This window comes from Hakea prostrata, chromosome 3 (assembly GCF_041222555.1).
Source record: "Hakea prostrata isolate BN-2017 chromosome 3, UWA_Hpros_2, whole genome shotgun sequence".
NCBI lineage: Eukaryota > Viridiplantae > Streptophyta > Magnoliopsida > Proteales > Proteaceae > Hakea > Hakea prostrata.
Window position 1 is genome coordinate 69,174,457 of NC_142602.1, and position 126,715 is coordinate 69,301,171.

The 126,715-nt window shown below is 38.5% G+C and overlaps 5 protein-coding genes across 7 annotated transcripts; 3 read left to right on the forward strand and 2 right to left on the reverse strand.

The window, feature by feature from the left end:
- The first annotated feature begins 21,631 nt into the window (after window positions 1–21,631).
- On the forward strand, window positions 21,632–55,696 carry LOC149022895 (putative voltage-gated potassium channel subunit beta). The gene is made up of 4 exons (XM_089150781.1): window positions 21,632–22,566; window positions 23,729–23,872; window positions 29,590–29,754; window positions 55,331–55,696. Exons 1-4 carry the CDS (start codon window positions 22,003–22,005, stop codon window positions 55,442–55,444), a joined length of 987 nt encoding a protein of 328 aa, XP_089006907.1. The 5' UTR covers window positions 21,632–22,002; the 3' UTR covers window positions 55,445–55,696.
- LOC149022896 (uncharacterized) lies at window positions 36,766–100,869 on the reverse strand. 2 transcript variants are annotated; one of them, XR_016172479.1, is made up of 3 exons: window positions 100,651–100,869; window positions 100,388–100,518; window positions 36,766–37,031 (listed from the first exon to the last, which is right to left on the reverse strand). XR_016172479.1 is itself a non-coding variant. In XM_089150782.1 (3 exons), exons 1-3 carry the CDS (start codon window positions 100,836–100,838, stop codon window positions 99,908–99,910), a joined length of 711 nt encoding a protein of 236 aa, XP_089006908.1. In that variant the 5' UTR covers window positions 100,839–100,860; the 3' UTR covers window positions 99,813–99,907. The 2 variants fall into 2 exon arrangements, 1 of the variants encoding a protein (XP_089006908.1); XM_089150782.1 differs by lacking the exon at window positions 36,766–37,031 and having other exon boundaries at window positions 99,813–100,518; window positions 100,651–100,726; window positions 100,815–100,860.
- LOC149022897 (RAF-like serine/threonine-protein kinase 20) lies at window positions 73,921–84,997 on the forward strand. Of its 2 annotated transcripts, XM_089150780.1 has the most exons (9): window positions 73,921–74,287; window positions 74,534–78,058; window positions 78,147–78,227; window positions 81,162–81,314; window positions 81,887–82,050; window positions 82,176–82,323; window positions 82,771–82,893; window positions 82,991–83,078; window positions 83,871–84,997. In XM_089150780.1, exons 2-9 carry the CDS (start codon window positions 75,125–75,127, stop codon window positions 84,041–84,043), a joined length of 3,864 nt encoding a protein of 1,287 aa, XP_089006906.1. In that variant the 5' UTR covers window positions 73,921–74,287; window positions 74,534–75,124; the 3' UTR covers window positions 84,044–84,997. The 2 variants fall into 2 exon arrangements, 1 of the variants encoding a protein (XP_089006906.1); XR_016172478.1 differs by lacking the exons at window positions 82,991–83,078; window positions 83,871–84,997 and having other exon boundaries at window positions 82,220–82,323; window positions 82,771–82,859.
- Window positions 86,633–88,456, reverse strand: LOC149022898 (9-cis-epoxycarotenoid dioxygenase NCED3, chloroplastic-like). The gene has a single exon (XM_089147359.1). The coding sequence runs from the start codon at window positions 88,413–88,415 to the stop codon at window positions 86,640–86,642; it is 1,776 nt and encodes a 591-aa protein (XP_089003485.1). The 5' UTR covers window positions 88,416–88,456; the 3' UTR covers window positions 86,633–86,639.
- Window positions 100,870–110,091: 9,222 nt separating the features above from the next.
- On the forward strand, window positions 110,092–115,282 carry LOC149022899 (3-ketoacyl-CoA thiolase 2, peroxisomal-like). Its single transcript, XM_089150783.1, has 14 exons — window positions 110,092–110,515; window positions 110,706–110,782; window positions 110,901–110,985; window positions 111,081–111,207; window positions 111,307–111,405; window positions 111,499–111,566; window positions 111,705–111,812; window positions 111,904–111,981; window positions 112,083–112,215; window positions 112,320–112,416; window positions 112,916–113,039; window positions 113,135–113,243; window positions 114,450–114,533; window positions 114,648–115,282. Exons 1-14 carry the CDS (start codon window positions 110,423–110,425, stop codon window positions 114,755–114,757), a joined length of 1,392 nt encoding a protein of 463 aa, XP_089006909.1. The 5' UTR covers window positions 110,092–110,422; the 3' UTR covers window positions 114,758–115,282.
- The last annotated feature ends 11,433 nt before the right edge of the window (window positions 115,283–126,715 follow it).

Consider the following 126,715-nt stretch of genomic DNA (forward strand, 5'->3'; position numbering starts at 1 on the left):
CGGATTCAAATTCGGATGCCTTCTCTAAATTTTTGCCGGATTCGGATTCAGATATTGAATTTGCTAATCGGATTCGGATTCGGATACTGGTGTATCCGAGCCGAATCCGATCCGTTTACAGATCTAATCATAATCTTTCCATTCATAAGAGTCCTAAAGGTACAAACCCACAAGAGTCCTAAAAGTACAAAACTTAGGAGATAGAGTTTTAATGATTTTAAAACTTAAGTAAATATTGTATTACATTCTTTTGTAAACAAAATTCAACAGGAAGAGCAAGAGTTGCTAAATTAATTATGTAGTAAAATCATATTACCCTATGTAATCCATTGAGAAATAATAGCTTTAGCTTGCGGACGATTCACTCAACCACGCCCGTTACAACCCCGTCCAAAGGCACCGCGACAACACGGACGAATACGACCAAAAAATCCGAAGAGATAATGTCACTTTCATATATAAAGCAACACAAACCACAACAACCGCAACCAACACAAAAAAAAAGAAAACACCCGGATAAAAAACCGGAAACACAACAACGGGGAGGCGGCGAGGAGGGGGATTGCTACTGCATGTAAGACATCTAAGAAACAACCGTTGAGGTTCTCTGTAATTTTCTTTCTTGCAATTCCCTGTAAGGAGAGATTTTAGGAGATAATACAGTCACTATTTTCTAAAATCTTTCCAGTACATCCTCTCCTCTTTACATATGTACTTATTAACTATGCTCTAGAGAGAATGTAGTGGAGAGACTTTTATTTCTCTCACTATCAATTAATCTCAATCTCTATCTCCTTGAGAGAGGAGAGTGGAGGGATTTTAGGAAACAACGAGACAATACACCTACTTACTATTTCCTAAAATCTTTTCTCCTCTTTCTCTTACATCACTCTATGGTAAGAATATAATGGAGAGATGTTAAGAAATAATAATGACTATATAATTAAGATTAACTGACATAAGAGAAAGAGGAGAGAACGTAGTGGAGAGATTTTGGGAGATAATACAGTCTTTATTGATCTAGACTTTAATAATGACCATCTAATGTTGTGGAACCACACGTCAAAATGATCTAGATTTTAACAAGAAGGTGGTAAAACTGGATGAGAACAAAATTTCACTAAGTGATTGTTTTTAAGTACATTGGTTCAATCATAAATAAAAAGGCGATATGGATGATAATGTTTCCCAATGAATTAAAATATGATGGATGAAGTGGAGAGGTGCAACCTAGGTCTTGTGTGATTAACATAATCCTTTCAAACTCAAATGAAATTCTATAGGACCGTTGTATGACCAGTTTTGATGTATGATATTGAGTACAAGGCTATTAAGAAACATCGATCATAAAGATAAATTCAGTGTAAATGAGGATGTTGTGATGGATGAGTGGCAAAACTAGGAAGGGTAAGATAAGGAATGATCATATTTGAGCTGTTATGGGAGTATTCCTTTAGATCAAAGGAAAATTCAATAGAATTGTTGTACAACTAGCTATGATGTACGATACAAAGTGTTTGGATTAAAAAAAAATCATATTGATAAACTTAGTGTAGCAAAAATGAGGATGTTTATGATGGATGAGTGTCAAAACTACAAGGATAAAATAGAATGATCATATCTTGCATATGGAGAGACTTTCTTATGTTAGGATTTACATCAAGCTTTCAGCTTCTTCCCCACCCCAATTCTCAATAACCATTGAAGCTGAGAGAGAATACTCATTCATTCAACCTGTAAAGTATGGATACTTGTTCATTTGGCCTGTTTGGGCACTCTTCGCCATCTTTCCTAGTGAGCAACATGATTGCTATTAGCATGGAACTAATGGTCGAGCCTCCCATCTCTCAACTGCTGGTACAAGTTGCATGTTTCCCCTAATCCCTCTCAATTCGACATCCTCTATTACCGTCACCACCATAATGGAAGAAATCATCTTCCAACTCCTCCTTCAGTTCCTCCTTCAAGTAGGGACTTCCAGAGCAAGGAAAGGGATTGCTCAGTCATAGAGCCCCCTAGCTTGACTACTGCTCGCTCAAATCAATTCAAGGCTTTGGTTGATGATGCTCACAGTGAATCCCAATCACCACTGCTTCGTTAGATCCTTGCCTGCTCTTGACCACCCTCTCGGTTGCTTCGCCTCTGCTGCCTCCTACATCATTGGGTCCTAAGGACATTCACCAAGATAAGCTACTAGCTCTGGGATTTTGACTTATGTTGACTTTAAATGTATTTAATTAGTTTATCTTAAGCTAATCTTGTAAAAAATTCCTTAGTCAATCAATGAAGTTAAAAATTGTGCATATTTCACTTTATTTATTATGCATTATGGATTTATTTCCCTTTAGATATATTGTATATTTTGTTTTACCATGGTTATTGTGTATTATTCAAACTTGATATATTATGCCTTATTAATTCATGTATCTAGTTCTCCGTTATCTATTAATCACTCTAGGAGATTTGGGTCCCCCACAAGATGCTCCACTACTATATTTCATGGATAGGATTGTGTCAAACCTAGCTCTGATACCCATTCTGTCACATCCACCGGAATACCCAAAGGAGTGATCCACAGTCAAAAGATTAGGTCTTAGACAATCAGACAATCATAAACCATTCCACACAATAGACCAATTATAAGAAAAAATAAATCAAGTCATATATAATAATAAAGAGGTAAATCAGACAACAAGGATCTCAAAAGGATCTTAAAAGGATCTCAAAACCAAATAAAAATGCGGAAGTGATGTCAAAACTAAAATAATCAAATTGGAAAGGAAAGTCTAGCAAAACTCCTACGGTTTGCATTAGATAAGTTTCCTTAATTAAGTGGTAACTACGAATCTTAGAAGTTATCGTATCATGAATAGTATTGACCAACTCATGAGTTGCACTAATTCTGGTACGCAAAGTACACAAACGCTTGTCACCGTGTGTGTCATAATCCCCATAATCCGATACACCGTACGGATCGGTCGCCCACGCTTCATGATTTTGATACACGGCATCAAGATATGCAATAAAATCTAAAACAAATAATCCCCAAGGGGTGAGCTCAAAAGAACTTAGTAAGAAGTTCACAAGCATATAACCATAAGTCATAGTATAAGTCAAGATATCAATCAATGTAACATGATATGCAATGCAATGCAATGCAATAATGCTACTATACTTTAACTGATGCAAGTCTCTATATGATAAACACACATTAAGATATGACACCAGCCTCTTGGGTAGGTTTCGTCACTCTGATCTCCCACGGGTTGGTTACCGGTCTTAAGATCCTGGGCAAAGGGTAAAGTCATCCCTCTTGGATCATTACCATAGTTGGGGTTTAAGTCACCGCTCTCTCACCACACCATTGGCATGAGTATTGGCGTGTGTCAAGGATACACCTAGCCAATGCAAGTCAACTACAAACTCTTTAACCTAGGTTCAGATACTTCTCATGCATCTCAAACTCTTGATTCATTGTCCTCCCTTATCTAGAGTCAACGTATCTTATGGCTCCAACCAACTCGGACTATGCCTCCTCTTAACCTTATTTGTGAAATCCAGCCCTAACCTTGAATCGGAAACCCTATTGTTTGTAGGTCCATCAACCCAAAGTAAAGCAAGAAGTCAGCTATGGACCATCTCAGTGGAAGACTTGGTGTCTGGCTTAGAATCCATGGAAATTGATGATAGTGTTCCATATATGGAAACATGTTCAGGACTGAAAAGGAAATTGCACCCAGATAAAGATGGGATTAGTTGATGGACTTGGAGTACTTCTTGACTTGGTTCTAAGGCCTTTCTACATACTAGGTAAGCCACTTGGTGTGTGTGCAAAACCCCTTTAAGTTTGGATTTGATCTGAGCCTTCAATTCCCTATTTTGGACTTGCTGTCCTGATTGGTCGACTGCTTGGTTGACTGAGCCAGTCAACCAATGAGATCTATTTTGTTGAATTAGGTCTTGGCTTCTCTATTTAAGCCCATTTTTAGTCTAATTCGCCTTTTGTGTCTCCAAACTTCCTGGAACGAACCAAAGCTCTCCTCAAGTCATCTCCTTTGCATCCTTGGTGGTTTTCTTGTTGGATCTTCATCAAATCTCTTGCAATTGCATCACAAGGTATGTGATCATCCTCCTCTCTTCTCCATCTTTAATTTCTGTAGTTTTTCTTTCCTTTTCTGACTGAGAACAGTGGAGTTGATGTTGTATCTCTGTTGCAACCATCACTCTACTCATCTTCTCTCTTTTTCCTAAGGATTTAAGGCTTGATGGATGATCTCAATCAAGATCATCACTTGCTTTTGAAGGAACCTATGTCTTCATCTTCTTTCCCTTTTTAGATTTAAAGTTCTTCAATCTTAGATATGTCTTCCATGATTTCTTTATTAGATTAGTAGTCCATCATTCTTTAGTTTCTCCTCCATGAATTTGCCATGATTTCTCCAAGAACCTTGACTAACCTATTTATGGTAAGTTTTTATTTCCTATTTTGTGACTTGAAAACCTGATGTTATTAGGGTTTTGAAGTCCTCTTTAGACCAATACACTATCATTGTATATTCCCTCTTGTTTGGTGGCAATTCGAATCACAAAATTCGGATTTCGGATCAGAAATCTTTGATTTTGTCTATCACTGACTCTGTTGGTCGACTGATTGGTCGACTGAGTCAGGAGACCAATCAATCGACCAATGAAGACAATAGCCTCTGTTTTGGTTTATTTTTGGTTGATTTGATTTCTATCTTTTGGAGATCTTCCCTAATAAGGTATGTACATTGTCTAGGATTCATTTCCAAGTTTAGAAAAGATCTTCCTTGATTCTCGAGATTCTTTGCGAATTATTTAAGGTAAGGATAGTTATTTCTTTAATTACATAGATTGCATGATTTAGTTTCCATATTTGACTCTCTCTGATTTATTTCCATAAATAGATTCTTATATTGATGTACTACTGATGCAACTACTCTAATTACAGTAGCATTACTTGTTTAAATTATTTAGTTTATGCATGACTTTACTTGCCAATTATATGTATATGAGTTGGATCATGTTCTTGATTACTTTCCATATGGGGAGTTACTATATCTATGATGTGATTCATTGATGATTGTAACTGATTAGGTATGGTTTGGAAAGGGGAGGTGTCCTTTTGACACTTCTGTCCTTGGACATCAACGGGAATATTATGGGATGTTTCCGGAGATGCCCTTTGACACCTTCCTAAACTATTGTTTGTCATACCTAGGGCTGTCTAGTAGTGTTTGGCTAGGATGTCCCTGTTATATCAGACCCTAGTCAGAAGGGTATTGAGACCGAACAACCTGTGGTAGCAATGGGGATTCACGGGCGCTCAAGACTAGTAACCAACCCGTGAGAGGACATGGATCACATTGTGGATACTCGAAAGAGGCCATTCATTGGTAGGGTTGCATATGGATAGACTTGGGCTCATGGGCGCTCAAGACCGGTAACCAACCCATGAGGGGACATGAGAGCTTCCCATTTACCATATGTGGATAACCAATAGGGTTGATGAGTCCGTAGTCCAGGACTACGAGGACTCTAGTGTGAAGGATACCGAAAATGATCGCCAGGGACGAGGAATGGACGTATCTGGATCTGAGTTGATGTAACTAAGTAGAAGACTTGCATTTGGCTAGGCTTTACCTTGACATGCGTCAATACTTAGATCAATGGTAATGTGAGAGAGCGGTGACCTAAACCCCAGCCATGGAATGTCTTGAGGGATGCCGGACCCACTACCAAAAGGCATTGTGTGATTGACCTACCCAAAGAAGTACGATGCTATGACTTAAAACATGTCTGTCAATAGAGATTAGCATACATAGAGTTAGAATCATAATGCATCATATGTTTCATATCACATTGCATCATACTTTGCTTTGAAATCCTGCCATTTATGTTATTATGGATTAACTGCCTTACTGGGTTTCTTTTGAAACTCATTCCTTTTGTACTATGTTTTGTTAGATTACTCTACAGGCTCAGAGTATTATGGCTACATCTTGTTTCAATTTCGATGTTCTGTTTTTTTAATTAGTATTGCTTCACAGAGAATTTTATGAATTTTATTGTTTTTATTTTGGCTTGGACAAGTTAGCATACCTTCAGAATGGGATATTATCGGTGAATAGTTGATGTCTCAGTCACAATAAGTTGTGCAATTTAATAATATTTTCTATGATTTAGAGGTACATCTATTGAATGTATTTTGTTTTCTGATTCAAAAGCACATTTGCTAGATTCTAAATTGTTACTCAAATGGTTTTCTATGTGCACCTCTCATTTATTATTCTTCTTTCCTCCAAAATGATATTACAGGTCAGATTTTGATTTTCTAATGTTAAACTATAATTTCTTAGTAAAGTTCATGTATCTATCTAACTCTCGAAGACCCTTCTAAAATCTGATTGACTGAGTATATATCCGTGAAAAACTATTAGATGTTTTGTATTTTTAATTGGTATTGTTCCATAGAGAATTTTCTGAATTTTAATGTTTTTATTTTGGCTTGGACAAGTTAGCATTGTGAAATCCAGCCCAAACCTAGCCAGGACACCCAATCTATTTTGGGTGAAGAAAGGTTGGTTTAATGTTACATCTTGAAGTCGGACCTTGATTTCAGTGTTCTGTCTCCTTCTTCTCTCTTTTCTTCTTCTTACTGTTCTATCTTGATGTTTTGATTGTGGAGAAGGTGTTACACTACTATAACTACCTATTCTCTAATCTCCTTATGTCTTAGAGTGAACTCCCAATCACTCTATGCATTCCTTGAAACCACATGGTGAATCTCCTCAATTCTTCACTGATTTTGGTTGAGTTTTGGAGAGCATGATCATTCTACTGTAGCTTCTTTTCTAATTAATGTTTAACATGTTTGATCTTAGCCTTACTGCTGTTCTAATGTATTTCATCTCTTTGAATCAATTTCCCTTTCTTTCTAGCCATTTTAGCCTTCTATGTTGACCATTGATATAAGCATTTTAGTAAGTTTCTATTTTTGATTCCTCTCATTCTAGGATTAGTATTCTTTTGATTTTCTATTTAGTTATTCTTGCCTCTGATATGTTCTTGATATTCCATTAGAGAGAAGCCTTGTTCTCTCTAATTCTTCCCTTGAATCCATGGTGAGTTTGCTATGAGAACCATGCTGTTTCCAATTTAGAAACTCATGTTCCCAAGTAATAAAGTACTGATTTTTGGACCATGGATGATGCCCAATTCATTCTAGATAGTCTTAGTATGTTTGTGTGAAGTTCCCTTTCGAATTTCGGATCAATCAGACTTCAAACGAAGAAGTTATGACCAAAACAATGGTAAACCTTCTTTGTCTCCATGGTGGGATTGATTGGTCGATTGGGCCGATAGACCAATCCATGAGATCTGTTTTCCAGATTTAGGTCTTTGTTGCTCTATTTAAGTCCAATCTCGGGATTAGTTCGTCTCCTCTGCCTCCTAAGCCTCGGGAACGAGTTAGAACTCCATTCTAATCAATTTCCTTGCATCCTTGGTTGATCCCTCGCAAGAACTCAAGTAATCTTCTTCCTCTTGCATCAAAGGTATGTCTACACTCTCTTCTTCTTCTCCATCTCTGATTCTCTTTCCTTTTTGGGCTGAGACAGTAGAGAAGATGCTGCATTCTCTATTGCAAACATCTCTCTACTCATCCCTCATGATCTTCCTAAGGATTAATGGCTAATGCAATGACCTTAATCATGATCATTGCAAGCTTTTGAAGGAATCATGATCTAAATCGTGATCTTGTCTTCGTTCATCTTTTGATTCAAATTCTGATCTTCTTAGATCTGTTTTATTGATCATATTAGTAGTCAATCGTTGTGTTTTCTTTACAAGAGTTGTAACCTATCAATCTCTAGTTCTTTCTTCTTGATCATACCATGCTTTCTCCAAGAACCATGACTAGTAAATTTATGGTAAGTTTTGTTTCCTTATTTAGATTCATGTTCTTCAATCTTAGATCTATTTTTCTTGAAGATCTATGCATGCTTTTCATGATTTCTTTATCACAATCAATGATCCATCATCCTATCGTTCTTGTCCATGATTGTTACTATGAATTCTTCAAGAACCATGATTGATCTAATTATGGTAACTTTTATTTCCTAATTTGTAACTTGAAGACTTGATTTGATTAGTATTATGAAGTCCTCTATATACTAGGATACTGTCATAGTAGTTTCCCCTTATTTGGTACCCTTTTGAACCACCAAATTCGGTTCTATATTCTGAAAACCCTGATTTTGAAGGCCACTGTCTCTATTGGTCGACTCATTGGTCGACTGAGACAGTAGACCAATCCAATCGACCAATGAGTACAGCAACTCCAGATTTGGTCTGTTTTGGATGTTTTGATATCTTTCCTTCTAGGTTTCTTTCCTAATATGATATATATACTTGTTTAGGACCTTCTTGCCAAGTTTGGGAAGATTCTCCTTGATCCTTGGAGATTCTCTTCAAGTTATATAAGGTAAGGATGATTACTTCTATAATAGCATAGATTGTGTGATTTTAGTTTCTATATTAGAATCTTTCGGATTTGTTACCATAATTAGATTCTTTTATGAATATATTACTGCTGTAAAACCCAGCCCTAACCTTGACCCGGAAACCTTGTTATTTGTAGGTCCGATGACCCGAAGTAAAGTAAGAAGTCAGCTTTGGGCCATCCCAGTGGAGGACTTGGTGTCTGGCTTTGAATCCATGAAAGTTGATGATGAAGTTCTATTTATGGAAATTGAATCTTGATGAAGATCGGATTAGTTGATGGACTTGGAGTGCTCTCTATCTTGGTTTGAAGGCATTTCTACCTATTAGGTAAGTCACTTGACATGTGTGCAAAACCCCTTTAGGATTGGATTTGATCTGGGTCTTCAATTCCCTGTTTTGGAATTCTTTGAAGCGATTGGTCCATCGATTGGTCGACTGGACCAGTCGACCAATCCACTCGACCAATGAGTGCTGTCTTTGGCAATTAGGTTTTGCTTGCTCTATTTAAGTCCAATCTCGAGTCTACTTCGTATTTGCTGCCTCCAAACTCTTTGGAACGAACCAAAGACCTCTGCAAGTCATCTCCCTTGCATCCTTGGTGATTTTCTTGACGGATCTTCGTCAAAACTCTTCTTTTTCATCAAAAGGTATGTCTACACTCTCTTCTTCTCCTCTATCTCTTATTTTCTTTCCTTTTTGAGTTGAGACAGTAGAGGAGATGCTGCATTCTCTGTTGCAAACATCTCTGGACTTGTCTCTCATGATCATCCTAAGGATTAAAGGCTAGAACAATGATCTTAACCATGATCATTGCAAGCTTTTGAAGGAATCATGATCAAACCATGATCTAATCTTTGTTTAACTTCGATTTGAATTCCCGATCTCCTTGGATCTTCTATATTGATCATGTTAGTAGTTAATTGATGTGTTTTCTTTTCATGATCCATGATCTATCAATCTCTAGTTGTTCTCTTCTACCATACTATGTGTTCTTCATGAATCATGATAGTTACATATATGGTAGGTTTTGTTTCCTTATTTAGATTTATGCTTTTAAGCCTATTTCCTTGAAAATCTAAGTATGCTTTTCATGATATCTTTACCTGAAGCAATGATCCATTCTCCTATTGTTCTTGTCTTTGATTTCTACCTTGAATTCTTCAAGATCCATGGTTGATCTAATTATGGTAACTTTTTGTTTCCTAATTTGGATCTTGATGGCTTGATTTGATTAGTGTTTTGAGGTCCCCTGTATGTTAGAATACTACTGATGTAGTTTACCCCTTGATTAGTACCCTTTTGAACCACCAAATTCGGATTTCATATCTTAAAACTCTTTTTTTGGCTCATCGTTTCTGCATTGGTCGACTGGACCAGTCGACCAATCCACTCGACCAATGAGTACAGCAACTCCAGAATTGGTCTGTGTTGGATGTTTTGGTATCTTTTCTGTTAGGGATCTTTCCTAATATGTTGTATGCACTTGTTTAGGACCTTCTTCTCAAGTTTGCCAAGATCTTACTTGATTTCTTAGGATTCCTTTGCGAGTTATAAAAGGTAAGGATGGTTATTTCCTTAATTACATAGATAGCATGAATCTAGTTTCTATATTTGAATATCATTGATATGTTTCCTTAATTAGATTCTTACAACGATATACTACTGTTGCATAACCTTGATTACAGTAGCATTGCTTAAATTGATTCATGTATGATTTACTTACCAATTATATACAAAGTGATTGTAATTATTGATTTCTTTCCATATATGAAGTTACCATATATGTGATGATCTGAATTGATGCATGTGTATGCTTAAGTATGGTTTGGAAAGGAGAGGTGTCCTTTTGACACTTCTGTCCTTGGACTACTACGAGAATATTATGGGATGTTTCCGGAGATGCCCTATGGACACCTTCCTAAACTGTTGGATGACATATCTAGGATTGTCTAGTAGTGTTTGGCTAGGATGTCCTGTTATGTGAGACCCTAATCGGAGGGGTATTGAGACCGAACGACCCGTGGTAGCAATGGGGATTCATGGGCGCTCAAGACCGGTAACCAACCCGTGAGAGGACAGGAATCACATTGTGGGGGCCATTTATTGGTAGGGTTGCATATGGTTAGACTTGGGCTCACGGGCGCTTAAGACCGGTAACCAACCCGTGAGAGGACATGAGAGCTTCCCGTTTACCATATGTGGATGATCAATAGGGTTGATGAGTTCGTAGTCAGGGACTATGAGGACTCTAGTGTGAAGGATACCGGAAAGGATCGTCAGGGACGAGGAATGGACGTATCTGGATCTGACTTGATGTAACTAAGTAGAAGACTTGCATTTGGCTAGGTTTTACCCTGACATGCGCCGGTACTTAGACCAATGGTGATGTGAGAGAGTGGTGACTTAACCCCCAGCCATGGAATGTCCCGAGGGATGCCGGACCCATTACCAACTGATGATGAGTGATTGAGACCTTCCTAAAGAAGTACGGTGCTATGACTTAAAGCATGTCTGCCAATAGAGACCAGCATACATAGAGTTAGATTCATTCATTCATTGCTTGTCTCATATCATATTGCATTTATGTTTGTTCTGAAATCCTGCCATTCATGTTATTATGGATTTAAGCGCCTTTACCGAGTTTCTTTGAAACTCATTCCTTTATTGTACAATGTTTGTTAGACTATTCCTGCAGTCTTGAATATTATGACGGTTCCTATGAAGAAGCGCAAGGCGAAGAGGCATATCTCCAGGAAGGTGATTGCGGTTACCACAATTACACTGAAGATCCCGCGAGTGGTTATGCTCCGTACGATGCTTAGTCCGACCATTGAGTGAAAGCGTCCTTGTGCCATTTATGAGATTTACACTTATAAGGATGTTGTCTATAAAGTGGAGAACAATTTAGTTACCCATTGTACTTGCTACTGGGATTAGATTTTTGTCTAGTTTATTCTCTTTTTGAGCTACTTTTCCGCTGGTTGTAGAGTGGGATTTTTGCCTCACTTTACTTATCTGTTTGACACTCTGATTATATCTAGCACTCTGATTTATATATGATTCATTCTTTCCTTATTGGATCTATGGTTTATCTTCCGCACTTTTATTATGATTGTTCATGATTATGTTATTGTTTATGTGGGAGGTTGATTACTCGATACCTGATCTTCGGGCTGTGGATCACACTCTCGGGTATGCCAGATAGGGTACCGGCTGGGAGGATGTGACAACTGCTGTATTTACTTCAATTACAGTAGCATTATTTACTTGCTTTCTTTAGTTTATGAAAGTCTTTATTTGTCAACTGTATATGAGATGAATCTTATTATGGTATATTTTCTATATACTGTAAATGTGTATGATATGATTGATTTGTGATTGTGATTGATTAAGTATGGTTCGGGAAGGAGAGGTGTCCTTTTGACACTTCTGTCCTTGGACAACTACGGGAATATTATGGGATGTTTCCGGAGATGCCCTCTGGACACCTTTCTAAACTGTTGGATGACATATTTAGGACTGTCTAGTAGTGTTTGGCTAGGAATACCCCGTTATATCAGACCCGATTCGGAAGGGTATTGAGACCGAACGACCCGTGGTAGCAATGGGGATTCATGGGCGCTCAAGACCGGTAACCAACCCGTGAGAGGACAGGAATCACATTATGGGGGCCATTTATTGGTAGGGTTGCATATGGATAGACTTGGGCTCACGGGCGCTCAAGACCGGTAACCAACCCGTGAGGGGACGTGAGAGCTTCCTGTTTACCATATGTGGATAACCAGTAGGGTTGATGAGTCCGTAGTCAGGGACTATGAGGACTCTAGTGTGAAGGATACCGGAAAGGATCGCCAGGGGCGAGGAATGGACGTATCTGGATCTGACTTGATATAACTAAGTAGAAGACTTGCATTTGGCTAGGCTTTACCACGACATGCGCATGCGCCTTAGACCAATGGTGATGTGAGAGAGAGGTGACTTAACCCCCAGCCATGGAATGTCCCGAGGGATGCTGGACCCACTACCAAAAGGCGTTGTGTGATGAGACCTTCCCAAAGAAGTATGGTGCTATGACTTAAAGCATGTCTGCCAATAGAGACCAGCATACATAGAGTTAGATTCATACATTCATTGTTTGTCTCATACCATATTGCATTTATGTTTGTTTTGAAATCCTACCATTTATGTTATTACGGATTTAACTGCCTTACTGGGTTTCTTTCAAAACTCACTCCTTTTGTACCATATCTTTTGTTAGACTTCTCTGCAGGTTTGAAATATGATGACGGTCCATATAAGGAAGGGCAAGGTGAAGAAGATGAAGACTGAAGATGAAGAAGAGCAGACTGAAGATGTGGATTAGATTTCTCTTGTTTCTTCTAGACTTATCTTTTACTTTACTTGTATTAGCTTAGAGCTTTACTTAGATTTCGATCTACCTTCCGCATATGTTGTGGAGTATATTTCCGCTATACTCTACAGTTGTCTTTTGATTTGGTATCATGTTTTCGCACTCTGATATTCTTAGTGATTCTTTTGAGATCTTTTCTTGAATTTTATTATTAACTTATTATAATACAATGATTTGTTCTTGCTTTTGATTATGTTATTGTGCTAAATGGATATGATTGTTCCTAAACTTGATCTTTTGGGCTGTGGATCACTTCCCCGGGTAATCCAGATAGGGTACCGGCTGGGGGGATGTGACAAGCATAACTTCTATCTGTGAGAATGAAATATTATCAGGTGAATAAGTGAAGTATTAGTCACGGTAAGATGGATTATTACCAAACTTGATTGATAGCCATATGTTTAAATGTTTGCTCAAGTGTTTGGGTCAGTTAAGAACTTATGACGCATTTCATTCATCTGTTTTATAGGAAAATATTTGTCAAATCAGTTAGTCAAGAACTCATGCATCCATAAGCAAATCAGTTAACATTCACCCCATACACTTTTGACAAGTATGGCTGATATGGAAAGAATAAGAGTATTGACTCCATGCATGCACAAAAAAAAAAAAAGTGAAAACTCAAATTGTGGGATGTTCAAGTTTAAGAAAAAAATTTAAATTATTATTTTTTATTCATTTTGAGATAGAAGGAATGGAATGAATTTAGAAGACTTTTTTTTTCAAGGTCTTATGGATTTATCTCTGATTTGAGTTTCACTTTTTATGTTTAATTAGAAGTTATCGGAATATTCTTGATAGATTAGTTGCCTTGAAAAAAAAAATCTTCTAAATTCATTCCATTCTTGATATTTTTTTGTCGAAAATAACTCATAAATATTGTTATTTTAAACCCAACTAATCGATTTAATCCCTAATAAAGAACTCTTTATTAGATTCCACCATCCTTTTATATCAATTGATCCAATCTCTAATATTCTGCCAAAAAAATTAAATTCTATCATACTATTCGAATATAGTTTATAAATAATGAAATATGATATAATTAGGCAAATTCTTATAAGGTAACTAAAAAACAAAAAAAATAAAAACTCTCTCTCCCTTTTCTACCAAAAAAATAATTTTTTAATATAATTTTATATTTATAGAAACCAAAATTATTTATTTGAGATTCAATTATTTTTTTATTTTTAAGAAATAAGGTCTTTTATTTTTCATAAAATAATTAGAAAAGGGAGAGAGAGTTTTTATTTTTTTTGTTTTTTAATTACCTTATCAGAATTTACCAAATTATACCATATTTCATTATTTATTAAGAAAATAACATGTATTAAAAAAACTCAAGATTCCTATCTCAAACTACATTCGAATAGTATGATAGAACTTGATTTTTTTTTGGCAAAATATTAGAGATTGGATCGATTGATATAAAAGGATGGTGGAATCTAATAAAAAGTTCTTTATTAGGGATAAAATCGATTCGTTAGGTTTAAAATAACAATTTTTATGAGTTATTTTTATATAATATCTAATTTGAACAAAAAATCTCAAGATTCCTATCTCAAACTATATTCGAATAGTATGATAGAACTATATTTGACCACCATGGTCTGCTTGTGGGATTTTGCCTTAATTTGCCCCCTGTCCTCTATAAATAGCAAACCCCCTATTAATGCATTATTATATTCGGGATTGCTGTTTTAGACGGTTAGGAGGTAGAAGACACGTGTTGGAAGGTGAGGAAAGCGTGATTAGAGATCTGGATCTGTTTTCCTAATCTGTTTGCAAATCTAGTTGAGGTAAGTGAATCCCATTCACTCAATTCTCTTCTTTCAACTCTGGAATGGTGTAGATCCATCTCCTTTATGTTAAGGTGACCTAGTTGTGATTAGCTCTATCCCCTATTCAATTTTCTTGAGGAGATCCTGTCCGAAAATGAATCTCTGCATTCGAATAAAGGATGGATCTAATCAAGGGAGATGATTTGGGTGTTAGATCTCTATAAACTTTAGGTTTCTGATTTGCTCCTTTGTTATAGACTTGTTAAGTTTGGAATTTAGATTAAGATCATCCCAAAATGGGATTGAAATTGGATGATCAAAAGTCTAAATTTCGGAGTTGGAAAACTGTCTGTAACTGGGGCGGTTGCTTAAGGCGGTCGCTTAACCCAAGTGACCAGCCCAAGCAATCGGCTGGGTCACAGTGACGGTATGTGATTTGTGGTTGCTTTGATTTGACTCATGACTCTTGTGCATTCTTGTAACCCTGTGTTTAGGTGTCTTTGGAGTCTACTGAAGGTTTTGTGATTTGGTTGCATTCTATTGAGCTTTTACTTAATTACAGGTAAGGACACACTATCTTGTTTGTATGCAATGACATGTATATAATGAATCAGTTGTTCCCTATATTATTCATTAATCATGAACATTGTTGTACTTGTTTAATTCACTTTAATATTGTTATATACTTGTTGTTTGTGTTATATTTATATATTGAATCACTACATGATATGGAAAGAATGGTTATGATATGATCTTGCTTGATGTAGTGTAGTTGTGATGGAAATGGTATCCAATTGGGTATTTTTGCTTGAGATATTAGAGGGCTGTGGTATAGGACACATGCTCAATGATACCTCAAGCACTATCATAACTGTTGGATGACATACTTAGGGAGTCTAGTATTGCATGGCTAGGCACCCTACATGCTATTACCCTTTCGGTATGGGAATTGAAGCCGAATGACCTGTGACAATGGTGACATGACTCTGTTTCATCCTACAGCGGTAACCAGTTCATGTAAAGACTCAGTGGTCCACTGTTGTTCATGCAATGGTAGGGTTGCATATGTTAGGGTTGGGCTCATGGACATCCAAGGAGCGGCCCAAGTGTATTGAGGAGTCATGAGAACTTTCCACCCCAATAATATGTGGATGACCATAGGGTTAGGGAATGAATCCAATAGCGGTAGCCAATCCGTGAGGGTTCTCATTCCTAGGTTGCGAAGGATACGGAACCGAGTTGGTTGGTGCCATAGGGGAAGTATCTGGACTTCATATAGTGTGTTACCAGTATGACCTTGCATTAGATTAGAAACCCCGACATGCGCCAATACTCATGCCAATGGTCATGGTAAGAGAGTGTTGACTTAAACCCCAGTCAGGATGTCTAATGAGGACTTGACCCCTTTGCCCGGGATCCCAATAGAGGTAACCGGTTCGTGAGGGATCAGAGTGACTAGACCTATCCAGAGGAGGGTTGGTGTTATATCTTAAAGCATGTCAACTATCTAGAGACTTGCATAGTTAGATCTTAGTAGCATTCATATTATTGCATATCATTCATATCATATATGCATTGCTGATTTTGTTAACATATGGATGAGAAATGTGTTATCCTTACTGAGTTCGTCAGAACTCATTCCTTTCTTTGTATGTTATATTAAACTACACAAATGGTTTCACGTCCTCGGAAATTGGAGAGAATTCGTATGATCGAACCCTCTCGTATGAAAAAGATGTGGCACCGTCAGTGGGAGATGGAGATAGCTTGTATGAATCCTCTTACGGATGCTTGGAGTGCGCTTATAGCACCCATTATGGCCAAAGGAGGCAGATTGCCAGACATTTTGAGAATCGTATGGAGAAGAACTAGAGAACTCCCTTTCTCACTATTCATGAAACGCATTATTTAGCTTTAGAGAAAGAAATTGGAAAGAAACTTATTTAGTTTATTTTGATTGCTTCCGCTGAACTTGATTTTACTTTTGAACGTTGATTCTTTCTTTGATTCTTTTATTGGATTATTTGGATTCATGTAATCCTTTTGATTAATTATTTGAACTTGCTCTTGCTCTTGATTATCTATTTCTTGCATTATTATTATTGATGGGTAAGACTGTGAATCCGGTGACAGATCGCACCCACGGGTTGTCGGGCGGGTAACCGAGACCGGCGTGTGGGGTGTGAGTAAGGGTGTCAATCAGTACGGTTTCGGTAATTTAGTACGGTACCAACTATAAATACCGAAACCAGAACCGTACCGTACCAAATTTAAACGGTACGGTACGGTTTCGGTATTTGCAAAAACGGTTTGGTACGGTTTCGATATTAAATCAGTACGGGAATACTATTTAAACATGGTATCTAGTGTGGTACCCTTTTGGTACAAACAAACCCATGCCACTTTTGTTATCAATTCATTAAGATCCTAATGAAATTGCGACCAAACAATTGATAGAATTGATATTAACATAGACAAAGCAAGTAAATCTAAGAAGAGGAGTGAAGGACGAAACGAAAAACTGAAATAGGAAATTATAGATAGGGTAAATGTGAAGTGTTTTCATTATAAAATTACATTCATATCCCTTAATTTGGTACGGTACCAATTCGGTAGGGTTTTGGTACATATCAACAGTATGAGTACCTAAAACCGGAACCGTACCAAAGAAATTCGGTTTCACTAACGAATGTACCAAATTTTGAATAGTACGGCACGGTACGGTTTTAGACAGCGCGGTTCAATATGGTTAGACGGTTTCGGTACGTAATTGACACCCTTAGGTGTGACAGGGAGAGGCAGTAAAGAAGACCGACAAAGGGAAAGAACAAGAGGAGACCCACATCTATGTCATAATGGGGAGGGGGGGGGCCGACCGTAGAATCTATCAAAAAAGTCAAGCAAAAGGCCCGGTTCATGGGAGCTGTGCATTTGCCAAAAAACAGGAAAAATCCGATCTATCCTGAGCCAATCACTTTCAAGGATGAGGAACTGATCGGGATAGCCATGCCTCATTAAGATGCCTCATCATCACAAGTGAAGCTAGCCAACTAGGAAGTTCACCGAGTCTTGGTGGACACGGGTTTCTCGGTCGACCTACTATTGTACAAGGCTTTTAGAAGGCTAAAACTAGATGACGATATACTAACCCCTTGTGCAACCCCTCTTTATGGTTTCGCGGGATCTTCAGCTATTGTAGAAGGAACAATCCAACTTGACTTGAGGATCGGGACATCACCCCGGATACACTAGGTTCGGGTAAATTTCATGGTGGTGAAGGATTTGTCCATGTACAACGTAATACATGGGTGCCCAATGTTAAACGCGTTAGAAGCGGTAGTCTCACCCAAACACATGAAACTTAAGTTCCCGATCGAAGTTGGGGTGGGAGAATGCAAGTCCAACCAATCCACATTCCAACAATGTTATGTCAACTACCTTAAGCAAAAGCGAAGGTCTGAATGTTCAAGAAGCGCCTTGACCATCGAAGTCTGAGATGATCGGGACGAAGAGAGTATGCAAAGAGCCGAGCTGGTCGAGAAGCTAGAAAGGATCTTATTACACCTGGATCACCCTGAACATGGGACATATGTAGGGTCCAAACAGCCCGAGGACTTCAAGAAGGAGTTGACCGAATTCTTGTGAGACAATGCAGACATCTTCGCATGGTCGGCGAGTGATATGCCCGGGATTGACAGGAGGGGATTCAAAAAGATGCAGTCTTGGTCATCCAAAGAAGAAGAAACTTTTCAATAGAGAAACACAAAGCAATCAGGGTTGAAACAAAGAAACTTGAGAGATCGGGTTTCATTGAACTGATGGAGTGTCCAACTTGGTTAGCAAGCGTAGTGATGGTCAAAAAAGCAAATGGGAAGTGGAGGATGTGCACCAATTACACAGACCTCAACAAGGCCTGCCCGAAGGACTGTTACCCACTACCAAGAATTGATCTACTAATCGACGCAACAGTGGGGCACGGAGTTCTCAGTTTCATGGACGCATATTCCTGGTATAACCAAATTTTTATGATCCAGGATGATGAAAGACACATCTTGTTCATGACTGATCAAGAAAGCTATTTTTACCATGTGATGCCATTTGGTCTAAAGAAAGCCGGTGCAACCTACCAGAGAGCCGTAAATAAAATTTTCAAAGGGCAAATAGGGAGAAATATGGAGGTATACGTCGATGACATGCTTGTGAAAAGTTTGGCCCAAGTAAATCATTTGGCGGACTTAGAAGAAGCATTCGATGTGCTACGGACTTACCATCGATGTGACTGAACCCGAACAAATGCGCGTTTAGGGTATCATCCATGAAATTCCTAGGCTTCATGTTGTCCCAAAGGGGAATCAAGGCAAACCCCGAGAAAATCAAAGCCTTGGTAGACATTCAACCCCTAAAAACTGTAAAGGATATCCAATGTCTGACCGGGTGAGTGGTCACGCTAAATCGGTTTATTTCCTGAGCAGGGGAAAAATGTAACTCTTTTTTCAAAGTCTTCAAAGCCACATCAACTCGGGGAGAAAGCATGTGGACCGAAGAATGCCAACAAGCTTTCGAAGAGCTCAAGAAGTCACTCGGGACAACTCCCGTCATAGCTCGATCAGTTATCGGGGACAATCTTACCCTCCTTCTAGCCATATCCCTGATTGCAGTAAGCACAGTCCTGGTCAATGGAGAGACAACCCAAAACCCAATCTACTATGTGAGGCTGTGAGCCATGTGCTTATCAATGCGGAGACAAGATACCTGAACGTCGACAAGCAAGCCTTAGCCATGCTGATAGCTTCGCGCAAGCTAAGGCCCTATTTTTAGGCACACCTGATTTTTGTCCCAACCAACTTCCCTCTGAAAAAAATCTTGCACAGACTAGATGTAGCCGAGAGAATGGTCGGTTGGGTAGTCGAACTCAGTGAATATCAGATCGAGTTCAAGGCAAAGACGGCCATCAAGGCCCAGGTCCTGGCTGACTTCATCATGGAAAACAATATTCCTCGGACAATAAGTTCGGATCTTGATCAACTTGGCGATACTGAGGTTCTATGGTTATTACATGTTGACGGTTCGAACAGCTCCTCGGGATCAAGGGCAAGTCAAACTCTTAAAAGCCCGGGTTGTTTCACAAGTAGCTATGCCCTAAGGTTCAACTTCGCGGCCTCCAACGATGAAGCAGAGTATGAAGCTGTCCTGGCCGGCCTATGAGTTGCTTGAGCACTAAGAGCGCAAGACTTGGAAATTAGAAGCGATTCCCAATTGGTTGTCAACCAGATCAAAGGAGAGTATAACGCAAAGGAAAATCGGATGGTAAAATGCCTCACAAAGGTCGAGCAATACCAGAAAGAATTTGATCAGGCAATTTTTAAACAAATACCCCGAAAGGAAAATGAAGAAGCTAACGAACTGTCACGACTCTCCACGGTCAAATACAAAAACATAGATTTGAAAGTTTACATAGAAGAATTGGACTCCCCAAGCATATAGGAGATTGAAGTCATGGACATTGAGCTAGAGCCCGACTGGATGAGCCCACTCATATCTTACCTAAAGGATAACAAACTCCCGACCGATAAAAAACATGCCAAAAGAATCAGGAACTAGGCGGCGAGGTTCGCCATTCTAGATGATTAATTATATAAGAGACCCTTCTCCGAACCACTCCTGAAGTGTGTCAGATTGTCCCGAGCTAAGTACGCAATGGTTGAGGTCCATGAAGGAATATCCAGTGCCCATATGGGCAGGAAAGCGCTGGCACAATAAATTATGAGGTCGGGACTTTATTGGCCAACCATGCAGCAAGATGCCATTGAGTACATCTGTAAATGTGAGCAATGCTAGAAACACACCACTGTTCCAAAGGGACCTACAATGCCTCTTTCCTCAATCTTATGCCTAACTCCTTTTTCCATGTGGGGGATGGACCTAGTCAGGAAGTACCAAAAGCCTTAAGAAGTCGGAATATCTCGTCGTAGCCATTGACTACTTTACAAAGTGGGTCGAAGTAGAACCCTTAGCCTCCATCATAGAGAAACAAATGGAAAAATTATTCAAAGAAAAAATCATCTACCGGTTCGGGATACCTCGAATCCTAGTAACCGACAATGGCAAGCAATTTGAAGGTTCCAGGTTTAAGGCATTTTGCAAAAGGTATCACATTGAACACCGATATTCCTCGATTGCTTACCCGCAAAGTAATGGACAAGTAGAGGTTACAAACTAGACTCTTTTGGACGGGATAAAAAAATGTTAGAAGATAGCCGGGCCATGTGGGTCAAAGAGCTCCCGAGTGTTCTATAGTCATATCGGACCACAGTTCAGGCTCCCATAGGGGAAACACCATTCCACCTGGCTTACGGAACCGAAGCTCTAGCTCCGATCGAGGTATTAGTCGGGTCTATCAGATACCAAACCTTTGCCGAAAAAGAGAACGAACAAGGTCTGAGAGCAACCTCGACTTCCTACAAAAGACCCGTGAAATGGCTCATCACAGAAACCAGCAATATTAGAAAAGAGTAGCCCAATATTACAACTCCCGAGTTAAAACCCGAAGTTACTTTTGACACAACTAATCAAGGTTTAAAGTATCGGTATTGAGTATCGTATTGGTCAGGTGATTTTAAGAGACGTATCATCCTGTATCAAGTATTGTATCGCTCTGATTAATGTATTTTAGTGTAATTCAATTGAGAGACGTATCGAGATGTATCGTATCAGTTGGGTCAAATATAGATACGTATCGGCTAGTATCGTATGGTATCGTGGGATACTTTAAACCTTGCAACTAGAGAGCTTTAGAAATGGTATTTATGAAATTTGGCACCTCTAAATATAACAAATGACAAATTTGATACATTTCATTACAATTTTCAAAATTTTCACTTCCTGAAATAAGTTTCATCAAAAGAACAAAAAACAGTGTATTTGCTTCCAGAGGTATCCAATACTATTTCTGAAGTTTGTCAAACCCCTGGCGAGTATTACCTGCAACAAAGGCTTCAGTGGTTGTGTTTTAACAACTGTTGGTAATCATACGTTCAGGTATCAAAATCCTAATACTCAATGGAATTCCAGAATAACTAATTGCACAGGAGATAAAAACCGCCTTCCACCGTCCACCGCTTCACCTCTATACTTCAGCTCCATGACACTGGAGGACACTGGAACACACCGGACAACCAGGGCACTATAAATCAAAGGAGAATATAGCACTACTACTACTTGTGTATTACAGTTCAAGCTGAGCTTTCTTCATCTCTGAGCTCTCCAGCCAGCGAAATACAGAAGATGGAGTACAAGAACCTTGGCCGCTCTGGTCTGAGGGTGAGTCAGCTCTCTTACGGAGCTTGGGTGAGTTTCGGTAACCAACTCGATGTGAAGGATGCCAAGTTGCTCCTCCAGTGCTGCCGTAGTCATGGCGTCAATTTCTTCGACAACGCTGAAGTCTACGCCAACGGCCGTGCAGAGGAGATTATGGGTCAAGCCATCCGAGAGCTTGGGTGGAAGCGATCCGATATTGTTTTGTCCACCAAGATCTTCTGGGGCGGTGCTGGTCCTAACGACAAGGGTTTGTCTCGAAAGCACATCGTTGAGGGCACCAAAGCATCGTTGAAGCGGCTTGACACCGACTACGTGGATGTCATTTACTGCCACAGGCCTGACATTTCGACGCCGATCGAAGAGACTGTCAGGGCCATGAATTATGTGATCGATCACGGCTGGGCTTTCTATTGGGGAACTAGCGAGTGGTCCGCGCAGCAGATCACTGAGGCTTGGTCGGTTGCTCAAAGGTTGGATCTTGTTGGTCCTATTGTCGAGCAGCCGGAGTATAATATCCTGTCTCGTCACAAGGTGAGAAAATCACTCAGAAAACAATCCTTTTCCACACTCAAGTTCAAAAGGGATACTACTTCAGTGCCTCTTTCAGTTGAGAGTGGATGCGTATATTTTTCTTTTGTTGATATTCATACTTGCAGAATAGGAAAGATTGAATCGTGGTAGTCAAGCTGGGAGATGTGGTTACAGAATAGGGAAGATTGGATTTGGTTGCATATTAACTGGCTGATTTGGTTGCATACTGTTTTCCTTTTCTGGACAGTATTAGATCTTTAGGTTAATTTTTTTCCTTCCACCTAAGCTGTATGTGTCAAAGGATGTATGCTTTTTGGTGATGCTAAGTTCCCATCTGCTAGTTCTCCATATGATTTTGAATGAGTCATGCAAACTTCGTGTTAGCTTTGGCGAGAGGTTTGGTTTGGGTATGAGTTTTCTGATTGTTTCTAGATATTTTTGGCTTTTTATGGAGCAATTATATGTTGAAAACTTTGGTTGGTAATCTTATTTCTCAAGGCGTAAGTTTTGGAGAGTGACTACATTATGTTAACCATACTTGATAATATTAAGATTAACCCTCCTCTCTCTCAACCCCTGCCCTTAAAAAGAAAAGATTTATGGGTAAATGACATTTCCCTCTCTTCTTGTATGACTTAATGCCAACCTCCTATTAATTTGAAAATTACAGATGCCTCCCCTGCTATGCATCAAACAAGACAAAGTAACCAATTCCATGAAAAAACCTGTTAACTGATGACATCACTATTAGCATTGTCATTTAAACTCCAAAACACCCTCATCCCTAACCTCTGAGGTGGATGAAGACATATACCCTTTTCACTAATCCCTAAAATCCTAGAGGTGGGGTAAAGAAAATCCATGTCACCCATCTTCTTCCTTTCTCAGAGGAAAACATAGAACTTCTGTCGCCAGTTCCTTCCAGCTCCACCTTGTTCACCACCAACTGTTATAACTATGAACTATATATATTTATATTTAATTTTATTTTTCTACCATAGAAATTTGGCTTTGAGAATGCTTTCGCGTCCATTTTTACTTTCAACTATAATTGTGCTAACATTATTATACTGTTAAGTCAGATCAGATTAATGTTGATTAAATCCTATTACAGTAGGTGTGACGTCTATAATTTTTTTTTAATTTCCTGTAACTGATGTAGGTTGAATCTGAGTACCTGCCTCTTTACACCAACTATGGTTTAGGTCTCACTACATGGAGTCCCCTAGCATCGGGAGTGCTCACCGGGAAATATAATAAAGGAGAGATTCCACCAGACAGTCGGTTTGCCTTAGAGAATTATAAGGTATCAGCATTTCACTGGTTGAATTTTTGTGCTAAGTTTTATGTGTTTTTGAATTAGGTGATTGTAGTAATCACAATCCTTAGAACTTTAACTGTCATAGATGTGTTTGTTTCAAGCAAAGATTCATGGAGTATATAAATGTTGGTTCATTACTTTTAACATGGCTGTGGCATTAATATCATGCATTGTGGATTGTGAAAGAACAAGAAGATTGATGCTTGAGAGTTTCAGTTCTTCTTTGTAATGTTGCATGGTTTATTATTGCTCAGATGAAATTTGTTTATTGGAAAGAGGGATTTTCCCCTTATGATTGTCAGCTTTATCTTCTTGTGTTGTTTGGACTTCTATCCAAAAACTTGGATTAATGAATGGTTACAACCCCTTCCAGCCCTGCCACCCACCCACCCACCCACCCAAAGGAGGAAAAAGGGGGGGGGGGGGGAGAGAAGAAAGAATTGGGGGGAGGTGTGGGAATCAGTGGAGAGTTTGTCAGTTTGGTGTTAGAATTATGTAGGGTATGTTAAGAACGAGTTTGTTTACTTATTTGTCATATACTGTATTTGTTTTTTTAAACTTCCACCTCTCTAGGTTATTGTATGGAATTCTATGAATTATTAGTGAAGTAATATAGATGTGGAAGGCAACACTCTCTAATATGCAACATTCTACCATGATTTCTCTTGTTCTTTTCCTTCATCCTCCTCCTTTAACATCTCACCACTTCCTTTCTTACATTCCTTTACATACTATGCTGGTATGGGGGTGAAGGTCTTTGGTTTGTGTTGTTATTGTTGGTACCACCCACCCAGAACGAGACACAAAGGTGAAGGATTTTGGTTTGAACGTTGTTATATTGGGACTCCACTTCCGTTTCTCTTTCTTTAGAACGTAGATTACAAATAGGGGTTCAAAGTAAGAGACAGTCGTGCGAAAAACTTGAAGTGGCCATGGGATAAGCTTGGAAAAGGTCATTGGAATACCGAAAAAGAGCTACATGAAGCAATAGGAGCTTGAGTTCACTACTACGAAGAATAATTTGAGTTTTGGAATTGCTCTCTCTCTTTGTGTTACACACACATCTAATTGTTGATGGCTGGGGTAGGGCTCTGTTGAATTACCTTAGGCCCCTTTATAACTTGCTCAAGTCCTTGGTCCGTGACGAGAAGGGCTGTGGAACCACAATTCAGTTCTCTAGTATTTCACCTGCTGTTATTTTTCCTTCTCTTTTGGTTTTTCCTCCTCTAACAACAATAATGACAGCAACCGATAATCTTTTTGCCCAACTAAATGGGGTCGCTACATAGGTTCTTGCATTCCAATCGGCTTTGATTGAAGTCATACTAGATACAAGGCCTAAGCCATGCATATCTTTTCTTGGCACTTCTCTTAATCTTATCTTAGGTCTGCCCCTGGTTTTTCTACTTCCTTCAATTTGTATTAAATTGTTCTCTGTTACAGGGGCATTTATAGGCCTGGGCCATAAACGTGGCCATGCCACCTCAATTAACTTTCTCGTAACTTATCAGGTCTACTCTTAGACTAGAATATAATCATTCCTTATCTTATCCTTCCTAGTTTTGCCACTCATCCATCTCAACATTCTCATTTTTGCTCCATTGAGTTTATCTGGATGATACTTCTAGACACCCCAACACCTTGCACCATATATCATAGCTGGTCGTAAAACAATCTTATACAATTTCCTTTGAGCTTTGAAGGAATACATCAATCACAAAAGACTCCGGACACACCTTTCCACTTTGTCCACCTTTGTTTTAATTCTGTGGAGAACATTATCCTCTATGTTACCTTTTTTATTTACAATATGATTGAGCAAAGTACCTAAAGTGATTGTGGAATCCTCTTCTCATCAAGTTTCACCACCTCATCATCCATCCAATCACGACTAAGGTTACACACTAGATATCATGTTATCGTTTTATCTAGTTTAAGGCCTTTTGATTCCAAAGTTGCTTTCTATGATTCTGACTTGGTATTCCCTACTTGTGTCACATTCATCAAAACAGTATTATTAGTAAAAAGCATACGCCAAGGAATGCCATCTGCTTTGGCTAAATCATCCATTATAAATACAAATAACTTTGGGCTTAGAGCTGATCCTTGATGTAGCTTGACTATAAACAAATGTCCCCCCACGGTTCTTACACTTGTCACTGAACTATTATACATATTTTTAACTCTGTCCACATATTTGTTGCTTGGGAACATTCACATGAATCATTAGAGGTGTTTTGGTGGAATTGGTACAAAATGCAGAAATTTCTCTTTCACTCTACTCCAGCGCGTTTTTAGGATGGGAGAAGAAGATACCAAACAAATATTCAAACACCAGCCAAGATTCAGAATGGTCCTCCAACAAATACATCCATGTTGTGGGGGCTCCATAAAGGTAAAAATGTTATAAGCTCCAATCCACTTTTGATGAGCAAAGGGCTTTAGGTGTTTGAATGGGCTAAAGAAAATAAAGATACACTTCTTGTAAGACCACTAGCAGTGAGGTAGCCATGAATTGAGGGGTTCCATCAAGGACGAGCTGCCAAGATCTTGTCAAAACAGAACCCCAAAAGGGAATTCTGTGTGTGCTGTGAGGCTCTTTTAGATGTGACTTTAGGGAAAAGGTCTGGATGCCCTAGTGAAGGTTTGATGCAAGTTTGAAGTGATTCCGAGGGTTCCTAAATTGTACGAGTTGGTTGAGGAAAGCAGGGAGTCTCGGGTCAAAGGGTCTGGTGGGAGTTAGGAGCTGCAATTTAGATTAAATGGGGGTATACTAAGGGAGAAGGATTCCTCATAAGGAGAGTCAATTCTTAATACCAATGGCCCATGAATTCTGCAGTTGTAAGGTTTGCTGTTTTGAAGGTTTAATGGAGGTTTTGAGACAGTTTCTTATGGTTGGCAATTGGTGTGCTTTTGAATCCAAGAGAAACCTTGATGGGATGGCTATGCTTCAGTGGAGGAGTGATGTGGGAGGATGGCTGGCTGAATCCACAACCTAAGGTACTTGGGCTTGAAACACAAAGAGACCTTGAGGCACTTAGGACTTGAAAAATGTAGGTTCCCATCTGCTTGGACTTTAAACAACAAGTTATCTCTGATCTTGAGTTCTTGACTTTAAACATCAAAATCAACCCTCCCACAAAGGTAGAAACTTAAACTGATTCATATATACAGAACTTTATTCTTTTATTCTTCCCTAAAGGAATGTCTATAAAATGGCTGACAGCTGTACGACTTTGAAACAAATAGTGTTCCTAAGATGCTAGAATAAAACTAACTAAAGCTCAATCACTCCATGCCCATGCTTTGAGTGTACAATTAAGTGCTGACAAAGGCTTGAGGGCCTAACAAACTTCTAAGATGGCTCCATTAACTAACTCCTAAATAACTAGCTCCTAAAGGGACTACTTAACCTAATCATGTTTTGTTGCTTTAAAATTTGGAAAAGACACCTCTGTCCTTGGCTTAGATTGGATCAAAGTTGCTTTTAAAACAAACGAACTATTGGACCAATTGAACAGACTGTCTTACTAGACTAAATACATGAAAAAGACAAGTATGAGACACTGTAAATGCTCATAGTGCTGCTGGGTAGCAAGCCTAGGGATGAAGGTTTCTAAGCCAAAGGCAGAGCTTCTGAACCTTAGTTTAGTGAGGGTGCTCGAGTTCTTGAGACGGGGGAGGGGCACCACTGGGCATTGATTAGAGAGAGGAATGCTTGAGAAAAGATATGAGTAGAAAATCAGGCCCTGGAAGGGTTTGGAAGCCGAAGACAGATGAGAAAATACATGATGGAATGACCCTATTTTGTTTGGGCGGACTTTCAATCAGTGTTCATGTTTTATATAACCAGAGTTTTAAAAGGTGTACTCAGTGGTTGAAGGGATGGCTCCAATTCCAATGGACTCAGAATATCCATTGGCTTGTATTGTTCTGAAAAAGCCCTAGTATCATATCTGGAGAATATTCCAATATTTCAGGTGTTTTATCCAAGAGGCCTTATCGACTGGTCAGAAATCAGGATCAGTGGATGCTCATTTCGATCTGTAACAGGTGTATTTTGGTCCAATTCGTCAATTCTTGAAACCTTGGATATATTGTAGTTTGGTTTATCCAATTCTGTTCGACTAGAAAATGAAAAAAAGAAAAACAATAAAAAAGAGTAAATCAAACATTTGCACACAAATAATCAGTTTCTTTTTTCATTTACCTGTTTTTGCAAACTACTCCTTAGATCCAAGATTTTTGATGATTGAATGATCCAAACAGATTCGTTTGCAGGTCTCGAAGATTTGAATCTTTTTTCATTTATGATTCAAAGCTCTTCTAATATGATGTCAGTTATATTCTATATCTCTATACTCGAAATAGAAGGGAGAAAGATCCTTGCCTGGATTCGCTTTCCCAAAAATATAGAATATCTGCAGTGGAAGTAATTTGGATCCGCATTCTCGTTCCTCCATGATCTCGTCACCCGTTTGATTCCACAATCACGAGGAGAGGGAATGAATTCCATAGCCCAAATGCCCTGTGGAAGGATGGTATTGAGATCCAAAGCAAGGAGAAGAAAATCCTCGAATAACTTCTCCTTCCTGCGTTTCTTGGAGAGAGGGAGAGAGAGAGAGAGAGGAAGCTGCCTTTCTGGAAATCTCACGTACGAATTCTTAATCTCTCAAGAGATGCAGTGGTTACCAAAATATATAACCCTATATTTTGTAACCGCCCTAAAAGTGATTTTCTAGCTTTGCCCTTGGGCATATAATTATATTAATAATTAATAAATCTCAACAATGTCCAAGGTGTGAAAGAAAATCAAATGGCAGGTTAATTTTGCAGGTTTTATGTTGGAACTTATAAACACCTAACTCAAGTTTGTGCTCTAAAAGTACAAGTGATATAACTGGAGACCCTCAATATGAATTGATAGGTCTTATAAGTATGGTATGGTATTTTACTAATACTGGTTGATAATGATCTGTTTGCCCATACTATGTGATGCCTTTCAATTCTTCAGTCCTTGGATACTTTTCCTTCACTGCTGCAAAACAGAAACTGTGATTGAAATATGAGCCTTAGAGAAACCAAAGGCCTTGGGAGCGTGGTTTTCTCTTTGGTTTGAGTTGCAGGAAACCATCTAACATTATAAATGGCCCTAACAGCCAGAATTCAAGCAAATGTTGGGGATTCACATTGCTTAAATCATGGATTGAAACAAATTTCCCACTTTTCAATTGTGAAGTTACTCATTACTAGATTGAGTAATGAGTATAACCACTCAGCTTGTTGCATCAGTTCAGATATATATACTTATGTTTTTGCATATTTAGATGTCTTGTGCTTCAAAACAATATTTTAAGTTCATCATAAACAGACTTCCATGCATTTCTTGATCATTACTATGTATATACCCTTTGTCTTGCCCAATATGATGCAATATGAGAAGCCTCTTAAACACCTCTGGTTCCATACCTGGAACTAATGTTTGATTTTTGGCTATAAATGTGGTCAATTTCCTTGTATAGGATGTGCATCAGTAGTTCTGACAAGCTGCTTGATCTGTTTGATAACATTGCTTTTTTGACAACGTTTATATAATGTCCCTCTATTGTGTTTTAGAGACACTATATTGCTGTCTTAGAGATCACTATTTTTGTCAAAGAAGTCAGTCAACTGATAATCTGCAATTATTTTTTTTCCGGCAGAATCTTGCTAGCAGGTCACTGGTTGATGATGTGCTTAGAAAGGTTAACGGATTAAAACCCATTGCAGAGGAGCTGAATGTGTCTTTAGCTCAAATGGCAATTGCTTGGTGTGCAGCAAATCCTAATGTTTCTTCTGTTATTACTGGTGCTACAAAGGAGTATCAAGTAAGTTTAATCTGTTGTATCAGTTCATTGGTTTTTGTGTCATCCTATGATATGTATGCATTTGTTTGTTGTAATCCGTTGTATCAGCTCATTGGTTTCGTGTCATCCTATGATATGTATGCATTTGTTTGTTGTTCCCATTTCCCATAGCGTCTTGCAGGGAGGTGAATGTTTTTGAGTATGGGGTTTGATGCATTTGTTTCTTGTGTTTACATTAGATTATGTGATTAACAACAACAACAACAACAACAACAACAACAACACACAACAACAACAACAACAACAACAACAACAACAACAACAACAAGCCTTGTCCCAACTAAATGGGTCAGCTACATGGATTCTTGACTTCCAATCAGTTCTGTTTGAGGTCATGCTAGATACAAGGTCTAAGCTATGCATATCCTTTCATCGCTTCTCCTTGTCCCAACTAAATGGGTCGGCTACATGGCTTCTCTTAAGGTTACCATAGGTCTATCCCTAGTTTTTCTAGTCCCTTCAATCTGGATTATATCACTTCTCCGTATATAGGCATTTATAGGTCTTTGTTGAACGTGGCTGTGTTACCTCAAACGACTTTCTCAAAGCTCATCACTTACGGGAGCAACTCCTAAACCAACTCTAATATGATCATTCCTTGTCTTATCCTTCCTAGTTTTGCCACTCATCTTTATACTACATTGAGTTTATCTATATGATTATTTTTAATAGCCCAACACTTTGCACCATACATCATAGCTGGTTAAACAACGGTCCTATACAATTTTTCTTTAAGCTTTAATGGAATACACCGATCACACATGATCCCGGAGCACCTCTCCACTTCATCCACCCTATTTTAATTCTTTGGGAAACATCATCCTCTATATCACATTTTTTTATTTATGATTGAACCTAGGTACCTAAACAATCACTCTGAGTAATCTCCTTATCGTCAAGTATCACCACCTCATTGTCTGCCCAATCATGACTAAAATTAAAAACTAAATATCACTTACAAAAGCAACTCCTAAACCAACTCTAATATGATCATTCCTTGTCTTATCCTTCCTAATTTTGCCACTCGTCCATTTTAGTATCCTCATTTGTGTTACATCGAGTTTATCTATATGATTCTTTTTAACAACCCAACACTTTGCACAATACATCATAGCTGGTCAAACAACGGTCCTATACAATTTTTCTTTAAGCTTTAATGGAATACATCGATCACACATGACCCCGGACGCACCTCTCCACTTCATCCACCCTACTATTAATTCTTTGGGAAACATCATCCTCTATATCACCTTTTTTTATTTATGATTGAACCTAGGTACCTAAAACAATCACTCTGAGGAATCTCTTATCGTCAAGTATCACCACCTCATTGTCTGCCCGATCATGACTAAAATTACAAACTAAATATTCTGTCTTCGTTCTACTTAGTTTAAAGCCTCTTGATTCCAAAGCTGCTCTCCATGATCCTAATTTGGTATTAATCCCCACTTGAGTCTTATCAATCAACACAATATCATCAGCAAAAAGCATACACTAGGTACCTCATCTTGAATGTCTTTGGTTAATTCATCCATTACAAGTGCAAATATATATGGACTTAAAGTTGATCCTTGATGTAGCTCAACTGTAATTGGGAATTCATTACTTTGTTCCCCCACTGTTCTTACACTTGTCACCGAACCATGATACATATCCTTAACTATGTCTACATATTTACTTGCAACACTTCTATTTTCTAGTACTTTAGATTATGTGATCAAGCTCTTAAAAAGTTATGAAAGGGTCACTTCAAGAATCAGCCATAACCCTTTATTTTATTCAACTTACCATTGAAGATCTAACCAAGAGCGTTTAGGACGATGTCTCGTGGTGTTATGCTCTTTGGATGGATATTATTTTTTTGGATGAGGCAATAGAAGAGATCTACACTAAGTTAGAGCAATAGAGATCAACCTTGGAAGTAAAGGGCTTTAAGATTGGTAGACAAAGTATATGAGGTGTACTGTTAGACGCATTAAGTTATACATGGTGCAAATTGAAGAAAGATGGGTACAGCCATTTTGGATATCTATGGTAAATAATAAATAAAGAAGGTGATAGAGAGCATTGTTTCTCCGCGAATTAAAGTGGGATGGATGAATTGAAGATGTGCTTGTAGAGTACTTTTTGACTACTTCTAGAAGTTCTAGTAGTTGAGTTAGTGTTGAAAACACAAGAATTTTTTTCTCCAAGAATGTGAATTCCCATTTTGCAAGAGAAAATAGTCGGACTTGTGGTTTTTCTGAAACTGATGATATTGGTCGATATTTGGGTGTGCCAATATGGAGTGGTAGAGTTTGGAAGAGTGATTATACCTATATTGTGAAGAAAGTTAGAGATCATCTTTCCAACTGAAAAGCATGGTTGTCAAAGCGTCTGTCTAAGTGCTTAGGTGATGCCTTGTCGCCTTGACAACCATGCTAGAAAGTTTGTTGTTTATTTTTAGCAGGAAGAGTGACTTTATCCAAGTTGATTCTCTTGACTATTCTGATCTATTCCATGCAAACCACTCCCATGCTGAAAGGAATTTTGGTCAAGGTGGAGAAGGCCACTTGGTCTTTCATTTGGGGAAATTATGAGAATCAAAGGAAAATGCACCTCATCAACTTGGAGAGCCTTTGGGTCCCAAGATTGAAGGTGGGTTGGGGTTCACAAAGTTGGTATGGGTTAATGATGCTTTCTTAATGAAATTAGTATTGGAATTTCTGAACCAATGATTCGCTCTGGGCTTCAGTGCTTAAAGCTAATTATGGTTCACAGACTCCCATCTTTGGAAGGCTATATGCAGGGTGACACCAACAGTGAATGGAAACTGCCGTTATTTGTAGGGAGACGGTAAGACCATTCTATTCTGGCTTCACAATTGGTTTGAGAAGGATAGACTGCTGGAGTCTTTGACGACGTCGGAAATTCCTACACGTCTTCAAAGGGAAAAGCCCTCCAATTTTGTTGGTAGGAATTGTAGGTGAAGAAGAAATAAATTCGAAGACGTGCTTCCCAAATATTTGTACAGAAATAGAAGAGAAGACCAAACCCCCCCCCCCCCCCAACTAGAAGCAGGCAAGGACGTCATTCTCTGGAAGATAAAGGCCAATGAGAATTTCTTAATTAAGTCGGCATATGGGTTTTTGGCGGGCGATGGAAGCGAAGAAAGAACCAATGTTCTTATTAACAAATTATGGAAAACTATGTGGAAGCTAAACATTTCGATTCTCATATGCTCGTTCATGTAGTTAGCATGCAAAGATGGGTTATGAATTCAAGGATTGTGTGGTTGAGAATGGCTAAGCATGACTTTTGCGATTTCTGTCTTCGTGGGAGGGAGGATTCCCTGCACGTACTTGGGGATTGTAATTTTGTTCGGGGCATCTGGGAACAGGTTGTGTCAAAGTCCTCCTATTCTTGGCTCTTCCACAATAGGAGAGAAGAATGATTTTATGGGAACATTTGTGGAGAAGTGACAAAATGGACGGTGGAGTGGTCGGTGAGAGTCTCGATAACGCTTTCTCTCTCTTGTGGGGATAGCAGAGTCAAAGTGCGCATGACTATGACGTTACCAGACCAGGTATTAGAACAACAAGTTAGATATTAGAACAACAAGGTAGAGAAGATAACACGGATATTTACATGGTTCAGTTGAATCCAACCTACATCCATGGTGATGAGCTTCCTTGCTTTACCTTAACTGAACTCTATATAATTACATTCAATTCCCTATCTTGACATAGTCACATATATCAGCAGGTGTTAAGATAATACTACTGATTTGTTTTCCAAGTTTTTCCTGCTCCAAGGAAGGGATAGAATCATAGAAAAAAGTTCGAGGGAATTTCAAGCTTCGACCAAGTGAAAATGGGAAACCTAGGTGGAAAACTGGGAAATTTCAAGGAAACTTAGGATTTTTTCGTGCAAGTTTCGACATGAAGTTTCAACAGGTTTTAGGGAGTATTTTAGGGTGGGACTTTGCATTTAAGCTAATTAGAGTATGATGAACACAATGGCTGTATTTTGCTAAAAAAGTCAATGTAGATATGTCATTCAATGTACATAACATCAATGTAGAGTTGTCCGAAAAGTACACTGTAAACTTAACTACTTAAGTACATAACATTCAATATATAATTTCTAACTTCAAAACATCAAATACAAAGTAACTAACAATAAAAGGAAAGTATAACTTAGTGCCAAGAGGAGTGCCAAGAGTGGATCCATCATATGAGCTGAGTAGTAGTATGCCTGTAACATCCTCTCCTCCAACCAACGAACATAGACATCCCATGACATTTTATGCCTATGGTTGTCAAGGTAATCGATCAATTGTAACTTTATAAGTCTAGTCATCAACATGCCTAAGATAACTAGTCTGAGGGAATATGTAATTTGGATAGGGAAGTCCTGATGGAGGGGGTATTTGTCTTGGTATTTGGAGAAACATAAAAGAAACAAAAAAATTGAAATTTTGGGAAAGCTACAAAACTTGTAGGAAAAAGTCTCAGGTTTCCACGAAATCTCCTAGGTTTCCATGAAAATTTTCAAGTTTCCACGAAATTTCCCATGTTTTCCCAAGAAATTTGGGAATTTTTTTTTCTCATGAACCGGCTGGTCTAGCTGGGTTGAACCAAGTTTTGACAAGTTTTGAGGTTTCAATAAGTTTCGACGAAATTTCGACTATTTCGATCAGAACTTGGGATTTTTTTCTGGTCCCCTAGTTTTTGATTTCGAGGTTCCCAAAATGGGAAATTTCGGTGGAATTTTGTTTTATATCGTTGTCTTATATTCAATTTCCTGTTTGGGATAATCCTGATCTGTTTTCCAGTTTTGTCTTGCTCCAAGGAAGGGATATGATGCTGTCTTGTATTCAGTTTCCTGTTTGGGTAGAATTCAGTAGTTGTGCTGATTACCTTTCCATCTTTGTGCTGCTCCAAGGATTCATGATTACCATGTGTGTGCTGCTCCAAGGATGTAAGATTGTGTTGGAGACATGGTGGGAGATCTCGCTCTCGAGCGAGATCTCGCCACTCAGAAATACCGAGATCTCGATCGAGATATGCCAAAAAATTGGCGGTAGTCTCGGTAGCCCATCTCGGTGAGTTTTAGGGCTCTGATTGGGCTGAAACTTGGTATTTAGCCTATTTAAGGCCTTTTGAACACATTGGTGGCCTTAGATTTGTGAGAAAATAACCCTAACTATGTCTCCTACGTCGACCCTATGTGTAAAATCGAAATTTTGTGAAATGCAAGGTTAGAGTCTTAGAGAATATAGATTATAGATATAGAGTTAGAGACTTAGAGTCTTAGAGAGTTAGAGACAACATGTAATGTAATTATGTAAATGTATCAAGTAATTCAAGACTTCAAGTTAATGAGTTATCATTTATCAGCCATCACGTATCAAATACAAATATACAAATACAAATATACAATAACATATTAACATTACACATCAAGTATTCAAGTCGACAAGTGATCAAAGTTCAAAGTTCAAACTATCAAAGATTCAAAGTAATAAATTGTTAAATGTCTTCAAAATTTTACAACCATAAGAATTAAGAAGATTACAACTTACAACTTACATCTTACAAGACTAAGAGTATCACTCAACATTCCACATCAATTGATTATGAATGGTGGCCACATATGACTCCCAAGTCAATTGATCATTGAAGTATGTCACATATCGGTTTATATGATCATTTTATGTTTGCATGTCAGAATACTGGAGGAATAGCGAACTGGGATAACCATCAATCATGGGTGGGTGAAAGAGCCATTGTTGTTGTTGTTCATATAGTTGTTGAGTATTTGGGTACGGGTTTCTAAACCACTCATTTAACAACCCACCTTCACTCCCATATGCATACTCTCCAGGTGAAGGGTCTTGAGGAATAGTATGACCTCCATAAGAAGAATACCCACTGTAATCTGACCCGGTCTTTGTGATCCCCATATTGGTACCCCGATGACAGGCTCTGCTGTTGTGAATCACTCTGATCTAGGCTCATGCTTCCCATGTTCAATTCAAGATCATGCATGCTCGTATCATCATTCGGTTGCCCCTGCCCCTGCTTTGATCTGCTCTTCCTACGCCTACTATAAGTCCGAGAGATAGGGGAACTGTGGCTCACATGTGTCGGATGACTCGGACCTGGTGGAGGTGAGTCATGTGACTCCCTTTGTTGACGTTGACTTCCAACAGAAACACGACCAGCCTAATTGCCTCCATGACTGGAACTCGATGTCTGATTTGGGTCACTTGGCCGTCTGGTATCATCGGCATCATCATCTGAATCCCCACTACTAGTTGTCACCTCAGTTGTTTGAAGTTGACCAGGTGACTCCACAAATGGTACAGCTGATCCTTCTGATGCCGCTACAGCAGCCTGACCCTCATCAGAAGATAGGTGCTCAGCCACAGCATCTGGGCCCATTGCAGCAGCAATGGTAGGATCAGGCTGCCCTTCTGGCCCATCCAGCACTGGGCCACCTCGATCCCTAACCCACTGATATATGACATCATCTTCCTCATCTTCTGGTGGGGGCTCGTGGAATATATCAGTCAACTCAATCGGTTCACGATTGTCATCATCTATATTATCTTGTATGTGCCCTACTCTCAATCTCATGTTGTACTGCACATACACCAAGTTCTCGAGCCTCTTACTCCCCAATCTGTTCCGTACCTTACTATGGATGAGCGAGAAGGTGCTCTAGTTCCTCTCGCAACCAGAGGATGAGCAAGTCTGTGAGAGTACTTTAATTGCTATGTCCCTGAGATTTGGCGCACTAGTTCCATATATAAACCACCAGTCAGCTGCATAACCAAAAATAAGAATGCATTAGGCAAGTAAATCTTTATATTTATATAACTTATCAGTTATCATTTACAGAGTTATAGTCTATAGACTTATAGACTTAATGACTTATAGAGTAGTGAACTATTTACTAGGATCAATTTTTTTCCTAGTTGCAACTGCAGAAGGCTTTCCAAAACTCCCAGAGGCATCCCTGAACTCCCTGATCTGTACACCAATTCTTCAATTATTGTATTATGTATATGCTTAATGCACTAATGCAAGAAGTTGAAGAAACAATTGAATAAGTTCTCACCTCTCCATTAATTGTCCCTTGCATGACGGGATTTGACACAAGCTTCTCCACCACCGTTTGCACCGCAGTCATCAACGTTACATCAAGCCCCAGATCATTCTTGTAATGGTACTTTGGGTTGAGGTAGTAAGCTTGCATTGTGGAAATAAAAAATTTGGTTAGTGACTTAGTGATTTGGTTGTTTACTTGTTTATAAATTATAAGTTATAAGTTATAACAAATAAATAATTTAAATTAAAGTATACAACAAAAACTTAAAGACTTAAAAGTGACTTACCAGCCAAGTGTAAAGGATGCATCAAGTGCATCTCCCATCTATTATCGATGATCCTCTCGTAGGATTTGAAGGTGCTAGGGGCAGCAGCTCTAACCAACTCTTTCATTTCTTTGGAGGGCAGCATATATGTGGGGCATTGTGGGCTTCTTCTCCGAATCCACCATCCTTAAAACAAACACAATAGGCTCTATAATGCCCAGTGTCCTATTCAACTGCCTCCAAAAGGAATCATCAGCAATGGTTTGTTGGGCTAGTACTGCATTAGGATGGCTAGATCCACGCCAACCAAACCACTCCTCACTTGCAAACATTTGCCGAAGACCCACCACTTTCTTCTGGAAGCTTTTCAGAGCTACATTGTTGGTGGCGAATCTAGTCAATCCAGGTCTGACTAGATCACCCTTACAGTTGTTCCTCATCATCTTCAGCACATAACCATGGTTATAAATAAAATTACTTACCCTTCTAGCCCTCTCAACCACAGTATTGATTGACTTTCTTTTCCCCAAGTCCTTCAACATAAGATCAATCGAATGAGCAGCACATGGTGTCTAAAAGAGGTGGATCCTGCTGCTCTTCTTCCTTATCAACATTTCACCATCTTTTTTGAAGTTTGCACCATTATCTGTGACAATTTGGACAACATTCTTTTGCCCTACCTTGAGGACCACCTCCCTAAGAAGCTTGTAAAGGTAGTCAGCATCTTTGATCTTATCTGAGGCATCCACTGACTTGAGGAAATATGTCTTTCCATTGCAGCTCACCATGAAATTAATGATGGACTATCTAGTAGGATCAGTCCATCCGTCAGCCATCACAGTAACACCTTATGTACTCCATTTTTCTTTTAATGAACCAATGTATTCATCCACCTCCTGCTTTAACCTTGGGTAAATAGTTATTCATTACTTCCCAAGCTGTTGGGCCTTTAACCCCTACACTTGCCCTAGCAACTGCATTGATCATCCCTTGATAGTATGGTGTTTTGGCTACATTGGGTGCAATGTTGTTATAGAGCATGAATTTGCTGATTGATAACCTAGCTTCCTCCTCCCTACTACCTTCTCTACCTCCAGCAAACATATAGGGAATGCTTCTTTGATAGATGTCTTGTTGGTTGAAGAGGGAGGGGTCTTGGTCAAATGTGGAATCAGAATGTGTAGTCTTCCTCCTCCTCCTTTCGGTCCTCTCAGTCTCAGTTCCTTGAAAACTATGTCTAGGTGGCATGGATGCCCCTGACCCCGAACCACCTGCTCCCCTTGTTTGTTCATATTGCCTCACACTATCAGCATGTAAGGACTGTCTGCTAGCTTCCATTGCAGCCTTCATCTGTCTCCATTCGGCTCGTGACTCAACACCCATAACCCTCCTCCTCTCTTCATCATCTCTCGACTCCTCATCAACATCAAGAGTAGGTCTAGATAGCACTGTATCCTCAAATTCCCTTTGCTTTTGTGCCATCTCTTACTTTTTTTGTTTCCCTCCCCTTAAAGTTGTTGCAATTGCTTTTTGCACTTCATAAGGAACCTTGGAACACTTGGCAACATCTTTATAACCACCAGCCAAATGTTGCTTTAATCTGGTTGAACCACCAAAATTCAAAGTCTTGAGGCAATACTTGCATCAGGATTTCTTCTTGTCAGCAGTCAGTGGATCCCCATGTTGCCAAGCAATGTCATGAGTCCCACTACTAGTGCCACCACTCCCACTAGTTGCCATTTAAGATTCAAATGTACAACATTGAAGGTCTGAAATACATACATGAATCATGAATATTCCCAAATAATCATTAGAATAATTTTTAGATACATAAAAACATGTAAAAACAATTTATAAAACAACAAAACACACACTTTGTTCTAAGATAACATATATACACTGCTCAAACAAACATGTTAGTATTTTTTAAAATAAACTACATAATATGAGCATCATTTAAAAAAAAAAAAGATAAATTTTTAATAACATATTATTTTTTATAATTATTTTATGTAAAAATAATTTATAAAACAACAAAACACACACTTTGTTCTAAGATAACATATATACAATGCTCAATAAGACATGTTTGTATTTTTAAAATAAACTACATAATATAAGCATCATTTAAAAAAAAAACAGATAATTTTTTAATAAAATATTATTTTTCATAATTATTTTATTTAATTATTTAAATAAAGAAAATAAAAAAATGCAGCAAGCATGATAATCAAAATATTAATACATGAGATTGTAGCCCTCTAAGTGTAGTTTAACATAAATAATAATCACATTCATATCATAAGTTTTAATTTATAATCTTTAATTTTAATTTTTTAGATAATATATTTTTTAAATATGAAAATTCAAAAAAAAAAAAAATTAATAACAGAAAATTAAAAGTTTTTCCATGAAATTGTAGATCTAAGCTTGAACATCAACATTTATTTATATCACACTCATACAATCATTATAGAACCTTGTATTTGAAAAAAATCAAATTTGGGGGAAAATCTTACATTTCTTGAAGATCCCTTGAAATATGCTTGAATCACTACAAATATGCTTCAATTTGTTGTTGTAGATGAGTTGATGATGTTGCTATGTTGAATCCCCAACAAATTCCGGCCAAATTCCGGCAAAAAATGGAGTTTTCCGGCCAATTTTGGTGATCCAGCGAGATAGAGAGAGAGAGAGAGAGGCGAGATATGCCTCTTTCGAGCGAGACAAGGGCTTTAAAAAGACCCTAAAGCAGCCAAAAAAGTCCCGTTGGTGAGATCTCACCGAGATATTGGCGAGATCTCGCGAGATGGGCGAGATGGGCGAGATCTCGAGCGAGATCTGCAATCTCGCAGATCTCGCCAGAGATCTCGTCTCGCCTCTCTAAAAAGGCGAGATATCTGCGAGATCTCCCACCATGGTTGGAGATTTACTTCATTAAACATATGGGCTATTGCTGATTTGTGCTGCTCCAAAGATGCATGATTACCATGTGCTCCAAGGATGGAAGATTGCATTGGAGATTTACCTTATTGAACACATGGGATAATGCTGAGATATTGTATTTTATACACCCCCTCAATTGTAAGGGGGACGGAGTCATCTTGAGATTGGAAAGAGGTATTGCAAACTGTTTGTGGGACAGGGGCTTCGTGAATGTGTCAGCCACTTGATCTTTTGTTGAAATGAATCAAACGTGTGAATTTCCCTTGGCAACCTTATCCCTGACAAAGTAAAAGTTGATCTTAACGTGCTTTGTACAGGCATGAAAGACAAGATTAGTGGTGAAATATGTAGCTCCAACATTATCACACCATAGTGTGGGAGCGGAGGGAAGGTAAATGTGTAGTTCCTTGAGTAATGGTTGAAGCCATGTGAGTTTGGCAGTGACGTTAACAAGAGATCTATATTCAGATTCAGTATAGGAGCGTGTAAAGTAGCTTGTTTATGAGCTCCAAGAGATCAAATTACTTCAGTGAAGAATTGCAAATCCTTCAGTTGATTTCTGATCATCTGGACAACCTGCGTAGTTGGCATTAGAGAATGCTGTCAATTGCATTTTATGTTGCTTTGAAAACATCAAACCATGATCCAAAGTGCCTTTGAGATATTGTGAAATTTGTTTGACGGCGCTCCAATGAGCAACAGTTGGGCAATGCATGAACTGGCATACTTTATTTACTACAAATCAAATATTAGGATGAGTCAAGGTGGCATACTGTAGAGCACCTACAATGCTCTGATATAAGGTCGGATTGTGCATGGACTATCTAGACAACTTGGTGAGAGGTGGAACAACCGCCATAGGAGTGGAGACTGCTTTGCAATCTGTCATGTGAACTCTCTGTAACAGATCTGAGAGGTACTAGCGTTGAGAGAGGATAATTTCCTTAGTATTTCGAAGCACATAACACCTAAGAAGTAGTGCAATGGTCCGAAATCCTTGATGGCAAAAACAGATGCCATAGTTCCCCTCTTGGAGTGGGAATGCTTTATTTCTCATCTCTGACTACTACACTTAGCTATCTGAAGCTTGGGTCCCTTGCTGCACTGTTATGAACTCTACCTTGCGAGTGTAGTGCCATGAGACGGAGAAAGCTGCTGGTGGGGAAGATAAAATATGTTGTCAACCCATTTTTTAGGGGCCTAGAGCAGGGAGTCAGAGGAGGCTGGGAGTAAAAATCAGAAGACTGGGGATTAGGGAAGAAGAAGAAACAGAGTAGAGAGACTTCGAAGTTTGAGAAATAATTTTCTTCATTCCTTGTCATGACATACCCTAATCCATTTATATGCAAGGACTCTTACTGTAATGTCCATACTAACCTTTACTAACCTTTATTAACTGTGGCCTATTTGCCACCAGAACATTCCAGCACACATTGTCTTGCAATAAACCCTATCTAAGGCCCTACTCTTAACCAGGATCATAACAATACCGACCCCTTAAGAGAACCTTGACCTCAAGGTTCAGGCACAACATCTCCCAGTTTATCGCAGGGAGGACTGCCTTGATTGTCCATGATGGGTCAAGCCAACACCACCGCAAGGCTTTGAAAATGCAGGCCACGGTCCCATGGTAGAGTGGAGACACGGGAACCCATTGCATCCTCCTCCTGTTGCTCTAAATGGTCTATGTGCAACCTCTGGACATCCGCAGCCACAAACCATCCCAGAAAGATATGTGAGGTGCTGTCACCATCACCATGACAATCACCTGTGTGCACTATGGCAACAACCCCAGGTTTCACACTCCAATAGGCAACATCCAAATGCATTCTCTCAGCTGCTCACCAGAGACTCGTGAAGCAGCAAGAACCTCTTCTGCCCGATCAAAAATTGGTGTAAAGGATCTTGCAAAAATGGGCTTCATGGCAACTAAACAAGCCCCAGTCAAACTTGCCAGATCAATTGTTTTCTGAACATCTTGGGGGTACACATAAACCGTGACATCTGCAAGTGTGAGTCGGCCTTCAGCTTCATTATTGATGGCTTCAATTGTGTTCACATTTGAAGCTATAATCATGTTGTAGTCACCTTGGTAGAGCTCAACTCCTTCCCAACAAGATCCAATGTGGTCTTGAGAAGCCCAGTTGGAGGACTGTAATATAAGTGGATAAAATGTGGGGGGTTTGTTAACCTGTAATCCCCATTTGATACACTAAGACAACGATACACAGCTCCTCCTCCCTGGCCTAGATCCAAATTCTTTATCCTTTCTTTCTCCTCGATGCAATGCTGAATAATACCTTGCCAAACTTGCAATTCAAACCTACCCTTCGGCACTTTTGAGAATTTATAACCATCATCAGTTTGGGTCAAGCTTTCCATCCTCTGCTTTCCAGCATAACTCAAAATCAATAACCAATTGAAAATTTGCAGCAAGGAGGTAACAATGTCAGCTATGCCAGCACACAGGAAACCCTTGGCATTAATTTTTGCACCAGTTACGCTGCCAACAACTACACTGCCATCTTCACTCTGCTTGAGTAATGTTTGCTATGAAGAATCCACTCCATCACACAAACCACAAGAATCATGCTCAGCTTTGAAATTTGGTAAGCTCCCACAGAATTTAGCATGAGATTTAAGTGCATCCAGTGATTATTATATTGGTAAAAATTGAGAACCCAAGGGGCTGTAAAGTAGAAGTGGTATACACCTTGGACAAACCCAACAGCTCCTCAAATCCTTTCTCATACAGACCCAAGTCAATCTCTTCATCCGATTTTTCCGTAGCATTCAGAACAAATGTCCCATATCCCTCTAAGGTAGCAGAAAAATAAGGAACGGCCTGAACAATATATGCAGCGATAGTGGGTACAGGGTCTGAAGCAGTTACAAAAAAACTCTTACAGAAGAGCATGTTGCAGACCCCATCGCCATTGTATGTTGCAAACTCCGCAATAGCCTTCTTGGAAGCAAAATCAATACAACGCAGCACAGATGTGAACATTCTGTGAAGGCACCGCAGATTAAGGTCCTTTTATACTTGCACTCATTTCGGGTACAGAACCACCAAACAATTGAACAGGGTAGTTCCTTTCTAACACATTTTCTATTGCATCTGTTAGGAGTGATGAATTTCTCCTTGAAGCTGATTTCATAACTCTCATGAGCTTATGATCATGATTTGAACTCAAGAGTTGCAATCCGCGAATTTATTCCCATGTTGATAGCAACGTGGCAAATTAGCAAAACCACAATTTGAGTCGAGACACCCCTGAAGCTTCCACCTCTGATATAGAACATGACTGAAGCTTCCACCTCTGATATAGAACATGGATTGAGTTTGCTGTTAAAGTAATTTGTTTCAATACAAATACCTGAAATGTTCCTTGAGGTAGCAGTAAGAAGAGGATATGGTAACCCGAGCACAATCAACCCCTCTTTCGTTTTCTCTAGAGCTTCACATAGAGGTTCCCAATGCGTTTTTTGCAGCCATGTCACACATTCAGCAACATCGACACCCACATCACCATCTTTTGTAATTGAAAATCTCTGTGTGATTCGAGAACCTAATGCCTCCCTTGCAAGGTTAATTTCAGTTAATACCATCATCATGACAATTTCGAGTGTATCTTCACCATTTCCTGAACTCACACGAATGGGATCCACCAACACTGAAGAATACGTAAGTAATTTTCCTGCATAATCAGCCCAGTTGGTCGCATTGTAGGAAACGGGGAACCACTCCAGCATCGTTGGAATTAAGGCCTCCACCAACGCCACTTCTTGTGGCTTCGTTTGGATCGGTTGCACAGTCTTGCCAAATACGATGGAGAAAGAAGAAGATAGAATAATATAGTTCTATAAATGCCCCTGTTGATAAAATGTAGTAAGTGGGTCATCTAATATTTGGGCCTTTGCTTGCTTGGGTATCAGCTCAAAAGTATTACACATAACGGGCCCTTGCATGGAGTTTGAATTCCTTAGTTCATAGTACGAATAGGTGGGCCGTTGGTTTTTTGAATGACTTGACATCTTAAAGCCCACCTCCCAACTTCTAATTTCCACGATTCAGTTCCTTGGGGCAGTGGTTTGACTTGGACCAAGCCCATCAACCCAAATTGAATTGACCAGTTCAGTCTTTCCTTCTTCCACTTTTCCCTTGTGATTTTATTTTGTTCACACAAAACCCTAATCGCCTCCACCTTGTTGGGGTACACCGCCTCTTCGACGGATGTCGGTGATGAGACATGGGTTGTTCTCATCGTAAAGTTCATTTGTAGACGCCTCCATTTGCGATGTTGTCGACGCTTCTTTCCTCTTGCATTTGCCTCCATTTGCAGCCATGGAGGCTTGGCCCTTGTTCTTGGTTTTCTTAGTCGGTGTCATTGCTCCATCCTTCAAGCTTGTACGAAACAACCTTGGAGCAAAATCGAGAAGTAGAATCATTTTTGGTGAACACACGATCTGTAAAATTTTCTTCAACAGAGTGTTGTTCGCATAAGGGATCGACCATGTTAAACTTCTAATTCGCTCACTCCGTACAAACACATTCACTAGTCAGATTCTTGCCGGAGCCATCATCATTTTTTGGAACCGGAAACACAAGGGCGGCTGTGTTTGAATGAGGATTGTCTCAATCAGTGCTCTCACCTTCTGAATCCTACTTCTGCCCTTGTTCCTCGATCACCATTTCTACCCATTGTCTTCCATCATGAACGCCATCCGACACTAATGAAGCAGCCTGGGAAATGGCCTGAGTTTGACTCGAGATGTTGCCTTGAAGGAACCTCAACATTGATCACAGTCTTCCTTGTGTGCTCTGGTGCCGACGACACTACTGCAATGGCCGTTCCGTGTGACATTGCAGATGTTGGTGGGCATTGTTTGGTAGAAGGGGCGACACCAGTGGCGGAGCCACATAGGGACCGGGGGGGCCATGCCCCCCTTGATTTAATATATATATATAATTAAATTTTATGGTGAAGATGATGGGTATAGATGTCATTCTTAATTATTATCTGATGGTTACCATTAAACCCTAGTTTTAAGGAACAAAAAGTTAAATCCTAATTAAAATCTAACTCATGATCCTTGAATTTCTCCCTATTTATTCTCTCATATTTTCTTTCTTATTTATTCTCTCCTGAATTTCCTCTTTCATTCCCTATTTATTCTCTCTTTTTTCCCTCACATGTTTCACAAAGTATTGGAGTAGTTTGCAGATATTGGAGTTTTCCTAAATCTTCTCCACAATTATCAGGTATTCACTATCTTTTTTTCAAATTATTCCTTTCTCTCTCTCACTCACCCACGATTTTTTGTGTGGTAGAAACTCACGATTCTCTCTCTCTCTCTCTCTCACGATTTTTCTAGTATTCTCTCTAGAAAGCATATTTGAATTTTTTATTTTATTTTAGTTAGTTGTTCTTTCTTTCTCAATTTATTTGTGTTTTCCCAAATTTGTTGTATCGTTTGTTATTATGTGTTTTGGTTTTTTTTTTTTTTTTTTTTTTGTGGACCTAGGTATCGTTTCTTTTCTTTTTTTTTTTTTTTCTTTCTCTCCTTTCTTTTTATTATTTTTAGTTAGTATTGTTTCCATTGTTTTTTTTAATTATCTTTTATTATTTGTTTTTATGTATTGTTGATTTGTTGTTGTTTTTTCTCTCTCTTTTTTTTTTTTTTTTTCTTTTTAGAAAACAATCAACTAATTGAAAATTGTTTCAATTTAATTATTGAATTAATGATTTTTTCTAACATTGTATATTTGTATATTTATATGGTATTGAACTAATTATTGAAATAATTATTCTATTAAAAAATTATTGAACTAATTGATAAAATATGACTCTTATTCTATTTGGTTGAGTTTTATTTTGAATCATATACTAGCTAACAGAAAAAAAAAATTTGGTGAAAAAGGAAAAAAAAAAAGGGGGGTTGGTTTAAAATAAAATGGAGTTTTTAAATTAAAAAAAAAACCAATTGGGAGGGAAGAGGGGGGGGGGGGGGGAGACAAACCCAGCTGCTCTTTTCTTTTTGGGGGGGGGGGGGGGTGTGGGTGGTGGAGGATTATTGTAAACCCGAGAAAAAGAGCCCCCCCTTTTTTTTTTTTAAAAAAAAAAAGAAGAAAAATCGAAAAGAAAGAAAAAAAAGAAATGAGAGAGGAAAGAAGGGGAGAGGGAAAAAGAGGAGAGAGAGAGGAAGAGAGAAAAAGTACCAAAAAGAGAGGAAAAGAAGGGAGAAAAAGAGAGGCAAAAGAGAGAAAAAAGAAGAGTGATAACATGAAGTAGTGAAAATAGATTTAAAGTATTAAAAATATTTACTAAATTATGTATATTGTTAAAAATGTTATGATAGACAGATAAGAAATGGATGAGGAGAGTTGAGAAAAGGGAGGGGAATAACGAAAGTAAACGTATAAATAATAAATAATAAAAAAAATAAATATTAAAAAAAAATAATTGAAATAAAAATAGGAGAGAAGGGAAGAGAGAAGAGATGGGGAATAAGATAGTTAGTGTGTATATATATAAAATATAATATAAAAAAAATAAGTTAAAAAATATAAAAAATAGGAGGTATAAAAGAGAGAGGAGAAGGGAGCAAGAACAGAGGGAGACAAAAGAGGAAAGGGGAAGGAAGGAGAAGAAAGAGGAAGAGGAGGAAAGAAGAAAAAAAGGAGGAGGGGGGCCAAGAGAAGGGACAGGGGGAAAGGAGAAAGGGAAAGGGAAGAGGAAGAAGGAAGGAAAAGGGAAAGAAAGAGGAAAGAGAAGAGAAAGAGGGAGAGGAGGAGGGAGACCGAGAGGGAGGAGGGAGAGGAGAGAGAGAGGGAAGAGGAGGGGAGAGAGAGAGGAGAAAGAGGAGAGAAGGAGGAAAGAGGGGGGGGGGGAGAGAGGAGGAGGGAGGGAGGGGAAGTAGAGGAGGCGAGTGAGAGAGGCAAGCCAAAGGGAGAGAAGGAGGAGAGAGAAGAGAGGAGGGAGAAAAAAGAAAGAAGACAGGGGAGGGAAGGAGAAAGGGGGAGGAAAGGGGAAAAGGAGAAAAGGGGGGCCCAAAGAGATAGAGAGAGAAGAGGGGGGAGGGGACAGGGCCCCACAAGAGAAAAAGGAGCAAGCAAAAGAGGACAAAAGAAACAAAGGGAAAAGAGGGAAAAGGAGGAGAGGGAGGGAGGTAAGAAAACAACAGGAAGGATGGGAGGAAAGGAAGGAGATGAGGGAGAAGAAGGAGAAAAACAACAAAATCAAGCAAGGGGAAGGAGGGGAGGGAAAAGTAGTAAAGGATGAAAGGCAAAAAGAAAGGGGGAAGATGAAGAGAAGATCAAAGTCTAAACATATAGTAAATCAGAAAACAAAACAACACAAACAGACACAAACGACGAGGGAGCGATGGATGGAGAGAAAGGCGGACCGGGAGAGACAATGGAAGGAGATTGGAAAGGTAAGGGAAGAAAGGGGACAAGGAAGTAGAAAAAAACACCATGAAAGGAGAGAGGGACAAGGGGGGAGTAGGAGGAGAAAAGAGAAAGGAAGAGAGAGGAGAGTAGGAAGAGGCTAGGAGTAGTTGATGAGGAGTGGTTAACCGGGAGGGTCTACGGGGAGGAAGGAGAGCCAGGACACCTGATGAGAGCGACAATGGAGGATAGTAGGAAGAGTGAGCGTGGTGAAGTGGAGGATGGTAGATCAGAAAGAAAACCACAGACACAAGTGCAGAGATAGGATGAAGAGAAGTTGGGCACCCAGGGAACAAGAAAGTCCTTCAAATCATCAACAAGAGATGGAGTCATGTGAAAGATCCACCGAAAGGTGGTGAGTTGTTAAGTTGTTAAGTACTTAAGTCTAGTATTTAATTTAATTTATATGTTATCACACTATTAAGGCAAGCAAACTATTCCCAGACAACTTTTCACAAAGATACATTAAACCAAGACATACAAGGACAATATTGGGATGAGGAAGATTTGATGGATGGCAAACCGTAGTGGAGAAGTGAACCGGAGCCAAACAAGAAATCCTATGGAGGTGAGATAGTGATTAGAATCATTTGATATTCACAATCGTAGTTTTATACTAAGTCATTAACCTAGTAAGTAGTAACAGAACACAAGTACAACTAGTATTGTTTTTTCTTTATATATTAGATAAAGGCTTAGGGATGCCAGGGAGCTCGGTCGTGTAGGGATCGGGACGGGAAACGGAGCAAGTTATTCATTTATTTCATTATACATTATACATTTAATTATTATATTCTATGATTCTATCTTTAATTTAGTTATTTAAGTATTAAAATGACTTGGAGTCTATGTTTGTTGCAGCGAGTGGTGGTTGCAATTTGGACGTGATTCACACAACTTGAGTAGGATTGAAGCAAAGTGCTCTCAAACATGTTCGCCACCGGTGTGAGCGAAATTGAGCACTTTCAGCCTCATTCACTCAAAGAGGCGAACCGATTGGGTGTGAAGCGTCAGAGGACCTTGTACCTACACTATAATACGAGACCGAGAGAGGATCAATTAGACAGGGATGGACAGAGAGAGCACCAATATCGAGTGGGACATATTTGAGATGGATGATGATGATAACCCGCAGTGACCGGATCGAGGATAGTGGAGACGGATTGCCGGATGAGGATGGAGGTCTTCCCAAAGTCGATGCAGAGGAGATGGGGGCTGATGTGGGGACTTCAGGCCAGTGAGGGGAGGCCACAGCGAGCCGCCGTCCTTCGTGACACCCAGGCATCCACCCAGAGTGAGGATTTGATTTTCCGGTCCGACACCGAGAATGAGGTGACCAGCCTCCGGCGATGACGATGATGGTGATGATGATGACGGTGATGGTGATGATGGAGGGGATGAGGAGGGTGTGGGACCCGTGATCGGGATTCACCGATCCGGGGAGAGACCACCACCACCACCACCGCCGGACGGAGAGCCGGGGGGGAGGACGACCACCGAGATTCACAGAGAGAGCCGCCCACCCACGCGACACAGATCGACCAACCGGAGCCGCATCCGAGGCAAAAATGTTCCCACATATTCGAGGAAGGGGAAGGGGAAACAAGCATGGCCGGAGCACAGAGGACACGCCATCATATGGGTCCACCGCCATCCGATGCCGAGAGCTTGGTGGGATCACGAGATCGATGAGCATTGATGATACAGAGACCCTCCACCCGCAGAGGATCCGGATGGCAAGGCCCGCAGAGTCCTCAATGAACCGCCGGGAGAGTATTGGTTCTACCGAGTCGACATGGTAGGTCCATGGTATGGACCAATGGGCCCCCCGGCTATCGATGGGTGGAACCACGACTAGAGCCTATGGTATGGAGCGGCCTATGGAGCTATGGTGTCCCCCAATCAATCGAGTCACCACCGCGACCTTATCGATCCTACCCCCAGTCCCGAGAGCCAAAGGGGTGGTCTTCATTTGTCGAGCAGATCTTCCACACTATTCCACACCACAAGGCCCACCACCACCAGCCTTTGGAGATTCACAACTCCCACCGTAGGGAATCATGCAGGGACGAGGCACATAAGAGGTGCAGGACTATGTCCAAAACTATATGGGCGGGGCAAACATCATGGGAGTTATATTGTATTGTAGGGGGAGACGAAGAGGGAGACCCGAGGCTTGAATAGAATAGACTGAAGCAAGTTGTAAGTTGTAAGTTGTAACTGTAAGTAATAACAAACAACTTCTCCGATCATGTACTATATACTTGGAATGTTGGATGTACATTTTCAGAGTTTTTTAGTAAACTAGTAGTTATTATAGTGTTTATTATGTTTGAAATAGCTAGTATGCAAAAATCCAAATCAATTTGAGTGCATTTGAGGCTCGAAATTGAGTTTTCAAGAATCAGAAAAAGTATCGGAAACAAAAAAAAAAACAAATCGCCTTTAAAGGTTGATATTTTTTTATTTGTTTTTTTAAAAAAAAAAAAAAAAAGGATCTTTTATTAAAAAAAAAAAGAAAAAAAAAAGAAAAAAAAAAAAAAAAAAAAAAAAAAAAATAATTATTGTGAGCGTGATCCCGGGTTGAGGAAACAAATTTGGGAGTATTCGGTTAATCAACGTGATGAAATTATACGTTGTTATATTAAAGCTAGACCATATCAGCCTATTCTTCAAGAGTACCCGAAATTTGGACCATCAAATCATCCTCGACGTTTTCAGTCTTTGCGGTTCAAGGTTTATCCTTCTTGGTTAGGGTATTCTCCTTCAAAAGATGCAGTATTTTGTTTTCTATGCTTTCTCTTCAATAAGCCTGGAGCAAACTCGGGACAAAGGTCATTCACTCTTGATGGATTTAAAAATTGGAAGAAAGTCGGTGGAAGTGACAGTGCTTTAGTAAATCATATGGGAAAGCAAATCAACTCATGTCACGAAGTTGCTAAAAATAATTGTGCAAACTTGATGAAGCGACATCAACCCATCGAACTAATGCTTGAAAAACATACATCTCAAGAAATTGAAAACAATCGGTTACGTTTGAAAGCCTCAATTGATGTGATCAAATTGCTAGCGTCTCAAGGTTGTGCTTTTAGAGGTCATGAAGAAAGCAAACAATCAATCAATAGAGGCAATTTATATTGAATTCTTAAAGTTGATAGCTTCTTATAATGATAAAGTTGAAGCAGTTGTGTTGGATAACGCTCCTCAAAATGCATTATATACATCACCTCAGATACAAAAGGAGATTTTACATATTATAGCAAACAGAGTGAAGAGAGAAATTTGCAAAGAGATTGGTGATGCAAAGTTTTGCCTAATAGTTGATGAATCTCGTGAAGAATCTAAAATAGAGCAAATGTTTATTGTTTTAAGGTTTGTTGATAAAAAAGGATGTGTACAAGAGCGCTTTTTTGATCTCGTTCATGTTCTAGATACAAAGGCCTTAACTTTGAAGACTGCTATTTTTTCTACTCTTTCTCATCATGGGCTTAATATTCACAACATTCGAGGTCAAGGATATGATGGAGCAAGTAATATGCAAGGTGAGTGGAATGGGTTACAAGCCTTAGTAGTTTATTGATTGTCCATATGCCTATTATATCCATTGTTTTGCTCATCGTTTGCAATTAGCATTAGTTGCAACATCTAGAAGTGTTGACCTAGTTGAAAAGTTCTTCTCCAAATTGGTGTCTATTATTAATCTTGTTAGTGCATCTAGTAAGCGAAATGACGAGTTAAAAGTTGCACATGCTTCTGAAATTGCTTACTTGATCTCCATTGATGAACTTGAGACTAGAAGCGGGCTTAATCAGATTGGAACTTTACAACGGCCTGGAGATACTCGTTGGAGTTCTCATTTGAAATCTATTTCAAGTTTGATAAGTATGTATGGTGCTACCTGTGAGGTTTTGATCAGCATAATTAAAAAGGGGACTACTTCATCACAGAGAGTTGAAGCAGAATCGGCCCATGATACATTGACCTCATTTGATTTTGTTTTGATTTTGCATTTAATGAAAGAAATTATAGACATCACTGATGGTCTTTGTCAAGCTTTGCAACGGAAGTTTGAAGACATCTTAAATGCTATTCATTTTGTGTCTTCTACAAAGAAGCTTATCCAAGAAATGAGGGATGTTAGATGGGAGGGGCTTTTGGCTAAGGTGATTGCTTTTTGTCAAAAGCGGAACATTGATGTCCCTAACATAAGTGTTCAGTTTGTTGGAAGGAAAGGTCGAGCTCGCTATCAACAAGATGATTTTACAGTTGAACAATACTATCGAGCAAATATTTTTTATGCTACAATTGATAGCCAATTGAATGAGCCAAATGGTAGATTCAATGAGCATGCTATAGAATTGCTTACTTCTTAGTTCTTGTTTGGATCCTAGAAATGGTTGTGAGAATTTTCAAATTGATGACATTTCCAAGCTTGTGGCTAAATATTATCCCCAAGATTTTACTGAGCATGAGAGAGAGCGCTTGATAGCACAATTGCGACACTATGAGATTGATGTAGTCAAAGGTTCAAATTATCAGAATATGTCTACCATTAGTAGTTTGTGTCAGTGGTTGGTGAAGACAACAAGATCCAAGGCGTATCCACTTATTTATCGATTAATTACTCTCTTGATTACTCTTCCCATTTCTACTACAACTTTAGAACAAGCATTTTCTGTCATGAGGATTATTAAAACTGAATTGCAGAACAGGATGGAAGATGATTATCTCACAGATTCTATGATTTTATATATTGAAAGGGAAATTGTAAAGAAAATTAGTACAGAATCAATCATTAAGGATTTTCGCGACCTCAAAGATCATCGAGTTCCACTATGATAGTGACACTAGAGAGGTGTTTTGTGGTTTTTCACATGTTCTTGTTTTTCTAAAGATTTATTTTGAATTATTATTGGCTTTTTAAATATTAGTAGCATAAATTATGTTATGATCATTCAGCCCCCCGATTTTGAATCCTGGCTCCGCCCCTGTTCGGCCCCCCCGACTTTGAATCCTGGCTCCGCCCCTAGGCGATACCCCTTTGTGCAAGGAGTTGATCAAGGTTCCTTTTCATTGAAGATATAAAAGTAAGCATAGTCTTTGTGAACTCACCAAACTCCTCTCTCCTTGCTTGTTGTTTTGCTCTCCGTGCTAGAACATTGTCCATTTGATCCGGCAGGTTGGACCATTGTTGTGAACCCATTTTCTAGGGGCCTAGAGCAGAGGAATTTCAGAGTTGGGAGTAGAAATCAGAAGAGTGGGGATTGAGGAAGAAGAAGAAACACAGAGTAGAGAGACTTAGAAGTTTAGGAAATAATATTCTTCATTCCTTTTGTCATAATATGCCCTAATCCAAACACACATTGTCTTGCAATAAACCCTATCTGAGAGGCCCTACCCTTAACCAGGATCATAACAAAATGCATCGTCATTGCCGCTGTTTGCAGAAGAGGGGGTTCACTCAGGTGGGAGGAGTGTACCTTGACCATGAAGGGAGGTTCTTGGGAGGTATTGCAAAGAGAATTTCAGATTGCTAGGTCATGGAGGCAGAGCTTTGGGTGATAATGTAAGGTATCAGACTGGTTGTTGAGAAACGATGACTACAGCTGCTAGTGGAATCAGTCTCTTGCAAGGCAGTTTCGCTGCTAGATCCTTGCGAGCGAGAGGAAGGTCACCACAAGAGATTGGGGGGAGTTAAGCTCCTGGCCAAATCTATTGGACACACAAGAATTTGAACATGTCTGCAGAGAGGCAAATAAGTTCGCCGGTTGGATGTCTAAGACGCAGGTGCACCTCATGAATCAGTTGGCATTCATTCAGGATTCCCCTGAAAAGCTGAGAGAGATCCTTCAGGCAGAAATGGAAGGCTGTGGTAGTCGGTTTTCTTGTTTGCTTGGGTTGGTCTTTTTGGCCCCGTTTGTGTCCCCCCCCCCCCCCAAAAAAAAAAAAAAAAAGAGGGAAGTTTAAGCTAGAAAGGGACTGACGTATTCTGTTTAAGCTATAAAGGGAAGTTCTTTAGGACTGCTGTTGATTAGCAATGATGTATGTGGCTGAATGTTGGACGGTGAAGTGATATATTGAGAAGTTGTGTAGTGGAGATCGGCATGTTAAGATGGACATGTTGAAAACAAGGAAAGATAAGGTAATTGGGTCATGTTTATTTATAAAATGAATTGGTTCCCATATGGGATACTGGTTAGGAAGGAACACATTCTAATGTAAGGCATCGATTGTATCTGTGGGCTGAGAACAACCTATTACATATCTATGGAGTGCTATTACTTGCTTTCCTAGCTACATGAAACATAGAAACTTTGGGCTGAGAAAGTTTTGCTGACAGCTTATATTTTCAGCAACCAACAAATGGGAACTTACTACAATTTGAAAATTAGGATCTAAGCTTTTATAATCAGCTACATGCTTGAATGCTAAAAAAGAAACTAACTTTTGGAATACAGGCAACAAATAAATAGAAACTAAAGTTGAATCTACTAAGGTCTTCAATCTTCCAAAGTTGTAGATGCAAGTGGGTCCCCTCAAATCTTCTATAATATTCTCGTTAAGATCCCAAAACAAAGCTGACATTGTTCATGTTACTGTACACGTGAATAGTGTTTTGGCTCTTCTGGGATACTTGCTATGCTTTTTTGATTTGGCCCAGCTGGACATCTGAAAACCGGTTCGATTCAGCCCAGGTTCTACATCACCTTTGCTGGTTGGAATCCCCTCGCGTATTTGGGTTCTAGGGGATTACGTATTCTGTAATCTCTTCTTCTATACTACAAAAGATTACTTATTAAAATAAAAGGAAGGATACATTATGGAATTATCGTATTAGAGCTGATTTGGGAGTCGCATCTATCAATGTCAACCTCCAAGAAGGTGCTTTGAGATGGTGGTCATGTTCTAAGGAGGCCTCAGAAAGGAGAGTGATGTGAACTCGATTGAAAGAGCTAGAGGGACAAGCCTAAAATGAGAAGTTTTGTGTGTTGCTAGTTGGATCAGCATTTTAGGTTTTGGAAGCCCAAACCAAAAAAAACTGGTCCAATAATTCAATGAGAGGTCGGAATTAGTTGATTTATTTAGTATTTTATCAAGTTTATCAATTCCAATATTTGAGTAGTTTTGGGTTTATTTATTATGTAGGTGTAGTTTTGGGTTTATTTATGTTTCATCTGTTTAATACTTGATATTGCTTGCTTCTTCAGTTCTGTTGCCTTCTAGTTCTATGTTGATTTTTGATGTCTTAATGTGGCATTGATACTGATTCTTGATAACTTGATGTGACTTAGTATTGATTTTTTTTTGATGATTCGATGCTTATTAGTGTTGATATTTGATGGCTTGACTTTGGTTAATATATATTTTGATGATACATGGGGCTAAAGTGAAGGGAAAAAAAATACCAGTGTGATGCTTTAGTTGTCTTTGTGGGTGCCTTGTTGCTCAAAGCTCTTGAGCATCCCCTTCTTGTCAGGTTGAAATCTTGCTGCTTTGGCAGCAATGGTGTAATATTTGAATTTTGAAAGCGGACCCTCCCTTTTTCTGACAGGGAAATAAAAACTAGAAATGTGATTAGGTTGAGGGATTGAGTAGCTAATTTGGTCCTCACTGTCTAGGCTTATTGCCTGGAATAGTTTCTGTAGCATAAGTTCCTGCTTCCTGCTCGGTTGCCAGTGTGAATGCAGCTGCATCTGATGGTTCATAAGTTGGTTGATCATTTAGATTTCTTTGCTGTGTCCCCTGTTGAGAGAATCTGATGCGACCTCTAAATGCAGATTCGAGAGAACATGAAAGCCATTGAAGTCATTCCAAAGCTTACTCCAGAAGTGATGGAGAAAATCGAGGCAGTTGTCAATACCAAGCCTAAGCGTATGGAGTCATACAGGTAGATAGATAGATAGATAGTATGTTTTTGGTAGCGAGCATGGCTTTTATATTTTACTCTCGGTTCTGATTATGTTGTGTCCAAAGAACTTTCTGTCCAATGGGTATAGTTTGCTGTGTACTTGTTTGTCATTCTTTGTCAACTTGAGACTTTTACTGAAGGTTAGGCTAGCTTACGATGCATTTCTGCATTTGAAACTGGGTTTGTGTTGGTTGACTTTTATATATGACTTAAGAGGATATTATTTTCATCTCAATTCCTTCAGCATCTCTTCTCCTGCACTTCTTTTTGATCGTGTTTGCATTTGCAACTATCTTAAGCCGGTCGCTTTGTCTAGGTTTATGCTTTTGAGAAGTTTTGCGTTGCAGCTTCTGCAGTTGAGGTGGTCTTACTGATAACTAGGGGTGTAAATGGATCGAATTCGGAATATCCTATCGGTTTTTGGACGGATTCAGTCGGATTAGGATGACAATCAGATAATTATTTTCTTAAGTAGATACTGTAGATTCTTCTTAGCCATGTATACAGATTGATATAGGTTATCGAACAAATAATAATTGATAAGAAAGGGGTATACTAGTAATCGGATAGATTCGGATACCGCTAAACGGATGCAGATGCGAATTCGGGAGAGGATTTCGATTATCCATTTACACCCCTGATAACTGATTAAATAATACGCCAAGACCCGGTGGGCTTCATTTTCTCGGGACAGACTTGAATGATGCATGTTAAATCCGCAACACCTGCTGCCAACAGTCGAGATCGAGATCGAGATTGAAATCTTGACTATTGGCAGCACAATGCTATGCTGAAGTTGAACTCCCCCTTCTCTGCGAGGCAGGTCGTTATGATTCAAGTCACTTGACACTCCGTAGAAGATAAATTCAGGGAATTTGTCTGGCCTCCTCTGTAGTCTATACTTACTCTCAACTAATTCCCTCTCAAAAGTTTTAACTTCTGCTTCTTTCATAAAAAAGTGAACTTTTACCTATCAGTTATGGCAGTGTTATCGGACCACCGGTCCAGCAACAGCAAGACCAATTGGTTCAACCCAGTGCAAGATTGATTGGGTTATTGGGTTATGGGTCAACCTGTGCGCAAGCTATAATGCCCGACAGCAAGTCAGGCTAGGGTGGCCCATAACCCAATCAATCTTGATCTGGGTTGAACCGATTGATCATGTTCAAGGAGGGCTGATTTGGCCATCTCGCGTGTAAACTGTAAACGCCTAACACTAAGACCAAAACATGGTGCACTCTCCAAATCCTTTGATTCTCATTCTCTTATGGTTCTCTTTTTTTGGCCAAAATTCTCTTATGGTTCAGTGCGATTTAACAATTTTCTTTTGTTGCTCATTTCTTGGGTTATGGGTCATCCTGATCCACGAGATCTTAGTGGAATCCAATTAAGTGAAGGGTTTGACAGGCCATCCAACCCTCGGAAGCTAAAATAACAAGTGAGGGTTTGATTTACGATGAATTAAGAGTTCTTTTTGTCATGTATTGTCCATCTCTCTTAACCAATTTTGCTTCTGTGGAGCATAATTAATGGGCTCCACGGTCAAGCGAGCCGTCCGATCTAGGCTCGCAGCTTATTTCCATTAAAAAATGATAAACCCACTTCATAAAGCATTGTTTTGTTTGTTCGGTTTGGTCTAGCGAAAACCAGGCAATTCGAGTGGGCGGTTCGTATTTCGAATCGGTACTGAATACATATTCTAATTATGTTTGTATATATCATTTTAAAATGGTATATACGGATTTTAAAAGCAAACAAAAGAATGGACTCGTGGTTTTGAAAACTCATTTCAAAATCAATTTGTTTCAGAAGGGATTTGCAGTAGAAGCTCCGATGAACCTAAAGCTTGAACAACAGATACACAACTCCACTCCTTTCGTCTTACAATCAAAGCTTGAAGCTTTACAATCGAAGAGTTGCAGCTTTATGGACCTAAAGCTTGAAGCAGCAGAAGAGTTGCAGCTTACACCAGGCGTTCGATTGGACCTCTGACGAAGTAGCTTGAAGTAGCAACCAGTAGCTTGAGTCGTAGGTTCTAGTGAACCATTCTTTTGCTATCTTGAGTCACAGTTTTCCATCTTTCATTTTTAACCAAATCAAAGAATACAAACCATTCTTAAGGTCTTGAGTTGCAGTGGCCTTCTTCAGGTCTTGAGTGGCCTTCGTCTTCTTCCATTTGATTTAAACAGCGCTCTACGATCAAAAGGTAATAACCAACTCTTAAAACCCTGATTTTGATTTCCTGATGATGTTGTCGAAACCTTGATTTTGTCGTTGATTAAAGCTGAAAAATGCTCTGTAATAACTTGCTCGGTTTCTTTTAATATTTGTTGTTTTACCTTTTTGTGGGGTTGTGGAGGGGTTTAATTTTGTTGTTCTGTGTACTGCATAAAATTGATGCATTTGGGTATGTGTGGCTTAATGGTTCTCCTTTCAATTGGTAACTCCTATAGAGAGAATGGTTAGTTTGAATTTTTGGAGCTGCTATTTTGAACGGTGACCTTGTATAATGAAGGGTGACTTTGTGTAGCTGGGTTTTCATTTGTCTTCTTGTTCAAGTGGGTTTAATGGGTGCAATTTCTTTATCTATTTATTGTAAGTCTTGAACAAGTTTACCCCTGGGTCAGTTGTTTGATAGGTCTGGTTGAGTGGCACATTTCCTTTCTAAAAGTATGTGAAGAACACTTGTGCATGAGTAGCATAATAGTCTGTTTCTTCGAGACCCAGTCTATTGTAGCTTGTTACAACTTTATTGTAAATGTCCAAGAAGTTTTATCAAGGTTCGTTGTTCTATTCTTGAGTATCGTGTTAATTGTAATTTCATCGAAATCCTATATCACAAAGAATGTACCCAATGAATGGAATCCTATTGATTATTGGATGTTGAGGAGAGTACTAGCTTGCAATTTCTGAAGTCAAAGTAGAATTGAAGTGTCTTTGCCATGGTTTCAACCCCTACATGCAAGTAATGCCAAAGGTTAACCTCATATCCCTCGGAGAGCTGTATCTACATCCATTTTATGAACTTTGAACTTGAAGTGAAGAGTAATTGGTTTTTATATAACTTTGAACCTCATAATCTTTTTTAAGGCTATAAATAACCTACTCAAGGTAAGTGACCGTGTGGTTGGATTTGTGACTGTGTTTTGCAATTTGAATGATCATCTTCTTCAAGCTTCAACAACAACTCAACTCAAAGCCTTCCAAATAAGTACAGCCCATACCCCCCCTTCCCCTAAGTCAACCATAGCCACTCCCTTCCCTTCTCCTCTTCCTACGATAGCAGCAGCACCTCCCCCTCTGTTAAGGCCACCTCCCCAGCCCCTTCCCAGCCCCTTTTGAACCTTTCCCTCCCCTAGGATCGCACAGGCCGAGACATATCGAAACATATTTTCCCCAATCAACCTATTCCCTAGCCAAGAAAATTCCGCACCATCTCACCGGAAGAGCCGAATGCGTTAAAACCTGAAACCCAAATTAGTGAGTTAGACCCCTTAAACCCTAACAGGAAATCCAGTTCAAATTTCGAACTAGCAATTCAGACCCCAAACCTACCCTCGCCGAAATCTCCCTCAACCCTAATTCACGTATATGGTTTATGTTATATTTTTAAAACGTATTTTGTATGGAATACTAGTACATAACCCACTCGAACCGCTGGTTTGTCGTTGGACCGAACCGTTAGCAAAAACCGGGTATTCACTTGGGTTTTTGAATTTTTTAATGGAGGGATGTTGCGAGCCGTTCGATTAGATCCCTCCATTAAAAAATTCAAAAACCCATGTGAATACCCGGTTTTTGCTGACAGTTCGGTCCAACGACAAACCAGCGGTCCGAGTAGGGCGGTTCGAGTGGGTTATGTACTAGTATTCCATATCAAAATACGTTTTAAAAATATAACATAAGCCATATACGTAAATACGAATTTTAAAAACCAGAACTAGACGGTTCATTTTCAATTTTCAAAATCTTTTGAAATACGTTTAAACCACAACTTTCACCACCAGTATCATTTTTTCGTCTGAACCTATTCAAGCTCAGAAAATTGAACGAGAGAAGAAGAAGAACAACAAACAAGAGGAGGTTGAGGTTTTTGATTGTTGATCAAAATCAGTTGGAGGTCCTAGTTGAGAACGAAGAAGAAGAAGAAGAAGAGGAGAAGAAGAACTTGCTTCCTGTTGAGAACGAAGTTGAAGCAGAAGAACCGAAGCCCTAGTTTGAGTTGTGTAAGGTTCTTGCGCTTTGAAGAAGAAGAAACCCTCAAAATCCCTAAAATTCAAAACCTTCTGTGATAAACCCACAACAATACTTCGTTATTCTTCTCGGTCTCTCTTCTTTAGATAACTGACTTCAATTAAGAGGTAACAATTCATCTGCATCACTTTATGTAAAAGCTGCCGAGTGATTTGTTCCCAAAATCTGTTGTATAGGTTGGTTTTGTTGAACACAATAGCTTGAGTCTGGCTTTTTTTTTTTTTTGGTTTGCCACCCGGTTATAAACCATGACACCGGCGGGTGGGTGAGTCTCCGGATTTTTGCATCCACAAGGATTCGATCCGAACTTTGCTTAAGCTTACCATTGGACAACCGTTGGTGAGTAAAGCTAAATAAAAAGTGATTTGTACAGGTTGGCTTTTTATCTTCAAAGACAAACTTCATTGTTACTTAAAACTAATTAGCTTTTTTGTTCCTATGCATCTTATTTGCATTTCATGATCTCGTTGATTATTAAAAAAAAAAAAAAAAAAAAACCTTGCTTGCCTTATTTGAATTTCTTTTGTTTCTCAAATTGTATGGCATAGCCCATTTTGATTTCATCTCTTAGACTTCTGGTCAGTAATCACCACCATTGTTTGTTTATTAACATGTTATACATCATTCGCCTGTTTTCCTTATTTTTTGTTGATCCTATAACCTCCTAAAGCATGCTAACTCATAAATCGGTGACAAAACATAATCAACCTCAAATCGGCATGTATTTTATCACTGGTCAATATACTTGTTCAACATTTCAGGCTTTTGATTTATTATTTATTTTCCCATGATTAGTAGTTCTTTCAATGGTGATAGTAGTTGGTTGTAATTAGAAAGCATGATATGTATTCTCAAAGTCATGGTTATATGCATAGTTTGTATAAACTTTGTGGAAGTAGTGGTGAAGAAACATTATGGTTGGTTCTGGGTTTGTCCTAATGGTTGTAAAGAATGTAATTACAGACATGCTCTTCCTCCTAGATATGTATTAAAATCTGAAATGAAAGCTTTGTTAGAGGAAGAGCTGAGAAGATATCGATTGAGGGAGAGATAGAGAATCAAGTAGATGGAATTTTCTTTCTGCCACTAGTTGTAGTGTTCTATCCTAAAACTTGGATTTTAGTAAAGTAGTTCCAACTAGTGTGATATTTTGGTAGCAATGTTCAAAAGTATGCTTGACCAGTCCCTCTTGGAAACCTTACATATTTTAAGCAACTTATTAAGCTCCAAGGGGTTGAGTTGAGAAACAATAGAAATACTGTTGTTCAATACCTTTTGTTTTCTTCGATGCTATGAATCTTTTAAAGTTGCAACTCCATACCAACCAAGGTTGAGTTGGATCCTGGCGGAGGTTGAGTTTGATATTATGAAGGTTCAATACGTTGAGTTTTGGCTCAAGTTTTGCCACCAATATTTATATGCCTTCAGTTCACTCTAACCATTTATGTATAAGCTAGTCATGTGAATGAAAAGTTGAAATGCGCTCTTAGATTCAAAGCTTGACATTGTACTTTGAAATTGGAATTTGATTTCTACTTTGAGGTAAAATACTTCTGTTGTAGTATTATCTGACAGAAGCTTTACTCTTTTTACAATTGAAATATTTATCTGTTCTAATTTGTTGGTTTCCTATGACATGTTTTCTGCATTTAATATGGAGCTGTTTTAGCCTTGGCTTATTAAAACATTTTGTGTAACATCTCATTTTTATGGTATGCTGTAATTTTTCTTCAGCTCTTCTTTGTGATATACATTCAAAAGATTGTGAGAATACCGATATTGAAAGAGAACTGCAATGAACAAAGTAGAAGTGAAGGTCCCATTAATAAAAACAAACATCAAATTAAGAGAACCCATCCAGTAGAAAAGAATTTTATGGAATAAGAAGACAAGATCAATTAAGTCATTAACAAAGACACAAGAGTTTCACATTTATGATCAGTTCATATATTAAGAGATGAATAAGTGAGTTGCAACACAAACCAACCTTCTTCATTTTTGATTTTCTTCTTTCAAGTTTAACTTTTTTCTTTTGGTTTTCTGGTTGAAATTGATTTGAGACCCAATTCCTGTGGATGCATTGCTTTATATTTTAGTAGAGAGTACATTACGCATGAGCCATTTGATTTAGTGACTTTAAAAATTCATTTCTATATGGGTCTTAAAGGTGTTTGTTCCCCAGTTTTGCCTATTTGATTTGTTCCTTCTCTTTTTCCTATAATTTGTTTGCCGTAGTGGATTGTTCTATTTTTTGACCTTAGGAAGATGGCAATCCTTTCATGCTTAGAATGCTCATCTTCTCTCTTTAGTGTCGTCTCATCCTTAGAATTATAATTTATTTTGTTATAGTTTACTTTCATTGTCATAATATGTTGTTTATCTAATATGTTTTTTGATCTGTGCAACAATTACAGTTGTACTAGTGAAATGGCTCCTAAGGTTTTAGCAAAGGGAAGGCCAAAGGGGAGGGGAAGGGAAGGGCGAAGGATAAGGGAAAGAGAAAAGCAGTTGTAGAAGATGATTTGTTACATGATGATCATCCCCAATGTGATCCCATTAGGTTAAAGAAGCAACCTATAGCAGAAGGAAGGGTGTAGACATTCTTTCGTTCGAGGGTGTAGGTGTAGCAGCCAAATTTAGACAGCTTGGGTGGGAAAAACTACTTGAGGTAAATACCAAGTGTTATGAGGAGCTAGTGAAAGTATTTTATAAAAATTTATTTTTCAAAGGAGTTGGGGAAAACATTGTAGCCATCAGCAAAGTTAAAGGGGTGGAAATACCCTTAAATATTCCTACGCTATGTCGGATTCTACAAATCTCAACTACAGAAGATTGTGTTTTTTGGGAGCCTAAGAAGAAGTTCAAGGAGTTGATTAATGTGGATGTCACATTTAAGGATATAATGGTGAATTATATGGGTGACAACAGGCACGTGAAGGTCAAGCAGCTGAAACCACTTCCCCACGCCATTGCATACATCGGCAATACAATGTTGTTCCTCGCAGTGGTCACCATGAAAGCCTAAATTCATTTGAAGCTTACGTGATCTATTGTGTGCATACAACAAGGACTATGAACCTACCGTACATCATTCTTAAAATGATGCAGTACGCGAGAATGACACCTAATCGTGCTCTCCCCTACGGTAAACTCCTGACACACATTTTTAACCATTATGGAGTTGATTTGACAGGGGAGGATTGTGAAGCGGGGAAGAAGAAGAAGAAGAATGATGCAAAAATATCTGCCACTAATTTTCATTTTGAAGAACAAGTGGCAGATGTAGGAGCACAGGTTGCTAAGGGCTTTGAACAGCAGGATGGAGCTAGATGGTCAAAAGATGAGGAAGAAATTGCTCTCCTCAAGGGTGATGTACGGTATATGTGTCGGCGCTTAGATCAAATTGCAGAAAAGTTGCAGCTTCCGGGCTTTTGGAGCACTCAAATTCTTCATCAAAATCTTAGTAGCTTGAGTTGCTGATTTGTTAAATGTCATGTGAATGTTATTTGGAGGGGCTTGGAACAATTGGGTGAAGAATGTGAAAAGGGGGTTTTGAACAATTTTTTTGGACAACTTTTAGATGTTTGTTATTTGCTATGGATGTGTTAAAAGTCAATATCGAGAATTTATTTATTTAGTAACTTATCCGTATGGAGATATGAAAATGAATATGGAGAAAAATGAACTTTTTCTATTTATAGTAACTATTGTCTCCGTTTTATAGGATATCAAAATCACGGAATATAATCGATCGGTGAGAAGGTTTCGACTGAGATCATTGTGTGGCTCCTACATCAACTCGGTGTAAGTTGGTAACAAGTAAAATGCATTGAAGCATCCTAGTAGTGGGTGGGTATTCATGAAAAAAAAAAAAAAAAAAAATGGATGGAAAATGTGGAAGTGAAAGAGGGCCGAAAAAACTAAAGTTACGGAAGACAGTAGAAACATCTTAACTCAATTACCAAACCCTGCAAACAAGAAGACCATCAAATGCATTTAGCCATTGCTTAGGGTAGAATGAGGGCTAGAAGGAAAGAGAGATGATAGGGGGGCTCATTCAACGCCTCTTCAATGATTTAGCCAGCTAGGGTAGAATGAGGTGCACCACCAAGGTTGAAATTTTTGTATTCCAGTAGGTCTTGAGAAAAGATTCTACCACATAAGCTGGCTTGAGAGTGATATGGAGCTTCCATATTAGGAGTCATCCATAATTTTTGTTTCCACACTTATGAAATGCACCAACTATCCTAGAGAAGACAAGTGATGTTATTTGTAAGTCTCACTAATTTTGACATTTGTTAAATGGTCATATTTGACATTGAAGTTGAAGGAATATGTTAAATATTAACAAGGAATCTAGTGATCTTAAGCGAATATATATATTATTTGGGGGGGGGGGGGGGGGTTGATAAGTTTTTAACATGTCTACCTATTTATGCTACTAAAAAGCAGAGATTTTAAAATCAAGTTGAGGTGGCCGGGACAATGCCGAGAGACTCTATGCGATGAGCAAAATTTTCAGGACCTTATGGGATGTTTGGTTTAATTTTATTGGCTGTTGCTGAGCAAATTAATTAACCCAACCAAAAATAAGATATCATCAAGAACATTCTCAACACCTCGATTAGTTTTTTGCTCCCTTGCTAGTTATAATTTAGAAGGAGAGCATTCTCACCACTCTTCATTGCTGTATAAATGTAAAATCGAAAAAAAAGGGGTGTTGTGGGTATAGATATTGATGAACATCTTGTTAGCCTAGAACAATGGCTCGTTATCAATGTTTTGTATACTCAATTTTCATAATTTATTCAGTAACATCCTCATTGTAAATGCTCCAATGAGAATAAGGGTTGCTCCACTAAATACTTGTATATTCACAATATTATAATTCATTGCTTTGAACATGATATCTTCTACCACTTGTAGAATGGAGAGAAAATAGAAAAGGAAAAGAGACTAGGATCAAACGGGCAATAGCTTAGAACATTATAGCTCAATGAAGAACAACTTTAAAATGAAGAAGCCATTATTCATTGGTGGGTCTCCTAGAATATATACAAACTACCCATTTAGTTGTGATAACTGGTAAGTCTATATTGTTGTTATACAGTACTGAAATTGCAATTAATTAGCAGTTGCAGTTGATTAGTCAGAACTTTCACAACCGTTATTGGACAAGGATCTTGCCTTGTATCCAAATTATCACATAACCAGATTAGACCAGGCCCCAAAAGGCCAGAAGTCCAATTTTGAAGATATTCGAGTTGGATAGACAAAAAACTGGATAAAGAAAAATACAAAGGAGGTCTAACTTTTGCCTAAGGGAAAAAAAAATTATGATGATCAAGCATGAAAAACTTACTTGTGTCACTGAAATTATTGCCTTAAAATTGGTGAATATCTGCATATCAAATCATGATTTTTCAAGTCAAAATGTCACCACATGGAGAGAGCAGCACTAGTTCAGAGATGCAACCAAGTGCATAATTTTTTCATGCCCACAATAAATTTAGTTGAAATGAGTCATATAATACCTTCTTATAATATCTTTAGCATATTATAAGAAGGTAAATGTTAACAGAAATCACTGATACTATAGCCGTCGACATGAATGGAGGACTTCATCCAAATAAAAAGAAAGAAAATTTGAGGGCATGGGTGATGACCAAGGTCCCTAGGAATGAAAACCACATATATCTCAATATTGTCCCAGAGAAGTTGCATAAGTAAAACTGTGTCAGAAGATAGAGAAACCTACAGGTTGTACTGTGGTAATAAAAGACCTAGTAGAGTCCAATCTATAAGCAGCCCGTTGTGGAGTAAGGTATTACCCAAGAAAATAATTAACAAGGCAATGAAGAGATATAATAGCTATCTGTTAGTGGCTCTTTGATTATATTACTAAATATTTCAGATGAGCACTAGTCATTAGCAACTTAGGGGAGACAAAAAAGAAGATATAAGCGAGACTTAAAATTACAGATAAGTATTAACCATTGATCTCATATGTATCTATTTTGACCCTCACTGATATGATATAGAACAATATGATTCACGTAAAAAGCTGGAACTAACCAATACAATAATGATATGAACTACATCACAATTAGTAAACATGTAGTAGAAATACAAAATTACATTTCTTTTATAAATAAACTTAAACAGGCTTTTGGCCAAATTGTGACAAACTTGCTTAAATACCCTAATCTGTGACAAACTTGCTTAAATACCCTAATATCTGACAAACTAGCTTAAATACCCTAATCTGTGACAAACTTGATGGTTGAGATTGACATAAGATTTGGCAAAATGGTGGTTATTATGTTGGTTATTATAACCAATGAGTTCCCACCAAGTACATCAATTAGAAACGATCAACAAATTTAGAAGACAAAGTAATGAACTAACTATTTTGCTATCCCTTCAACATCTTCCCTCACCAAAGCCCATGGATCATTAGCTCTTTTAAGCAATGGTTCTTGTGAGAATAAAACTTTTGTTGCCACTTTAGGCAGTAATGTAGGTCATTATTCTTGCAGAACTGAAACAAACATGTATTCAAAATGTATTTCACACATAGTATAGTCAAATAACACAAGGAAAACCAATAGCTGATATTCTAATTGTATCTCACACATAGTATAGTCAAATAACAAAATATAAGAAATATAAAGGAATAAAGATGCTTACAAGTTGTTCACTGTCTCTTAAATAAACATTGTTCAAAGGATTCAAACAAATAATCCCATTCACATAACATCCAAATTAAATTTAACAAACATAATTAACCTATTTAGATTATGATGCAGATCTTTCAGCTTCTGACGAAGGTGGTGACGGCTCCAAAATTTGTGGGAGGTTGAGGTTATTGGTGATTTGGTCCACGAAACAACTCATGTACCTCATATGACCCCTGGTTCGAGTGATGTATGCATCAACACCAGCATGTGCTCCTACATCGCAAGTTGCACTCCTACATCCACCACCTCACAAGGAAGAATTTCTTCCATGGATTTTAACATCATTGTTCTTCTTCTTATTCTTCCCACTTTCACAATCCTCCCCCTCAGGATCAATCCAATAGCTAGTAAAGATGCGGGTAAGGAGTCTACCATATGGGAGAGCAAGATTGTGGGCCTCTTTCGCATACTTCATCATTCGAAGAATTATGTACGGCAAGTTGACTGGCGTCCTTGAATGAACGCAATGGGTCACATAGGCTTCAAAAGAACTCAGCCCTTCACGATGACCTCTACGTGGGATAATATTGTGTTGCACTATGTACACAATGGCATGAGGAATTGGTTTCAAGTTCTTCAACTTCACGTGGGTGTCACCCATGTAGTCAACCATTATATCACTATAGGTGCCACCCACATCAATCAGGTGATCAACTTTTTCCTAGGCTCCCAAAAAAATAAATGTCCTTCAGTTGAGAGTCCAAGCCTACAACCTAGCTCACCAATATTCAACACAATCTTCACCCCTTTAACATTGGAGATGGCATTTAACATTCCCTCCTCACCCTTGAATCTCAAGTTAGAATAAAATACTTTCACCAATTGGTAATAACATTTGGGAGGTAACTCAAGTATGTTTTCCCACCCAATGTCTCTAAACCGTTGTGCTACACCTCCACTCTCAAAGGAACGGATGTCTACATCCCTTCCTTCTTCTATATATTGCTCTTTTATGAGAGTAAATGAGGCTCTGGCATTGTCATCCACTAAATCTAAAACGTTGACTTGGTGTTGCTTTTCCTTGCCTTTTTTTGCTTTTGCCTTTCCTTTAGTGCTTGCCTTAGGAGCCATCTTCAAACGTTATACTAGTTTTTGCTGCATAGATCACAAAACATATTAGCTAAAACAATATATTATTACAATGAAACTAAAGTATAACAAAACAAATAATAATTCTACGGATGAGACAACATTAAAGAGAGAAGACAAACATTCAAACAATGAAAAACATTCAGTCCACACATTAGTTATTCAAAATTGGATGCCAACCATTGGCCTGAATTGAAAGCTAGCCCCAACAAGTCATATTAAAGAAAAACATTTCCACACCCATGTGCCAAGCATCCACCCACCCTCAACACATCACAAAGAGAGAGAAAGAACCCTCTAATCTTAAAACCAAAATGCTTCAAATTTACAAACCCTAACAAGTTAAAATATGAACCATTAACAAAATAAACATGCAACAAATTTAAAAAGTATCAAAGTGAAGTAGTTTAAGTTCTAAACATTCATGAATGAAGTGATAAAATATCCACAAATTGCATAAGGGCCCCGGGCGATCGAGATTTGAAATCTCCGATTCACAAATGGGAGATTTTACTGTTTGGTTGTGAAGAGAACAGAGAAAAAAAACGGAGAAGGGGGAAAGAGAACAACACAAAGGAAGAAACCAAAAAAAAATTTGGTAACGAAATCCAATAAAACCAAACGAGACTACAGAGATTTGAAGCGAGTTGATCTAATTTTGAAATCTCGGCCAAGCCCCCTAACAACATCAGCATTTGAGTTTCTTAGACTGAGGACCCACTTCTTCAGTAGTTCACATGTTAGTTGACCATAATGGTATACTAAAGGTACATAACTAGATTTTCTAGGTCATAAAACCTTTATTTGCACTATCACTCATCTTACCCTAAGCTAAAGTACATCCACAGCATCATCAGCTATCAAAAGCAAATAATAAAGGAAGTCCAAAACACAAAAACAGTATGACAACAAACATCTTTAAGACCCAAATAGAAATGACATTTTAAAGACACTAAATGTGACAAAAGTAGAAAAATAACATAGTAAAACCTCAAACCAATTTGCAAGCCAAATTGTATGATCCGATGGAGTTTCAGTTCAACAACAAACTTAATAAAAAAAACTGAATAACATAAGGAAAGATCTAGGACTGGTCAGATTTGAAATAATGGACAATGTGTTATATCGGGAACACTTTAGTTGATCTGATGCCACTTTAGTTGTCTAGTACAAGACTTCAAAAGATGAGTTTGATCCAATGAACTGATCTGAAAGTTAATAAAGTTATCCCACTAAGAATAGGGTTATTTGAATCAAACTATTAGAAGTTATAAATTTATTACCAATTATTCATATGGGATTCAAACCCGCAATTAAGCAATTTTGCTACTGTCAACCGCACTCATGCAATTGATAGTAGCAAAATTGGCAATTAAGAGTATCAAAAACCAACAACTTTCAGCAATGATATATGATTAATATGCTGCAAGAGAATCGCATCTGATCTTAAAACAGTAGAGTTTGATATCAAACTCACAATAGGACTATAGTAAATCAAAACAAAAACCAATTACTGAAACCACATGAAGATTCATAACTGAAACCAGATATTTAGCACGCTATTAGATTTTAAATCGAACAGTTAGTTTTAAAGCTTCAGTAAATCCCTAGTTGGAAAATATAAGATTTCATGCCAAGAAAGGAATCAGAAGTAAGAACTGATATGATGAGAAGGAAACTACAGAAACTAACTTCATAATCAACTGACAAAAGAGAAAAGAAGATCTATGGAGACCAATCCTGTATGCCAAGCCATTTATCCCCCTCCTCCCTCCCCCCCCAAAAAAAAAATTAATTAATAGAAAACCCTGTGTTATGATCATAACATAAACAAAATACTTCAAAACAACTAATAATAGAACAAAACAACATACACCAAAGGCTATGGAATCTATCCACATGACAAAATAAAATATTCCAAATACCAATTAGCTTGATTAGACAAATGTAATGCATCACTTCCATTACACCAAACTTCATCATAGAAGGAGTGCAGGATAAAGTCCTAACTAATTGTGGCTTTGTGGGAGTGAAATGGAAAATTTCAGACTAATATAAGTGCAAGTTGTAGTCAATTAGCAGATCTTAAAAACCACAAATAAAAATTAAGAAAAACAACATTGTAATCGACTCAATGAAAGACACTGACAACTGCTTAAACTTAGGTAAAAAACTCAAATCCAAATAAAAGAAAACGAAGGAAAAATTGATTAACACACATATCGGAATCATACTCGAGAAACGTAGAAGAACATCTACAACTTAAGAAACTAACATAAAGACAAAATGAACCACTTCGTTGTTTCGAGAAACCATAGCAGCCGGAAGGGGAACAAATTCAAATGAACAAAAAAAATAAGAAGCAAAATCCGCACTGAAACAACGAAGGAAATCGAACTTGTTTGGGATAAATCCGCACCTGTAATCGGACGAGAGCAAAGCCCTAGAGTTGTTGCTGAGGCAGACGGCTGAATCTGAAAGTTGGGGCTTTTGATTTTGAAATGAAACACAACTTTGGTTTGTCTTCTCCGCTGCCTCAACCTGCTGCTTCTTGAGCTTCTCTAGTCCTCCCAAGATATTGACATCGATCGAAGCCTCAAGAACTTGGAGAACCTCGAGAAGCAGCAAGTTGAGGAAGAAGAAGAAGCAGAGGAGAAGATGAACCAAAGTTGTGTTTCATTTCAAAATCAAGATATTGAGAGCAACAAAATCCGGATAGGTGGCCAAGACAAGTGTTCACCTTTTTTACCAGCTTAGTAACTTAAACAAAACCCTTATGCATCATAGTGACCAGTTCCTAACCCTGGATGATACAACTCTATTTCACTCAAATATTCTTCCAACTTGTGAAGCCTGATAAGTTTTCTATTCTTTGGCTGAAGGACACCAAATAATAGTAGGGAGCAATACAAAGGTCAATACAAATCCTAAAGATTGCAAAGAGAAGTGAACCACATTCCTTCAACAACATGCTTAAACAAGACAACACATTAAAGAAGAAGAAAAAAAACATCACAAAAGTAAGAGATCTTGGAATACAACGATATATAACAACTACTACTTGAAAAAACGGGTTTGATCAGTATCAACTCATATTTAAAGAACTAAAGAACATTGACAATCTGAAGAGTGGTAGGAAAGGGCTCTCATCCAAAGGCTAGCACCAAAAATTTATTTTCTTACAAACAAAGCTAACCACGTGCATCTAGCATAGAAATTAGAATTGGCAGCAAATCTCTCAGGTATCTCAGTATAAGCCAATCAAGTGAATTCGGAAGGGACCACAATGATGCTGAATTTAATATGATGAAGAAAATTAACACTGAAAAGGTAATCTGTACTTTCGAACACTTTAAGTTGGCTAAGCACATCCAACCTACAAAGCCATCATCGGCAGCATTTTACTTCATCAATAATACCAAGTCAAACTAACAATTTATTTTGTCATTAACACTACCAAGTTAAAAAAGAATCTATAATCATTAAAGTAATGGTTAACTAAATCAAGGCTGTTATTCCAACATCAATTCCCATAAGCTCATACAAACCGATCACAAGAACAGAGAAGCATGCAGCCATACTAAGAAGGAAACCCAAAATATCATAACTCCATACAACAAAAGGGGCCAACACAATCTTCATTCAGATTTTTTTTCCCTCTCATGGTTATTCTTAACCCATTATTCTATTCCACCACAAAACCTTGAAAAGAGTGAATCAACAAACACAAGAAGATGATGAGCAAAAGAGGCCTGATGTCAAATGAGAAGATCACATGTTGTGTTATTTGCTTTTGTTTTTAGTTTATCATGAGGACAATCAAGGTTTGGCTCAGTTTCTATATGCCAAGTTCCTACATATCTTTCATTACCAAGCATTCTCTTTATTTCTTTAATAGATGGCACAACCAATTTAAAACATCACCCACCAAAGCCTGCACCACCCCATGCTCTTTGGAACTTGGAACATTTAAAAAAATCATTCACAATTCACAAGTATCATTACATACCACTAACAAAAAGCCATTTCTTCACCAACACAATAAAACAAAAGAAAAAAGAAGCTTCCAACATAATGTCAATGCCTCATAACTTGATTAAAATTTTACCATCAATATATACAAGAAAGGAAAGAACGCCCGACAAAAAAATATCCAAAAACAGAATACCAAAACTATTAGTTGCAATGCCATTCATTGGAAAGTTCTAGGAATAAATTTTGGAAAACAAAATAACCAGCATTCAAATCAATGATCTTTACAAGAACCATACCACATTTTGAACATCCAAGGTTCCCCACCTAAACATTGTTCTCTTTGATCTAAGAACTCAAAAATATGTCAGCATATATAGAAGACATACACAGTAATTAGCAACTTCATAAAAACCTACAACACAACAAGGGAGGAAAAGCTAGACTCTTCATGAGCCTGCAACCAAGGACTTGGCAAAATAGAATTGATTCACTAGCTTATGCCAGCTATAGAAGTATCTTCAATCATGTTTCAGTCACTAAACATTCACCAGGTCATGCCAATACTACTTGGCAAAATTTTTAGTCCGTTACAACAAAATCAAAACGAATATGATATTAAGGAATAATCTATTAATGGAATATCATATTCAACACCAGCTCATTTAGGTCGATGTTCAAGGGTAACTACAGTGAAGCTTTCATCTAAATTGACAAATAAATTTCGGTCGAAACTGGAGAAATTTCAAATCGAAACGAAACTTAAAAAAAAAACATACACAAAAGGAACTCGTAAGTTGTAACTAGTATTAACCGGGATTTTAAGCAACTTAGGGGTGATAGATCATGGGGAACTCACTAGAAACAAGAAACAAAAAAGAAAAAAACCAACTGCAACTGATAAATAAAGTGGAAATAAATGAAAAACCTAGGGTATGGGATTAAATGAACGTATTTTGATCCATAAAGAAATGAACAAAAGTTAGATGTGAAACAAAAGGACTGTAACTCTAACCTGATACAGACCGTTCAAAATAGCAACACCGTCAACTCGTCTTCTCCTCTGCTTCTTCTTCTTCCTCAGCCAGATAGATCAGATGCGAGCTTCTCCAAGTTCTTGAGGCTTCGATCGTGTTTGTGTTTCAAAAAATCGCTCAACCTCCTCCTGCTTGCTGTTCTTCTTGTTCTCTTGTTTGATTTTCAGAGCTCGAATAGGTTCAGACTCAAAAATTAGAGGTTTCGTTGTGGTTTAGTGTATTTCAAAAGATTTTGAAAATTGAAAATGAAGTGTTTGTTCAAGTTTTTAAAATTCGTATATACGTATGTATGTATTCTATTTAAAATGTATTAACCAATTGGTATTCCATACCAATACTTCACTTACCCATATCACTTGAACCACCCAACTCGGACCACCTAGTACTAGTTGGACCGAACCAAATACCAAAACCCATGCTTTAAGAGATTTTAACAATTTTTTAATGAAAATAAGCTGCGAGCCGTCCTATTAGATCGGACGGCTCGCTTGACCGTGGAGCGCATTAATTACGCTCCACAGAAGCAAAATTGCTCTCTAACTATGGTGGGTGGTAGAGGATCCACACTGAATCAATGAGGCCGGTTTGTTTGAAAAACTTGGAAGTGGGGTGGGAAGAAAAGGACAAGTCTTTCTTGAAATCCCAAATCATGGTTTGTTTAGTTCAATGGAATAGACATTGTAAGTATTGATTTTCTAAGAAAGAAAAAGAAATGATAAAATTGGGACTCACATTTTTATTATCTTTTTCACAAAAAATTTTCTTTTGCTTTTCAAATTTTCATTGCATTACAAGTGTATCTCACAAATTTATTTTTGCCACTTTTTTATCTTGCAAGCAAACGAACTATTAATGAGCTTTTTTTTGGGGGATAACGAACATTTTTTATATATTGGGGAAGTAAGTATTACATAAGATAAGTCAGGTTTCGCCCTAGTCCAAGGGGATTGGGATTGTCAAGAATTTTGATTTAGTGTGGGACCTGTTCAGCCATAGTTGGGCTTGTACGAGGTTGATAGTGAGGAATTAGGATCACCTCCCTGTCGGGCGAGCAATTTGTGCTCTGAATATTTTTTAACTACAAAAATAATTGGGGTCTACAAATAAAAAAAACATATAAAAAATATTTTTAGGAATTGAACCATCAGGGAGACTTCTCCTTAATTCCCCGCGTAAATTTGTAGTCCAACTGTCAACCTCCTTCCCACATTTTAAAAAAGAATAAATAAATAAATAAATAAATAAGCAAATAAAACCTGTCCCACGTCCCACCTCTCAGCCAGGGCCCACAATCCGAAACCTTTTATCCCATGTTCAAGTGATTATTAAGTAACAGGTCCACGTAGGAAGCAGAAGAGGGAGGGAGGGAGGGAGAAAAAAGGATTTCATAAATTTGTTATCAGTTGAGCCTCTCTCCTGTCTTGATGCCGCTTTCTTCTCGGCTATGTCTCTCACCGACGCCTGATATTGAAATTCGAGGCGTAAACAACGGAGCAGCTCTTCTCTTCTCTTCTTACCCCCTCTCAATCACAATCGCAATCACCCCCAAGCCTCACATACACTTGCAACAAAACCCAGAACCGTTGTCCGTTTACCCCTTTTGGCTTTGCTTTCCTCTGATTCGTTCTTCCCAAAAATCCAATTTCGCCAAGGGGAGAGAGACAGAGACACCAGGGAAGCTAAGCTGACAGAGCGATTCTGAACGACGAAGAGATCAAACTTCTCAACGGACAGGTACCCTTTTCAATTATTCAACGTTTCTTGACTGTTTTTGCTGCAATTCGGTCCTTTTCGTTTCGGCAGGTTTACATTCAATATGGGTCCAAGTCCAAGTTGTCTGTATTTTGATTTCTTCGATGCCCCCATTTCTGTTTCCTTCACATTTCCTAGAATTCTTCTCTTTTTTCTTCTAAATATTGTAAAATGCTGATGTGTAATTAATCTGATGTTGGGTTCGATTGATTTATTGATTCTGAGCAGATGTCCTATATTCAATTGGTAACCTTTTCCATTTCACTGCCGAGGAATTTCTACTAATGGGTGCATCCTCGAGGGAGGAGTGATGGATGGACCCTCCTTGTTTCAATTTTTCTTCAGCTACCTGGTTTGGGGTAATCCAGGCCCTTGGTGTAACTATATCTATTCAGAAGTTCCTTATACATATGATTCATCTAGATTTTCTATGCACATGTGATGGAATAATAGTTATTGAGAACCCATTGTTCTTGAATTCCTTCTGGCAGACAACAACACTTATAGGATTGTTATTGATAGTGTCGAAAGAGGAAATATGTACCTGCACCGTTGCATCAAACTTTTCCATTTTACACAGAGTTGGGTTGTTATGTGGTTGCATTGAAAATGGGAAGATGATTCTAAATCGTGAGGAATTGAGCTGAAACTTAATGAATTGCTGAATCTATAGTTGAGAAAGAAGTTATGAAAGTTATTTTAGTAACTTGGAGAAGTGCCAGCACATTGTTTGGAAAGTCAAGGAGCAGAGAATGAATAAAGGCTCAGAAAAATGTAGAATGTTTATAAGTGCTAAAGAATCCTGCTACAACTGAAACCATGAGTAGTGAGGCAGCTCACCCTTCAGGCAGGAGGATCCAGCAAGAATCATCATCTCTCGTGACCGGTGATGGATTGCATACAGAAAAACGTATACAAAATATCTCTGTACAGACAGGTGAGGAATTTTCTCTGCAGTTTCTTCAAGATCGTAGTGCTACAAGGACAGCACCCATCATGCATGATGTTGGTGAAGAGAATACAAACAATGGGGACTTTAATTTTAATCAAAATTATCAGCTGAGATATGAAGATCTAACCGGCATTCTTGGCCTAAAGAGAGTTGATTCTGGATCTGAGATATCAGATTACAATTCAGGAAAAGGGCACACTGCGGAGGTTGAAAATAAAGCTTATTATGATAAAGTGTGTAGACACCACAAGGGGGATACTGGTAGTGGACAAAGATCAGCAAAGTCTTCTGGTGAAATGGATTCTCGAGTTCTGCAAGGGTCAATTCTTCCACCCTTTCCTCTTTATGAGTCACCACAGGCTTACCCTCTTAATGCATCTAGAGTCTTGGATGGCTTTCAATACAGCAAGATGAAATTTCTATGCAGCTTTGGTGGAAAGATCTTGCCCCGACCAAGTGATGGGAAGCTTCGATATGTGGGTGGAGAAACACGGATCATTTCCATCAGGCAGAATCTTTCTTTGGAGGAGCTACTGAAGAAGACTTCAGCAATTTGCAACCAACCTCATACAATCAAATACCAGCTCCCAGGTGAGGACCTTGATGCCCTTATATCTGTATCAACAGATGAGGATCTTTCTCATATGATAGAAGAATACCATGGGCTTCAAAGAGTAGAAGGTTCTCAAAGATTGCGGATATTCCTCATCTCTTCAAGTGAATCTGATAGCCCATGTTCACAGCATAGCAATTCTGAATGCCAGTATGTTGTTGCTGTTAATGGCGTACTGGATCCCAGCCCTCGAAAAAGTTCTAGTGGCCAGAGCTTGGTAGGCCTATCGGGACATAATATGGATGGTACCCCAAGCTTTTTCAAGGATTCTCCTACTGCACCACATCCTCTGGAGATCAAGGATGGGATTGGTTCCCCCAATATGGTGGGAGTATTTTCACGTCCTGCAGCTCAGTTTTTCCTTGTCTCCCACAACCCAACAATGTCCCCAACTCATTCCCCTCCTTTTTCACCATCCACAGTTCGCAAACAAGATTCTAAGACAATTCAGATGCAATTACATGAGGATCAGTTGGGTCATGGTAGTGATGAAAGCAGTGGTCCCTTTGCCACTGACAAACCACCTGATAACTACTGCATCGATGCCACTGGCTACTATCATCCATCCCATGGACATGGGCCATCAATGAATTATCACCATCCTAGCAAACCTATGGTGGATGTAGAGCAAACAAACAGAACCCATGGAGTAAATTTCCACAAGCGCAGGCTCAGCAGAGATTTTGCTCCGCCTCCATTGTTATTTGTGCGGAATGCCAGAGACTTGGCGGGTTACTACTGTGAGAGGCCCATGGTCAAGGAAAGGTCACTTCAGTCTCTCTCGCATCCTGAAGATCGTATGGGAATGTTTTCAGGATCGAATGATTCAGTTAGTTCTCATCATGGGATGCCACATGCACGATCAGATTCTCAGCTGCAGGAGCATGGGGAGAGCTCTGTTTATTGCTTGCAGGAAGGTGCAACCCCATCATCCTTGCTCAACTTTGAAGCCATGCAATCGCCTACATTGGTGAAGTCAGCAGCTCCCCAAGGGAGCAGCGAGTTTCCTAATGAATTTCAGATGGTGTTACAGGGTACAGACTCTACTGGCTCCCAGAGGAGAGTAGATTCTCCAAGTTCTCGTTGTCCGGAACTCTCCAATAGGAGTCAACTACCTCAAGGTGTGGGTTCTGGTGGTCATGATACATACCAGTTATTTTCTGAAGATATGAGTGGTCCCAACTTCATGTCACAGGAAGTTTACAAGGAAAGTCCAGGATTGAGTCATCAGATATTAAACTTGACAGATCAGAAAGATCCTTGTCTGCATCATAGAAACCATTACCAAAGCAACATCAGAAATACACCACTTGCTAATGATGTGGACTCTAGGAACAAGTCGCCAGATGTTGATCACCATCCAAGTGCTGTTTTTGGTGTTCACGATTCTCCGCAACAATTACAAGTCCCTGGAGGCAACATTGCTATGTCACCAGAGATTGCTCGAGAAGCTTCTTCTGATATTATGGTAGACCATATTCAAGGCTACCAATTGGAAAAAAATACATCAGAGCTTCCTTTGAAGAGCCAAAGTAGTCCTGATGATCAGCTGCATACACCTAGTGAGCCAATATACAGTGGGCCTGAATATGAGGTGAATAATGTCTCCAGGAATATAGAAGTTGAGGCTTTAGTAAACGTTCACCATGAAAGTCCCAACCAACAGTGCCGCGAGATGAATTCTGTAACCGACCTACTTTTTGATTCATCATTGCTACATTTTGAGTCTCGAACAGAAATGGGTGACCAAGAGTGTGTGGTAGAAAACTCTGTAAATTTATCTCCGTTTGCCATTGGAGAATGTGCTGATTCAAGCTTAAACTTTCAGACAGCTGACCCAAACCTCGCATGGCCTTCATATAAGAATCCAACTATAGATAACAACTTGAAGAGAGAAGTTACTTTGCTTGATGAGGATACTGTAAATCTTCCTGCTGAGAAGGTTGGCCATGGGGTAAACTTGTATGAACCATTAAGAACTGAAGATGCTATGTCTGTCCATTTAGAACACTTGACTAATCTTGATAAGAAAGTTCATCCAGAATCAGTAGTTGCTGTTGAAGATGTCACTGATAGTATACCTCCTGAACAAGAGTCCTCAAAAGTTGCGCCATGTGTACTGTATAGTAGTGATGATATCTCATCATCAAGGGTTACTGAATCTGAAAGCGTTACTCCAGACTCTGAGGTATATTCTTTTGTCAATTGCATTGGGTATTCAATTCTGTAACCTGTTTATACTTCTTATATTGATTTAGTGTGCTTTTATGATCCAGGATACTAAACCTGATAGAGATATGGAACCTATCTGTGACTCTGTGATAGCTGAAATTGAAGCTGGCATTTACGGCTTGCAGGTTTGAGATCTATATTTTATTTAATTACTAGCAGATTTTCATATTATCTCTCATTTAGTATGTTTTACTTGACATCCCAGTGATTCATGATTTGATTTTATTCTCAACTGACTTGACCTGTCTGTGATTTAAGGTTTGATTTTATGAATTTTATGCATTGTACAGTCGCAAATCATTTCAAAAAGAAATGAATGAAAATGACTTTTTTATTTAGTAAATTGCTATCTTATTTTGGTTGACCATTTAATCTTCACCATGTTCGGTGATAGACTTCTTATTTTGAATTAGAGTCTTCTACATTCCCTTTGAGAATGTGGTACTAGTCTTACTTTCTTCTAGGTACCAGAAATTTCACATGCTGTGTAGCTCAACTCTTGAATCTGAAGAATAGTCAACACCTTAAAGTAAAGGGGATGGATCAGCAGGCCTATTTGGGAAGGCAAGAAGGGAGAAAGATAGAGTAGGAGAAAATCATCTTGACATTAAGGGATAATGATGAGTTGACATCCACCTCTCTCCTCATTTTAAGAAAATCTCAGAAATTCTTTTGTTTTTGGGCCTTAGCCCCTAAGGAGATTCTATCGGTCTCTTCCAATTCAAATTAGAAGTCCAAAGTTCGATGGAGTAGATGCTATATGTAGAGCAGGAGAAACTGATGTATGTGCACATATATAATGGTCTGATCAGAGAGATCCACAGATCTAGATCATATGATACACATATAGAGCTGTATCCTTGCTATTTTTAGTTTATCCTATATGGACCAATTCAGGTAGGTATGCTGACGGTAGTTGAAGTTGAGATAGGTGTAGGTGTGTTGGATTGAATTTTTCGGTCTTTATGATTGTCAGGTTTGTGGTTGTTGCTTTGCACCTCACAGTGAGATTGCAAGCTTCTTTGAAGGTTTCCAAAGAAAATATTAGAGAAAAATGGAATGGAAAAAGAAAATCCAAGTTTAAATACTCCAAGGATCTGTTACATCTCTGAATCAGTAGCCTGTGACGAAAGTGTAACCCTGGGTAATGGTTTTGGTACTTATGGCAGTAGTCAGCCTTGAGTCTGCTTCTTCACCTTAACGGTCATGTTGTAGGTTTTATCCCGAACCCATGGAAATAAGTGCAGAAAAGGATGATAGGAAGAGAAAAGGCAAGTAGAATGCTGTGCGGAAGTCTTTTCTGAATTACTTGGAATATTAGGAAAAATAGATCTACCAATTTAAGATTGGGAACCAGAACGACCATAGAAATTCGGGAAGCAATCCCAAGGAAATCATCCACTTATCATTCTCAATCCTGTGTACCTAATTGGGTGGAAAACACATCCTCAAAACTTGATTTTAAAAAAAATCTGACATCAGATATGAGGTTATGGGATTGTTACAGAATTAGAAAGTTTCTAAATGAGCGAGAGAATTAGACAGTTATTATGCAGAATAAAAACATAATTTACTGATCTCAGACAATAGCAATGCATAAATCTCAATAGGTATCCTTCTGAGCAATGCTAGAAAGCTAGAAATACAAGTGACTGAATTGGGAACATGGCTGAAGACTTGATTTAAACAGAGAATAAATGGGAATCAATAGAATGCTGAGATGATATACTGAAGTACGAATTAAAGACCAATAGGAACCAATAATAGACTAATTTGCAACTAAAGGAGACAGAATCAATGATGGGTTAAATTCACCAGCTGAAGTGAGGATTAAACAATAGCATAGGTTGGTCTCTTACCTAGTTGAAGAAAGTTTCCTAGCTTCCTTCAGAAGCACATCTTACCCTGGCTGTCTCTCATGGCAGTGATCATTCAAAAGCACTCAAAAGTTTACTGTTAAAATTTTGTGAGATTATGAGGCATCCACGTTTAAGTTTAATAATACTTCAGTGTTGAGAAATGGCAACTCCTTGGCTGATGGAAAGATTCATCGAAAGAGAAACTACAGATTACAAAGAATGACAAACTTTAAGATAGAAATGGAGTTAAATCTGACTTTGTCATTTACCAGTTAACACAAATTTGCAAGTATGTAAAATAGTAGCATTGGGATCCTATGCTGCGTCGGTTGTTTGGCCATCATGCTGCACGCAACCCCCTTTTTCCACCTCATCTTGGCACATTCAACTTTTGGGCTCCAAGCTCCTCAAAAATGCTGCTCGAAATCCAAATTGGTAAGGAGCTCGATTGCCAACCATTGGATGCTCACTTGTGTTTAAAGAGCAACTTCTGTTGCATACGAAAACAGGGATAGTTTATGATAAAGAAAGGAGACCTTAATTTCATTTTTCTTAATTGTTCATCCATCCCCCCCCCCCACCCCCACAAAAGAAAAGAAAGAAAAAAAAACTGCATTTGCTAAAGACTTGGAACCAGATAAAGATTGACCACCTTCAATTCTGATTTGAGTCGGATAGGAATTGGGAGGAATCACGGGACCCAAGAAATTGGAATCAGGAAGAAACAATATTTCCATAATTAAGTGGGTTTTTTTGGATTTTCGATCAAAGAGGAACAAATATTTCATTATTTTCTTCTATTTTACTGGCTAAGAAAGAAAAAGAAAAATGAAGATAAAAAAGAAATCGCAGATTCCCACCCCTATACCAATTATAATTGGCCATTTTTCTAATCTGATTCTTGAATATCAGATGAACGGTCAATATTGGCCTCTTTCTATAGACATTTGGTTAAACTTAAAATTGTTGCACATTTTGTAGTTTTCTACAAGATAATGGTTCATCTGTTTCCCATAGTTCTTCCTTTGAATGAGATTAACTGTTTTTCATTATATGTAAGCAAATTTTTGGTACAAAACTTCATATTTTATTTGATACATATGAGTTATATTATTCTATCTCCTCTTCCCTTTTTTTTGGTCAACTTTGTTGGTAAATGTCCAGATTCTTTACGCAATAAAATATTTCAAATGATGGCAGATCATAAAAAATGCTGATCTTGAAGAACTAAGTGAATTAGGAACGGGTACATTTGGAACGGTTTATCATGGAAAGTGGCGGGGAACAGATGTTGCTATTAAGAGGATCAAGAAAAGTTGTTTTGTCGGAAGATCATCCGAAGAGGAGCGTTTGGTGAGCCTCCATCACAATTTCATTGACTAGCTTGAATTTTTCCTGTTCATATATACTTTTTTTATTTCTTCTAAATCTTCTCTCTCCTCATATCTCTCACTTCTCTCTTGTTTCATTATTCTTTTTCAATTCTTTGTTGGGGTTCTCAAGGAACACAAACCTTCTTTGCACACTTTTAACACTCCAGCTCTGCTACATCTGTTTAAATTGCCTTCTCCAATATTGATTGTTGTTTGGTTCCCAGAAGAATATAGCTTTAGTGTGGATAGGATGGCTGAATGAGACTGATATGAGGAGTACAAGCAGATTTAGAGAGGATACAATGACTTTATTTCTAGTCTTAAATTCTTGTTAGATCTACCTTAATTGTAATGTTTAACTGTCTTTGTTTAGCATAGTTATTTTAATTAGAAAATGTAACAATATTAAATTACATTAATTGGTAATTAGAATTTAGAAGAAATTAGATCTAAAGTTCAGACAGGATGATTCTCAATATGACTGAAGCATGCATCCCCCCTTTTTTTGAAATAATAACAATAATTCATGTTAGTTCTTTTTATCGTCTGCAGACTAAAGACTTTTGGAGAGAAGCGCAGATCCTATCAAAACTTCACCATCCAAATGTTGTTGCATTTTATGGTGTGGTCCCAGATGGCGTCGGGGGAACATTGGCAACTGTAACTGAGTTCATGGTGAATGGATCACTTCGACATGTCCTACTTAGGAAGGATAGGTGTGTCATTGTTGAATTTTCATTTTTAAAGGGTGGGAGGTGAGGCAAGGGCATACTCGTTGACTTTAACCATTCCTTTTATCCAACTCAATGCCAATTTATGGGCTCTTAAATATGTTATGTAGGACAATTGATCGACGTAAAAGACTTATGATTGCCATGGATGCAGCTTTTGGCATGGAATACTTGCATTCAAAGAATATTGTACACTTTGATCTAAAGTGTGACAATCTGCTGGTCAATATGAGGGATTCTCAACGACCTGTATGCAAGGTAAAAAAAAAAAAACAGATGTGGAAAATATTAGCTTTGTACGAAAAAAAACTCTGACTAGCCTGTATAAGCATCTAAGTTGACATGCACACCTAAGATATCCTGAACTCTCATCAAGTTAGCTGTTCTTTGACTTGTTATGTATTCCTGGATTAATCTTCTTAATATGCCTTCTCTACCAATGAAGATGCGAAGCTTTGAGTTTCTAACTCACAACTCACATTCTAAAAAGAGCAGAATGTTCTGTTCAAGAAACTTTGGTTGATAATCCTGAGGGATAATTGAATGTATTGAAGTTCTTATAATCCTGCTACATATTTTGTTGAATCCAATCACTGTAGTTCTTGCACTATAGGTAAAACTATAATGTATGTACATCTGAAGGTAGCTCTATCTGCACAGAACAGCTACTAATACCCTCATTTCTGTTCATGGTTTGCTTTCCAGGTTGGAGATTTCGGATTGTCAAGAATTAAACGTAATACTCTGGTATCAGGTGGTGTTAGAGGAACCCTTCCATGGATGGCACCTGAATTGTTGAATGGTAACAGCAGTCGAGTTTCTGAGAAGGTTAGTCAGAAACATTATCCATCCTGAAAATTGACGTAGTGGGAGACTAAACTACGGTGCTACCTAGGAAAATAATAATAGAATTGACCATTGACAGGTTGATGTTTTCTCGTTTGGCATTGCAATGTGGGAGATCCTGACTGGAGAGGAGCCATATGCTAATATGCATTGTGGGGCAATAATTGGTGAGTCATCCTTGACTTATGATTAATGTCATTACCATCAATTGAGAATTTTGAGTTTGAGCTCTGATTCACTGGTTGTATGTTAGTGTATGACTATCTACCTTTTGCACTACTGTATTTGTTTTAAATTGCACATCAAGCACTAGTCAGGCGTAACACACAGTGAGACACATTAGCACTTATGGTGAGCCCCAGAGACAAGTGAGGAGGTGCCTAGGCGCAGCTGCCTTGATAAGAATTCTCTGAGTCTTATACAAATGACTCACTTTTATTTCTCTTTTCTGTGTTAGCTTTTTCCCTCCTCTATATATTTTCCCCGTGATCGTTGAGGATGGCTATAGAGCTCTGGGAAGGGTTCCTTCCCAGGTATGAAGTTGGAGAACCTTGTTGCCCTTACATGTAGTGCAATAATATATTGCATATTATTTCTGGGAATTTCATCTTCATTCTGATTAGATATAATTGAGCATTTAGAACCCAAACTAGAATAATTGCGCATTTCATATACTGTCGAACGATTATTTAATTAATTTTGAACTCTTGATCATTTCCATAAATTTACATCATATCAAGGAAAGAAGAGCTTCATGGAGCTTAATGTGTGAAATGCATCTTTTAATTTGTACCTAGGCATAACATCTTTGAGGTTATCTTGGCTCATCATCCAATAGTGTGACTTAAACCTCTTGTTCTACCATTTTTATGTTCGATATCAGTCATATACATACTGTAACTTCAACTCTGTTGATATTCTTAAACAAGTTACCTACTTACCTTCTCATATGCATGAAGGAGGAATTGTCAACAACAGTCTCAGGCCACCAATTCCAGAACGTTGTGATACGCAGTGGAGAATGCTAATGGAACAGTGCTGGTCTCCTGATCCTGCAGCTCGGCCGTCTTTCACAGAGGTAGCGAACAGGCTACGTAGCATGTCATTGAGACTTCAAACCAAGGGTCGATGAAGCCCAGGCTTTCCTTGTATGTCAAACAAAATGTAAGTACACTCAATTCCTTCTTTGGAGGCCAACTGATTAGCCTCAATACAGCTTGATTTCTGTAGAAGATATAGATAGTAGGAATGATATTTGTAATATTCTTTCATTTTATTAGTAATAAATCAATTTATTGTTTTTAAGGGAAACAATTCAGATAAAATTATTTGGTTGCAAAATGTGATCCTTATAATTATCTCACTATATTTCTCCCCAACAACACATACACTAAAAAAATTGAGGAAAAGTAAGAATCTAAGATGGAGAAGAGAGGGAGTATGGATTCCTTTATCTATTTGAGTAACAGATTGGAAGGTACTGCATTAAAACTCTGAACTTCATTTCTTTCTTAGTTTGACTTCAAAACCTTGGTCAGTAGAGACCATGTTGAGTGGTTTTTTCAATCAGAAAATCTCTGCACATTCCCAGAAAGTTGGCTTTAAGTTCTCTTCAATATTAGTTATTGATGAACAACATATCATGTTCATATTTTAGGTCTCAGTGACACTTCTCTACTGGAGACTCAAGAGAGACACTCCATTCAAATTTAAGTATTTATGGTTTCATATCCTCTACCCAAAGGGAGGTATAAATTGTACACATAATTTCTTTCCAGCAGCCTAAATCTTCTTTTGGTATCATCAAAAAAAAAAAAAGAATACAATATCAACATCAACTTCAACAAGCCGGTTGGCTACATGAATTCCTGCCTTCCAATCAGCTCTATTTGAGTCCATGCTAGATACAAGGATTAAGCTATTTATATTCTGTCTCACCACTTCTCTTAAGGTTATCTTAGGTCTGTCACTAGCTTTTAATTCTTTCAATCTGTATTTTATCATTTATCCATACAAGGACGATCAAATGCCTCAGTTGAACATGGTTGTGCCACCACTCATACGACTTTCCAACATAACCTTAGGTTGTCATAAATTCAAGTGACATTAGAAAAATAAAATAAGACAGTATCCAAAAAATTCCATATTGAGAATCATTTAGAATGTGAGTGGTCCAAAAAAGTCCATATTGAGGTGGATAACCAAGTTTAATTGAGAATGATGCAACCCTTTGGGTGAGAGTGAGGGTTAAAATTGTGGGTGGATTATTGGACCCCAACCCGTCGAAAAAGATGACGTTTTTGTGCATTATCCTATGATCTTCAAGGCTCTTGTGCTGAGCCATGGCTTGCATTGTTGTGCTTTTCATTGACATGCACGACGTCTTGACCCATTTCCATACCATGGTTACAGGATCTCCTTATTGTGCCTCAACCATGAATTTATATGTTTTCTTAATGAAAGTCTCTTTATTTAGTTACCAAAAACAAGTATTTGGCGAACTTAGCATATCTTCATTAACCTTTGAGAGGTGAAGATATATACTAAAAGGAGAGGATCATGCTCTTTCAAATAAATTCTCAAAAAAGCCATGCATGCATCATGTTTTCCATTTATTTTTGTAGAGGCGATGTCATCCATACCAGCCCAACAAAGGAGGAGGAGGAAGACCAACGATGTCATCTCTACCTTTTCCCCTACTCTTGCAAAATACCATATGAAGATATTTCCTCCGATTCTTAGAAAACACATTTATTAATCGCATGGGATCTTCGTTGGAAAATTAGGCATTCTTTTAACCAACTTTGTATGATTTTTATTTTATATTACATTATTTATACCCCAAAAAAATATTACTTAAATTGTTATAGTTGAAACCATTGTTGGAAAAACAAATTTCTTTTGGAAAGCTTTCCTCATTAGCTCATCTCATCTACTTGGTTGATAAAGTTTGCAAGATTTGGCCACTTTTTTTCCTTCAAAAAAGAAAGAATGCTTTTGAACGCTTGATATCCATTGTAAAACATGTTTTATTTAAAAAAAAAAAAAAAAATTGAACTTCCATTGTTATCTAGTCAATTGGACCAAGCTTTTTTTGACTTCCAAAAAAAACAACACACGCACACAATAATTAGTAATACTAAAAAAATGAAATCCTGATTCATGACTAAGTATTGCTTTTGCTTCTCATGATCTTTTGGGTTAGGATAATTACTTGGCTTTGTGCCCCAGACATTAGAGTTTAATCAAAATGCCCACAAGTCATCTAATAGAAATGATTTTTTAAGCTTATAACAAAAAAAGGTAAGGCAATCTTCTTGTCTAAATCTTGTCTAAATCTTGTCATACACATCAATTTTGTATTATAAAAAATTATTCTTCCTAAGAATGTAGTTAAATGTCAGTTTTCAAAAGAATTAAAAGAAAAAAAAATACAGGGGTGGATGCAAAAAATCTCCGCTGGGAGACTCACCCACCACAGTCAGGTGTATGACCCAGTTGAACACCGGATTAGTCAGGACAAAACCTTGAAAACCGGGGTTTGCAACAAAAAAAAAAATAATAATAAAAACAGATATCATATGATAAATAAATATTTTTATTAACAAACATGTTACAATTCTTACACTTTTTACAAATTTCTCTATTGTGGGGGGGGGGGGGGGGGAAGTTGGTTGAAGTGTGAGGGGAAAAAAACTAATTACATCATCTTCATCTTGATTATGATTCTAAGAACCAAGATCCTGTCCAATCAAGTCTTTTGAAGTAACAAAAGTACCATGAAATCCATAAGGAACCCTTGAAGGCAATCTAAAGGAGGTCTCTTGTTTCATGGTGAAACCATTCACTACCACCAACTCTGACTTTTCTGTTTTCTCATCCCTAACATAACTCATTAAGTAACCGTCATCTTCATTTTCTTCGCCATCTTCAAATCGGGTTGGGTTCTTAGACGGAACAAAACATGGCTCGCCCCCAAACCTTCGCTCTCCATATAAAAATTTCGTCACCTCCCCAGTGACCAAATCAACCTTGGCAATGCCTGAACATTTCGGCCATGGCTCTGCAATGGCTAGGTAAGCATACTTGGTTTTTCGCCCGAGAAAATTTTTGTTTACTTGGCCAGCTTCTAGGTTCAACCCGGGTACGATCTCTCGGCGGCTTGACTCGCCGGTCGTTAGGTTCAACCGGATTTCCGACAACACGCTGCATAGTGGTTCATCTCTTTCTGTGAAAATGGAGTCAGGAGGAGTCATGCATGACCCAATTACATGAATTATCTTCTCACCATTGCCAGAATTCTCTTCCCAGGCATTCCATAGATGGAAACAGAAGCAATTGGGCACGTCTATCCATCGGATTCTTGACTCGTTGGTATCGTATTTGGGTAGAACTCCGAACCGGGCAGGTTTGTTCCGGTCGAATACAACGGGTGATCTGCCATGAATCATCTCACTGAGCTTGAAAATCACCTGGTGATCAGGGATGATTATGAAGTTATCTGTGATTGTGAAGTCATGGATCATGGTGGGTTGTTTCAGAGAGATTTCCACGTTGGGTGATTTTCTTCCATTCTTGTCGAATTTGAAGTATTTCAGATAAGGCTTCTTCACAACATCATAACTCAGAGCGAAGAGCTCACCGGTTCTGGGGTCGATTTTTGGGTGAGCCGTCATGGGAACACTCAATTGACCCGAAAAATCAAACCGGCCGACTGTCTCGAGTTCGCCGGCGGGGGTGATTCCAACGTGGTAAGGCAAGTCATCCTCCGACATGGCAAGGAGCCGGCCATTGAAGTAAACCAGACCGGCATTAGCGACTCCGGTTCCTTCACTCGCATTGACGATACCCATCATGGCACGAGCGTGGAACAAGATGAGCCGGGCAATGCCGGTTCGACCATGAAGCTCTCCGATCGGTTTTGGAAAGAGAGACCTACCCAAACCCGATTCCTGAACGAGTCGAGTCGTTCGTGTGAAGCGACAACAGTAACTAGCTTTGTTAGTCTCACCGTTCAACGATACCAAATGAATCATGCCATCACCATCGAAAAGGTGGTGGCCCCCAGTTGGTGCATGCATGGCGTTGGCACCATTACGTACGTAAACTCCATTAAGCTCAGATGGGATTCGACCATTAATGACATGAAGCTCATGCTTCACTGGAGTTTCTGGTACAGGAGCGAAATTACCTTTCATTTGAACTACTGGATCCACTGTCCTGGGAAGACGATGCTTCTTCTCCAACTCCACAATCAGAGAGGTTTCCACAGCATCCAGTACAGAAGCAGCAAGTCTCTGAAAAGGGTTCAGGTCTTTGGTGTAACTGGGCTTGTGTGGAACAAATGGAGGTGCAGTGATGGAGGGTTTAGGTTTGGGTTCTGGTGCTACAACTTTTGCAGGAGATGCTTTCTTAGGAGTTGGAGTTACAAGGATTTTAGTTTGAGCTTCACAGCTTGGGAACTCTGGAGTTGCAGAGAACTGCAAAAGGGCTTGCAACTGCATGACTGCTCTAAGACAGAGAGTGTGTGTGAGAGAGATGATAGTCGAAGCTGAAGCACCTCTCTGTAGAGGGGAGATTAGAAAATGGGTTTTATAGAAAATTGCAGTAAGGAACTTTTTAAAATAAAACTGCTAAAATTTAGAAAATAAGGAATTATTTTTTTGAATAAATTACTATTATTTTAAATTTAATTTTGAAAAAGGTGCGGTTCTTTTTTAAAAAATGTGACAAAACAATAATTTACTATTGATACTTATATAAGATGCTTTCAAATTATTCTTGGAATCAATTTGTTATCCCTTAATTTGAGGAACTTTTGAAAATAAATTAAGAAATAATGAAGAATGTTTGGTTATAAAAACACCTAAGCTATAATTTAAAATTTAGGGAGTGGAGATCCACTCCACCCTGGCGGTCGTTTCCTCACACTCACATAACTTCTGACTAGCAGTTGGGTGGAGAGGATTTACACTCAAAATTTAAGTAGTAAAAGTGGGTAACCAAGATGACGTGAGTAGATGGAGGATGGACCCCTCGCCTTTAGAAAAGATGATTTGTTCCAACATTACCTAATGAAAGTAAGATCTTCAAGAACTCCAATGCTTAGACGTGGCTTGCACCGTTGTGATGTGGGCCTGGCGAGAGAAGATAAACCCTTGCAGAGGTGGAAAAAGGGAAGGACCACACGTGCACCGTCTCTTTCCATCCGTTTCCATGGAGGTGATATCATCCTATATATCCAAGGAAACATGAGGATGAGGACGAGGATGAGGACGAGGATGAGGATGTCATTTCCCCCTTTCCCCCCATCTCATTCTTGAGTTTGGATTCTCTATCTAAGGGACAGAGGACTAAGCCTTCTTCATACATTTCTGTCATGTATATATTTAGGAAACGGTCAATTTCTAAGCACTAATAAGGTAGACTAGAGATAGACCTCCCCTTCTAAACATAAGGTGTGAAGGCACGATTCTCCATCTTCCCGAGTAAAGATTATGTTTCTTCCAACTTGTGACATTTCATTAAGCACATATAGTCATTGTTAGAAGATGATGCACCATTACCAACGGGGGTTGGTCCAAGTGGTAAGCAACTTGGTCCACTTAAGCAAGGTTCCGGTATCAAAACCTTGTAGATGCAAAAAATTCCCGTTGGGAGACTCACCCACCACAGCTAGGTGTACGACCCGGGTCAAACATTGGATTAGTCAGGGCAAAGCCTTGGAAACCAAAAAAAGAAGAAGATGAGGCACCCTGAGACTTACATTATATTAGATGAAGGGTACTTTTTTTTTTTTTAATTCTTTTACAATTCATTTTTGATTTTGGAAGATTTTTGTGTCGCCAAGGGTTCCTCCCTATCCATGCATGGAAGCTAGATGATGAAACTCATCATCATCTAGTTTTTTAGTATGCACTCATAGATTTCTTTTGTCAAAATTAATCTTATCATATGCTCTTCCACCTCATCATCACCACACAATAGTCACATTTACCACATAGTGCACATCCATAAGTGCACATCTATGTCATCAATGTCATCATAACACACTAATCAATCTAAAAGAATAATAATACAAATTAATCACAATAACATAGGCTATAACATGCTTGGATGATGTGCTTTGATGAACTTTCTTTTAGTGCGAAAATATATTTATTGAGAAGAAACACGTGGTAAAACAAAAAGATAGATCACATATATATATATATATAACTCGATCGAAGAAGTGAATTGGGTCAAGATGTCTCCACGTTGACCTCCTAGCTAGGAAATTACTTTATTCCCTACAAATGAAGCGAATTGAACACCTCTCGTACATATGCCTCCAATGGATTAATGATCTATTTGTCCTTAGCATTTTGTCACACTAATTAACAATGTTGCATATGCTTAAAGTGAACCCATTTGAGGTATAGACTCTAGAGAGGAATCCCCTTAAAATTTAAATCTACAATAGCCTTTAATGATTTGAAAAGTTAGTAGACTATACAAACAAAACCAAACAAGTCTTTTTTTATATAGGAGCAAGAGAGGATAACACACATTGAACACCATGGTCATGTCTAGTTTTCTCGGAATCTATAATCTCTTGCTGTAAGGACAAATGAAGCTTTTTCTTTAACATATGGATGAGAATCTATTTCATTTGATGCCAAAAATACTTTCAAAAGAATATTTTGAAGTTATATTAAAACCCATGAGAAACCTTAGGGTGATGGTCACCATATGGTGGGGAAAAATTTTATCTAAAGAAAAACACACTATGCATACATAGTAGACACACTAATTTTTTGGCTTCTCATCCTAAGATATAATGGTAAGCCCACCGTTATCCAAAACTAGGCTTGGAGCAGAGGCCCATCATCTTAACTTTTTCAGAGACGGGCTTTAGCGTTCTTGGGCCTATACATTCTTCTTTTTATGGTAAATTCTTGGGCCTAAATTTGATTCATCTTGAGTGTATGGGCTCTTGGTTTTGGGCTTAGATTTTGAATATATATATATATATATATATATATATATATATATATATATATATATATATATATATATATATATATATATATATATATATATATATATATATATATATATATATATATTATATATATATATATGCATGTAACACTCTCTCTTGTTTCTTTAGGCACAAATTGAAACACATGTAATTAAAAACGCTTTTTTTTTTAGACATAGTCATTAAGCGTTAATTAGTATGTAGTTTAAAAGAAATAGATACTGTGAATACTCAAAGGACATTTTGGTCATAACGCATTGTATTAAATAACTTGAGGAGTATTTTGGTCCCTCAAGGTATGAAATTTGAATACACTTAACGCAAGCTAATGGTGTTAGTTTGGTTAAGACATATACGTAATAGATTGTATTAAGCAAGGAACGGAACTTCGCCGGATTTCGGGGTTTCGCTGGCTGGCGAAACCACCGAAACCTTGAAATCTCGGCAAAAGTTCGCCGAGATTTTGTATATTTTCAGTTGGATTTCGTCGTAAAAAATGAAGAAACTGAGGGGCACCGATCATGGGCTGGTGCATCCGGAGTCGGAGAAGATGAGGCCATTAGATGGAGCGACAACAACGATCTGCCTCGCTTTCACAGACTTGACGGCAAATTCCTTGGCAACCTTTACGGCCGATGGAGCGACAGCAACGGAGCTCTGAATGGTCAAAGAATGAGGTTTCCGAGAAGGAATGGAAGAGATCGAAGTAGAAGAAGACGATGCAGATGGAAGTTTGGTGGAAAATAAAGGCTTTTCAAAGAGGTTGCAGGCCTTCGATGTTAGAGCCATTTTCTGGGTAGAGATGAAGGTCATAACAGGTTCTTAGTGTAGGGTTCTACTATTTCTATATGGAATGAAAAAGAGAGAGAATTAAACTGAAAAAAATGGATTTTCCGTCAAACTTGGGAGATTTTGCCGGAAAATCGGCGATTTTCCGGCAACTGTTGCTGTTTTGCCAAAAATCGGCGATTTTCCGACGACATGTTGCAATTTCGATTTCGTTTATTTATTTATTTCGCTCTGTAGCGAACTTGGCGAATTTCGCCGAAATTTCCTTCCATTGTATTAAGGGAACCTAACATTAGTTTATGATCTACTAAAGAAACGTACATATATTTTATTTATTTTTAATATTGAAAGGACATCTGATGGAACACCTGGAGATAAGTGAAGAACACAACAAACGTGAATACGACAAAATGTAGAGAGAAAAGGGAGATCTAAGGAAGAACCTAAGGGTGCTAGATTGGATAGAGCTCTTGGAGACGAACATGGATACCTTGTGAGGGGAGCCGTAAAATGTTTAATACATGCTCTCTGTTAGTGTTGGTGGTGACACCAATTTTGACCGGGCTAAGGAAGGACAACGCCAGAGAACAATAGTAGAGAGAGGAGAGAGAATAAAATAGAAAGATGAGTTAAAATTGGTATTGTAAAAAATACTTGATAAGAATGGATAATCGATTTCAAATATTTTTTTGGTGAATTGTGATGACTTCATCACTTAACTTTAATCTTTAAGAGGTGAAACTTTTTTCAGAACTAGGCTTGGAGCAGAGGCCCATCATCTTAACTTTTTCAGAGACGGGCTTTAGCGTTCTTGGGCCTATACATTCTTCTTTTTATGGTAAATTCTTGGGCCTAAATTTGATTCATCTTGAGCGTATGGGCTCTTGGTTTTGGGCTTAGATTTTGAATATATATATATATATAACACTCTCTCTTGTTTCTTTAGGCACAAATTGAAACACATGTAATTAAAAACGCTTTTTTTTTAGAAATAGTCATTAAGCGTTAATTAGTATGTAGTTTAAAAGAAATAGATACTGTGAATACTCAAAAGACATTTTGGTCATAACGCATTATATTAAATAACTTGAGGAGTATTTTGGTCCCTCAAGGTTTGAAATTTGAATACACTTAACGCCAGCTAATGGTGTTAGTTTGGTTAAGACATATACGTAATATATTGTATTAAGGGAACCTAACATTAGTTTATGATCTACTAAAGAGACGTACATATATTTTATTTATTATTATTATTTTTTAATATTGAAAGGACATCTGATGGAGAACCTGGAGATAAGTGAAGAACGCAACAAACGTGAATACGATAAAATGTAGAGAGAAAAGGGAGGTCTAAGGAAGAACCTAAGGGTGCTAGACTGGACAGAGCTCTTGGAGACGAACATGGATACCTTGCGGGAGGAGCCATAAAATGCTTAACCCATGCTCTCTGTTAGTGTTGGTGGTGACACCAATTTTGGCCGGGCTGAGGAAGGACAACGCCAAAGAACAACAGTAGAAAGAGGAGAGAGAATAAAACAGAAAGATGAGTTAAAATTGGTATTGTAAAAATACTTGATAAGAATGGATAATCCATTTCAAATATATTTTTTGGTGAATTGTGATGACTTCATCACTTGACTTTAATCTTTAAGAGGTGAAACTTTTTTTAAGAATAATTGATGTAATTGATACAAATTCAGGGTCTTTGAGCTAAATGTTTTGCTTCTCATCCTAAGATATAATGGTAAGCCCACCATTACCCAAAGTAGGGTTGGAAACATGGGTCCATTATCTTAACTTTCTCAGAGACGGGCTTCAGCGCTCTTGGGCCTAAATATGACTCATCTAAAATGCATGGGCTCTCAGTTTTGGGCTTAGATTTTGGAATACATAGTTCTCTTTTTAGAATGAAAGATTCACTTTAGTTTTATACATGTGGCATCAATCAACAATGATACGATTCTTATGTGTGTACGAACTTTTTTTCAAACGACAAACCAAACTAGGCGCAGCTGGGGCCTGATCTATGAATATGCAGTGGGAAGGGGTGGTTGCAATATTCAACAATGAGGAGGATGTGAACATAGGCATAATTGTTGGATTACTGGAAGGAATGCAAGCATCACAAGCGAAAGGAATTCGGGTTACAACCATTTGGAACAACTGCCAACACCTGGTGATACAGGAAAAATATCATTGAACCAAGTCCATTCTTGGTTCAACCCTTATACCCGGTCGGGGACAACCTGACCGAGTCAGGTTCGAACAAACCAGGTTTGAAGATAGCGTGCTAAGGAAGAAACCTTGCACGATCAACAGGCAAGCACGTCCGGGATTCTTTGGATGGATAACCCATCAAGAGACGTTATCAGAACTCGCGGAGGCTGACGATTGTGCAAACTTGGATAACTGCCACATCTGCTGCAAAGGATCGTATGATCAAGGGAAGTTGTCCGTCACCCCATTAACGGGTCAAACCGTCAAGATTTGACGGTCACCAGAAGAAGGCTCGAACTAGTTCAACAGACAGGATTAGAAGGTACACATTATATAAGTCATAACCTACGTACGAAGAAGGTAACTGAATCGTATTCCCAGTAATCGTATTCATACTTTAGCTCTGCGATTAGCCAGAGCCTTTGTGATCAGTTCATCAACTGACTTAGCCTTTGGAGGTGGACTCCCGACTGCCACGGTCAAGCCACATCTGACAATTATTTTGCAAATCATTCATCGGTGATCTAAGGGCTGAGCAGATTTTGGACGCATCACCTGGCAAACTAGATTCCTATCACCAATATAAGGTGGCCTATCACAGCAGCAACTGAACTCCTACAGTTGGGGGCCATATTAGGGCAGATCAATATCAAACCTTTTGACTGTGTTACAACATTATCATGGCTTATCAACCTTGTCAAAATACATTCATTGCTGACCACACCATAGAATGGATGTATATTATCCATTTGGACATTTGTATTTATTAGCCTTGTGTTTTTGTGATGAACCAAAAAAAAAAAGAGATTTGAATTTGAAATATCATACTATGAGGTGTTAGTCTTTATCAACAGAATTTTCTTCTTCTTCTTCTTCTTCTTCTTTTTTTTTTTGGGTAATCTTGTATACTACTAATTAATACATATCATATATGATCTTTATCTCAACGCACTTCACAGATCCTGCATGGCTGTCACTCATCACACTTCACAGATCTAGAGGGTTTTCTCTCTCTTGAAGTAAATAGGGTCACCCTCTCTATCTCAAGTCGATGCTATGTTCTTCTCTCCTATTCGGATTTCTTCAGTATGGTCTCTTCAGATTTTCACTTGCATGCAAGACAATCGGTTGCTGGATGACACGATCTACTATATATTTTGCAATTATCTTTAATTGTTCTGTTTAATTGTTATCCTTCAAAGACAATACACCTTTCAGACTAGTCTTTTCACAACATCTATATCTTGGATATATTACTATCTCTTGCATGTATGAGCGCTGCCCTTCACTTAGACACGCTTCTCTCACTCATTATTTACCCTTATGCAATCCGTTTTCACCGGTATTAGTGGCGAACATTCAGCAGGTATGTCCTATCAATCTAATTTTGATTTTATGAGGCATGCCTGTGTTTTCCATTTTGTCAACGGTTTGTTCTAAGGGATTGGTGTATTTGAGCGAGCGGATATTTCAAAGAACGCAGTCAGCAATTTAGCTTGTCATCTCTATATCTCCCTTTAGAGCTCATCATACCAACATGGTCTGCAACTCTCTCCCCGGTTTGCTACGTGGTTATTAGCTTGTTGTTCTGAGATCTTTGACCATGCATGAACATGCAATTTTCACCTGGCAATTTTTCAATGGGATTCTTCCGTTTTTCCTCTCTATTTATCTTCATTAGATATATGCTTCTGGTCCACATCCATACGGTAGTACTGAAGTTGGGGAGAACTGGCTCTCAGCTCTCATCCTTTTACAACAAATTACTCCATTGTCTTGTGCCGTCCTCTTGAAGATGTATTCTTCCCGCTGCCCTTCCTCTTCCTCTACCCCACTCTAAGATGAAAAATTAGCCACTGACTTTGCTAAACTTGACCTTCCCATTCGTCCCCTGGAGCGAATATCTTTACCTACCAGCAAGTTGGAAGACATCCGAGATAACACACGTTTTACTTTGTTGGGCTGGGTTGTTGATGGAATAGTAGTCACCATGTATGATCTTAACCATTTTATAGCCAAAACCTTCAACCCTGATCACTTTGATATTGAGGGCAAGCACCTAGTTGATGGAGCTCAGAACTGTTTTACTCTGAAGTGCAAGAATGAGAAAACAATGAGCTTGATCTTATTTGCTCAACCTTGGGCTTATAAGAATCATCTTATAGCCTTCCAACCATGGGATCACTTTATTCCAGCTACTATTTCCCATTCAGGTATGTTATTCTATGGGTCTAAATTGTCAAGCTGCATTGGAGGTATCATGATCATGACATGCTCAACTTAATCTTCAACAAAGTGGTGTACGTCATTGAGATAGAGTGTCCTAAAGGTAAAGGATCTCATCCTTTAACCCCTGCTACTCGGGTTATAGTTCCACTTCACCAAGACCTGGTTTCTTTTGTCTTACTTGATGTTGCTGAAAATGAATCCATCCAAATCAAGTTTGCCTATAAGATGCGACCTTCAATCATATGTTCTTACTGTATCAGAATTGGCCACAAGCAATTTGAATGCCAATATCGCAAATTTGCCTCTTCTCATACTAGTTTGGTGGACATCACTCCTATGCCTCATGCAAACATCCCTCTGGCAGCTATTCCACCGAAGAGAAATGGTCACTTTAGTCGTATATTGGACCTATATGATGAAGCTTTCATTAGAAGCTACATAAATGAATCATCTCTATTTGAAGGCTCGGTTCCACATGCTATAGAAGATGCTATTAAAAGAAGCTTTTTGAAGTTTGCAACTATTTATGGTTTTTGTTCTCCCCTACCACAGGAAATCCTGCCTCCACTAGCAAGGGCTGCATCCAACCCTCCCAGACACTCTTATTCAGTCCTCCCATCTCATGCTAGAGACGTGGATATGCACTTTGTGGTCCACCACTTAAACCCCCCCCCCCCACATTCTCTTCTAGACTTCAACCATGAAGCCTCACCTACCTTAGCCTTAGATCACATCCCCACGTACACTCCTCTGCCTGCCCCCCCCCCCAACAACCCTTGTGAGTATGGGAACCAATATCGAGGATTATGCATTGGATCTTGACCTTCTTGCAATATGGGTAGCTAACTTTCAGGCCAATACTTCGAACAAAGGTAAATCGAAAGTTTCTGAAGCAACTAATATCCTTCCTTGCAAATGGAAGCTGAGGATTCAGGAAATCTAGGAAGAAAACCAGGAACGTGAGAAAGCGGATCAACAAAAAAATTTGAAATTGGATCAATATGGATCCAACCTTTTCTGTTCTGAGGCAGAGATGGCCAGCCTAAATGGGCCATCCGAAGAGAAATGAAAGCTATCTCCCTCAATTGTAGAGGACTCAACCACTCCTCTATTCAGCAAGAACTTCATCTCTTATTGAAAAAACACAGGCCACAGTTTGTCTTTCTTTCTGAAGTTAAATCAGTTTCTGTCAATATTAGTAAGCTTTGTACCCTATGGGGATGTAGTCAGTTTGTCTTTATCCCGCCTACTGGTCGCGCGGGAGGTCTTATTTTGTGTTGGGGTTCTTCTATAAAAGTCGATGTTATCTGGTCTTTGTCTTAGTGTGTGCATTTGCTATGTGAAGATTCTCAAAGTCTATGGTATTTCACAGGAGTGTACTTGAGTTCTGTGTTATCCACTCAAAAATATCAGTGGCAAACCATAGAAAATTTGGCCTCCTTCATTGACAAACCATGGATTCTTGGAGGTTACTGGAATTCTTATCTCTCAATGGATGACAGAGTTGGAGGGAGACCTATTCCTCAAAGTCTCCTCTCTCTTATGCAGTAATTTTTTAGGGACTTTGATATGATCTCTATTCCATCTATTGGTTCAAAATTTACTTGGACCAATAAACAAAAAGGCTCTAGACGTATTGCAGGTCTTCTTGACAGATTTTTATGCAACTCTGAGTGGCTCTCTAAATTCCCAGAAGCCTGTGTCTCACACATTTTGATGGCCCATTCTGATCATAAAGCATTGCTCCTTAATTTGGATCTGGCTCCAATCAGATCATATCGTCCATTTCGCTTTGAGAACTTCTGGGCACAAGAGGAATCATAAGAACACCTTCTCATAAATTCGTGGCGTCTTCCATTCACAAGCTCCCCTTCTTTCTCTTTGTCAAAAAAATTGGAATCCTTCTCCAGGAGCTTAAAGATTTGGAACAAAACAGTTGTGAAAAATCTAGATCTCAACAAAGCCCTACTGAGACAAGATATTTCCCAGCATGAATTATTACCCTTAGTGCAAAGGTCTGAACAATGATTTTCTAAAGAGAGTCATTTATTGGCCAAGTTAAAACTGGTTCTCCATCAACAAGCCACTAAATGGCAACAGAAAGCTTGCCTAAACTGGAAACTTCATGGTGATAGAAATACAAGGTTCTTCCATCAGGCCACCTTGGTAAGGAGGGCTAGAACCGCATCAGGGGCATCAAACACAACGGCCTTCAGTTGTCCACTCAGGATGAGATAGCACAAGCTTTTGATATGCATTTCAAAAAGCTATACTCGTGTGCCTCTCCGAGAAGGAACTCTGAGTACTTTAATCCTATTAGAAATAGGGTGATAGTCTCAGATAGCCAATGGCTCTTATGCTCCCCTACTGATGAAGAAATAAAAAATGTTGTATTCGATGCTAATGGGCTTAATTCCCCAGGGCCGAATGGCTTTCCAGGAATGTTCTATCAAAAAGGTTGGGACACGATCAAACCCGATGTTATAGCCATGGTGGGAGATCTCGCTCTCGAGCGAGAGCGAGATCTCGCCACTCAGAAATACCGAGATCTCGACCGAGATGGCGAGATCTCGGTCGAGATATGCCAAAAAATTGGCGGTAGTCTCGGTAGCCCATCTCGGTGAGTTTTAGGGCTCTGGTTGGGCTGAAACTTGCTATTTAGCCTATTTAAGGCCTTTTGAACACATTGGTGGCCTTAGATTTGTGAGAAAATAACCCTAACTATGTCTCCTACGTCGACCCTATGTGTAAAACTGAAATTCTGTGAAATGCAAAGTTAGAGTCTTAGAGAATAGAGATTATAGATATATAGTTAGAGTCTTAGAGAGTTAGAGACAACATGTAATGTAATTATGTAAATATATCAAGTAATTCAAGACTTCAAGTTAATGAGTTATCATTTATCAACCATCAAGTATCAAATACAAATATACAATAACATTACACATCAAGTATTCAAGTCAACAAGTGATCAAAGTTCAAACTTCAAACTATCAAAGATTCAAAGTAATAAATTGTTAAACACTTAAATGTCTTCAAATTTTTACAACCATAACTCCATAAGAATTAAGAAGATTACAACTTACAACTTACAACTTACAAGTTACAAGACTAAGAGTATCACTCAACATTCCGCATCAATTGATTCTGAACGGTGGCCACATATGACTCCCAAGTCAATTGATCACTGAAGTATGTCACATATCGGTTTATATGATCATTATATGTTTGCATGTCGAATCTTTGGAGGAATAGCGATGCAGGATAACCGTCAATCGTGGGTGGGTGAAAGAGCCATTGTTGTTGTTGTTGTTCATATAGTTGTTGAGTATTTGGGTACGGGTTTCTAAACCACTCATTTAACAACCCACCTTCACTCCCATATGCATACTCTCCAGGTGAAGGGTCTTGAGGAATAGTATGACTTCCATAAGAAGAATACCCACTGTAATCTGACCCGGTGCTGTGATCCCCGTATTGGTACCCCGATGACAGGCTCTGCTGTTGTGAATCACTCTAATCTAGGCTCATGCTTCCCATGTTCAATTCAAGATCATGCATGCTCGCATCATCATTCGGTTGCCCCTGCCCTTGCTTTGATCTGCTATTCCGACTCCTACTATAAGTCTGAGAGATAGGGGAACTGTGGCTCACATGTGTCGGATGACTCGGACCTGGTGGAGGTGAGTCAGGTGACTCCCTTTGTTGACGCTGACTTCCACCAGAAACACGACCAGCCTAACTGCCTCCATGATTCGAACTCGATGTCTGATTTGGGCCACTTGGCTGTCTGGTATGAGTGGTATCATCGGCATCATCATCTGAATCCCCACTACTAGTTGTCACCTCAGTTGTTTGAAGTCGACCAGGTGGCTCCACAAATGGTACAGCTAATCCTTCTGATGCCGCTACAGCAGCCTGACCCTCATCAGAAGATAGGTGCTCAGCCACAGCATCTGGGCCCATAGCAGCAGCAATGGTAGGATCAGGCTGCCCTTCTGGCCCATCCAGCACTGGGCCACCTTGATCCTTAACCCACTGATATATGACATCATCTTCCTCATCTTCTACGGGGGGCTCGTGGAATATATCAATCAACTCAATCGGTTCACGATTGTCGTCATCTGTATTATCTTGTATGTGCCCTACTCTCAATCTCATGTTGTAATGCACATACACCAAGTTCTCGAGCCTCTTACTCCCCAATCTGTTCCGTACCTTACTATGGATGAGTGAGAAGGTGCTCCAGTTCCTCTCGCAACCAGAGGATGAGCAAGTCTGTGAGAGTACTTTAATTGCTATGTCCCTGAGATTTGGCGCACTAATTCCATATAGAAACCACCAGTCAGCTGCATAACCAAAAATAAGAATGCATTAGGCAAGCAAATCTTTATATTTATATAACTTATCAGTTATCATTTATAAAGTTATAATCTATAGACTTATAGACTTAATGACTTATAGAGTAGTAAACTATTTACCAGGATCAGTTTTTTTCCTAGTTGCAACTGCAGAAGGCTTTCCAAAACTCCCAGAGGCATCCCTGAACTCCCTGATCTGTACACCAATTCTTCAATTATTGTATTATGTATATGCTTAATGCACTAATGCAAGAAGTTGAAGAAACAATTGAATAAGTTCTCACCTCTCCATTAATTGTCCCTTGCATGACGGGATTTGACACAAGCTTCTCCACCACCTCTTGCACCATGATCATCAACTTTACATCAAGCCCCGGATCATTCTTGTAATGGTACTTTGGGTTGAGGTAGTAAGCTTGCATTGTGGAAATAAAAAATTTGGTTAGTGACTTAGTGATTTGGTTGTTTACTAACTTACTTGTTTATAAATTATAAGTTATAAGTTATAACAAATAAAGAATTTAAATTAAAGTATACAACAAAAACTTAAGGACTTAAAAGTGACTCACCAGCCAAGTGCAAAGGATGCATCAAGTGCATCTCCCATCTATTATCGATGATCCTCTCGTAGGATTTGAAGGTGCTAGGGGCAGCAGCTCTAACCAACTCTTTCATTTGCTGGAGGGCAGCATATATGTGGGGCATTGTGGGCTTCTTCTCCGAATCCACCATCCTTAAAACAAACACAATAGGCTCTATAATGCCTAGTGTCCTATTCAGCTGCCTCCAAAAGGAATCATCAGCAATGGTTTGTTGGGCTAGTACTGCATCAGGATGGCTAGATCCACACCAACCAAACCACTCCTCACTTGCAAACATGTGCCGAAGACCCACCACTTTCTTCTGGAAGCTTTTCAGAGCTACATAGTTGGTGGCGAATCTAGTCAATCCAGGTCTGACTAGATCACCCTTACAGTGGTTCCTCATCATCTTCAGCACATAACCATGGTTATAAATAAAATTACTTACCCTTCTAGCCCTCTCAACCACAGTACTGATTGACTTTCTTTTCCCCAAGTCCTTCAACATAAGATCAATCGAATGAGCAGCACATGGTGTCCAAAAGAGGTGGATCTTGCTGCTCTTCTTCCTCATCAACATTTCACCAGCTTTTTTGAAGTTTGCACCATTATCTATGACAATTTGGACAACATTCTTTGGCCCTACCTCGAGGACCACCTCCCTAAGAAGCTTGTAAAGGTAGTCAGCATCTTTGATCTTATCTGAGGCATCCACTGACTTGAGGAAGGATGTCTTTCCATTGCAGCTCACCATGAAATTAATGATGGACTGTCTAGTAGGACCAGTCCATCCATCAGCCATCACAGTAACACCATATGTACTCCATTTTTCTTTTAATGATTCAATGTATTCATCCACCTCCTGCTTTACCTTGGGTAAATAGTTATTCATTACTTCCCAAGCTGTTGGGCCTTTAACCCCTACACCTGCCCTAGCAACTGCATTGATCATCCCCTGATAGTATGGTGTTTTGGCTACATTGGGTGCAATGTTGTTATAGAGCATGAATTTGCTGATTGATAACCTAGCTTCCTCCTCCCTACTACCTTCTCTACCTCCAGCAAACATATAGGGAATGCTTCTTTGATAGATGTCTTGTTGGTTGAAGAGGGAGGGGTCTTGGTCAAATATGGAATCATAATGTGTAGTCTTCCTCCTCCTCCTTTCGGTCCTCTCAGTCTCAGTTCCCTGAAAACTATGTCTAGGTGGCATGGATGCCCCTGACCCCGAACCACCTGCTCCCCTTGTTTGTTCATATTGCCTCACACTATCAGCATGTAAGGACTGTCTGCTAGCTTCCATTGCAGCCTTCATCTGTCTCCATTCGGCTCATGACTCAACACCCATAACCCTCATCCTCTCTTCATCATCGCTTGATTCCTCATCAACATCAAGAGTAGGTCTAGATAGCACTATATCCTCAAATTCCCTTTGCTTTTGTGCCATCTCTTCCTTTTTATGTTTCCCTCCCCTTAAAGTTGTTGCAATTGTTTTTTGGACTTCATAAGGAACCCTGGGACACTTGGCAACATCTTTATAACCACCAGCCAAATGTTGTTTTAATCTGGTTGAACCACCAGAATTCAAAGTCTTGAGGCAATACTTGCATCGGGATTTCTTCTTGTCAGCAGTCAATGGATCCCCATGTTGCCAAGCAATGTCCTGAGTCCCACTATCCAGTGCCGCCACTCCCACTAGTTGCCATTTAAGATTCAAATGTACAGCACTGAAAGTCTGAAATACATACATGAATCATGAATATTCCCAAATAATCATTAGAATAATTTTTAGATACATAAAAACATGTAAAAACAATTTATAAAACAACAAAACACACACTTTGTTCTAAGATAACATATATACACTGCTCAAACAAACATGTTAGTATTTTTAAAATAAACTACATAATATGAGCATCATTTAAAAAAAAAAAAACAAATAAATTTTTAATAACATATTATTTTTCATAATTATTTTATGTAAAAATAATTTATAAAACAACAAAACACACACTTTGTTCTAAGATAACATATATACAATGCTCAATAAGACATGTTTGTATTTTTAAAATAAACTACATAATATAAGCATCATTTAAAAAAAAAACAGATAAATTTTTAATAAAATATTATTTTTCATAATTTTTTTATTTAATTATTTAAATAAAAAAATTAAAAAAAATACAGCAAACATGATAATCAAAATATTAATACATGAGATTGTAGCCCTCTAAATGTAGTTTAACATAAATAATAATCACATTCATATCATAAGTATTTATTTATAATCTTTAATTTTAATTTTGTAGATAATATATTTTTTAAATACAAAAATTCAAATAAAAATTTTAATAACAGAAAATTAAAATTTTTTCCATGAAAGTGTAGATCTAAGCTTGAACATCAACATATATTTATATCACACTCATACAATCATTGTAGAACCTTGTATTTGAAAAAAAATCAAATTTGGGGGAAAATCTTACATTTCTTGAAGATCCCTTGAAATATGCTTGAATCACTACAAATATGCTTCAATTTGTTGTTGTAGATGAGTTGATGATGTTGCTATGTTGAATTCCCAACAAATTCCGGCCAAATTCTGGCAAAAAATGAAGTTTTCCGGCCAAATATGGGCTTCCAGCGAGATAGAGGAGAGAGAGAGGCGAGAGATGCCTCTCTCGAGCGAGATAGGGGCTTTAAAAAGCCCCTAAAGTGTGGAAAATGGGACCGTTAGCGAGATCTCGCCAAGATATTGGCGAGATCTCGCGAGATGGGCGAGATCTCGAGCAAGATCTGCAATCTCGCAGATCTCGCCAGAGATCTCGTCTCGCCTTTCTAAAAAGGCGAGATATCTATCGAGATCTCCCACCATGGTTATAGCTATGGTTTCTCGCTTCTTCGAGTCAGGTACTTTCTCCAAGACTCACAACTCTACCTTTTTATCTCTGATTCCGAAGATGGATGCTCCAGAATCTGTAGGAGACTTTCGTCCCATCAACCTTTGCAATATGTCTTATAAAATCATATCCAAGATCTTAGTCATTAGACTAAAGAAGATCCTACCCAATCTCATATCCTTCCAGCATAATGGTTTTGTTAAAGGTCGCCATATACAGGACAATATTCTGATTGCCCATGAACTAATGCACAAAATTCATAAATGTAAGCATTTGAAGGAAGGGATAATGGCAGTCAAATTGGACATGAGTAAAGCATATGATCAATTAGAATGGAGCTTCCTAGAGCAAACATTGACAGCATATGGATTTCCAATTAAATGGATTCAATGGGTGATGTTTTGCATCACTTCAGTGACATATACCCCTTTAATAAATGGATCTCCTTCCATGCCATTCCACCCCTCGAGAGGATTGCGTCAAGGAGACCCCCTGTCTTCATATTTATTTGTGCTTTGTGCTGAGCTTCTAACTTTTCATCTGGAGATACAAACTCGAAACAGAAAATTAAAGGGTATTCAACTTAACAGAGGAGGAGAAAGGATTTCCCATTTAGCTTTTGCGGATGATATAATTCTATTCGGCAAAGCCACCTGTCAGGAAGCCAATACTTTTGTCAAAGTCATCAATGAATATTGTGCATACTCAGGTCAAGACCTCAATATCAGTAAGACAAGAGCCCATTATAGCCCAAACACTTCTGCTCGAGTGAAGAGGGATCTCTCAGCAAAGTTTCACATCTCCCATTCTTCTCTTGAAGATATATATTTGGGAATTTCCCTCTTCTCAGGTAAACTGAAGAAAAATCATTGTTTAACACTTCTAGATCGCGTCAACAATCGTCTAAAAGGTTGGAAATCCAAATATTTGGCTCCTCTAGGGAAAACTGTACTGATCCAATCAAATCTAGCTGCACTACCTTCACATTATATGTCTTGCTTTCGCCTTCCTATATCTATCATTGGAGAATTGGAACAGAAGACTTGGGCTTTCTTTTGGTCTAATGGAGAAAAAAATCAAATCCATACCATTGATTGGCAATCCATTTGCTTACCTAAAGGTATGGGAGGATTAAACATCAGGAATCACAATACTTTTAACCTCGCTCTTCTGTCTCGGAAGGCATGGGATCTCATTCAAAATCCACATTTGCTTTGGGCTCGATTGATGATGAAGAATATTGTCCAACACTTCCTTTTGGAAGATTCTTCCGGCGAAAACTGACTCATGGGGATGGAAATCTTTGTTGATGGGCAAAGATCTGCTAAAGAAAGGAATCATGTGGCAACTAGGAGATGGACAATCAATCAATCAATCCATGGAAAGATCGATGGATTCCAAACACAGATCTTGATATTGGCTGCTATCCTTATGCCATTCATGCTCCAACAAAAGTATCTCATCTATTTGACCATAGAAGTCATTCTTAGAATACATCTCTATTATCTAAATGGTGGCCACCATATGTGATTCAGCAGATTCTCACCATTCCAATTTCTATCACTCTACAAGTAGACAAAAACTTATATGACAAGGCACTTCCTCAGAAAATTTCACAGTCAGATCGGCATACAGATTGGTTAATCACTCAATTCCACTTACAACAGTACTGCCGTCTATCTAGAATAAGCTTTAGAAGCTACCCCTCCATCCCAAAATCACTCACTTCTTATGGAAAGCCCTGCACAACAAACTACCAACAACCTCATTGTTAATTCAGCGAGGTTGCGTTTGTTCAGCTCAATGTCTCCATTGCGGGGAAGAAAACACTACCCTTGATCACATCTTCCTCCATTGTTCGATTGCCTCACATGTTTGGCAACATTTACATAGAAGCAACATGACAGATGGAGTGCTCCTAGTAGACAAAATTATGCAGCTAATCAATCAATGGTATGCAGGAACAGCAACGGAAGGCACACTTTCAGGTTTAATGGCATTATGATTACTCTGGTGAGCTTACACCAAATTGATAGACTCACAAGAACAGCATTCCACTCCTCTGACTATTTTCCAAATATGGAAAGGATTGCAATTCTACTGCCATGACACCCCACCAGCCACCCAGAGGAAAAACGACACTTTCATCTTTTGGAAGTCTCCCAATTCTCCATAGATAAAGCTAAATGTGGATGGCTCTCTTTATCCAACCAAAAAAGTTGCAGGATATGGGGATGTAGCCAGGGATCATACAGGTTAGATGCTCTTCTGTTTTGGTAGAGGCGTAGCAGCACAAAATATTTTGAAGGTTGAAGCTCTAGCCATCCGTCAAGTTGAAGCTCTAGCCATCCGTCAAGCTCTAATTTGGGTTCTCGACTTCAAACTTCAAAACATTGTGGTGGAATAAGATAATCAAGCTCTAATCTGCATTCTACAAAACCACATATCTAAAGCCCCACGGAAAGTGTACCCGATCATTGAGGATATCATCCACCTCAAGGAGTCTTTCGTGTCCATCTCTTTCAACCACGTCCTTCGCGAGGCAAACATGGTAGCAGATGCCTTAGCCAAAGACAGTGCAATCACCCAAGAAGCTTTCCTAACACTTAAAATCCCCCTCCCCTAATCTCCTGGCTTTTACTGTTTGATAGGTTACAACTAGGTTGTAATAGAGGCTTTTCCTTTCAATAAATATTTTCCTTTCTACCTAACAAAAGTATACATACCAATTAGACAATGTTTCTATCTTTCTTTTTTTCACCATTAAACCAATCATAGTGTTTCAGACCTACAAGCCCAGAGGGAGGAAAGAAGGTGTGAAAGGACAGATGTTTAAATCCATGAGCTCCTTAGACTTCTCGTCTCTACATAGGAGACTGCCACCACTGTGCTAGAAGGCAAAGTTTATATCCACTATATGCAATTTAATCTTTAACTTAAGCAAAAAATAAATATATATATATCTGTTCAAAAATTTAGATCACTAGATCATAACATAACAATCTTACTGCTGAGTTGAAAAAGTCGAAATGAATCTCTTCTTCTACCTAACATGGAAGCTTACAAAAAGAGAGGTTGGTGTGTATCCATGGTCCTTTCCATATTTACTTATCATTATGTTTTCATTTCCACCAATCTTCAGTCCAATTTGACATATAAAACTATAAAAATTAAATTATAAAATTAAGATTCCATCTCACCAACCTCTTGTCTCACATAAACCCCTCTTTTTTTTCCCTTTTTTTTTTTATAAAGCTCACATAAACCATTTAATATCTTATGGTCAACTACTTTCATGTTCATATTTCACCAACCTTTGTGGGGTGATGACTTAATGGTCACACCTTCATACCTCATGTGTATCAAATTTTTTGATTGATTGTGTCAAGAGATTTGATGATGCTGGGTCCAACCGGCAGTGTAAGAGACGTCGAATGAATCTTAGATCTTGAAATGGGACACTGGGATTAGTCTAGATTACCTCCTCATCAAGGGAGAACATTGTGCTCTCTTGATGCTTCTTCACTACCCTATTCTAAAGATATCAATCAGTACGGTTTCGGTAATTCAGTACAGTACCAACTTTGAATAACGAAAACCAAAACCTTACCGTACCGAATTTATACAATATGGTATGGTTTCGATATTTGCAAAAAGGGTTCGGTAAGGTTTCAATATTAAATCAGTGTGGGAAAACGATTTAAACAAGGTATCTAGTGCGGTACAATTTTGGTACGAACGAATCAATTCCACTTTTGTTATTAGTTCATTAAAATCCTAATGAAATTGCGATCAAATAATCGATAGAATCTGATATTAGTAGAGACAAAACACATAAATATAAGAAAATAAGCGCATGACGAAACGAAAAACTAAAATAGGAATTAGGGATAGGATAAAGGTAAAGTGTTTTAATTGTAAAATTACATTTATAAAATCCCTTAATTTGGTACAGTACCAATTTGGTATAGTTTCGGTACATACCGACAGTATGAGTACCTAAAACCAGAACCGTACTGAATTTTAAACAGTACGGTATAATACGGTTTTAGATGGCACAGTTCGATACGGTTAAACGGTTTTAATACACAATTGACACTCTTACATTAATCATCATCACACCATAGTGGTGGATTTACTTATAAATATTAAACAACAAAAAATCCCAATAAATCTCATATGGGTCCCATCTCCTATTGTGTGGTTCAAAATAATGAGAGAAATAAATTGTTCTCCCCTAACAGGAATCGGAACCATGGTCCACTGACCCGAGGATTGCTTTTCCTGGCCAGAATTAATAAATTCCACCAACCCGTAACATGATTCCCATGTGGTTTTGTCTTTGATTTTTAGAAATTTTGGATATTCCATTAAGAAAAAAAAAAAAAAAAAAAAAAAAAAAGAAGCATGTTTCAGTTTTCAATTTTCCTTTCTAGGTGGGAAAAAAAATCATGCTTCACGCGTTAAACTAAATAAATGTTTATTACGAGACGTATCGATATCAAATTGTTGAGTCTCGATCTTATGAAACGATATGAATTAAAGTAAAACAGTAAGATGATAATGAATAAACCATGCATGTTGATTAAGACTTTTATACCCCTGGTGTAGGAGCAAGTAGGGGTATAAATGAATAATCAAAATTAATTCTCGAATTCACATTTGCATCCGTTTAAGGGTATTTAATTCATCCGATTACTAGTAGGATGTGAATATGGTATACCCATTTCTTACTGATTATTATAAAATTATCTGATTAAGTTATTTATTTGGATTTATTTTTCTTTTATATATATAAATTTTTTACTTGAAATATGTGATGATTTTTTTAGAATTTTTTACTAAAATAACTATTAAAGTTGTTAAATTTTTAACTTTCAAACCTAACCCTCACAAATATAATAGTCATGGGCTTCTCTTAAAAAAGTCAATGTGCTAGATGAATCCCTTTTGTCCGATAGATAAATAGTTTTTCTTCGACCACAGTGGGAGTTGCACGCATGACCTTTTGATCCGAAGTCAAACGCGTTAATCCAATGTGCTATGCGGTCTTTGTTCCCTTTAATACTCTTTTCATGTGTGAAATATTTGTACTAGAGCTCCCGGTTAGAAAAAACTTTTAACATGAATAAAAGATTTGTTATAGTTTGTGTAAAATATAAACATCTAACTCTCTTAGTGAAGAGGTCGTGGATTCAACTCTCACTGAGGCATATTAATAATATCCCCATCTCCGACTTAATAAAGCCCCTTTGTACAAAATATATATATGAACATCTAATTCTGTCTTTTCACATTCAATTAACAATCGATTTTAAGTCTTTCTTTTACAGACCATATTCCATTGAGAAAGCTATTCTACTGACTTTGACTTGAGTAGGTCTTTTGTCTAATGGAGAATGTTATTGGAAAATAATGTGAAAAAGCAAAGGAAATTGAAATTTGGCTTGCATTTGTGTTATTAAAAAAATGTCCTTTTTTTTCTTCTTTTGTATAGAATTGTAATTTATTAAAGATTAAAACCATGAATTTCTTTACAATCTAAAGCATCAAATAATAAATACCAAACTTAAAAATAAGTGGTGATGGAAATCATTCCTGGCATGCATAGAGGGATGTGTAATAAAATAAATTATAAGGATGTAATTTTACCAAAATAAAATTATAAACATAATAATTGGTAAACAAATATGGTTAAATTATTTTTTAATTTTTTAAATTTTTAATTTGAGGTTCATTTAGACCAGTCTTTTGGGAAGACTTTAATAATATATCGTTCACAATGGTCAAATTCACGATCTCTCTATTGCAGAAGTCTAGATCTTACCACTCTATCAACCCTACGCTGATGAATCGATTGAAGTCAGTTTTCAGTTTAGGGACATCACTAGTTATTAAAAGAATTTACAAGACTCAAAGAGAGGCCAATGATCTTCTAAGAACTGGGTGGGAAAGTTGCACCATAATTTCACCTAAATTTCAGGAAACCTTCACACCAAAACAGAGGTAGTTGTGAGGTGAACTGTGACAAAATTAAAATTTTTTTTCCTTCCCTTTTTAGTAATTCAAAATTACAAGTTCTCACGCTATAGCCATTCACCTCACAACTACCTCTGTTTTGTCGCGAAGGTTTCATTGAAATTATGGTGCAACGTTCCCACCCATTTCTTGGAAGATCATTGGCCATCTTGCAGTCTTCTGTTTGATAGAGATTCCTTTAATAGCACCAAAACGGTCTATAAATAGAGCTTAATCGATCCATCTCAGCCTTCCTAACAAGCAAGTTTGATTCTGAGCACCCTTTCATTCTCTGAACATCTATCAACTGTCAATTTGCATTGTGTCTTTGTTCTTCGAAAGAAAAGAAAGCCCAATTCTTCATTCAAGTGATCTACCCAGAAACAGGGAGAGATGGATAGAGCCATCGACAGACAGAAAGTTCTGCTCAACCATCTTTCCCCTTCTTCTTCTTCGCCATCTCAGACCAGTGAAAATGCTCTCTCCGTAAGTCTTAATTTCTTCAAAAATTCCATGGCTTTTCTTGTAATGGGTCTTCTGTATTTGTTTGATTTACTTATTCCTTCTTATAGAATTTGACAGCAACTTAATTTTTATTCAATGTCGAGATGTCACTAGATGGGTTTCGTTTTGGTAGCTCTTGTTTTCCTGAATTTCTTCTGGTGATTTTGATCAGGCATCCGTTTGCTTGGCCGGAGATAGCGCAGCATATCAAAGGAATGCTCCATTTGGGGATGATATTGTGATTGTGGCGTAAGTTAATTAAATTTCTGAAAATCTAATTTTGCTTCTTGTTCTTTGTCAGTCCGTGATTGTAGTTAATAAAATTTCTTTACTTTGGGTTTTTTTTTTGGCTGCTCTGCGTTTGCAGTGCATACAGGACTCCATTATGTAAGGCGAAGAAGGGTGGTTTCAAGGATACCCCTGTTGATGATTTACTAGCAGTTGTTCTTAAGGTATCTAAATGCTTTATCTAAAACTGTGAAGTTTTTGGTTAATGAATACCAGTAATCTTTCATTTTACTTAGCTTATTCTCCTTGCTTGATGAAGGCACTAATAGAGAAAACCAATTTAAACCCAAGTGAAGTTGGAGATATCATTGTTGGAACCGTGTTGGCACCAGGCTCCCTCAGAGCAATTGAATGCAGGATGGCAGCTTACTATGCTGGCTTCCCTGGTATTTATCTTATGAACATACTTGCTGAATCTTGATTTAATAATCTCTTTATACTTAGTATCATCATCAGCATATTGCTCATTCTTTATGCTTGTGCAGATAATGTTCCTATCAGGACCGTGAATAGGCAGTGTTCATCTGGGCTTCAGGCGGTTGCTGATGTTGCCGCTGCCATAAAATCTGGATTCTATGATATTGGTAAAGTGCATGTGAAATCTTATCAGTTGTATAACCATTGCATCTATGTGTAATCAATTAATCATCAGATTATACCTTACTTCTTGATTGTAGGAATTGGAGCTGGAGTGGAGTCCATGACAACCAATTCAACAGCTTGGGAGGGTGCAGTGAATCCAAGGGTATATTATCACTTTGAACTATTCTATTCATTTTAATTTTGTACTTGCCAAGGAAATCTACACATGGTAGCTTTAAGAAATGCTTTCTTTAAATATGGTATGTATGCATTTACAAATTGTCTTCCTTCCATGCTCTAGGTCAAGTTGAATGCACGGGCCCGAGATTGTCTTTTTCCAATGGGTATTACCTCTGAAGCTGTTGCAGAACGTTATGGTGTAACACGGCAGGAGCAGGACCAAGCAGCTGTGAGTTCTGTAGATCTGTTATTGAGGTGTGACACTCCCCTTTGGTTATTTTTGTCCAATAATCTAATTCCTTAAAAACATGCATGGTTAGGTTGAATCTCATAGAAAAGCTGCTGCTGCAACTGCTGCTGGTAAATTCAAAGACGAAATCATTCCCGTGCCCACCAAGGTAAAATTTATTCTGCTTTTATCATAGAATTATACTTACTACTTGTTTGTGAAGTCATGTGGCTCTAATATTTGGAACTGATTAATGTTCCATTTACAAAGATTGTAGACCCTAAAACGGGAGAGGAGAAGTCTGTAATAATTTCTGTTGATGATGGAATTCGACCAGACACATCCCTAGAAGTATTGGCAAAACTCAAGCCTGCATTTAAGAAGGATGGGACCACAACTGCTGGTAGAGAGTTATACTTTTCTTGTTTTTGTTTTTGACCAATGTACTTGTTAGTTAATCCCATGCACTTCCCTTGTAATTAACTCTTCTGGTCTGTGAAACATTAGGCAATGCTAGTCAGGTGACTGATGGTGCTGGAGCAGTGCTCCTCATGAAGAGAAGTCTAGCAATGCAGAAGGGGCTTCCCATTCTTGGTGTATTTAGGTTTGTGCACCCTCTTGAAAGACTGTCCTAACCCACATTCTGAGCTAACGAGTTTTATTTACGGTCCTTTGCTTATTGAACCCAATGACCTTTATCATTTATTCCTACTATATTCTCTTTTGTGCTTTTCATTAATAATCCCTACCTGATATCTATGCATATGCAAACTCAAATTTAATCTTTTTTATGGGGATCATGCTTCTTTCTTGTTGAATTTTCTTCTCTCCTGAATTGAAGCACTATTTTCCTCAGCATCTCTCTCCTGTTACCCTCTTCTTTGTTTTAGAACTATTTCTCTGTTAAATTTATTTTCTCCATAATATAGTATTGTCATGATTGCTTTATGTGCTTGCCAACATATGGCATAGAGTAATTGATATATCTGGTCAGTCTTTAGCAATAAATTGTTCCTCACCACAAAATGAAAGGAGTTGGCATGAGAATGGAAAATCAATTGGGAGGTCACTGTACAGCTTATGACATACTTCAATGCATGCAGGAGTTTTTCTGCTGTTGGAGTGGAACCACTCGTCATGGGCATTGGACCAGCTGTTGCAATTCCAGCTGCAGTAAAGGCTGCTGGTCTTGAACTTGATGATATTGATCTTTATGAGATAAATGAGGTAATGGATGACTATACGATCAACTCTAACTTCATTCATTAGCAGTTTATTTCATGCTTGTAACTAACATCTGCAAACTAATCTTTCATGTGCAGGCATTTGCATCCCAGTATGTCTACAGTTGTAAGAAATTGGGACTTGATCCAGAGAAAGTAAACGTTAATGGAGGTGCAATGGCTATTGGGCATCCTTTGGGTGCAACAGGTATTTAACATAGTGAGCTTCATAATAGTAAAGTTAACACACACTTTTGATCAATTTTTAGAACTTTTAACATTATGTTCTTGTATGAATGTGATACTTGAGATGAAAATGTAGTTGTCAGTCTTTCAAACTCTCTAGGGATGATGTCTCAAACCCTTAATTGTTGCACACTAGCCCTAATTTACAGTAATATACATAAGTTACTGTTGTGATCCAATAAGGTTTTTTGGCTCTTCTTTTCCCCCAAAGCCATGATTGTCCTTTTGATATGTTTGAGTTTGACATGTTTCATCAATTACAAGTGCAATTGTCTTAAATCATACATCAGTTATTTTTCATCAGTGTCAAATTATACATCTTTCTTGATCTCTGCAGTTGGAGATTTGTTAATTTGGAGTTATAGGTTTATTTCTTTGTATAACATCAGTATCTTCCGTTATATTTCTAGATGACATCTCATATTGTGTCATAATGTATGCTTAAGTCTTGCTTTTATGTTTTCTCCACAGCACTTTAATATCTGAATTCAATTTCTGCTTTCTCATTGCACCATTTGTAGTTCTAGAATCAGGCAACTGCCTATTATTTTCATCTAGTTGATACTTAAAATTAACCAACCCCATTTAAATTAGATAAGGCTAAGTTGTTGCATTGAGTACTTGAAATCAACTTCTGCATTGGATGAGTATACCCTTGTGTACTTCAAAACAGTACTTTTAGGATCAAGTGTATGACTCTGCATTGTTGGCATCATTTTGCACTCATTTGTCTTTAAAGCTCAGAAATCAAGTAATGAATCAAAGAGAAAGGAACACCCCATAGGGTTATACATCAACCCTTGAGTTGCACCTTGTTGAGAGTTCAGAGTTCAAATTTGCAACTGCAATATTCGGTGTGGATTATTTTCTTATCCAGTCCTCTTTTATTTGCCGTCTCCTGTTATGTTTTCAGTAGTCTTTAAGGCGTGAAAGACATATGTAGTGAGAAAGCAAGTTCCTGCAGATTAAACACTAATAATTAAAATGAAGTTGGTTTTCTTCTCATTGTTGTTCTCTAGCCAGATTTGGGTTTCCTTTCATTTTTGCCGTGTAGTCAATTTTTGTGGATAAAGTTGATGCTACCCTTGTTGTACTCAGCAGAGAGCATGATTTTCCTCTCTTTAATGGGTTAAAATCATTATGGTAAACCATCTATCTTCTGTCACAGGTGCACGTTGTGTGAGTACCCTCTTGCATGAAATGAAGCGTCGTGGCAAAGACTGCCGGTTTGGAGTGATTTCTATGTGCATTGGTAGGTTTCTACCCTGTTCAAGCCACAAATTTCTGGACTTGTTTCTGATGTTTTATGGTTTCTTTTTTTCTTCCATGAATAAACTTTCCTGACTGGCTAGTTTGACAACTGCAGGCACAGGAATGGGGGCTGCAGCAGTCTTTGAAAGAGGAGATGCTGTTGATGGCTTCTCAAATGCTAGAAAGGTCGAGACTCAAAATTTCTTGTCCAAAGATGCTCGATAGATTTTGGTCCTTTCAGAATTGTTTGGGATGGCATATATTTTGATAATATAGAGGAGATGGTGTTGATGGCTTCTCAAATGCTAGAAAGGTCAAGACTCAAAATTTCTTGTCCAAAGATGCCCGATAGATTTTGGTCCTTTCAGAATTGTTTGGGATGGCATATAGTGTGATAATCTGGAGGAGATGGTGTTGATGGCTTCTCAAATGCTAGAAAGGTCGAGACTCAAAATTTCTTGTCCAAAGATGCTCTATAGATTTTGGTCCTTTCAGAATTTTTTGGGATTGCATATAGTATGACAACCTCTTTGAGTTTATTGGAAATGCTAATAGAGCAGTATAATAAGGTGGTATTATGAGGACCCAATTTTCAGGAGTTATGGAGTTATAATGTTTCTTGATTGTCGATAAAATCTCATTCAAGTGAAGAATGAAAAGTCTTCCATTTTTTGAATCCATTGGTGTAGTCAACTATAAATTTTCAATTGAAGATATGGTAATTCATAGTAAACCATGTTGATACAACCTGTGTTTCTTAGATTACCAACTGTCCTGATCTTCAACCAATGAAAATCCCATCCTTTCAAAGATGCTATCACCACCAGCTAATGTCAAGTGCATCAACAGCTCAGGAATTCAAAATCCATCTCCTTTCCCTATATGGCTATATCAACTCAATCCAAGCTCAAGTATGCGCAATCAAAATGGAGTAGCAAACTTGATCTCCTGTTGAAGGTGATGTGGAAAGCAAGAACTGATGCAATCAACGAATAATTGAAAAATGATTGCACTGGATTGAAATCTCCATCTCTTCTCTATGGGTTTTCCGCCTTCTTTCAACCACTGGATTGAAATTTGCATATCTTCTCCTCACTTCTCCATCATTACCAATAGCTCCCCTGCTAGCTTCTTCCCTTCACTGAGTAGGTATTCGTCAAGGGTTCCTTCTCTCTCCTTATCTCTTCACCTTGGCTCTAGAAGTTCCGTCTCGTCTCCTCCAATCCAAAACTAATCAATTCCTCATCTCTCCCATCCCTAAGTGTAAATCTCTCAAGCTCACCCATCTTGCTTTTTCTAATGATCTCATGATCTTTTCCAAGGTTGATCACACCTCTATCTCCACCATTCTCTCTACTCTCCCCTTCTTTGAAACCCAATTTGGCCTCAAAGTCATTCTTGAGAAATCCACAATTTTCCTCTCAGGTATCTTTGACTATGTTTGTTCTTCCCTCATCTAGCTCTCTGGATTTAATCCAGGCTCTTTCCCTATGACCTACTTAGGCCTTCCCCTCATCCCTAGTAGGCTCACTCGCCACCGCTGCTCCTTTATGTTTGATCACATCTAAAAAAAGCTCCAACTTTGGAAAGGTAAACTTCTTTCCTTTGCTGGAAGAATGGTGTTCATCCAGTCCGTCCTCCAACCTTCCTATCTCTATTGATGCAGCATCTTCCCTCTCCCCAAATCTACCATCCATACCCTGGAATCCATCGGATTATTGACGTTAATTTGGCATGCCCCCTCAAACTCATTTGGAAAATTGCCTCTAAGCATGACTCAATTTGAGTCTCTTGGGTCTACTCATATCTTCCAAATCGGACTCCATCTGGACTGTCCTGACTCTTTCCTCCTCTTTTTGGATCTGGAGAAAACTTCTTACCCTGTGCCTGCGCCCTTTCTGCAATTTCTAATCAAATCTCCTCTGGATCCTCCACTTCTTTCTAGATAGATCCCTGACATCCGATGGGTATATTGTTCTCCCTTAGTCTCACACACGTTTGGAACTCCCTCCCCCCCCCCCCCCATCAACCTCTTCTTCTGACCACACCTTATGGATCCCTTCCCATACCAAAACCTTCACAACCGCCTCTGCTTGGAACCTCCTCAGATCCCCATCCCCCTTTGTCCCATGGGCCCCTCTGGTTTGGTTCAAAAGCCACATCCCCCTCCGCTCCCTCATTCTTTGGAGAACCCTTAACTTAGCCCTCCCAACACAAGTTTTCCTCATCAGTCGCCACATCTCTACAAATCCCAACTGCATTATTTGTTGGAACGGTAATGAGAACGTTGACCACCTTTTCTTCTCTTGTCCCTTCTCCCAATCCATTTGAAGTTTAGCCCTTGCTTCTATTTAGCCTAGGTTGAGACGTTCTTTTGGTTTTCCTCGAGATTGGAATTGGATCCTGAGAACTTTTTATGGCTCCACGATTTGAGACCAAGTGGGTAAGCTCGTTTTCACTGCCATTGTTTACCATTTATGGCAAGTGCGCCACATGAGAAGATGGACTTCCAAATCTCGATCTCGAGTCTTGATTTGGAATGCCATCTATTTTGATGTATCTTCTAAGCTTATTTCCCTCCCCCACCCCTCTAGTTTATGACTCTCCGAGGAATAAGTTGATTGTTAGTTCCTGGAGTCTAAACTCCTCTTTCCAATTGCCCTCCTGACTAGCTGCTCCCCCCCCCCCGATTCTCTTTGTATTTATTCTTGTCTCATGTTTTAATATAATTATTTATTTATCCAAAAAAAAATTGATTATTCACGAACACACATTAAACATTGAGATTACACATTGAACTTCTGGAATTAGATCCATAATTAAAAAAGCTTGTGATTTTTTTTTGGAAAAAAATGAAACAAAAGATATGGTAGAACTAAGACAATTATTGTATGATGTCCCAACACATCATGCAGAGATGCATAATAGATCTATATAAGCATCATGAGCTGCCCCGTAATAAAATCAATTGTTGTTGATACGTTCTTCTCGATTTCTTGTTCCATATCCTGAGCTCAAAGGAAGAAGAGATAAGAGAACCCCATGGAGAGTTAAGTTTTTTTTTTTTTGATCGAAGAAAAGGAAGCTATATTAAAATTAAGTCTGGAAACACTTACAAGGACTACATATAATGTTATTACTAGTAATCCTCTTGATTAAACGCTAGATTAGCATAATATTCAAAACGTATCTGGAGCGAACTGTTTGGGAAAATATCAAATTTAACCATTTTTGTGGTTTTAGCTAAATCCAAAAGACTTGTTAATTCTGCCAGAGGCCACTTTAGTTTTGTAGGCTTAGGTAATAGATGAGCGATTTTTGGATTGTTTGTCCATATCTCATCTATACTTAACCCACGTTGTGAAGCTGTTGACATTCCAATCTGAAGTCCATCAAGCATCGCCTTCACCACACCTTCCATCTTTTGCTTTCCATAATTGACATATTGTATATGTCTGTCTTTGTATATTCCCACGCTCCATCCTACGATCCCTAGTTGTTGATTAGGAACCCCTGCACACAACAAAATACATTTGTTAGTTATTAGTTTATTATTGCATAAGAGTGAATGGAAACGAAAAAACAAAGGATGGATTCCATTTTCTTCCAAATTATAATTATTCCCAAAGTTGTTATGACTGTAAATATTAGTATTCTCTTCCTCCCTTTGTGGTTTTAAAGCCCCTATCCAAGACATTAGTTTCCCGAGCACCTGGTTGGGGTTAGGAACTTTATGATTGAATACCGTTTCATTCCTTTCCTACCATATGAAATAGCAAGTTATAATGAAGGTGGACATAAACCCCTGAAAGTTGTTGAGGTTGTTTAATTGACTTCCCATGTTTTGGCACCAATTAATTAGAGAGTTATCCGTCCAATTTTCAGTACGCAGTCCCAATGGTCCCGCCGCATGTATGCGCTTTCCCCAGTCACATGAGATAAAGATGTGCCATTTGGTTTCTGCTTCTTTCCCACACATTGCACACTCATCTTGAGTGTTCATCCATTGTGTGAGATTTGCACGTACTGGTAGTCCTGCATTTAAGACACGCCAGAAAAAAAAATTTTAAATTTGGGGTGTATGGGCAATTTCCACAAATGTTTCCACCAACTAGCATATTGATTATCATTGTTCATGAAACGTTGTTTCATGATCTGTTGATAAGCTAGTTTAACTGAGAACTCTCCATTTGAAGATATAGTGGAGGACCAACGGTCCTCATGATCATTTAAAATTAAAGGAAGAGATATCACCACATTTGTATTTGTATTTGTGTCTGTGTCAGATGCTGATCCAGCTTGTGCATGACCATGCCTATTATTCATCACCTTCGCCAGTGTCACATTTTCTGGCCATCATGTGGTATCGTGATCCGCTGTGATGTTCGGGCCTGGTTCCCATGGATTGAACCAATACGAAGTATCCTGTCCATTTCCAACTAGTCTTCTCACCATGGTCTTTAGTTGTGGGAGAATACTTGTAATGTTGTTCCAGATCCATGAGCCTTTCTTTAGTTTTACCTTTGGATCAAATAAACTTCGTTTATTGAAGTATTCCGCATGAAGAACCTGTACCCACACTGCCCTTGAATTTGTAAGAATCCTCCCAAGATTTTTGGTTGGCAAAACCTTTCCCATGCAATTAAGTTCAACTGTTTGTTTTTCTTCTGTCGTCCATTCCAGAATCTTTTGCATATGCTGTCAATTTTTTTGCACGTTGTCTTTGGGAATTTCAGAAATTGCATCTGATATAGTGCCATAGATTGTATTGATGCTTGCATTATCACTCCCCTCCCAGCGTAGGATAGATTCTTTGCTTTCCACATCGTCATTTTTTTCATCATCCGGTCCACCACCTTTTGTAAAGTTCTTGTTTTCGCCTTTCCCTGCATCAAATTTGACCCCAGTACGTTGTTCCGCCCTTGATTTCAGGAACCCTCAGTATTGAAAGGATCGGGGTCCTTTCTTCCTTTGGTACATTCCTACTAAAAAAGATTCCACTTTTTTCAAAGTTTATCTCCTGCCCTGTTAGGTATGAGAACAGCTCTAGTACGGCTTTAAGGGCCAGGACCTCCTCAATCTCTGCTTTGCAAAATAAGAAAGTGTCATCGGCAAAAAACAAATGTGTTATTTCCGGTGCTCCCCTTCCTACCTTAATGCCATTCAGGAGTTTAAGTGATTTATATTCATCCAGGAGTCGGGATAGTACTTCCATGATGAAGAGAAAGAGATATGGGCTAAGTGGACAGCCTTGTCTCAAACCCCTTTCTCCCTTGAACCAAGAATACGGAGAGCCTTTGATCTTGACAAAAAATGTAGGCGAAGAAATTAGTTCATTGATGATTCTGCACCATTTGTCGTCAAAGCCCAAAAATTGGAAAATTCTAATTAAAACCCCTCTGTCCACCCTGTCATAGGCTTTAGACATGTCCAGTTTCAAAGCATTGAATCCCTTCTTACTGCGAGTTTTTTGCATGTAGTGAAAAATTTCATGAGCCACAATTACATTGTCCGTGATCTGTCTTTGGGCTACAAAGGCCCCTTGACAAGGAGAAATGAGGCCAGGTAAAAGTGGAGGAAAAATTGACTGAATTTATAGCTCCAGGTTGCACTTTCACTTGGACCAATAAGCAAAAGCCACCCAATTTGATTAAGGAAAAACTTGATAGGATTTATTCTTCTCCTAGTTGGGTAAGCTGTTTCCCAAATCAAAGGGTGGAAAAGCTTCCCGCAGCTGGATCTGATCATAACCCGTTAATCCTCAAACCTTTGGGGATAATCTTACCTAGCAGTAAGTGCTTCCACTTTCAAAATGCATGGTTCTCTCACCCAGTATTCCCAAATGATATCCACAATGCATGGATGAAAACAATTCCTACCCATTGAATGAGAAGCTGGCCTCCTTGTCTAGATTCTTAAAAAATTGGAATAGGTCGGTGTTTGGGATGGTGGACAATCTTTTTCACAATTTGGCTCTAGAAATTGATTTGCTAGAGCAACAACAGAAACCGGATTGGGAAGTAATACGGGAAAAGAAAATGAGAATGGCATGGGCACTAGAGGCGAAAGAGATGTTTTGGTTCCAGAAATCAAGAAGTTAGTACATTAAGGATGGGAGACGGAATACTAGGTATTACTATCTATCTAGCAAGATCAACATTCACTCGAGGGGAGTGACTGGAATCTCCGACGAGGGTCAATGGTTTTCCAAACCGAATGAGATTGCGGGCGTTTTTGCAAAATATATGCAAAACCTGTATCGATCCTAGGAAACTCTTGACCCCGACTTCATCGAATGCCTGTTTCCTAGGAGTGACCTATCCGGGATACCACTCTCACATATGCCCAGCTTGTTAGAAATCAAGGAAGTAGTTTTTTCAATAGGAGCCCACAAAGCACCAGGGATTGATGGGTTTAATGGGTTTTTTTTACCAAAAAGCTTGGGATTTGGTATGTGGAGACGTGAACAAGTTAGTTTTAGAGTTCTTCGTTAATGAAGTCTTACCTCATGGGGTTAACCACACTTTACTATGCTTCATTCCCAAAATTGATAAAGCTTTTGTCGTCTCAGATTTTAGATCAATTAGCCTCTGCAATGTGTCCTATAAAATCATAGCTAAAATTCTAGCTAGGAGATTTTTTTTAAGTCCGGCCATGGCTCCAGAAGGACAAAACACACCTCCAATTTTGTCATTGGGATCCATGAGTTCATTGAAATCTCCTAAAATGACAAAAGGTTCATTAATGTTTTGTAAGTTTGCTCCCAATGTTTCCCAGAATATTTTCCTATCTAGATATTGTGGAGGAGCATAGATCAGACATACCACATAGCTCCTTTCTTCTATCCAACATCTCACAAAAAACATTGATTTATCCCAGAAGAACGCCTTAGCATTGCAGTTCAAAGAATTTAGGACAAGTAGCCCCCCCTTCAGCCCTCTTGGTCCTAAACTTTCTTCGTGGCCGGTAATCACATAATTCCTAAACATGCCTTTTTTGTTTTCCACAAACAACACATGATCCCTACACTTAGTTTCACATAGAAAAACTAAGTCAGGTCTATGTTTTTTCAGGGTTTTTTTTAAGCATTGTTGGGTAAAGGAACCATTTATTCCCCTCACATTCCATGCCAAAAACTTCATTATTAACCAAACCAGATCTAAATTCAAATTCCAATTTTTTTCGACAAAATCCCACCTTCTATATCCCCACAAGCAAAATTGATGAAATGAAATTTGGCAAACTATTTCACAACAGAGAAATAAATAAAAGGGAAATTCAAAAAAGGAGTAACACAATAGTTTCCAGTTAAACACTCTCATGTAGAATAGGACTGTGAACAAGAGATTATGAAAATAGGTAGAGATTATGCAAAGAATCTATTCCTAGATGTCTTATCAAGTTTTTTCCTCCAAATGTTAAACACAACAAGAATTGAAATAAAGAACACAATGCAGAAATCAAAAAACTCAGAGTACTTGTGATATGGAAAGACCTAAGAGAAGCTCTGGGGAATGCCAACCGTTGGTTTGTCCACTGGTTTAGGGAATGCACCGTGCTCCATGGAAATGTTTTGTGCTATTTGTTGCATAGGTATTTGGGAATCTGGATTGAGAGTGTATTGAGCCTCCATTGGTTCCCATGATTCACCAAACATTACCTTTGTATCTTGAGGGTCCTTTAACAAGGCATCAATAAAGGGATTAAGGCTTTCAAAGGGCTACAGCTATGAAAAAACTGGGTTTTCAGGAATCTCAGGAATGGTCCTTAGGCGCTTCCTACTAGGAAGAAGAGTTATGTCATTGGGATCCGCCAACTGTGGAATAATTTCAATGGAGCCCTCATCAGTCTGTGTACTGGCATCACATGTGTTTGGTGCAGATTTTGCCATAGTTATTTCAGAAATTGGCGCTAATTTCGAGCATTCGCAATTAGATGCAAAAGTAACCGACTTGGTTTTGAGGCCTTTGATAGTGACGCGATCGAGTTTTTCCATTTTCTCCAACATGGTTAGAATCTTTTTTAGCACCTTAGAGTCCTTTGTCTGGTCCCCTTCCATCGCCCCTTCCGTAACTTCTACCAAATCACCACACCATTCCTCCTTCCCTTTTTTCTTTTCTATTTTATTATCTCGTCCATTTTTATTCTCGGGATCACAAAATTTTCTTTCATTTTATTTTTTTGTTGCATGGGTTCTGATAAACCAGGAACTTTCAGCCTTTCTTCTCCCTCTTTTGTCTAGTCCCCTTCCATCGCCCCTTCCGTAACCTCTACCAAATCACCACACCATTCCTCCTTCCCTTTTTTCTTTTCTATTTTATTATCTCGTCCATTTTTTATTTCTTCTGGGATCACAAAATTTTCTTTCATTTTATTTTTTTGTTGCATGGGTTCTGATAAACCAAGAACTTTCAACCTTTCTTCTCCCTCTTTTTCCCCTTTTTCCTTTTTCCATCATTTCAGCCTCACCATTAACATTGCCGGTCAACGAAATGGGCACCTTCCCTTGTTGATCCTCGCCACCCATTTTTGTTCCACCATGCGACGACCCCAGCCCTTCACCGACCGATCTTCGTATCTTGACAGCCGAGTGCATCGGGCCAGCTCTTCCCACATCTTTTTCTTTTTGGTCCACCGGCTTTTGGTAATCTATTGCAACAGTCCCTAAGTTGATTTGTTTTATTGAACCAAATCTCCATTCTTTAGGTTTTGGATTCGAGGAAGCCATTGTAACCCTTGTTGACTCGATTTGTACTTCCCTCCCAATTCCAAGAGATTTAATTTTTCCCTGAAATATTTCCTGAGATTCCTTTGTGATTTGCTCCTTCCCCTTCCCGGTTTCATTGATTTGCACATTTTCCTGATTTGTTTCCCTTATTTTCTCCAAGTATTTCTCAAATGGAACCATTCCCTACTTGTTAGGTTCTCGTAGTTGCCCATCTTCACGAGATCCTCCATGATCTCCTCCTCACAATCCTCCAAGATCTCCTCCACGCAATCCTGCTCAAGAATCTTCCTTTACTTGCCATCGTCTTTCTGTGCCCCACTTTTTCACCCTCATTGGTAATGTCAATAAATTTTGTAAAGCTTTAGAGGATAATAGGCGATCTTTCCCGAAGACGATTGGAGATGTGATGAGGTCTGTGTATATCTTCTCCTCCTTTCCAACTCGGTCTTCCCCTTCATTGCCAAACGATGGACATCTCTCCGTCGAGTGCGTGAACATCCCACAAATCTCGCATAAGCGTCAACAATTCATATTTTACTTGTACATGTACCCACTAGTCACTGTTGCTCAAGATCTGAGTGAACGGTTTCACTGAACGGGATTTATAGAGCATGATCTTCACCCTAGCTGAATCCATCAGGTGAGTTCAAGCCCTCTGCCTCCAGTTGGATGTCCACCACTTTCCCTATTTCCGTTGCTGCCTTCAAGATTAGTTCATAGTCGAAGCAGTCAAGCCTGATCCATTGTAGTTGAATCTAAACCGGTAACGGTGGCCCCGTTTCTCCTCGCATCTCCATTATAGGTTGCAACGCCAGATGCAACAAAGCATTTCCCACCCACCATGGCGCCCGTGATAACACCTTGTTTCGGTTCACCTCCCTCTTAAAAATTGCCCTGAAGCCATCGTCGCCCATGATTGAAATATCAAGCACTCCTGCCGTGACCCAAAGCTCCAGCAGATACCTGCAAATTGCCGAGATGTTTTCGAAAGTCTCTCCGATGATCTTGTCGTACATCATTCTTGAAGCTACCTCTAGTTCCGCCAACTCCGGTATGCTTGTTTCCTTCCATTCTTTCACAACAACAACGTTTCTTTGACCCTCCTTGTATCTAGCCCTGTCTCTCCCCTCACGGCCGATGTTAGTTCCAAGTGCAGGGTTCTGTTGAGGACGGAGCCCTCTGGCATGAAAATTTCTTCCCGGGTGCACCATCGACCAAGTTCCAGATGAGATTTAGGAAATGAAGAAAGGGACCAGAAAAGGAAAATTTCCGTAAATGGCAAAGATGAAGGGTACAGAATAAAGCTTGCTCGATAGCCGAGGCCTTAAAGGTTACTGACAGGTATGGTTTGCGATTCATGGTGAAGTGTAGATTGTTTCCATGTCTACAGGCTACAATTTGAAGATTTTGGCTCATGGATTAAATGCTCTGTAACCTATTGTGTACACATTTTCAAATCTGTGAAATAAATGGAGTAGTTGACAGTCACTATAGATGATATGTTTTGAAGAGTTCCATCAGATGCTTAGTTGAATCTCAATCCCTATTCCTCAACCCTGCAACAAAAAACTCACCAAGTATTTGTGAAGTGTGTGTGTGTGTGTGTGCGCATTTCCTTACCCAAGTGGATTCCCTAGGCTGTCATTCCCCAGTCAAAGCCTAGCTCAGAAGAACTAGGGCAAATAATGAAAGAAGGTAAAGATTGCAGCAGAGAAGGGAATGGAGAAGAAACGGAGATATAGAAGTGATTCTGCATTTTTCCTTATGATAGGTTCACTTGTAACTTGTAGGAATGGAAAAACTTGTCATGGATTTATCTGGAAGTGATTGATTATGGAGAGTTAAGTTGGAGATTCTTTTAACCCCCTCCCCACCGAATCCGGATCTTCTCCCCGTCGGGGGAGCACAGAGTACTCATCCATGGCACGAGCACAAAGGTGGGTCCCACTGGTGAAAAAGTTTTTATTTTTTTTCTTTTTTCAAAAAGTATTTTTCACCGTGGGCCCCACTGTATTTTGTGGTCAGGAAGCATGGGGGGAGCACAAACGGGGTCGCTGATCCGGACTCCTCCCCACCACCCAAAAAAAAGGGTCGGAGTGTATATGTCCATTTGGTTTAGTTAGATTTTCCACGTTCTACCAATTGTTGGGCATGTTGCGGTTTTCCTCTAAGTATGTGTATGTGTCCATTTGGTTCGGTTAGATTCTCTTGGTGATCATTCAAGGCTTCAGATAACTGATGCCATCAACTCCCCAATCAGAATTTCTACTTTATTCCCATTGCTCGGCGTTTTGAGCTTTCCATCACAACTTTATTCCCTGGATTTCGGGTATTCTTTCTAAAACTGCAGTTTGTTAGATCATTTTACATGCACTTTAACTACATTCTTAAAATAATTATTTAAGTCATTTGGTAGGCGTCATTTTGTTTAGTTGGATTTCCTTAAAAGCTTTGAGCTTTTTTGTGGACAGGTAGGTTCCAAGATCGACATAAGTTGGGTATTAGGTCAATTGGCAAGCAGGTTTGGTTAGAAAACTATCTTCGCAGGTGCAACGCGCCCATACAATGCATTGGAGGATAAAGATTGATCTCCAGACTATGGTGCACTAGGCGATGCACTGCATTTGAGACAATAATTTTCCAACCAAATCTGCTCACCATTTAACCTAAAACCTAAATTGTGTTGTCCTTTGCTTACCTGTTCACAAATCTCGGATATTTATGATGCAATAAAGAATCTCGATCATCTGCATGTACCAGTAGCTAAACCGTACACATGAGAACCAATTTTCATTCCCATAAATAGCAAAAGGGAAACAGATTGCTGGCTCTCAAATGTATAACCAATCATTGGTGTGTTTAGGCTTCTTTTTTGTTTATGGTAGGTGATTCCCAAGCCTTCTTGTCTATGGCACAAGATTTTAAATAGATCCATTAACATGAATAGACTTATAGACATACCCAAGCAATTAATCAACTATATCAAGGGCGAAGCAAAGTGCAACCGCAGATGAATATAACTCCATTGATTCAGGATATCTCTTATCTTATTGGTAGTTGTTAGTTGTATGCATTGTTTTCCTTCTAAAATTCCTAGGAATTCCAATGTAATAATGGATCTCTTTACCAGAAAGGTCCTTTCGGTTTCGAGCCCAAAAGAATGGCTGCTTTCCAGTCAGTGGTTGGTGGAACTATGTACACCTTCCCCTCCTGTCCGTTTTGAATAGAAGTAACATTTACCCCAAAAAAAAATGGAATAGACATACCCAAGTTAAGTTTGTGTGCCAATAAAATGATTGTACTAGGTTTAGATATGTTGCTATTCTAGACCTGTCTCCACCCATCAGAATGAACATAAAACCTATCAATATGGATGAATGGATGCTTTGTGAAACGGCAAAATAAACAAACCTTTCTTTCATTTTAACTACCATGAACTAAATTACCCAGGGAAG

Coding starts and splice junctions, on each gene's coding strand:
- LOC149022899 (XM_089150783.1), top strand. CDS start 110,423: ATGGATAGAGCCATCGACAGACAGAAAGTTCTGCTCAACCATCTTTCC. Junction 110,986..111,080: donor TACTAGCAGTTGTTCTTAAG/GTATCTAAATGC, acceptor TGCTTGATGAAG/GCACTAATAGAGAAAACCAA. Junction 112,216..112,319: donor GGATGGGACCACAACTGCTG/GTAGAGAGTTAT, acceptor GTGAAACATTAG/GCAATGCTAGTCAGGTGACT.
- LOC149022896 (XM_089150782.1), bottom strand. CDS start 100,838: ATGCAAGGGACAATTAATGGAGAG. Junction 100,727..100,814: donor AAGGGACAATTAATGGAGAG/GTGAGAACTTAT, acceptor ATTGGTGTACAG/ATCAGGGAGTTCAGGGATGC. Junction 100,519..100,650: donor TAGGAAAAAAACTGATCCTG/GTAAATAGTTTA, acceptor TTGGTTATGCAG/CTGACTGGTGGTTTCTATAT.
- LOC149022898 (XM_089147359.1), bottom strand. CDS start 88,415: ATGCAGTTGCAAGCCCTTTTGCAGTTCTCTGCAACTCCAGAGTTCCCA.
- LOC149022897 (XM_089150780.1), top strand. CDS start 75,125: ATGAGTAGTGAGGCAGCTCACCCTTCAGGCAGGAGGATCCAGCAAGAA. Junction 78,059..78,146: donor GCGTTACTCCAGACTCTGAG/GTATATTCTTTT, acceptor TTTATGATCCAG/GATACTAAACCTGATAGAGA. Junction 81,315..81,886: donor CATCCGAAGAGGAGCGTTTG/GTGAGCCTCCAT, acceptor TATCGTCTGCAG/ACTAAAGACTTTTGGAGAGA.
- LOC149022895 (XM_089150781.1), top strand. CDS start 22,003: ATGGAGTACAAGAACCTTGGCCGCTCTGGTCTGAGGGTGAGTCAGCTC. Junction 22,567..23,728: donor ATATCCTGTCTCGTCACAAG/GTGAGAAAATCA, acceptor TAACTGATGTAG/GTTGAATCTGAGTACCTGCC. Junction 29,755..55,330: donor GTGCTACAAAGGAGTATCAA/GTAAGTTTAATC, acceptor CTCTAAATGCAG/ATTCGAGAGAACATGAAAGC.